Source organism: Rhyacophila brunnea, unplaced genomic scaffold (assembly GCF_057557595.1).
Source record: "Rhyacophila brunnea isolate RB1 unplaced genomic scaffold, BYU_Rbru_1.0 scaffold_7, whole genome shotgun sequence".
NCBI classification, from domain to species: domain Eukaryota; kingdom Metazoa; phylum Arthropoda; class Insecta; order Trichoptera; family Rhyacophilidae; genus Rhyacophila; species Rhyacophila brunnea.
Genome location: NW_028233339.1, coordinates 6,057,843 through 6,202,021, shown reverse-complemented (window position 1 = coordinate 6,202,021; position 144,179 = coordinate 6,057,843). Strand labels below are relative to the sequence as shown.

General features: G+C 35.4%; 8 protein-coding genes and 1 long non-coding RNA gene across 10 annotated transcripts; 5 read left to right on the top strand and 4 right to left on the bottom strand.

Annotated features, from left to right (window-relative positions):
* Positions 1–17,571: 17,571 nt before the first annotated feature.
* Positions 17,572–22,141, top strand: Pmi (Transmembrane protein Pmi). Its single transcript, XM_085957589.1, has 3 exons — positions 17,572–17,620; positions 17,956–18,176; positions 19,212–22,141. The coding sequence occupies exons 1-3, from the start codon at positions 17,598–17,600 to the stop codon at positions 19,490–19,492; spliced, it is 525 nt and encodes a 174-aa protein (XP_085813715.1). The 5' UTR covers positions 17,572–17,597; the 3' UTR covers positions 19,493–22,141.
* Positions 22,142–32,651: 10,510 nt separating this feature from the next.
* Positions 32,652–46,764, bottom strand: LOC147064414 (dehydrogenase/reductase SDR family protein 7-like). Its single transcript, XM_085957601.1, has 5 exons — positions 46,260–46,764; positions 41,772–41,915; positions 37,777–37,996; positions 36,666–36,911; positions 32,652–33,948 (listed from the first exon to the last, which is right to left on the bottom strand). Exons 1-5 carry the CDS (start codon positions 46,428–46,430, stop codon positions 33,731–33,733), a joined length of 999 nt encoding a protein of 332 aa, XP_085813727.1. The 5' UTR covers positions 46,431–46,764; the 3' UTR covers positions 32,652–33,730.
* Positions 46,765–48,868: 2,104 nt separating this feature from the next.
* On the bottom strand, positions 48,869–87,928 carry LOC147064411 (uncharacterized). The gene is made up of 2 exons (XM_085957935.1): positions 85,634–87,928; positions 48,869–49,075 (listed from the first exon to the last, which is right to left on the bottom strand). The coding sequence occupies exon 1, from the start codon at positions 86,372–86,374 to the stop codon at positions 85,739–85,741; it is 636 nt and encodes a 211-aa protein (XP_085814061.1). The 5' UTR covers positions 86,375–87,928; the 3' UTR covers positions 48,869–49,075; positions 85,634–85,738.
* On the top strand, positions 54,876–61,520 carry Ciao1 (cytosolic iron-sulfur assembly component 1). Its single transcript, XM_085957933.1, has 4 exons — positions 54,876–55,029; positions 56,838–57,126; positions 58,336–58,523; positions 60,826–61,520. The coding sequence occupies exons 2-4, from the start codon at positions 56,856–56,858 to the stop codon at positions 61,381–61,383; spliced, it is 1,017 nt and encodes a 338-aa protein (XP_085814059.1). The 5' UTR covers positions 54,876–55,029; positions 56,838–56,855; the 3' UTR covers positions 61,384–61,520.
* Positions 54,876–94,493, top strand: LOC147064410 (NIF3-like protein 1). Its single transcript, XM_085957934.1, has 6 exons — positions 54,876–55,029; positions 62,898–63,130; positions 65,282–65,413; positions 68,049–68,225; positions 92,887–93,080; positions 93,937–94,493. Exons 2-6 carry the CDS (start codon positions 62,919–62,921, stop codon positions 94,119–94,121), a joined length of 900 nt encoding a protein of 299 aa, XP_085814060.1. The 5' UTR covers positions 54,876–55,029; positions 62,898–62,918; the 3' UTR covers positions 94,122–94,493.
* On the bottom strand, positions 69,096–79,813 carry LOC147064412 (esterase E4-like). The gene is made up of 8 exons (XM_085957932.1): positions 79,280–79,813; positions 76,084–76,372; positions 74,816–75,001; positions 73,096–73,274; positions 71,856–72,024; positions 71,397–71,738; positions 70,674–70,809; positions 69,096–69,641 (listed from the first exon to the last, which is right to left on the bottom strand). Exons 1-8 carry the CDS (start codon positions 79,466–79,468, stop codon positions 69,452–69,454), a joined length of 1,680 nt encoding a protein of 559 aa, XP_085814058.1. The 5' UTR covers positions 79,469–79,813; the 3' UTR covers positions 69,096–69,451.
* Positions 94,494–104,152: 9,659 nt separating the features above from the next.
* Positions 104,153–120,252, top strand: LOC147064409 (actin-binding protein IPP). Of its 2 annotated transcripts, none has more exons than XM_085957930.1 (11): positions 104,153–104,231; positions 106,819–107,151; positions 107,449–107,593; positions 108,894–109,032; positions 110,418–110,583; positions 111,199–111,378; positions 111,847–112,010; positions 114,390–114,525; positions 114,664–114,874; positions 117,436–117,656; positions 118,875–120,252. In XM_085957930.1, exons 2-11 carry the CDS (start codon positions 106,912–106,914, stop codon positions 119,103–119,105), a joined length of 1,833 nt encoding a protein of 610 aa, XP_085814056.1. In that variant the 5' UTR covers positions 104,153–104,231; positions 106,819–106,911; the 3' UTR covers positions 119,106–120,252. The 2 variants fall into 2 exon arrangements, with proteins under 2 accessions (XP_085814056.1, XP_085814055.1); XM_085957929.1 differs by lacking the exon at positions 104,153–104,231 and adding an exon at positions 104,320–104,459.
* Positions 120,253–128,556: 8,304 nt separating this feature from the next.
* On the bottom strand, positions 128,557–130,477 carry Rad23 (UV excision repair protein Rad23). Its single transcript, XM_085957433.1, has one exon. It carries the CDS (start codon positions 130,103–130,105, stop codon positions 129,134–129,136), a length of 972 nt encoding a protein of 323 aa, XP_085813559.1. The 5' UTR covers positions 130,106–130,477; the 3' UTR covers positions 128,557–129,133.
* A 4,556-nt stretch (positions 130,478–135,033) lies between these two features.
* LOC147064407 (uncharacterized) lies at positions 135,034–141,805 on the top strand. Its single transcript, XR_015071874.1, has 3 exons — positions 135,034–135,233; positions 140,675–141,109; positions 141,523–141,805. It is a non-coding gene; the product is annotated as an uncharacterized LOC147064407 (long non-coding RNA).
* Positions 141,806–144,179: the final 2,374 nt, after the last annotated feature.

Sequence of the window (144,179 nt, the reverse complement as noted above, 5' to 3'; positions counted from 1 at the left end):
TATATTTAAATTATTATATTATTATTTGTTACCTGGTGAGAATTTAAATATGCACACGAAAATAATGATTTAATTGTGTATATGTTTAAATTCCAATGAGAAGAGAGTTCTTTTATTTTTGTGTAAAGCCTCAAGCATGATAATTCTCAATCTGCAATAAAAAAAAAACATTATGTTAAAAGCAAAATGAATTAAAACTACTGATAAAACTGATTAAAATTCCTCGTCTACTTTCTGTATAAAATCGTAACGAACGTCTATTTATTTCATTTGACAGTGCGGCACCCAATTGTCCTGGCGCCCAGTTGTCCCATTCCCCAAAAAGTCTAGCGAGCGACATAATATGTCGTCATGTGTTCTTGGCGTCAAGTAGTTTTCATATTATCCACCTAAGGAATGTACTTGCTAAAAAATAATATAATTTATATTGAAACGCATCATGGATATCGGAAGACAGATGTTATCGATTATTTTTAGATTCAAACATTCTAACAATCTTATGAGACAAATTTATATTGGTTCAGAATATTTCACTTTTACTTTCGACCATTTGCGGAAAAATTAATGACTAAATCCAAACCTGGTGTTGTGTTACCTAGCGGAGAGTGCTAGGTAGGCGGGGGCGTCCGATTTGGCGTCGACTAGGCGGCGACGGCGCCGGTGGGCGACTCGACCGTAGGCGGCACCCATACCTGGACACCGTGTCCACCCGTCGCGCGAGCACAACACTACCTCTATATCATAACGCGAATGTCGTTTCTTGCAAACTAATTCTAGACACGCACGAAGATGCGAAATATTGTGCATATTTTTCCGTATTTAGCCGACGATTAATTTTATTTAATGTGAATAAAAATTAAAAATACAATATTTATTAAAATTTATAAAACGACTTCTTTCGCAGACAAATTAATATCGTAATAATAAGATGTTGTGAATACATTCAGTAAAAAACTGCCATAACAATATAATATTTAGAAAGATTTATACTTATTACAATATTTCGTATGCTAATTATAAATTAAAATGAATTATTTTCTTCAGATATTTTAATAAATACACTCAATAACAATAAAATAGCCATTAGAAGTAAAATAGGTATACTTAGTCAGATTTAAATTTTGCAATGATTGACGACGCGTACATGAGTGTGTTTTTCTTTCCAATGCAATGAACTTCAATCATGTGGCACTGGCTTCTCATCTGCGAGCTCCTGATTAGATTCTCGGTGAGATCACAATACATTTATATATGTAATGTTCTCAAAGTCCAAATTTAATAGTTCTGTGATTATTTCACTGTTATTAGGCACTACACTACTGTCATTGAACACCATGACTTGTACAATTAAAAACAAAAAGGAAAAAAATCTTTTCGTATAAACATCATATTTAATTTGTAAAAAATACAAAATTAATTTACAGAGAATGTAAGACACGTAAGTGAAGTTCATAGTATTTCAACTGGGTTTTAATATTGACTGCTCGTTGAATTCTCTTTCCTAACGTCGAAGACATCGCTACTGTTTACATAAATATTCTAATAATCCATGCAATTGCAATTTTTCTACAACACAAAGAGTTTATTGACACATTCAGATACCTTCCTTAGTTACCGAGTTATATCTACTTACGTCCCAGCATCAAAGTTGCGCCCTTTCTTTCGGTCCAGCTCCACTTCCGGCAGTTCTTGCCACGTCAGACTTCAGCGCCTTCATGATTCACTGGATAAGTGATATTTTCAATAAATACCAAATCATGAACAATAATTCACGTAGAAGTAACAATATAACCATCATCATCAGAAACATGACCACTCGTGGTGGATCCTGGCTTCCTCCAACAACACTCTCCAATCACCCTATTCATAATGGACACTATCCAATTTTTGAAGTTATACTTCTTTTGGCACGTTTGGGAAATCAGATCAGAGTGTATTTTTGGCGTGTGACATGTAACACATAATTTATTTTTTCACACGAAAAAAATCGCACTCGATTGGATTCGAACCACGATTGTTCGGTTATCAGCCGAACGCACTGCCTTTACGCCACGGGATAATGCAATCGTGACGATTATACAGTATAATATTATAGTTTAGAATTGTTCCGTTGCCTAGGCAGCGAATTTATTATTTTTCGGGCATTTGCAATTCCTTACGTAAACAAACGATTAAACGCCAGAGTGACAGTTGGTACTTTAAAAATAAAAACAACGAGAAACCATTATATAATTTAGTAATATAAGTAAAAGTGTATAGAAATAAACCAACGGCTTTCCAATAAGCGGTCCTTTTTCTTGAGTGTGTAATTTAAGAAGATAATCAGGAGCTAATTAAAGAATCTAGTTTTTCATAGGTTTTGTTTTCGTTTTATTACGCCAAAGAAGTATAACTTCTAACGCGCGTACATAAGTACACAGACCGATTTTTTTTTACAATAAAAATCAACAACAAGTAAGAAGAATAATTTTAATAAAAAAAATCTGCACTTATCTTTGATTTGACTTAAATGTTTACGTCCATAATATTCCCTGCATTGTTCAATAAGAGAATGCATAAACCAAAAATTATTTTCCAAGTCAATGGGTATTTGACACAAATTTAATGTCATAGCATGTTCAAAAACAAAAAAGTTGCGTGTTGTCAAAATTTCTTTCACAATGCATATTTATATTACCATAAGATTACATAATAAGAATTTAAATTAACATGCAACATAAAGAAGATCAAATTATTCAGATACCTAATTGTATTAACACTATTGCAAATCATCGTTTGAATACTTTATTGTTCACTATCAAAAACATTAATTTTATCTTATTTGTCATAGAAAGATTTCTCATTTCAGTTTTACATCTAATGCCTACGTGTACATTGTTATACACAAGTACAAAATATTAATTCGCTATGATTATGACGTAGGTGTAAAACAACATTAATGACGTGACTTATGAATTACATCAGTGGTGTAACAAAAATATTTAACAATCTATTGGTATATAAAATAAGATAACACAACACTAACCTAATAAGTAGGTAGATTGTTTCATATATTATGCAAAGTCAGCTACTAATTATTTTAGGTTTGCTACTTATTTTAATGCAAGATATAAGCACATGTTATTTTTTCAACGTGTGTTTGATTCCTATAATAGCCTAATGGAATAAAAGAATTGAATAATAAGTATATTTTTTTAATTGTGTTATCTTTTTTGTTTGTTATTACAGCTGTTGTTATTACAAAATGGAACTACTCGACGCCATATGGACGCCATATTGAATACACCATTGCACTGTCAGATTCTGTCCTGTTGCGAATCTTGATTGGGTAGTTTTTGACTGTAGCTCCCCCATCAATTCTTCAGATAAATCTGTGGCACTTTAACATACTAGAATACAGAAAAAAGCAATTTGCTAACCATCGACTTTCGTCAAAAAAATAATGATGATATTGAGATACCATTTGGAAGGACCGCGGTTATATTCTCATGAGAGCCTTTACATCCGTAATGGCAGAATAAAGATTACGCGAATTTCTTCGTCCTTTTCTTCTATATTTCTATTAAAAAAATACTAACAACTAACAATATCACAAAAAATACAATCGCAAGTGCATATTACATACTTAAAATGTTTAAAAAGTCTAGTTACAGAGGAAAATGAAGAAGGTTTATAATATAGATATGTACAATATAAAGCTTTTAGTTAATTTTGTTGATTTACAGAACCATTATAATAAATACCTACCACTTAAATGCCAGTTAAATCAATGAGTTATGTTATTAATTCATAATGAAAATGGTTACTCTAATATTATACACACAAATAGGCATAGGTACTTAACGCTGTTATAAGGTGACCAATCATATTACTTCGTAAGGCAAAAACTATTTGTATCAAATAACAATTGATAATTAATTATTTATTTTATTCAAGAAATAATTCACAAGATTTAAGGATGTACCATTCTAATTATTGAACATACATAATTTTGAAAAACACTTTCTGAGAAAATATATTATAACAAATAGAAAAAATCTGCCGGGGTGGCTAACTATTGTTATATTAAATAACTATGATTTAATAAAACAAAAACCGATTGCCAAAGTAGCTTGATTTAGAAGAACGCTGATGAGTGGTTATTAAAAAGGCCAATAGTTAAAGTTTGTCGCAATTAGTACGTCACCTTTGTAGCATAGAGGTAATGCACGGACGGGGCGTAAACCCAGGAGACCTGCCGGGGTCGCTTACTTTTTTCAAAAAGTTTTTTTCTATTGGTTATAATATATTTTCTCAGAAAGTGTTTTTCAAAATTATGTATGTTCAACATGAATTGAATTAAATTAGTTGTCTCCCTCCCTACTAAAAATCAAATTTGTGCTGCATTTATAATATTTCATTAATTAGGCAATTAAACATTCGTGTCATGGAATATTATGCACCCCACTGTATCCAATCATAGATAATATGCCGCCCAGCCCACCGCATTTTAGCCATTTTTGCACAAACATTTCTGTAAATGATTTGAAGAATACGAGACTGATGAATAATGATTAAGATGCGCGAAAATTTTGCCTCCAATCGTGAGATCTATTTTTATTCAGAATAATGATCAAGAATAATGATCAGATAAGGTCTTCAATCAAATTATTTCTCGGCAATTAAACACCTCTATAATAGACACCTTGATGGCCTTACCTACAAGTGTTGATATTTTGAATACACTCATATAGGTAAATCGTTTTACAGTGGCACCATGGGTACGGCAAATGCGGCTTGCAGTTGTTGTGGTATTGTTTGCTATTATTGAAACAGGCGCTGTCGCAAGCAATTCAATACACACGCGAATCGCCTATGGTGCCACTGTAGAATGATTTACCTATACCTTGCGGTAATCCAAATGATATTTTTTTAATCCAGCAGTTTGATACGTGCTTGCATTTATTACCTCTTCCCACAATCACAAACGTTATTTTTAATAAGATCATTACACTAGGCCAGGGTTGGCGAACCTTTTTATGTAAGCGTGCCAAAATTTCCCAAATATTATTTTTTGACTGTCTGTCGTGTTTTCAACAGTTTTTCATGGGGAAAAAATTAACAAATATTTTGTTTTCGTCGTTTCCTTTTGCGCATCGATTGTTAAATATTATTCCTAAAAATAATAAATATTAAAAACCGAAGACAATATGCATGGCTATGTCGTTATTATTTTACCACGTTTTTCTTAGCTCGTATTCTTGTTTGTCCGGTGGTTGTTTATCCAGTACAAATCTTGCAATCGATATTTAACTAACTTCCCGACTAGCTAGACATTTGAAACTTTTAGAATATATCAGAACACGATGCCAATGCATTCTTTTAATACTTTTAGCCATCTTTAAGTAGAATTGAATTCATTTTCAGTTCATTCTGTTTTGTATGAAAAGTTATTTCGGAAGAAATCCGTGTAATCCAATCCACTATTATTGGTTGCTAAGGAGGTGGTCCTAGCAACCACCAAACCACCAAATTATTAATATATACGTGCGTATATGACATTTCACTATTTCAGTATTATATAAATGTGTTTGTTTGTTGCAAAATAGCAAAAAAAATGTTTTGTTGACAATTGCCTTATTTGTCCTAAATTATTAATACATAGAATTGTCAAGTTTATATGATTCAACAGAAATTTTAAAAACGTGGTAAGTATATAAAAAGTTCTTTTTATCTTGTAATTTTATTTTAATATTATGTATACCTATATTTATTTACTAGTTTATTTATAAAACTCTTTTGTATTTTATTAATGGGTAATTTTTTTTCTCTTTAAAATAAAACATTCGCGTGCCACCAGTGGTTTGCCATCCCTGCACTAGGCGATTTAAATTAATCAAAAACAACACCCCATTTTTTTCCCTATCATTATGGAGTACAAGATTATGGGTTCAAATTTCGATGGTTAAGTTAAATTCACATTTTTTTAAATGGTATGAGTAAGTAAATTATTTCTTATCTTATATGTAACACTTTAAATGAATCGAATACCTATGCATTAAATGACGAACTTCCTCCACGTATATACAATTATTATATTGAATCTTCTTCTAGGTGGAGTCATTTCTTTATAGAGTGACGTCCGTATTCAAAGTGCCTCCCTTAAGCAGATTTAAAATACCGTTCCCTATTGATTCTAGTCTGAAATCGTATCCAAATTTGTTAGATACCAAACCATCTATTTTAATATTTATTTGAAGCTATCTTAAATAAACCAATGAAATGGTAACATACACACATCTACTGACGATTACAGCATTTCGATGAAACCTACTCTCAAACAGCAATTGTTTTAGGTAAGCGAAGGTGAAAATTTTGCGCATATGATAAATTGCTATAGATAGAGTACCTATTACGATAGTTATATCTTGACAGGATGTTTACTGCTTCTGTTATTTTTTAAACAAAGATAATAAATCGTCACTGTTCTGGCAGAAGACACTGATTCGAAAAAATTACATATTGAGTTAGTTATACCAAAACGTTCCTTATTTCAAATTTTACCGTCTGGAAACCTTCTTAATAAATAAACAGTCTTTATTTTAAAGTCATCCTTTTTACGATTACTTTAAACTCACATGATAGACCATTTCAAACATTTTAACAACTTCAAAGTCAAATTACTCAAAACTAGTATTCTCCAGTTAGTGTGTTTTGCCAGTACAGAGACGAAATATTCTTACTAGCGAAGTGACCAGGTCGTCTGTTTCATTGAAAACCGCAACTGCTTTAAAAAGTTGTAATATTTGTATTCGTTTCTTCATTTGCCGCCTTTTATTAAGTACCGCCCCGGCGCAACGCATGACCTATCTACACCCACGGGTTGTCACTGTCTCAACAAAAATTGCTGAAGCCCATTTAATTTCAGTTTGACTTTACGTAAGTGTCACATTTGTATGCAATATTATTAAAACTTTACGTCTTCTTCCACGGTTAGTTGTCCCCTTTTTGCCATCACTTTCATAAGGCTCCATTTCTATACAAGAATGTTTTCTTCAGTATCTGATAATAAATCATTTATTAAATAGGCAATTGATTTTTAATTAACCAGATATACATAATAGTGGATTTGTAACTGCTGCACTATTTTTTTTTATTTCGATTCCTTGTAGGTACGAGTACCTACTTAACTAATTTAACTTACTAATATTTTTCAATTAGTTTTGAAGAAACATTCCAATTGGTAGCTCTGAATATAAATTAGGAAAAAGAACCCAAAATTTGCATGAGAAAAAAATCAATAATATCTAATATTTTTATTAAAATTTTGAATGCATATTATCGTTTTTTGCCTGGTGCGAAGTAATACTAAATTCGTAACTCTTTGGTTAAAAACTTCTGTTTTGGGATTGCAATCCCTACTGCATACCATCTACCGTCAATTTATGAAGCTCAGTAAGTACAACATTGACACATCTTTACTTTACAGTCCTTAACTAGTAGAAGCTATAAAATACGGGTTCCCAATCTATGGGTCGTGATCCCAAGTCGCTGGCTGAAACAGTGAACATAAAAATATTGACTTTTAAACAAATCGCACCCTTAGTATGACAAGGTCCAACTAACAAAATTGACATTTTGAGTTAGTGTTTAGAAATTATTTATCTTATCTAATCTTAAGGCATTTTTAGCATTGCTATGTTTCCTAGATTTCCTAGAAACTCTGCAGCGTGGTAGCCGAATCTGAAGGTGAAATAGATAGCAATTTTAAAGAGGCATTTCTAAACCCTTGAAAACGAACTCCAGCATTACTTCCCTGAACTGATAGAATAAGCTATAGGTACTGGTACGAAATCCATTTTCTGCTTCCCTTGATGTAGCAAGTACAAGATGAATTCTTGGAACTGCAAAACGATTCCTCGGCACGGAACTTATTTCATGAAAGATTTCTGAATCAATTCTGGTGTGCTGTGTCTCATATCCAAATATTACCATGCTTTCCTTTTGAGTTTTACAACCATTTTCTGATACGTATCTCTGCGAGACCGCATTTTCAGCACTTCTTCATTTGAAAATCAAAACAAAAAACAGATTAAATGTTGAAAATGACATGAGGTTGGCATTAACGAAAACTTAACCTCAAATGTTGAAACTAGTTAAGGGTTTATAATTTCAACTATCGCATTAGATGTCTTAAGTTAAAATTTAATCGAATTATACTCGTACTATACTGAAAAATCTATTTTCGGTGCGTTTTTTTACCCTATTAAAAGGATTTATTTTTTACAATTTATCGGCTATAGCGGGTCACTTGACTTCTATAAAATTAGAACACGACTCAAAAAATGTTGGGAATATGTGCTTGGCGTGGATCGCACGTGCTGGAGACGGAAACAGTGCTGAATCTAATTTATTACCACACAAAATGTTGCTATATATCTCGCTGGGCATAGACGTTATAAAAAAGATTGCGCCATTTAATTTATTCCGATGTGAAGATAGCGCCGGATTGTTTGCCTTTTATTGAGCTAGGAAGAATTGCACAAAATCCTGGCAGAAACAATCACATTGCATGTTGGCGCGAAGATTAACTTGAGCATTCGCGGTGCGGACGTCGTTATCGCTAATGAAGTAATCTGTTTTATCGCACATACTCTAATTGGGTAAAAATAACATGTGGTAATATTATAAAAATTATAAAATACATTCAGAACGACGTCACGTATCCGTATAAAGCTAAATCATTGAGAGTATTGGCGTCATAATATTATAGTAAAACAATTAATGCATCTTAATCACTTTAATTGATCTGGCTTGGCGAAACGGAATACATTGCCCCAAGAAAATGAAAATTGGTAGCAAAGGCTTAACAAACATATAAATATAACTGATATAAAAATATTTATTCAACAAGCGAAGAAAATCAGGTTTGTAGATAACAAAGTGCTATAGTATTTTGTTAAGAGCCATACTTCAGTGAAACGGCAAATAATTTTCAACTATAGGCGCGACGAAATTTCGGATTCGCTGTCAATCGGAGAGCGAAAGTCGAGCTGTGAACACGTAAATTTGTTTTGTGGTGGCGTCGGGGGAATGAATTCTTAAATCGTGTAAAGATGACTAAAAAACGTTACCCATTTACTTGAAAAAGAAAACATGTCAATGAATATATTATTATTATTACTAATAGAACAATAAACATTTCACTAAATGGACGCATGTTGAATTTTATGACAAATTATTTTTTGTTCTGCACGCGTCGTTTGCACAATCTTCGCGTCGCGTAGTCACGATCGTTTTAGACTGTGCCCCAGCTGAAGTATAGCCTTAACAAAATGTTACAATGGACAAATTTACATCTCACACCTGGCTTTCAAAACGCGGAAAAAAATCGGAAATCTCTTTCAAAAAAACAAATATTTAGTAGACACTGAGAGAATTGTCTACTAGGATGAACTTAAAAACAATGTTATATACTATATCGTACAGAAGTTCGCTGAACCCCGTACACAATACTAGGTTCTACCTACTCAAATATTAAGTTGTGTTAAAAACACAAAGTCTTACTGCTACATTATTGTTCAAAAATATTGACAAAATCATAAGGATCTTTTGGTTTACAATCCAAAACCGAATTCTTAAAACTAGTAGTAAATATAGTGTTTAAAATTGTGTGAATAATTATTTTGAAGATGTAAAATATACATATTATTAATATTAGTAAATGTTGAAAAAATATGTTCATTTTATTCTATGTTACATTCCATTCAAGTCTGAGGGGTACCCCACGGATCTCTTCTTGGATCCGCATATGATGTTTCGGAGATAAATTAACCTGATCGAATTATATTTATACGTTATGCCTGGTCCACACCGGCAACAAGTCGCGCGACAACTCGTTAAATTTTACGATAATTATCATGCTTATCGTAAAATTTAACGAGTTGTCGCGCGACTTGTTTTCGGTGTGGACCCGGCATTACGCTAACCCAGGGTTAAGGAAAACCCGCAAGTAGCTTGTTAAATAGTATGAATTTAGATTTCTATATTAGCTTAACTATATTATAATGTATACATGGAATCTTTGCTGGTTGCAAAAACTTTTCATTATTATATTTTAAATTTTTGTAATCAAAATGTAACTGTTTGTTTCCTTAATAAATAAAAAAAAACATGTGAAAATCAGTGATATCCCGTAGGACTAAGCAGGCCATGGGCTACGTAGGGACGGAAAATTAAAGCAGATAGTTCCAATATTAAATTATACATATTTGATATTTGATTTCTTGGACATAATTTTTTTTCGCCTGCAGCGCTTAGCTGAAATCTGCTTTATTAGTGTATGTATTTATATACTTCGATTAAAGATTTTCATTAAAGGATGTATAATTTATACAAAATGAAAAAAATCCATTTGAACGCTTGGATTTATTTAGGAAAAATTAAAATTTTCTTGTTCGTTTTTTTATCATATGGGGCCTCAAAATCAGTCATTGCGTCGGGCCTCTACGTCACTTAATGCGTCACTGTTAACCCTACAGTTGTTACACCATTATCAATACGATACTCATTTTTTTTTTGTCACTTCCCAAAACGAATTTTCTATCTCTGTTTCATGACAAGAGCATATAGACCATAAAAATACTATAGGTGCTTTTAAATAATGTAGAACCTACCTATTTCTTTGTCTATAAAATATTATATTAAACAATCCATGGAAGGAAAGCGACAATGATAAATTCGTGTTTACGAAGTGACTAGCGGTAGGGTACGAGGTATTTCAGTAGGAGAAAAATACCTTGTAACTCCTTAACAATCACCATGAGTCATAATACCGTGATGTCACGTGTAATATAAAAGGTGTTATTGCTAAGTAACAGCATTAGAATAATTTATATTCAACAGAGACATATGACGACATGACACTTCCTTCCCGTCAATACATATTATACCCAACTAATAAAGCAATAATCGCTAGTCAAGATTCGCGCATGTTTTACTGATTTTTGCCAGTGATTATTAACACAAACCACCAAATCTTTAATTAACTTCATCACTGCCAGCCAATTTTTACTAGGTGGACACTTGTAGGCCAGCTATTTTCGGAATAAAATAAATCCTTTAAAAAATATGAAATAGGAACGGAATGATAAATATTTGTGAAAACTTAGCAACACAACATGTTTATCAAGTTTATCGTGAATATTTTCACACTAAAATGACACAGAATGTTTATTCAGAAGTTATGACATTATAAGAACCCGCGAATATATTCGTCCGTGGCCTGACGCGACATACATTCTTTGGCGAGTTAATTCGTCCGTGGCACGGATCAGGCATTAGGTAATAATTAAGTGAAATGTTGCCCAATGCTTCGAATTCGTAGGAAGGAGCATAAAATACATTAAAAACGGTGTGTGTATCACCATCATGACAGGTGACGTCCCGTGGGGGTAGCCAGATCATGCGCTGCTTAGGGGTGGCACATTATAATGGGCGGAAAATTAAGGAACAAATTCGAATATTACAATTTTTTAGAGCAGTGGCGGTTTTTCATGAAGCAGGCATGAAGCGGTCGATTCGTTATAAAGTGCCTACATATTAGTTTAAAAAATAATGGAAGCATTAAAAATTTTGATAAACAATACTATTATTCCTATTATTTTATTGTAACACTCAATGGCGGTTTATCGCACAGGGAAAGTTTTCAGAAGAGACCCTCCAAAGCAGTGGCGCACCCACGGGGGGGGGGGCAAGGGACCCTGGCACCCCCAAACATGAAAATTATCAGGATGATTTTAAACATTGAAATTGAAAGCCAATAAACTATACCTTGGGCTTAGACAAAGAAAAACACGGCAAAAAAAATCATTTTTTAGCTTTAATAGTAAAAAAAGTCGCCTGCGGTGCTATTATACTTCATGGCCATGAACATTTTAGATTATATAATTGTGCAATATATTTTCTGATTATTATGTGTCGATACTTGACAGCTCCATTATTCAAGTAGATGTATTAAAAATCGCCAATAATTCACTGTATAAGTACCCTTAATTTTTATCCTAGGTGCGCCACTGCTCCAAAGTCCAAACCATTTGCTGCCTCAGATCTTCGCGTACCTTAAAGCACCACTGTTTGATACTATGTTTCGTGTAAATCTGTAAATGCTTAGTAGATAATGACTAATAAAATAACTCGGTAGGTAGGTACCCAATTAATTTTCATATAATTTGAGACTAAATATTATAGATGTGACATTTTAAGTCTGCTTAAGGGCATCCCTTTACCTAGGACCTCACTGGTAATAGAGATCGAAACAATTGCCGACTGAGAAAATGGAATACCTTCATCAGAAAAAGCGATTCTCGTGTTCGCTCGATACACAGTGAGTACACATAACGATATCGATTAATAATAAATGTAACACCAATATAAATAATAAATAAATAAATACATATATTATTATTATAGTGTCAATTTGGAGTCTTTTAAAAGTCTACCTACTTAATGTTTCGATAATTATTAATGTTATATGTTATCTTTATTTTAGAAACCAACGTCAACAGTCTCTTCAAACTGATACCATTTGTCTCTATATTGAGTTTCCAGGTACTCCATAAGAACTGAACCCTTAGGCCCTTCGCCGACGCAGCAACTGAAATCCGCCGGAACTGAAACTCCAGTATCTGGCTACCTAATGTATTTCAATGGCGGCTCGCTGACGGTAAGACTGGAGTCTCTCAGTTTCAAAGTATCCGCAACTGAAATTGAGGAAACGCGACATACTAGGCTCCCAGTCTCTCAGTTGCCAGTCACCCATTAAACAATGGTACAAATATCAGTAGATTCGATGAAAAAATCATATTTTCTTACCAAAATTGGTAGCACTTCTAACAACGACATTCCATAAAATAAACCATAACAACAAGATTACAAACCAAGACGTGACGTCAAACGCGAGCAAAGATGGACGAACACATTTTTAATTAAAATTTTGTGGCAGAAGTTGAAAAACATCCCTGCCTATATAATTACAGACTACCAGATTATTCTGCAGTTTATATTTTTGTCTATGTAAGGATGTATCCAAAATCTTCTTTTATTTTGTCTCCCGTATCTGTAATATTGGTACAGAACCAAAGCCTCGTCATCACTTGACTTGACTCGAAGACATTATTTATTACATATTCGATGGACAGGATAATAAACTAAAGAGAGTGATGTATTCTAGTAATTGCGTCAGCGTGCGTGTTTTCATATTTTTGGTACGATTTCCAACACCGGCATCGTTTACAAAACAGCTGATGGCCCAGTTTGACAGTTTGGGGTTAAGAGATTAGAGTTCCAGTAGCGCTGTGTGCGAATCATCAGTCACATGCCAGTTTATGAGTTCCATCATTTGCCAGTTTGCGGGATTTCAGTTGCTGCGTCGGCGGAGGGCCTTAATTGCATGGTGGTGCCTTTCAGCAAAAAACTGTATTATTCTTCTTGTTGTTTGGGTGAAAAATATTTTATTTAAAAATTTGCAGTTTTCTACAGTGTGCTAATAAAATAGTTCATGATTTTATTAAAAGGTACCACTGTAAATATATAATACCTAATATTAAACATAATTGTGATATATTAGAAAAGTAATACTTACTCGTATATATATTAAAGGGTTACCATGGCTAATTGTTCTGTCGATCTGACGCAGCGCTTCCCAACCGTTTTTGTTTAACGGAACCTTTGTATTTTTTTTCTGAAATCACGAGAAATATTTGTCTGGCCAATAGATAACTAAAGTCCAGATAGAAAAATTACGAAACAAATGTATAGTAGGCAATAGACATGTATATACCGAAGAAAAATATCTGTCAGCGATCCTTTAAGTTTAAGTAGACCAAAACGTCGTCCTTACTAATTTTAGATGATTTTAAGCCTCTCAATGGGCGATAATTTTGATGGGCTAGTTATTTTCTATAAAGCAAACCAAAGAACACACACTTAGTACAGCAATAAACCATTACTGTGCTGTAACTATAACTCTATCGTGTACATTTCAAGCACTTTGGCAAAAACAAAATGAACAGCACGTAGTAGGCAGTAAAGTAGATTACTGGCGTCAACTGAATTCTTCGACTTTTACTTAAAAGTACCTACTTCATTATTTAAAAAATGGATGATATATTCACATTTGCGATTTCTCGCGAAGCCCCTGACATGACTCCCCGGCTGAGAATCACTGATTCTAATGGTTTCCAGGTCTGCTTTTCTGATCTTTTCTTCCTCTAAATGCAACCAGAGTGATCAAAATTGTCTATGGATTTTTTCATTTTCGATCATTATTGATTCCCCGTTGGCATTTTAGGTGTTTAATAAGATCTCGAATCTAATAATTCCATTTTTGTCTTTTTGTGTTACGGCCAGCATGCATATCTTTATGTCAACCACAAATGGCGAGAATCTGTATGATAATATATTAGTCTCGCAAGACTCAGTAGACATCCATAGCAGTCTAGTCGCAGTATTCTTGATAATGGTGTCACAACCGAAATAGTTATCGACTTAAAAAACAACCTGTAAAATTTAATATAATTGGTATTAACATTTAGCAAACAAAATGTTTCAAAACCATTATAATAGAGTACCACCACGTAAACGCCGGTTTAATGAAGTAATCATTTACATACTTAGGACAAAACAATTTGGGAAATGACTTTATTTTATATTCCTTATGAAGGGGCAGATTTTTATGAGGGGATGGGGCAGAATTTGGGGTTTGGGTCGAAAACCCAAAGGCCGAAATCCCGAATGTTGAAATCCCGAATGGCTGAAATCCTGAAAGCCTAAATCCCGAAAGACGAAATCCCGAAGGCCAAAATTCCGAAAAATAAAAAAAATACAAGCAATAATAATTGCGCAATCTTAACACTTATCTTGAATTACGCAAATTTTACAAGAGAGATAATAAAAACCATTTTTTGTTCGGGATTTCGGCTTTCGGGATTTCAGCCATTCCGGATTTCGGCCTTCGGGATTTCGTCCGGCACCCCAGAATTTAAAGTTCTTCCTACCGGTGCGAACTTGTGGTGTGCCTACTTTAGGGAAACAAATTCGATATCGACGTGGATTACTTTATATTTAAATATTAACTAACGTTAGGTACTTTATTAATAGTATGGGCGTTTCCACCAATATCTCTATATATATAAAAATCTCGTGTCACGATGTTTGTGGTCGAACTCCTCCGAACTGGCTCGACCGATTTTTATGAATTTTTGTATGTATATTTGTTAGGTATGAGAATAGGTCAACAAGTATATTTCATACCGCTAGGTGATTATGGTATCTCTATCCTGAAAATTTTTTCTTTTATTTTTTTGAAAATTTCTATTTGTATTTTTTTTATTATTTTGCATCAAAAAATACCTATAACCCCAAATTTTCATCCTCCCACTTCCACCCTCCCATTTTTGAATCGCGATTTTATTATTTTTGTATGAACAAATTTAACCGTCGTTCGTATTTCAAACAGAACGAAATTATTTGTGTTGTTGAATGACAGATGGTGCTACGTCCGAGAAGAATTATTCAAGAGAAGCGTCGCGTCATTTTGACATTTCATTCGGCATATCATAACGCAGTGCGTGCAAAATTTTGTACGATTTATTTTAATTTATCTATTTTTATGCGCGTGTATTACAGTGCACAATGCCATCAAGACGCAAGGGGGCCATTTGGGCCGTCGAACGAATAAAGCAACAAACATGCGAAATAGTAGAGCAGAAAGAACAGACGAACAAATCCAACAAGATAACAAAAACGTGCGTGTAAGCATGTCACAATTGCGTGCATCCCAATCACAAGAGGCACGAGCTGAACGAAATTAACAACGACAATTGGAACGGAGCCAAGCGCGCCGGTTCGTAGTTAACACACGCAGAGCAAATGACCGACAACGCCAACAAGTACATCGAACATTTACATCCGCTTCGTTCCTTCGTCTCGCATTCGAGGACGAGCCAGATATTGAATATTCCGCTCATCCGAAAGTGCTGATTGGTGCTATGGACAAAGAATGTCCTCATTGTCATGCGCTCAAATTCAAACATGAGTCAGCCGGGATGTGTTGCGCATCAGGAAAAGTGCAACTACCAGAAATTGAGATACCACCAGAACTATTGAACGGCTTGCTCATCGGCACGGTTCCAGATTCAAACCTGTTCCTGAAGTCCATTCGCACATTCAATTTATGCTTCCAAATGACTTCGTCCGGAGCAATAGAAATAGTTCACAATACTGCGGCAAATGGTCAACAATTCCATTCTACGTTCAAAATCAAAGGCCAAGTATACCACAAAGTAGGCTCATTGCTGCCAATACCAAACGAACCACATACATTTTTACAAATCTACTTCATGGGCGCGGCGGTGAGGACATCAATCATGTGGACGCACGTTGTGGCTACAACAGCCTCAATTCGCATAATGCCAGGCGCATCGTCGGCGAACTGGACGCCCTGTTGAATGAGCACAATGAATTATTGAAAATCAATGAAAGCACACATGCACGAATTGCAAAGTGACAATCACGCTATTGTCATCAATTCTGATAAAACACCAGCTGGAGAGCACGTACGTCGATTCAATGCGACTGTTGTTGACGACATTGCTGGAATCATGGTTGGCGACCGCACATCGACGCGAGAAATCGTGATTCGAAGAAGAAACAATAATCTGGAGTTCATCGCTGACACACACCGTTCATAGGATGCTCTCCAATATCCGCTAATTTTCTGGAAGGGACAAGACGGATATTGCATAAACATTAAACAACGAGATCCTGTCACAGGTAATTCATTCATTATGAACATCATTACTCATTTTGAATTGAGAAAATGAATGGTTGATGTTTTTTTGTTTTTATCGGCGGTCATGGTCTACAGCGCTCTATTCCTCTTTCTGTCATAGATCCCATCCCCACACACTTACGATACATTCGTTATTTTTTATTTAACAACCAAAATATTCACTAGAAATAATTTATATGGCAGAACAACGTTTGCCGCGTCAGCTAGTAGTTTTATATAATGTTGAAAAGCTGGTAGAAATATTTTGCAATGTTATTTATTTTGTTGGCCAATGATAAAATACGATGACTTACATAGTTTAATTACGATGTATTCTTATAACAGTGTATTCAAAAACTAGAAACGTAAACTAATCAATCAGTAATAATATGATCGATACACATAATAACATGGTGATGGGGTGCTATTTTTGACACGATAAAATAAAAGAAACTATCGTCGAACATTTTTTATACACATTCAAATAATCCGGAAACAGGGCTGACGGAAATGAAAAGGCAAGCTAGCGACTACATTATTATTATGCAGCAGCAGCTGTTGCTGGTTATTTTAATTTGACTCGTTATTATTGTGGGGCACCTGACTATTTAAAAATAAACATTTATCTTTATTTTAAATAACTTCATTGTCTGCTATTTTAATGATTTTAATAGGAAAATGAAAACGCCTAGCGCTTGCGCTGTTTGCATACAATCGTAGTCAAGCGAAGCACCAAAATCATATGTAAATTTCATCAATCCAATCACGTCTAAATTATTGTGGAAACATGGCGGCTGAAGGAATTGACGGGTCAGTATGTGAATATATTTCAGTCATCGCTTAATATCTAGACATCCGTTGGTAAATAATACCTCAGACATTAAGTATCGACCGTCGCTTGCTTTAAAAAAATATCAACAGCGATGACATTCGCGATTAAGAATGATTCATTGTTATTTTTATGTTGGTTTCGTATTTTTGTTTTGTTTTGTGATTATGACAATATTATGTACAATATTGTATTTATTTTACCTCCTGATGACTTCAAATATTGTAGAGGTTCCGTTGTGATATTATTTTCTCCAGTTTTTGCGTATTATTCGTATATTCATCGTTACATAAATGTTGTTTGTTTAATCTGACAGCGAACTACGGTCGTCTAACGTCGCTGTTATCAGGGAAGTTTACGACAGTGAAAATGCACTGTTCAAGTTTGAAATGGAATTGGAGAGAGCATTGGAAGCGAAGTGCACCGTTATAGTCATAGAACCTGAGCGTTTGGCGGAGGAGACGTCCAGGTGGATCATCGTAGGAAATATATTGCACAAATTGGCAGTCTACAGTGGACTCACCAGTGTTGTATCAGGTAAATAACCTTTGTTGACTAATCCAGTCGGGGTCAATAGTGCGACGAACAAAAGATATGCCTTGCCAGAATGATAATCAATTTATTTTGATGTATACATGCACATCAGACATTAACGGGTGTGTTAATATGCATGATAAACTACCTCACACGTTTATCCTATTCTATTATATAGTGCTAAATAACTTATCTACCCTATAACAATGTAGTACCTGCTCATTTATATTGTGGTCAATTTAATTTATATATGAAGTTAGGATGTATCGGAAACATCAATCAATGAATGCAACATACTAATTGTTGCCTTTACTTAATATACATTATTTTGATTCCACAAAGCCTACTGGTTAAAAAGTAGGTACCGTTTTCTTTGATAACTATTGATGGTTAGCCGGCTCTCACATCAAAACTCATCTCGCCCGCAACGTGTCGAATACAGTCCCACAAACTTATCTAAAGAACGGATGTGGACGCCATTTTGAAAACATCATTCGAATGTCAGATTCTGTCCAGTTGCGAGTCTTGATTGGGTAGTTTTCAACAGCGGCTCCCCCATCCATTCTTTAGATAAGTTTGTAGGTCTGTACGTTGATGTGACATCATTGTTATTCACAAAACACACATTATCTTATGTACCTTCGCACACTGCTGGAATAAAACATTTTAGTTTGAAAAAAACTTCTGGAGGCACATGCAACTATTTTCACCCGACACGCAGCGCATGTATAATCCTGAAATGTCACACTTGAGCATTCATTTTGGCTTCCCGAGTGACGTCACTGTCCTCGCACGGCCTTGCTGTACGCACATAAGAAAGTTGCATGTTGTGCTCAGTTTTGATTTATGACTATTATCCCAGTCGAGGCGATTTTCAGTGTGCGACTGGGCTTATAGGGACTTTGGAAATAATCTAATCTAAATTCTATGATCTTCCTATATACCTTCTAGTTCTAGGTAAGAAATCTCTGCCTACTGTTTTAAGACGATTGGAAAATATTTTATAGTTATCATTTAAAGATTTTTATTTATTTTCAGGTGTCGTATGGAAGCCTCTAGTCTGTGCGCCGTTTGGCGTACTCTCAGTTCTGTCGGCCGGCTGTTACACCCTGTCTTGGCAGTGCGATCCCTGTTGCAAATACCAGCAAGAAATCAATCCCAAAAGATTAGCTCACCTACCAGTATTAGCAGAATTGACCTCAGCCTCACCGCTCGTCTTAGTCCGTACAGATAACACAAAGAAAATAGTCCTCCACTGTTCGGTTTCTCTCGCCGCTGCCCTAGTCTGCCTGTGGCGGGTCTACAAATTATGTAAATAAACATCTGGTACTGTTTTATTGATCCGCTTTTGCATTTCGTAGCAATATTAGGCATCACCTAATTTTTCAATAAGTCAGTCACTATTATTCACTTTAGGTATTGCAAAATGTGAGAAATGGTGATCACTTCCACTTCGTCAAAGGATACTGCCATGTTTCAAAAAACACCATATCCTTATCCGAAATTTAACCGGTTCTGTGCCAAAGCGAACTAGTTCGCGGATATGGCTGGGCGTACAGTGCCGGCCATACAAAAAACGCGAACTAATTCGCCAGTCTTTGAAGACAGAATGCCAGTCTCAGGCGTTTGTTTTGAATAATTTAAAATTCGGAAGAATACTGGTCCAATAATGAGACATTTAGCATATGATTGGTAAGTGTTTATGATAAACTCTTTCAATATAATATCTCAAAATAAATAAATAATAAGGTTTATTTTTGCTAAAAAATTCGCGGCCTCTCACTTGCCGCCATACTAAACCTTTCAAAACCAAAAGGTTAGAAAATGATTGAGCACTTAAACTCGATACCCCCAAGCTTAAAGCATCCTAAAGGCTGAGTTTAATGTTCGTAAGTTTCTCTCTTATAGGAAAAATAATGAGATAATCGTGTCAGTTACTAATGTAAATTAAAAAAAAATACAAAAGTATGTAATATTACTTTTTTGATTAGATAACTGGAATTATTTTTTTAGATTTTCTGTGTACAGTACATATGTGCAGCTTGTAGTATATTTGATGAATATAAAACGGAAAAATAAATAACATGTGCCATATTCCATATATTTAGTAAATGGAGTTGCGGCAGTATCCTTTCGAATTTGAAGGATGTGATTTGTTGTAGAAATTTATTCAACTCTCGTAGACATCAATACGAATGGGAATCTGATTAATCTATATTTTAATAAAAATGAAATATCTGAGGGTTTAGAAACATTAAGAGATACTTAAGGAAAACATTAGATTATAAATAATGAAACTATGTCTTCTAGTGTTGTGGTCAACGTTCTATCTTGTCTTTGGTATTATTTTTTACATATTTATTTGAAATGTACTTTTTCATCGGTTAGGTTTAACTCTTTTTGAGTTATATATTCTTTTTACCTTGTACTATTTATAATGTCGTTACGCTGCATGGTTTTCACAGTTTTCATTTTAGCGTAAACTTCCAACATTTTGCATAATTATTTAGACTGCGTTATATATTTATAAATCAAATGGCATCTTTGCATAAATTGAAAACCTCCAAAAACTTTTGATTCATAAATGAATAACGCTGTCCATTTAAATTAACATATCTTCACATTTATGATACAGGCAATTAAAATATAGATCAATTCATTTATTGTCCTCGTTTGCATTAGATGTATGCAAAAATTTCATTTATTTCTTGTCTTCAATATTGTATATAATATTTTACAGGTAAAGCATACTATGTGGAGTATGCTGTATATTAACTATGCTTACGTTTTTACAGTACTAAAGACTCGACTCTTCGTTAAATGTTCTAAAATATTTCCATATAACCTCTGTGATGAAAACTTTTAAATTTTTATTCCTGCTTTTGGCAAAAATTTGTCTTACTTGAAATTCTTACAATGCTGTGTTTTTATTCCTGCTTATGAGTTTCATAGTTTTATACTAATAAAAAAAATACTATTCAATTCACACGAGACAATACACGTCGCATATCAATTGCAATTGTTTAGAAAATATAGAATCACTTTCACTATATTTCTTACAGTAAAGAATACTGTTTATATGTGATTATCAGATGATACTCATGTTTCACATTTTGTGTTCATCAAAAAAATTACAAGGTTTTTAACTGATCTTATATATTATTATTATAATGTGCTACGTGAGGATTTCGAAAGAGTTATAATACATACAAAATTAAATGTAAGGTTTTCCTACATTAACGCTCAAAACTTATTCGATTAAGTAAAATTAAATGAGATGGGATGAGAAGCATTCAAAGAAATATGAAATTATCATAATTTTGATAAAACAATTTTATTACTTAATATTATTTTGACATTAAAAAAAACGGTGAAGAAGAATCAATTCATGTTATTTTGGCTCGTGATCAGAATAATTTATACTCGGTTGAAAAATCATTATTGTGTGATGATTTTAACAATCTATAATGACAAAAATAACGCATTCATTTTGAAATTAGTATTGACGATTTTATTCCATTTTAACATGTAGGCAAATTTATAAAGTTACTAATGTACCTGTAGTGTAAATCTATATATTTTGCATGCGCATCCCAACAATCAATTTTTTTAATTAATAAAACAAATATTTTTATATTTAAACGATGTCTTAACGCACCTTGTGAATATTTCATTACTAAACTTCAATGAAAAGAGCTGTAGCATTTTACTATTGGACATCGCGAAGCTGTTACATTTCGATGTAGCGCATAATCTGGACAGTGTATGTATAATTAAAAATAAAAGTTGTCTCGCTAATTATTCTGTTGTCTACAAAGCATATTGTAATTTATTTGTATATATTGTCTTAACAATTTGTTCAAAAAGTTTATATTAAACTTATCCAAATTATTGTTGTTTTAAAACTGTAAAAAAACCATGTTTAATAGTTAATAAAAAATGACTTTCTTTCTGGAGAGTTGTCACAATTTATGCAGTTCTTATTTGAAACAAACCTTTCACTATTAATTATAACTACGGCATCAAACTAACATTTTTTATACATAAATAATAAAGTAGTGAACCGATCGATCAAATATATTGCATAATGGTTAACTTTGGACTACTTATGTGTTGTAATAATGCTGTCATTGAAGAAAGCGTATAAAAAAAGTTTAAATGACTGAATGTATTTTCAACACTTAATTAGAAGCTAACATTCATAAATCTTATTTATAATGTCAGTTATAGATGTTGGATAATCTAGTTATTAGAATCAATTTGCATGAATTGTAGACAGAGTCGCGCCTAGAGAGGGTGCGAAATACCCGGGTGGCATAAGTCCAAAAAAACACATTTTAAATTATTTTAGCAACAATATATTTATTATATTCAATTACATACAAAGAGAATTATGAAACACATATTATGTACGTTAAATACTGGCAGATTGCGGTGTTTACCACAGGGCGGCAGATCAAAGAGTTAAAGCAAAATATACAAACTTTTCCTAAATAAGTTTTTGGCGTTTAAAAGCTCCAATTTGATTCAATTTATCAGTTGTGTGCAGGACCACTGAAAAGCATTCTTTCAAAGTCTCAATAGGATGGTTTAGTTTCAAAGCATAATTAATAAATAAGTTTGTTTCACAGGTGAAAAAATTCGCCAGCGGCGTAATTATCTTTTACATCATTAGCTGTTATTGCTTTAAAATAAATTATGCTCGATTTGGTTATTTTAAATAATTTATTTACATAATATACGCTATTTACACATTATAAATTAGAATGTTAAATATTTAATTAAGCCACAATTTTTATTATAAGTGAGTGTTTTGATAATAAATATATATTTTTCTTTATTGGGGGGGGGGGCAATTGCCAGCAGGCAACCACCCTGCCCTAATTAATTACCTGGACAGTGAGAGATGTAAGTTCGAATCCCGCATGGTTCAACTTTTTCTAATAGGTATGTTTCTGAGGTTTTCCAATATTTTCAACAAAGTATTTTTATTTTGATGCGGTAGGTACCTACGTTCTTTTGATAGGATACTGTTTCCGTTACTAAGTGTCAAATATTTTCAAATGAACAGGTATCGATACCTTTTTTGATGGCAGGGTAGGTCCTAGCCCAGGGTTGGCGAACATTTTTACATCCACGTGCCGAAATTCTCAAATATTATTTTTCAGCTGTCCGACGTGCTGAGCTCATGGGGGAAAAAATGAAGAAAGAAGTTTTTTAAGTATGCTATTGAAAGTTTAAAAATTACAAGAGATTCTATCTTTCACTGAGTTTTCACTAATTATTGTAACCAATAACGAACATACCCTTCGATGATAACAAATTTGTTATAATTGACATTTAATGTCAATGGCAGTGTAGCCAGCTTAGAAATATATGGGTGTACGGCATTGGCGGCTTAATCCGGAAAAAACTAGCAGGTCAATTTTGAATATATTATTTTAATTTGCCTTTTCGTTGTATACTGAAAAGACGTATTGCAAATTGACTTTTTATACATTATAGAATAAGTGCTAGAAATTGTTATAGGTAGGTACCTACTTACCCTTCAAAAATGTCCATTTTTCATAACGCCAACCCATCGTTAACCGAAATTGCACACAACGCGTTATAATTTTTTGTAAATTAGGTCCACTTTTCTTTCTTTGCTTTTTGAAAAATCATCAATCACACGATTATAAAAATTGTCTATTTTTCCCACATATTTTTTTTCAATACTGAGCATTGCAAGAGCGGTCAGTCTATCCTGGCCCTATTGCGTAGAAAGGTTATTATTCTTTTGAGAGTGGAAAAACATCTTTCACTTTCAACTGTTGTCATTGGTATGACGCAAATAAATTGGAGAACTTTGATCGACTCGGAAAATGTTTCGTTGAAATTATTGCTGAGTAAAAAATGTAGAAGAGAAACTGAACTATTAGCGCCATGCAAATCATCTCGTTGATAAAACACAAATAATTCATTTTTTAACTTGATTATGTTTATTTCTTCTAACAGTTTTACCAAATTTACTCGACGTGTGGGAAAATTATTTTTAAAATCAGTGTAATTTTCTTTATTGAACAAATCGGATATAATGAGATGATCGTTGGATGCGAATCGTGCTTCCATTTCCATTATAATTGTATCACATACTTCAATTGCTACTGCGTGCGTACTAACTGCTTCACAAAAATGTTATAAATCACTAAAAACCAAACGTTGTGTGTGTATGCAATAACTGCACCAAAAACTCCTTACATATGATTAAAATAACCAAAGGCATTCGTCAAAACCTGTCAACGAATCCGAACCGCATACACAGTTGCGTCTTGAGACCAATTATCTAGTCAGTGTTATCATTCTGTTTCATTTAATTAGGTGAAAAAATCTTTTGTCTCACACTCGGGCATTGCCGATATTACAGTAATTCACGCACCGTTACAAGCTTCGATCTCGTATTTTGTGTTATATCGATCTCTGTCTTATGTATGAGAAACGAGAGAGAAAATTTTATAAAAATATTCAATTTGGGTCAATTTTCAGACTGCCGGCGAACACAATATTTTTGTTCGGGGAATTATCGCCCAAACAAAAAAAAGCCCAATAGATAGGGTCGACACAATATCGCGCGCCCTATAATTTCAAATCCACCGATTATTATTAATATTATTATATATGACATTGCACATATTATTAATATTATTATGTCGATTGTAAGGTATTTATTTTGGCAGGTCAATGACCGAATGACCTAAGCAGGGAGCCGCCAGTGGTGTACGGAATGATAATAAAGAATCCAGAAATACTATGCATAAAAAAAATCGTTCACGTGCCAGTTAAATTTTCATACGTACCATAGGTTCGCCAACCTTGCCCTAGACTCATTCAAGAATTTCCCCTATTCATCATAAGGCCCAGTAGGTTCTCCTGCTTCTTCAGTACTACTAATTATCCATGACTGCTTCATCTATTATTTATGAGACTCCTCAGTGTATGAATAGTGTCCATTCATGCATGACCTGTCCATTAGAATCCTTCCAATTTAACGAAAATGGATCTTCATTCACTTTGAAATACGTGATGGATATTACTGTCTTGTGATCAGTGACACCTCTTGGGGGTATACAGGTCATGCATTGTGTTTTAACTTTTTAGCCCAGTGGCGGTGTTCCATGAGGCAGACAATGCGGTCGCTTCATTAAAAAGTATAGACATCTTAGTTTAAAAAATATTCAAAGTATAAAAATTTCTAACAACATAACTATTGGTGTATTTAATATATTTTGTAATGGTAGTTTATTGTACATCATTTTTTTTTACAAGGGTGCCTCCATACCTTGACGTACCTGACGTCACCGCTGTTTGAGTAGGTTTCATGGATATGTTCTGATTATCAGTATAATGATTGTATCAAATCATTGAATTTACATAGGTATAAACTGTATACCTATGTCAATTCAAAGGTTTGTGGTGTACTTAATTGTCTGCTTAAAAGATTGCCGAAAATGAATAATAAAATAGGTAAGTAGGATCTTAACGATTTTTAAAACATTTAAGGGTGACACTTTGTCTAGGGATGTGACTGCTTATGTGAGCCCAAAAATCCTCGGTATAATCTTTCCTTCGAAAATATCGGGTGCATACTGTTGTCTTGTTAAGTGTCCGGCTGACTTTGAACCAACACACGTTTCCAACTCCCAATATTAATATGTACATGGTGCAATGACAAGAGCTACCTTCCAAAAAAAATAGTTTTAACGGTCGCGACATAAAAACAAAACAATTGTTTTCTTGTTGATGGCTGTTTTTAGTTTCGTTACTTTTTTCTTGTATCACCATTAAATGGGAACTTTGAACATATAATTTCACGTTTCGTCATTGTATCAACTTTTCATTCGTACAAATTATTTTCCGATTCATGATTATAATGATGTTTGAGATTTAGACCAGGCACTCATTTTTCTCTCAAAGGAACAAGATGAACCTTGGAAATCGTCAACAAACCGAAGAGTGAAAATGCAGTGTTTTTCACTCAGGTCCAAACCGCTATCCAAGAAGACAAAATTCCCGGAATACAACGTGACAATGAAACCTATAGTTCTACAGGGATGTGAAACCTGGAACCCAACAGAAAAACAAGATAATGATATTCAAGTATTCGAAAACAAAATTCTCTAAAGAATACTTGAACTGGTTAAAACAAAAACCAAAGGTGGCGGTGGCGCATCTCTATGAACAATGTAAAAGCAAAATAACCTTGAGGGCGTGAAGACTTAGATGGGCACGTCACATTATTGGACGCAATGGATTTAAAGCTCTCAATATTGTTAATTGTTAATGAAAGAACCCCGTACTCCGCAGAAGTGAGGCGAAAAATGTCAATAGAGAGGCTGAGTATGACCAACTGAAAAGAGAATGCTCACGATAGATTCTTAAAGGATGGTTGTGCAGTCAGCTACAGACCTGAATGATCTGTAGCCTTAACTCCTTACTTCCTGCCTTACACGGCTGCCATGTCCCTGTTAAATGGCCATTAGATGTTATTAGCATGTTATTTAAATCCACTTATCCGTTATACAGTAGATAGTGAATTTAATTATTGTACTTCTTCAACATCTTCTTGGCTACGTGAATGAAGGCGCTGTTGTTGACTAAATGGGAGGAGTCTGTTAGTTTATAATGGAAGTGCGGTTAAAAATAGGAGGAGTATGTTAGTTCACAGTTTTAACACGTAGCCAAGAAGATGTTGTCATAGTACATTGAAGATTTTATAAAACTCCCATTATTAGATATAAATATTGATAATACTGAAAGTGTAGCGGTCATAAATAAGAAAAAAATACATTACAGATAAAATATTTATTATACAAACTTAATCACAACATAATACTTCTTCACCAACAAAATAAATAATGATGTAATATAGAACCTCAGGTTGTATATTATATTGACAAGTAAACATAAAATATAATTTTATAAACAGACATAGTAAACACAGATAGTAAAAAATTATATCCTATACAGCCAAATTAAAAACAGCTGCTTATTTTTGATCATGTTTGATGTGTGCAATTTGTATAGGTACACAAATTGTAGGAATACAATCTAATATGCAAATTAGTCCGGCGACATAGATCATATCAGAAATTCTAACAAATATTAATGTAATGAATAGACATACCCTAAGGATCATTTTTAAGATATTTAACTGCTTCAAAATTTACCCAGGAGGCCCTAAATTCCAAAATGTCTTAATTTTTAATAAATACCAATTAATTGTATGGTGCCGAATACTACTTTGAAGTTAAACCTAATATTTTTCAATTATCGCAAGCTCACTAAATACTAAGATTAGATACATATATTTTATGGTGTTGAATATTAATTTGACGTTAAACTAATATCTTCAATCGGAAGCCAATAAAAAACCAAGTTGGCGAGCAAACATCCCATTTTTTTCTGATTTAATTGATCATTTTTAACCAATCTATTTATATTGAGTGCATAAAAAGATTTTACACTTTTTAAAACTTTGCAATACAGTGGAACCCCGATCTACCGTTCTACCGCCAAACACCCATAAGAACAATGTTAATTAAATAATCCCGCATTAACCGTTCTCTGATTTATCGTTTCCCTCGATCTATCTAAATATTATAATCCCGTCACAAATATTATCCCGATTGACCGTTTTTGTTGAATATTTTTCATTTCGCTTTCGTAGAATTGTTTATGATACATACAGACCTTTCAGTCACTCCGTTTTGTTTGCACATGTCGGTCGGCGCTCAGGCTTGCCTTGCATTTCATATCACGAATTTTTATAAATTGCAACTAATATGCCCCCCATGAAGAAAACTAGAAATTAAATTAATTATTTTTTTTTATATATCCCGCATTTATCATTTTTTTTCTAGGGTCCCTTAAAAATCGTAGAATCGAGGTTTCACTGTATGTAGTTTCGAAGCAGCTTTATCTTAAAAATGCCTTAAAATATTTCTATTCACCATACCAAATTTCATGCTTTTACACAAAAATGCACAATTATTTTTAACTATGCCGCCAGATTAAACTACATAATATAATATATAATTAACAAAATAAATATAGAATAACTACACCTGCTTTACATTGTGTGACATTCAACTGATATGGTTAATGTTTTGCATTTTTTAAAAATTAGATCGTTTTACGAAAACATGCAGAGAATAAATTTTCGTTTGGGTCCCAATGAAGGAGAGTTACCGGTATCCGCGTCAATAGGGTATATCGTCGCTCTCTTTTATTATTTATCTTCAATTTCGATACAAGTGAATAATGGTTTTACATTTACTTATATTTTTTCAAATAAATTTAATGGTAATTTATAAGCATTTACTGAAAAAATATTAAGAATAATTACAAGGTAAAAAGAACTTTTTATATACCACATTTTTAAATTTTCTGTTGAATCATATAAACTTGACAATTCTATAGATTAACAATTTAGGACAAATAAGGCAATTGTCAACAAATCATTTTTTTTACTATTTTGCAACAAACAAACAAATATAGACTACTGAATTGTCATTTTGATTACCATAGTAACGCACGTATATATTAATAATTTAGTTGCTAGGACTACCCTCTTAGCAACCAATAATAGTGGATTGGATTACGGATTTCTTCCGAAATAACTTTTCATACAAAACGGAATTAACTGAAAATGAATTCAATTCTACTTAAAGATGGCTAAACATATTAAAAGAATGCATTGGCATCGTGTTCTGATATATTCTTAAAGTTTCAAATGTCTTGCTAGTTGGGAAGTTAGTTAAATTTCGATTGCAAGATTTGTACTGGATAAACAACCACCGGACAAACATGAATACGAGCTAAGAAAAACGTGGTAAAATTAAATATGTGGTTCTACTCACTCGCCCTATTTATATTACAAAATTAGTCATACACACCCTATCTTATAAAAGACTTTGGTTTAGAATTATTTTTTTAAATAGCTTCATAAGGGCTATTATTCTTATATCGAGGGTATACTGACAGAACGCATTATTTCAGTTTTTGCTGTTTTTCTGTTTTAAATGCCAAAATGTATACAATTTTACGCTCTACGTCCTAGTAAAACGCACAAAGGCATAGGATATAATGGTAAGAAAATAGAAACATTATTAAATCATATTGTTATTTTTTTATTCTGATAGAAAGCATGATAATGACCTAATGCGTTCTACGTATACAAAATACAGGACTTGTCCTTTATTTCCTTTATTTTTGCGATTATCTCAGAACTTGTTTTAATGAGATAATGCTTTCTATCAGTATACCCTCGATATATTGTATTTAATACAACAGTATCAGAGATTAGAAAGAATAATTTGAGGACAAGCTGCTCTCAATATGAATTTATTGCTGAACAAATTCTAAAATGTCTTATTTAATTAGTGAACTTACAAGCTGAAATCAAATCTCTGATAACTGACATAAGTACTTACTTACTTATAATAAATATTAAAAAACAAAACCACAATACTATTTTCAGTGTATCGAAATGATATTTTAATTAATAGTACAGTAAAACCTCGTTAATACGAATTCTAAGGGACCGAAAATTGAAAAAAAAAATCGAATTATGAAATGTATGGGGGAAAAATATTAAAATTTTGAAAAAAAAAAGTAATTTGTGATGTTTTTAGAAAAGTCTGTCACAATTTTCAATGACTGGCTCATGAAATAGTGTACTTTTTTACAATTTATTGAATATTTTTATATGCCAGGACTCAGAATAATTACGAAATTCGAATTAAAGGTATTGTTTTATATGAAAATAATGAATGTTCAAGGGACTTTTTTTTCGTAAAAATTTGGAATTACGGCGAATTTAGAATTATCCGCGTTCTTATTAACGAGGTTTTACTGTACCTGTGTACTTGAAAACATTGATAATTCAACATTTCATTTGTGATAAGGGATCGAAGTTTTTCCATCTTAGAAGAGATCAATATGGAAGGAAAAAAATGTGCAACCTTGAACCCAACCCCCGATGATATAAACCATCATCATAAACCCCACCAAATCCATGTATGCATAGTGGATGCCCGATCCCTTTTCTTAAGATTTTTATAAACACTAACATTTACCAATAAATCTAAACAAGAGGTTAATTACACTAGGAATTATTTTATATCTTACACATATAATTATTTACTTTTTCTTTTTAAGAGCCAAGACACATGTGCAGCGATTCCAAGACGTGTGGCCACCGCAATCCATATTAACATCATCATAGCCATAACATCGTCATAACATAGTCTACTGATGTTGGCATGGGTTTTCAGCACAATGTCTCGGCTCTATGGTATCTATTTCCACATTCTAAGGGCCAAATGCTCCACCTCTTAATAAGAATTATATTTAGTAAAAAAAGTCTATCGTAATAACGTAACTTTTTTTACCGTTTAAATAATATACAAATAAGATTTTAACAAATCAAATTAAAGCTCACTTTAAAACCGTATCAAGGAACACAAATCTATATTTTTGGCATTTATATTGTTGATTGTTTAAATGAAAGGTTTTAGTTACAGTTGTCAGTCGTGTAATTTTATTTTGGATACAGGAGGACCTCGACTTTCGCACATAATTGGTTCCTGAAAGTGTGTGCGAATGTTAAATGTTCGAAAGTAGAGGGAAGTAAAAAAATATTTAAATTGTGTGTATTTTAAAATATTTATTTATCAAGTAAATATAAGATGTTTAAGAGGCGTTTAAGAGACATGTTTAAGTGGGGTTTGCGGTTCCCTAAAAAAGTTATCAAGAGTTAACTGTTTGCCACTCTTCTTTTTCTTATTTTAAATAAAATATTTTAAATGGTAAATTATTAACTTTACAATATTGCTTAACTGCTGGCACGAAATTTAAAGTGAAAACGCAGTAACCCAGGCTTTTTTATTTGATTACCAAATGACTGGAAGCAATTCTTTATCTTTCCCTTTCAATGCTCTGGAATTTTCTAGTTGATAAATTAACATTGGCATCAATTTTAAATCACCAGCTAAGTTTCCAATAGGAAGCAATGTCAATCGGTTTTTAGAAGGTTTATGCACAGGGGCAACTGATTCTTCCTTAGATAAGAATGTACGACTAGGCATTTTTTCCAAAATAAACCTGTCTCATCTACATTCAATATTTGGCTAGAGGAATATTCTCCATCTTCAATAATTTTGGATATTGAGGAAATAAATTCTTTTGCAGCATCCTTTATCCTTATATATTTATATTCTCCAGTGAATTTAATATAAACCAACCGTTACTTGCTTGAAAATCGTGTTAGAATCTTCTATTAATCTAGCCTTCCAATCTTTGTGCAAACTAAGAGCCTTCACATGAATAATTGAAATACTCAGAAGGACATCTTTTTGATGTTGGTCATTGATCCATGTTGACAAAGATTTTTCCATTTCATCCATAACTATGCCGTGTCTTTTGGAAACAATCTTTAAAGATATATTTCCACAATTATCACAACATATCATAGACCTGTTTGTATCATACGAATGTCCGATTGATGCAAAAGATTCACCGCTATCAGAACGTCTAATAATTTCCATCATTGTCTCGATCGTGTGAAATTTATGAGTCCTTGATTTCTTTTTGTTCGTATCAACACTGCAGTTTTTCCGTTTCTCACTCACTAACCCTATCCTAGCTAGCTCACAAGCAAAGTGACGGGTGTGAGCAGGATGCAAGTGATGCAAGAAATGCACTTGGGGAATCTTTACCCCACAGCGCAACGTTTCAAAAAAACGATTTTTTTAAATGTGTGAAATAGCGAATTGTGCGAAAGTCAAACGTTCGAAAGTCGAGGTCCGCCTGTACTTCAATGATCTATAAATGCATAGTGCATCTAATTATTACACTATGAGTTAGCAAAGGAAAACAGGAAAAATATTCAATTTGTATGACAGAATATTTCATACTATACCTAACACTATATGCCAGATTTTAATGTAGTATGTAGTAGTGAATTTTCTTATCCACAAAAGAATGATATATGTTGACATTGATTATAAACCTCATTCACCATTTGAACAGTATGACACAGATAAATTGGGATTAGTGACAAATTATAAATATTACGTAATAGGTAAAGTGCAGTAGAGCAAAAGCGATATATGTTTTCAATAGTTTGGTTTCATGGCGACCTGGAGAACAGACTACATCTATCGTACGATGAAAAAATATGATGAAAATTTCATTTACTGAGTTATATGTGGTAAAATTTATCTAGTTTTAGAAATATTGAATTTATTCCTATTGTCAAGATTGTTAATTGGGCCAAGCGCGTTTCGGTTTAATGCATGATAAGCGATCGTCCATGAAAGACGTCACACGATGTTCAGTATTTTTTGACGCTCCCTCTCCTCCCTGTCACATTTTACCGAGAAATCTTTTACCTCATGTCTATATTACGTTACATCTTAGAACCCCCTTTATTTGTTAAAAAAAATAATTAAAGTATAACGTTCTCACAGAATATTTTATTGTGTTTATATTTATTTATTTTTGAACCGCGCGGCTTAAGCGTCGGCCTATCGCGTCGTGGGTCTCAGGTTCGAATCCTGGGTCTGACAAGTACACATGATATTGTTTTTCAATTTGTGTATCAGTCAGAGTGTGGACCTAATAGGATGAGCAAGTGGCTGACATCCATTTCTAGTAAAAACAAAACCTGTTAATACAATCCTCCACCCCTTGGAGGCCCAAGTGATCTTATTAGGATCGGACATGGTCGGAATTGAATTGATTATATTTAAATGAGTTTATATTTTTGTTTGTTTCGTGACATCACATAATATCACACCCTCTCCCGTTCTTATACCCCGTTTACACGTGCATGGATTTTCTGTTGACAGTAAGTATTATCGCGACCATAACAAGAAAATGTATGGGTAAACATGTATTATTCTGCAGTTGTAAGCTTGTATGCATGGATCAAAAAAGTTTGGCAGCTTCTGAATTCTCATGCGACAGTAGGGATTTTTTCGATCTGCGCCTGCACAGTAGAACGAGAGTGGCGAACCTGCCGGCAAAAAAAACCAACTATACTCATCTTGAGGTTAACCGATTTTCACTACCTGTCAAATAGTACCATAAAATAACAACATCGCGTCTCACTTACTCTTGAATAATGAGATCGGAGAGATTATTGTCACGATAGTTTAAAATACGCACTACTGCTGCCAGTAAATCCATGCATGTGTAACACGACCCCTAACCACATTTTAGATATAAGTATAAAATCAATGAAAGACAAAGATTTCTCTTTTTATGAATAAATCTCAGTACAAATTACAAACTCCGTTGACAAAATCGCATTCCATGAACATTAACAATATTTATTACGAATTCTAATAGATCAATTTAAGCCATTGTGGCATTTACCGAAAAATAGGAGTTACCCTACTGCACCATATTAACTATAACAAAGAAATAAATAAGTTGCCTTAGAATATCAGTACTTGGTATTCTCTCAAGAGTAAATGGTATCATTTGTTTGCCCAATCCCCAATGGTGGGACTTTAATTTGATTTTTTGGAATTTATATTAGGATTAGTGGTTTTCTCGTATTTCTTTAAACCATACTCGTGCAATGCCGGCCAAATCGTCCGAGTGAATACAAATAGTTGGTGCATGAAGGGCGCAATCAGCACATGCTTCTTTCCGCTGGCTACCGCGTCCAGGGTACGCTCGGCGACGACCTCCGGTGACACCCCTTTGTTTGTCGAGTCATCCATTTCTGTAATATTCATAATTTTATTATTTAACCGTATGTATATATTCAACGCACAACAATATAAGCATGTTAAGTACTTTCCTCTTAGCTTATAAACCTATTGACCACATAAGGTCTAAAATATATACAAACAGGGATATCAAAAACTACAGTCATATATTATCAAAACTACCGATGATTATTTATTTTACAATATGAACCACCTATAAGTAGGGATTCCAATCCGGGGATCCCGAGCTATGTTCGATAACTATGAATCCCGGGATTGATAAATATAATCCCGAAACTTTCGGGATTGATTTTTTATCAATTTTTATGGAAAATAAAATAAAAATGAAATTATAATAGAAAAAATACTTTTAATAACAAATAACTACATTAGAAATAAACTGAGTTTGAATGAAGTTAGATTTATACCCATGTGTAAGTTGTATATTCATTTTATTTTTTCACATAAATTAATAAAAATGAGAAAGATTGGAAGAAAACAATGCTTCGCACTATTAACAAAGTAATTTCACCATGATCTCATACGTTTTACGGCAGTTTCATATTTGGCTGACTAATTAGATTTATGAATCGGAAAGGAGATAAGTACACCATGATTTGCTTTACTATTTTAAATCTCGCTAACCCGTTCATTAAGTCTTCACTATCAGAAACAGCAATCTCATATTAAATTCACATTATTATTTATATTACAATATTATTTACTCCATTAAACTTGTGTATTTCCAAGATTGAACGTATACAATATTAATAATAAATGTCTTAGAGCCGAGCCACACCGGGCGACTCTGGTCTCGAGACCAGTCGCGCGACTGATCTCTTCGGGCGATTTACTCGGGCGACTTGCCGGCGACCAGAGAGGCAGCCAATAATAATAATAATAATGAATGTATACGCAATTATGCAAAAAATGCGGCGTGGCTGCCGGCGACTGGTCGCCTAGTGTGGCAGCGCTCAATGCATAGCTATATGTTTTCGTACATCGCTACTGATCGCCCGACCAGAGAGACCGGGAGACCAGACCGAGCGCACAAATGAGATTTTACTGATCGCGCGACTTTATTGCTTGCGCGATTACTGGGCGACCAGGTGTGGCATGCTTCATATAACTGCATGCATGGGTCTGGTCTCGGCGACTGGTCTGCCGACCAGAGTCGCCCGGTGTGGCTCGGCACTTAAATAGTATAAAATATACTAGATTTATTTTTGACCGATTTTATCACTGTTATTTGTAAATATAAATTTTTTATATTAACAATGGAAAAAAATGCCAATCCCGGGACCAGTCCCGAGATCCCGGAATTGTCAAATTGTAATCCCGAAATCCCGGGATCAGAATTTTGGCTCGGGATTGGATTCCCTTCCTATAAGTGAGCCATATGAATCATCAAATTAGACACATTGATAATTTGTGTGTAACAAATAAATAGACACATTATTTTAATATTGCAAAATAGAAAATTACACTGTTACATTTTGACTGAAAGTAAAAAGAGTGCCATCAAAATATTAGTTACATAACAATCAGTGGCGTGCAGTGATTTGGTGGCTATATTTAAAAAATATATTTAAGTATTGTAATCTTAAGATTAAAGGTTACTTTCGAATGGATGGCAGTATAATAAGCAAGATATTATTGTGGGAGTATGTGTATTTAATAAAATGGAAATTCCACGTGGTCACAAAATTTTTATTTAAGTAAAAAATTTACATTAGAGAGAAACACCCAAATACAATTTTATATAGTCATAATAAAATGGGTGCAAAATTTGAATTAAACTGTTTATTAATTAAATGTTTATGCTAAATTGAGGCGTCTAATTCCAAAAAGTGATAAGTTCACATTTGATCAAAGTCGAGAAAAAAATATGCACGTATTCTTTGTATAATTTTACACAATATGTATTGATCTATAAATTCCAAAACGCGACATAACCCTACGAAAAAAAATATTTTAAGTGATTTTTGTAACTGTGTATCGGAAAAAAGGTTTTGTTGGAAACTTGGTGCAGAAATTAAATCACCGCAGGTTTTATATAGAAAGATTATAGTTAATCAGCGCTCCCAGACTTTTTTATTCAGCACTACACCACTGAATATAGTGGAATGTTATCCTCAAGGACACCTATTAAATAAAATATTATTTTACTGCTTTAGCAAAAGAAACATAACCTGTTAATCTGGTTAGTACAGTTTTCTAATTTAAAAACATTGCATGACACAACAAGGAAGTTGAAAATCAAAACAAAACCAAAATCAATAAATAAACAATCTATATTTAAATTGTGTTCACATCTTCAATAAGTAAATTTTATCTTAAAATTCGTTAATACAAATAACATCAATAAAACACAATGTAGTACCTAGGTAAATACTCTTCCACATTATTTAATAATAAACAGAACCTGTTTCATCTGCTTCAATAAAACATTGTCAACAGATGTTGAGAATGACCTACTAAAGTGGACGAAACCGGTCCTGATCGTTATTTAACAATGTAAAATAAGTATTATATAATATTGTTTTATGTTTTAACTAATACAATATCTGCCCATAAAGAATTGAAAGTGAGTTTTTTTTTAAATCAGAACTACGTGAAACAGACGAAACTGGTCCTAATCGTTATATTATGTGGAATAAATATTGCGTTCTATGTTAATTAATACAATATCTTTTTATCAAGAATTGACAGCAATAAAAAATCTACTTACGACCATGTTTATTCCCATTCCCAGTCAAAGCGTTCATCGACAGCGAAGTCTTAACGTAGGACGGTGATATGACAGTAACTTTCAAATTGTGCTTCTCTGTTTCGACACGAAGACTATCGCAGAAGGTTTGCAGCGCGTGCTTGGATGCTCCGTATGCCGATCGGTAAGGGAGTGCCACCATACCCTGCAGAGAGCTCATGTAGACCAGGTGTCCAGACTTGCGTTTGATCATATGAGGAATAACAGCTGCGAAAAAATGATTATGACACATGACTTACTTTTAATGAATGATAATTATTGCCTAAAACTATATTGCCCACTTTTAAGCCTTTTTAAGGCAGTACCTACCTACTATAGATTTTTGCTCTAAAAGTAAATTGATAAAAAACGTTCAAGAATACGTGCCCAACAAAAAACAAGGTAATTAGAAACAACCTTTAAATTTTATCAGTCAAAAACATAGATCCACTTTTCTCAGACAGTTTTAAAATCTAATAATATTCCTTCATCTGCATAAAAATATTAACTACGACCCATACTCATTCACTGCTGACTAGTTAATTACCATAACACGGTCACTGCTAAAGACACGACTGGCGTGATGCAATTAGCATGACAATTAAATGTGGAAATTAACTCGTCAGCAGTGAAAGTATTAGATCTAATGGCCACGCTCCTGGCGCGTCTTTAGCGATGAAAAACTTTATATTAGATGGGTTCCACTATTTTTAAAACTTGCACTGTGGTGTAGTGATAATATAGTGGCTCAGTGTCAGTCTCTGAAACTATGCACTGTGGGTTTGTATCTGGTAAAATTCACTCATTGCCTATAATCCAGACCAATAACTCAATTGCTTGGTTAAATGGCTAACAATCATTTCTCTAATTTGCTTAAACGTCAACTTTCGAAATTCCAAGGTTTGCAATTTAAAGGTGGTAATATTACACAAACATCCAGGTATGTAGTATGCTCGGAATGACTTCCTTTAACCACTCTACCCTACCATCTTATAAATGGTGAGAAGTCTATTTACGCTTTCCTTTCCTTTCTTTGAGGTGCTGCCACTTAATTAAGAATATAAAAAAATGTTAAATGTTAAAAAATGCCCACCTTTAGTCAAAGCGATTTGGGCAAAATAATTCACCGTCATAACTTTGATATCGACATCGATGTTACCCTCGAATGCGCATCCTCTGTAACTGATTCCACCATTGTTGATAAGGATATCAATTTGACCGAAAATCTTCAATATTTCAGTGACATGATCAGAAAGACTGTTCAGTTCTGATAAATCAATTTTCATCACAACCGGAGGATGAGTGGGTACAGTCTGAAATTAAAAAATGAGCTTGAATTAAATATACAGTGGAACCCTGATTTTAAATGCCCGGAATTCATATTTCCCGCTATTTGCGTGTAGTCTCTGCATTTTGGTATATCTAATTCTAGGATTACATTTTTATTTCCTGCAAGTTACGTCTGAAATACTAAAAATTCAATTGAAATCACTTATTAAAATTCAATTCATTTGAAAACATTCAATTCGATGCATGACATTATTGAAATGAATTCCAGATGCATGTGTGTATTCTATCAATAGACGTTACATCTGCAGTGCCCGAAACCAGGTTTTGTCGGTACAAGAGAGAGGGTACATTTTCGAAATGGTGAAAGTACAAATTGACATAATATGCTCCAACCCAATTATATGATTTTAAATAAAAAAAACAAAAATTTCGAACACCTAATTCGCATTATCCCTTTATTTAAATTTTTTTTGTAAGCCTATTCATAAATGTAAAATCAGGGTTTAACTGTATTTTATTAAATGTAATATCTCTATATATATAAAAATCTCGTGTCACGATGTTTGTGGTCAAACTCCTCCGAAATGGCTAAACCGATTGTTATGAATTTTTTTATGTATATTTGTTAGGTATGAGAATAGGTCAACAAGTATATTTCATACCGCTAGGTGATTAGGGTATCTCTATCCAGAAAATTTTTTCTTTTATTTTTTTGAAAATTTCTTTTTGTATTTTTTTTATTATTTTGCATCAAAAAATACCTATAACCCCAAATTTTCACCCTCCTACCCCTACCCTCCCATTTTTTAATCGCGATTTTACTATTTTTGTATGAACAAATTTAATTGTCGTTTGTATTTCAAACAGAACGAAATTATTTATGTTGTTGAATGACAGATGGCGCTAGGTCCAAGAAGAATTCAAGAGAAGCGTTGCGTCATTTTGACATTTCATTCGGCATATCACAACGCAGTGCGTGCAAAATTTTGTACGATTTATTTTAATTTATCTATTTTTATGTGCGTGTATTACAGTGCACAATGCCACCAAGACGCAAGGGGGGCCATTTGGGCCGTCGAACAAATAAAGCAACAAACATGCAAAATAGTAGAGCAGAAAGAACAGACGAACAAATCCAACAAGATAACAAAAACGTGCGTGTAAGCATGTCGCAATTGCGTGCATCCCAATCACAAGAGGCACGAGCTGAACCAAATCAACAACGACAATTGGAACGGAGCCAAGCGCGCCGGTTTGTAGTTAACACACGCAGAGCAAATGACCGACAACGCCAACAAGTACATCGAACATTTACATCCGCTTCGTTTCTTCGTCTCGCATTTGAGTACGAGCCAAATATTGAATATTCCGCTCATCCGAAAGTACTGATTGGTGATATGGACAAAGAATGTCCCCATTGTCATGCGCTCAAATTCAAACATGAGTCAGCCGGGATGTGTTGCGCATCAGGAAAAGTGCAACTACCAGAAATTGAGATACCACCAGAACCATTGAACGGCTTGCTCATCGGCACGGTTCCAGATTCAAACCTGTTCCTGAAGTCCATTCGCACATTCAATTCATGCTTCCAAAACACTTCGTTCGGAGCAACAGAAATAGTTCACAATACTGCGGCAAATGGTCAACAATTTCATTCTACGTTCAAAATCAAAGGCCAAGTATACCACAAAGTTGGCTCATTGCTGCCAATGCCAAACGAACCACATAAATTTTTACAAATCTACTTCATGGGCGGTGAGGACATCAATCATGTGAATGCACGTTGCGGCTACAATAGCCTCAATTCGCCTAATGCCAGGCGCATCGTCGGCAAACTGGACGCCCTATTGAATGAGCACAATGAATTATTGAAATTCTTCAAAGCACATATGCACGAATTGCAAAGTGACAATCACGCTATTGTCAATCCTGATAAAACACCAGCTGGAGAGCACGTGCTTCGATTCAATGCGACTGTTATTGACGACATTGCTGTAATCATGGTTGGCGACCGCACATCGACGCGAGAAATCGTGATTCGAAGAAGAAACAATAATCTGTAGTTCATCGCTGACATACACCGTTCATACGACGCTCTCCAATATCCGCTAATTTTCTGGAAAGGACAAGACGGATATTGCATAAACATTAAACAACGAGATCCTGTCACAGGTAATTCATTCATTATGAACATCATTACTCATTTTGAATTGAGAAAATGAATGGTTGATGTTTTTTTGTTTTTATCGACGGTCATCGTCTACAGCGCTCCATTCCTCTTTCTGTCATATATCCCATCCCCACACACTTACGATACATTCGTTATTTTTTTATTTAACAACCAAAATATTCACTAGAAATAATTTATATGGCAGAACAACGTTTGCCGGGTCAGCTAGTATTATATATTATATAATATTAAGTACAAATATTTCTCATAAGAATGAATTCAATAGTTCAAAAATTTAACATGACTTATTTGTAGAAAAAAAACTGTAACTCGCAAGGTATTGTAGTTATGTCTTTTTATATGATAAAATCAGTTTTGATTAATATCACATATGTATGATACATACTAATTGATTAAAAATTAGATCTTTCGATAAAGACAAGAAATTTTAAGATAGCGTGGTATCAAGGTTATCTCAATTTCCTGTTACGTTTTTAATCAAACAGCTGCTAAAACATAAAAAAAATTATATCATTTATTTAAAAGCCGATTTTCAAGATTTGAATCAAATTACAACTCTACAGTAATCAGACTTAGCCCAAACATACAAATATGTTCTTAAAAAATTATACATTGAAAGATCCTGTTCTATGTCATATTTATTTTTGTGGTACACTATAAACATACCACATTACTGTGGGTTTGATAGTTTTGGCATAAAGCAAGACATAATCGGAGTTTTGCCGAGCAAAAGAAAGCAATGCAATAGGCTTGATGTAAGTCGACAATAGCAACCATAACAATAATCACATTAGTCCTGCATAATTCCAGAGGACGAAACACATCTATGCATATTCATGGTTAAATGGTTCCACTGTAGATATATAAGAAATAAAATATGCTCGAACCATGCCATTGTATAATTTCAAAATGATAATACAGTTGACTCTCAATTTATCAGGTTACATGGAAAATTAATGACACATTTCATCACCGATAGATAATTCACCGTAAGGTCTGATCAAAAACTAACCATAAGTGCGAGTGAGTAAGTTGGCGTAAGATGGAAGACATAATGAATAATTACCTTCGTGAAGCCGGTAAATATTGATTCAACTTGTATGTACGAAATGTAAACAAGTAATTATAATAAAATTGAGGTCCACTGTATGTCATTCGCAAAGAAAATGGCTTCATATCGCCAGAATACCCTCTCTATTAGTATTATTGGTCTGAGATTCACGGTTTTTTTACAACAACCTTGATAAATCATATTGACTGTTTTTATTAACTAATATAATAATTAATACCTATGCAAATTATGGCCATATAACATTTGCTAAAAATTTGCATACATACAATTTTTATTTACATTCGAACAAGGTTCAGGATTTTTAGACAGTAACTACATTAACAGCGTTAAAATAAACTTTTCAATCCAGGGCTTGGAGTAATGTACCATCGCTGAATGGAGCTCAACTTTAGCTCTCGATATATTACAACAGCCAGACACTACCACAAATCGCAGCAAGTTTCGGGTTTCATGTTTAATGCAGGGAGTAATCGCAGATTTTGACAATTTATTTAGCAAATTATATTTATGAAAAGTTAATAAATTAAATGCTTACAGAATGAGTCCGCAGCAAATCAGATTTCACCCTATTAAGTTCATCAATGCGTCTGGCGGCGAGGACAAGTCTACATCCTCTCGCATAGAAAGAATGAGCGATGGCTTCTCCGATTCCTGAACTAGCTCCTGTTATAACAACAACCTGGAAACAGACAGTAACAATGTTTTAGTGATCATTTGAAAAGGTCAGATACCTGTATGGATCGTGATCAATAAGGTTTTTTTTATTCCAATACTACAACAGGCCATTAACCCAAATGACATCAGTATTGTAGTAGTATTGAACCAGTAGTGTAGTAGTGGCAATGAAACAATCACAGAAACACACAGCCTATGAGAAATGTATTGTTGGAATCAGACCTGAAGCCTTCGAATGAGAACCCAGTGTTTTACTCATTGGACCGGAATGCATTGCATTGGAAAGAAACAACACTCGTATATTTATGTGATGACTTTAAATGACTAATGATAATAAGTAGTTTTAAAAAATATTTGAAATCAATAATTTAATGGTAGTTTTTGATTAGTATATGAAATCACTCATCTGATAAAACCAATTAATTCTTATTTCTTAATAAAAATCTTACATATTAAGGAGTTGCGTTGGGTTTTCTCTAAGTTTAAGACTATTAAAATTAAGCACCCATGCTTTGAGAAAATCGCATAAATGTATTGTGAGTTGTGACCTCACTGGGAATCAAACATGGAGCCCACCCAATGAAAATCTAGTATGCATTGGATTACAGGACCGATTGTACAATACAAATTTACTACTTTTTTTTTTTTTCGACCATGTCCGATCCTAATAGGATCATATGGGCCTCCACAGAGTAGAGGTTTGTATTAACAGATTTTGTTTTTACGAGAAATGGATGTCAGCCACTTGCTCAACCTATTAGGTCCATACCCTGACTCACACACATATTGAAAAACAATATGTGTACTTGCCAGACCCAGGATTCGAACCTGGGACCCACTACTTGGGACTACTACTTGGAACAAAATTTAATGAATTCAAAAATATGATAAAATTTACCACATTACCTCGAAAGCAATAGTGAATTTATTATAAAAAATAATAGAATATTAAACAAAAACCTAATGCACTCATAAACTAAAATAGTTTAGTAAGAAATCTTTGCTTTAATTACCAAAAAGTGGTTCTGGTTTGATAATTTTGGTTTTAATTGGATTTTTATAGTTATACCTAATGACAGGAAATGCCAGAGTGTATACCAATTTGATAAACGTTATAATACCTATTTTCAGTCAATTTGGACAAGCGAAAACTTTAACATTTTTTGTATGTAATAACAAACCAACGTAAATACGATGGAAAATATCATTTTTTTATGAATAATATTCAAGAATGAATGAAATCATGACATCCAAAATATTCTAAATTCTATTTCTAAAAATGTTGATAAATTAGAAATATACCGCTCATGTTTGCGTGTTTTCATTTTTTATTTTAACACTCATGAAATTATTGTATGCGTCATATTTCAGTTAATCCCGAAAATAACACTGCATTTTGATTCAAGATAACTTCTAACATATACATACCAACATAGGTATAATAATATATTATTTTTATTTATTAAGCATAAACGTATATATTATTTTTTAACAGTACAACAGCCATGAGGTCCAATGACAGTAGTGTAATTAGTAATAGAAGTGATACGATCAGACACCCGGGCTTTTATAAAATCATATAAATATATTGTGACCTCTCCGAGAATCGAAACTAGAGCCCCCGGATGATGAAAGGTCAGCAACATACGCACTGCACTGCTGTTTCTTTTTATTGTATAAATGATTATTATCAATTTAAAATATTGTATTATATACCAAATCAAATAAATAACAATAAAGTGGAACCTCGATTATCTGGGATAATAATAATTGGGAATGAATGTAATTTGGATAATGATAAATTTCAATAAATAAAAAGGTTTTTTACCGTTTTGTTCATCCCAAATAACTTTTTTTTGATACCAATGTTTTAAAGTTTCATAATCTATCCATATCTATATCTATAATGATCATAAGAAACTAAGAGCCATTTTGCATGTTTTATACTTATGCTAGGTGTTGAAGTATTAAGTGAATGTCTTTACTGTATTTTTTATTAATAAAACCCCATTAATTTAAGAAAGGATCCGGTGTCTAGGTCATACCAAAATATTGTAATCCATATAACGTTACATTTATGGCAAAATATGTCATCATTTTTATATTCTAAATTTTTATGAGGCAGTTATTGCATTTTTTCATGTTCTTGAAATTTTTAGTAGGTACATAAAAAATTTATTACTTTTACCTTGTTAATTATACCTTGAAATTTTGAATCATTTATTTTAAACACATAAAATTTCTTCCCTCCTCACCTATTTTACATAAAATATCTTTAAACGTGAAATAAATTTAAAAAATATATATATCTATTTATTCTAATTCATTTTACTTTGGCGTCCAAATACTGAAAAATTATTTTTTGATGAATATTTCACTATTATTTCTTTCAATTTCGGGATTAATTATTTGCTATTCCTAGTGGTCACTTGAGTTTTGCAGGTTTATCATAAATAATATCAACAGCTTGGATCAATCCACTACTGGATGAAGGTCAAACTGTTTCCTTTCCCTCAATACATTGAATTGCCATCTACTTCAGCAGAATTTAACCATCTCGTCAATCCAGCAGTCTCCAGGTCTACCTTTCAGACAATTTCTACCTCTCGGGTCCACTGGATGAGTAGATTTGACCAGCGATTCTCATCTCTCATATATATGAACTATAAGTTGGATACATTTAAGATTTTTTTACCTAACTTTATAACATCACATACGCTTGTTTGTACCCTTTTCCAAAATAATAAATATACAAGTAGGTATACCAGTGTGTAAGGTAATTAATATTGAATATTTTTAAAATATCAATTATTATAAAAAAAATATTTTAATTACCTAAGTACATAGTTATTGCAGAATAAATTTAAGACAGACATGAGAATTGAATCTGTGTACACATTACATTTAACTACAAACATTGAAAGTATATACTTAATTTAGATCGGTGGGTCGAGAGAGAGTTTCTTGTCGGTACCTTTGTAAGTAGATACATGTAACCATTTCATTTTATTAAACAAATCTTCTATTCAATTCTAAGCTATCCTAAACACCAAATCATAAAATGTGCAGGAAAGCGAAATTTAGAAATTATGAACCTATACTTAATTCGATTAAGTTCTGTAATATCGAAATATTAAAAAATCATTTTTTGTGTTTCAAATTACAATAAATTTTGAGGAATTTTTTCCAATTTCAAATTTATGAAAAATTCAATACATTGGCAAATAATATCACTTAGGATACTTAAGAAGTGGCATGAAAATAATTGTTTCTTAAATTCAATATAATTCTATGCATTTAGTTTATACAGAAATGTTGGAAATTTCATAGAGAATCGATTGATGTAAAAAAACGTATTTCGGAAAATTGGCGTTTAGGATAGTTTAGAATTCAATAGACAAAATACAGATTAATAGACCTGAAAACACTGAACACCAATCATAATGTTTTAAATATTGCAAATTCCGAAATAAAAACTAAGAATATCATTTTTAAAAATAAAGTGTTTATATTGCGTTCCTTCACTGTATTTATCATAGAGTAGTACTGTAGACCAGGGGTAGTCAAACTTTTTATACCTACCGCCCACTTTTTTTATCTCTGTTAGTAGCAAAATTTTCTAACCGCCTACCGGTTCCACAGTAATGGTGATTTATAAAGTAAGTAGGGAAGTAACTTAAACACAGCAAGTTAAGGCATATAATAATAATTACTTACCAAATATTTTATGTCAGACTTTCGCTAAGTTTGGTAGAATAAATCTTTATAAAACAACTTACTGTACTTAGTTAAATCTATTTTTTTTTTTTTATACTTTGCATACATAGAATCAATAAGTCTGATGAAATTACATTTAATTAATTAAATTATTAATGAGATCCCTGAGGCTGATGCCTGATGATAGTGTACGGTAGGGACTAGGTTGACTACCCCTGCTGTAGGCTATATTATGATTAATTAATGAGGTCTTAATGCAAATAATAACACAATAAATATTATTAATAAATAAATATAATTTACATAATTCAAAACAACCTATGAACCAGCAAATAATTATAGTCTTTCAAATCACTAAATTTTCATGGTATTGGTTGCAAATTAAAATCTAACTAGGTACAACATTTCCTTTGTTCTCCCTGTACTAGCTAAAAGACAGAATAAGATTGACATAAGTACCTACTTACTTAAATAAAAATAATAAGTTTGAAAACTGAAATGTTTTTAGTAAGTAAGTAGTAATGACAATCATGTCACTGGCAAATCTTCCTTACATATGACTGAAGACTTTCGATAAAATTTTCCAACTCACTTAACATCAAAATAATTAATGAAATATAAATTAAAATACCTTGTCTTGTAGGCTGGCTCGCTGTTTCTTCAATCTTATATTTTGTATAAACGTATAGATAAACCATGGAAGGGAGATAGGAATGCAGACTGACTTAAGAAACCACCGAAAATAGAACAATGCATTTCCAATCAGACTATCACTTTCCACCGATTCCTTGACCAATGGCATTTTAATTTGATTCAATATATCTTAATAATTTCTAATACAATATTTATTTTGTAGTTGTTCACGTGATACATAACAAACGACTGCGACTTAAATAATAAATAGTCAGTTTCTTTTGTCAGATTTTTTACAAATATGACGTCTGGTTATTCACGAAACGATACAATACTGAGAGTACTGAGACTGCCAAAGTCCACTTATACTAGTATTCTCGTATGATAGCTCGAGGCGTGAAGTAATTACAGTTTCGGAAATCATGATAATTGATAAGAACAACAAAAAACCCGAAAAACATAGGTTAGGTTAATATACACTCAAGATTCGACAAACGTCAATCAGAGCAGTGCTTACAGAATAAAAATACTTTGTAATTTTTTCAGGAATACTTAAACATTGAGGATAGTTTTCTCAGTCAGGGAGGAAGAAAAGTCTATAAATTTAGAATCGTCGAACTTTTTGTACGTGCATTTTCAATTTCACAAATATTGTGAATTATTCGTTGGATAAAATAAATAATGAATAAAAAGTTAAAAATTATAACAGTGGCCGGAATTATGCGAGTCGGCATGATTTAAAAAAAATATTATTATTCGCTATTGACTCTGAAGTCCCTTGAGATGTTGATCGTATTTTTCGCCTTGTGTTCTTCTGTGATGGCCCCTTTTTACCCCCTTTTCTTCTCGATTACTTATCTCTCTGGTTGCTCATCTTGTTTTACCAGCTGGCAGGACTAACGCTTCTTCGTAGCATGCTTTGTCTTTGGTTCTTCAATTGTTTTGATTGTTTTCCCTTTGTTCAGAAGCGAAAAAATTTTGTCAAACGTTTAAGTGCAGTTAAATTGTGAAATTTGTGCAATAATGGAGCGTAATGAAGCCAGCAACGTCGCGGAGGAACTAGCGATGGAGACAGACTTGAATGAGTCGGAATTGCTGTTGGACGATCCAGTGGGTGAACTAAGGGCAGTAATGTCACTTGATAACAAGGTATCACAGATTTTTTTAATCTTGACCCAACAGGATCTGCCTGCAGTGGTGCCTACTCCGCAGAGGCCGACGGTAAACATCGACTCTCCGGCAAGTTTTTTACGACCACCCGCAAGGCCTGAAACAGCGGAAAAACCCAACAGGATTCCGTTGCCTGTATTTAGCGTCATAGTTCAGGAGCCTGCTTTTCCGACGCCAGACAAAGCTCGGGTAGTGGAACTTACCAGGCTCCAACTGTTCGACACAGATCGCCACGCTGAAACCCAAAAACAAAATTTGGCGGCCCCGTCTTTCGTTGACTTGGGACTCAACGATGAGTTACGCCCCTACGATCGTTCATCGCAAACGATACATCTAATGGAGCGTACGATCGCCGGCCTCCAAAATGCGATACTCGCTCAAAAGGAGTATATTCGGGACGCGTTACAGCGAGTGGTTGACTCTGTCAGCGACCACACCATCGGTACGGCTCTTTTTGAGACGGTCGTAAAGGAGTTCGGGTCCTTTTCAGCACTCAACAAAGTGTCTGAGGACGTCACCCGAATCCTTTGTGGAAAACGGGCAGAGTTGGTTCAGATGAGGCGGAAGAAAATCCTCTCCGGTATAAAAGACACCTTCACCCGAGAGGCTCTTCACAAGATCCCACCTAGCGCCGAACATATCTTCAATAAAGATAAACTGGCGGGGTTCCTAGAAAGAGGTGGGGGTCGTGAGAAGGTCTTCGATCAGACCACCAAAGTGGTTGACCAGGGCAGGGAGAGTCAACCTAGCACTTCGTCAGGTGGACACAAGGACACCTTTCGGAGGCAGGGATACACGAGGAGGATACCAGACCAGGTTAGGGGTGGCTTGCCGAGAGGCCCACGCCCATCCAACCGAGGTTTTCCCAGAGATAACCGAGGTGGTGCGAGAGGCACTTACCCTAGACGCAGCGTTGCTGTAGGATTTGTTTCCCGAATAGACCAAATGTCAATTTTACAAGAGACGAAAAACAAATTACATTGTCGTATATTTAAATATCAGTAGATGTATCAATCATTCTTTCTACATTGTATGATTGCAACATTATCTAAGAATAGATTCCAAGAATAATATACGGGTATAAATCATTAAATGCACAGAAAATGCATTTTATTTACAAGTACTCACTGTGGATATTCGGGATTTTTTAGCGCTCTTCAGAATAATGGATATTCGGGACAAAACAAGGACATTCGGGATTTAAGACCGTAGCGTATTGCTGCACGGCCCACGGATTACTGAGTGGTCAAAAAGTACGCGCGTAAAATGTTATATTTATTTGCACGATAATTGTTAATAATTACTTCTACTATTTAAATACTTAATGATCATAATTACCCAAGTTCGTATGTAATAATAGCATGCGGCAATCGCTTTTTCGGGTTTTTTCAGATTAAGTAATAAAATAGTTTTTAAGTAATTAACTATTTTTTTATTGAACGAATAATTTGCAAGATTTAAGAATGTACCATTCTAATAATTGAATATACATAATTTTTAAAATCACTTCTGAGAAAATATATTATAACCAATAGAAAATATTATCTTTTTGAAAAAAGTAAGACACCCGGCAGGAATCGACCCTGCATCTCCTGGGTTTACGCCCCAGTCCACGAATTATCCAATATGCTACGAGGTGACATACTTATGACGACAAACTTTGACTATTAGCCTTTTAATACCAGCTCATCAGCACTCTTCAAAATCAAGCAACTATCGGCGATCGGTTTTTGTTTATTAAATAAAATTAGGTATCTTCAATTACTTCAATTACTAACCGACGTCACAGATTTCTCCAATATTTTATGATGGTACTAACTCGTACTGGCTAACAATTTTATATTAATACTTTTCCAAAAAAAATCTATGTATATATATCTGTATATTATTATATCTATATATTTCTATTATTTACAATTAAAATTATTACAAACCACCAAATAATATTATATATTTACTATTGTAAGGAATAACAACACAAAATAATAGCATGTAGGGTAAGGTAAGGTTATTTGGCAGTATTTTGAGTAAATGTAAAAAATGAACACTTTAAAATAAAAAGTTTTATTCTTTTTAAGGAATCACATAAAGATTATAATGTTAAAAATGTATGAGTAGAAGAAAATATTGATAAAGTTATTTGTTTAAACGTAATATTACACTTATTAATGTATCATCAATGACTAGGTAATTTGGCAATAGGATATTTAATTTGGCAATAGTGGTTAGGTAATTTGGCACTATGATAAAGCATACAAATATTTAAAATATTATTTCGTTTATAACTACTATTCATCATTATCCGAATTCATGGATCCACTGCACTTTTCACACATGAAAATATCTTCTTCTGTGGACTCGTCTTGGCAGCGTACATTATAAGGAACATAGCAAAACGAACACTGAATCCATGACGTAATACTATTCTTTCTGACATCTGAGAGATACTGGGTATGAAAAATCTCAACCATTCTTCAAATAGTTCAGCATTTTATTAGAATTAGGCAAAAAAAAAATTGTTATGCTGAAAAAAAATAGCAAATGTGTGTAGTATAAGCATGATAAATAATTTGGCAATAGTCTTATTTAACTTAATTGGGATGAAATATCATTAAATATGTCGTAATACATATAACAGTATTTTATACTATCTAGAAATCAAATAAAATCAATAAAATTTTACCTTTGAAAAATTATTATAACGGGCACTTATAATTTTGAAGTTAAAAAGTTAATATTTTCACACTATTAGCTAAGGAATCACAGCAAAACACTAAATGTTACATTCAAAATAGTTTTATAACAAAAAACTATGTTTATTTTTTAATCGCACTAGTATAAATTGATTTCAGTTGTAAAAGTCATGACATTACAGTAAATTAAATAAGACAGGTCTCTTCGAAATCAACAAAATACGTATGTTTCAACAAGACAAACGCTTTACTGTTTTGTACCAGCGAAGACGCGTGTGATAATCGTCGTCTGTAAATTATTTTAATATTATTAGATATTTTTCCATCTATCAGTGAGTCTTTGAAGCATATATAGCGATAGGTTATTTAACAGTCATTTTTTCAAAAACTACTGCCAAATTACCTATACTGCCAAAATACCTTACCTTACCCTATAAATTAATTACCATTGGCTGCTAATATTAGGTAGGTACAATATCCAAGTATATAATATTCACCAAATAAATAGTTACTAACATACATATTAAATTAAATTAACTATCAGCGCATTCAAAAATAAATAATAGTATCGCCTTTATTTTCATAGAAATACCTAGATTAAAAATAAAATAAAGACAATCAATGTTTGATTAATAATAATTTGAAATAATAATTATTTTTTACGTCATAGTAGTTTCCGGGCCACACTGTAGAATTCATATAACCGTTGGGATTTTGTGTCATTTATCAAAACAAAATGCAGTTAATTAGGTTAAATTACTCACTTCCATAACTCTACTGTAAGTTCAGGATGAACTGGTGATGTATCAGCTATGAATAATCTCTTCAAATTTGATGAATTCACTATTAAAACAATAGTAACTTTAAAAACAATATCAATAAGACGAAATTTGAAAGAGGACTCCGGACGGCCAAAATATATGAAAGTGGGCGTGATTGTTTTAGAGCTAGACAGAGTGAATGTGGGAGCGAGATGCACGGCGTCAGCGTGGTTTGATTGGCTAAAAGTCATATTCGGGAAATAAAAACTCAGCCAGAGATATTTTTCGACTGAAATTAACTTAGATATTCAGGTACGAATAGTTGGACATTCGGAATAACACCAAGGAGTAATTGTAACTTAACAGGGCGTATTCGGTTTATTTTTAAAAATATCTCTGTTCCTAGATTAAAATGTATTGTTTTTATAAATGATTTCGGTAGAGTTCGATAAAAGAAACTGAACTGCATTAAAATGTCGATTTCGACAAAAATGGATATTCGGGAAACAAATCCTATAGCGACGGCAGGTGACCGGGCTCCCTCACCACGTTCAAAGGGGGACGCCTCCAGCATTTCCAGGAAATCTGGCAGGCCAAGGGTGCACCACCACCATTATTAAAAATAATAACGGGAACCCGTATTCCGTTTATAAAGAAACCCCCTCTAATAATGCCTTCCGTACAATTCCAGAAGGATTTCCAAACGCGACAATCGCCGGAGATCACTTCACAAATCACGGAACTGAAGAAATCGGGAGTATTGGAATTGGCAGAACCATCTCCGAGCTTCCTCTCAACCCTGTTCCTAGTAAGGAAGCAAGACGGCAGTCAACGACCCGTCTTCAACCTAAAATGCCTAAACGGTTTCCTACAACCAAGGCCGTTCAAACTGTTCCACCATTTCAAGGTCCCAACATTCCTGAAAAGGGAAGACTGGTTAGTAAAAATAGACCTAAGCCAAGCGTACCTACATGTACCTATAGCCAAACAACATCGCCGATTTCTTCGGCTACTTTACCAAGGAGAACTCCTTCAATTCACGTGCCTTCCGTTCGGACTGTCGGCAGCACCAAGACTGTTTACCTCATTAACAAATTGGATGGCCGAACACCTCCGGGGAAAGGGTATGAGAATCGTCACTTACTTAGACGACTTTCTGATGGCAAATCAGTCCAGAGAGATTCTTCTGTCGCAACTGACTTATATGATAGATTTCATGCAGGCACTAGGCTGGATAATCAACAAGAAAAAATCTTGTCTGATTCCAAGCCAACAGCGAAAGTTCTTGGGTGTCACGTGGGATACTCACAACAATCGGAAATATCTATCAACAGAGAAGTGCACATCACTTCGTCACCACCTGCAATTGCAGATCCAAAAAGGCAGTTGGTCGCTCAGGCAGGCCCAACGCCTCCTCGGGCGACTCAACTTTGCAACCTTCGTCACTCCACAGAGGAGGTTGCATTGCCGACGTCTACAACGTACGAGTGCTCAATTATTATCAAGGAGCCATCCTCATAAATCAACATAGATTCCACCACAAGCTCGAGAGGACATCATGTGGTGGATTCGAGCGGTGGGCTCCTCAGGAAAGATTCACAGGGCAACCTACAATCATTTCCTCACCACAGACGCAGCCGATTCAGGCTGGGGAGCGCAGTTAGACGAGTGCCACCTATCAGGTACATGGACAAACCGCCAATCCACGTGTCACTCCAACCGAAAAGAGCTATATGCAGTACTCTCAGCCATACAACTCCGAGAGCAAACGCTCAGGGGATCAGAATTACTCCTACAAACCGACAACATAACAGTGGTGGCCCACATCAACAACGAAGGGGGCACAAAGTCTACAACCCTACTAAGTCTTTGCCGACAGATCCTGAAAATCGCCAACCAGGCCAGTGTATCATTGACTGCACAATACCTTCCAGGAAAATACAACTGCGTGGCAGACCATCTCTCACGCAGCAAAATTATCCCAGAATGGCACCTAGTTATGGCAACTACAGCTCCCCTATTTCAAAGATGGGGACTCCCAGACGTAGACCTGTTCGCGTCCAACACAGCCCATGTTGTCGCAACGTATGTCTCACGAAATCTTAACGATGCCCTTGCACTGTTCCACGATGCCTTCAGTCGACAGTGGGACTTCAAACTAGCCTGGATATTCCCGCCACCGAATCTAATTCCACAAGTATTGGCACACCTGAACATGGCAAGGGGAAAATATTTACTAGTGGCCCCATGGTTGAAGAAGTGTTTTTGGAGCGCAGACCTACAGCAGAGATCACTGGAACCCCCCTACCCGATCCCGCACTTGGAGTCATTTCTAGTGGATACGGTGACAAACCATCCACCTCCACAAGTCCGGGACCTATCAGTCCAGTTATGGATAATTTTGGGTGGGCAGAGTTAGTTTCTAGCTGGTCGGTAGAGGACAGATCACTTCTCACTTCCGGCTGGCGACCATCCACTTTGAAGACTTATAGACCTGCATGGGACAAATGGAAGACGTGGTGCATGGACAACATGGTAAGCTATAATACCCCCGAGCCGATTGAAGTGGCTAGATACCTGGGTCACTTATACAATAAGGAAGGTCTTTCATATAACACTATTCTTGTACATAAGTCAGCCATAGCTACTTTTTGCAAACCTATGATCAGTAACAAAGTAGTGCGTCATATATTAAAAGCCATATCCACCCGCAAGACTAGACCTACAAAACCACCGATTTGGGATCCAAGAATTATCGTGGACTACCTCAAGAAAACAACACCACTAGTATAATACAACCTATATGAAGTTTCACGCAGAACAGCTATATTATTATTACTCGCATCGGGACGACGGGTTCATGACCTTACCCTACTCAGTGTAGCGGATAATGGCCTAGTCGATAATGGCGACCATATAATTCTATGGCCAGTGTTTGATTCCAAGACAGACACATCAAGGCACCGCCAATCTGGATGGAAATTAAGCGTTTCCAGCTGTCAAAACATCGATCCAGTATTTTGGCTACGAAAACTTATCTGCGTTTCCAATGAGAGAAGAGAAGAGGGTGGTAATATTCCGGCATTATTTATCTCGTCAAGAGGTCCCCCAAAACCTGCGACTCGAGCATTCATCGGAAATTGGGTGAAGTCAGTACTTGCTGATGCAGGGGTACAGGAATCACCAGGCAGTACTCGATCAGCAGTCGCCTCTCTAAATTTGTCAGAGAACTACCCCCTAGATGACATCCTGCAGAGAGATAATTGGCTCCAAGAAGCTACTTTTAAAACATTCTACCAGAGACCGATAGACACACAGACTTCTACAGCGTGGGAACAAAATATGTTGACCTCTCTGTTCAGCCCGGTGCACTGAGCCTAAAAGCAAGGAGATGTTATACCTAATTCTCATGTTAGGTTCATCCACCTTATCTTGCAGGATCTATCTTGCTTTACCAGGACGTGATAACAAACAGATATCTCAAGGGACTTCAGAGTCAATAGCGAATAATGAAAGGAGTTTTACCTACCATTAAAACTCTTATTATTCTTGTTGACTCTGAAGTCCAGAAACACCTACCTGGTTTCCTTGAGACATATCAAATTGAAAAACCAAAGTCAAAGCACGCTACGATAGAAGCGTCAGCTGGACCTTGCTGGTAGCAGGTTTGATACTCACTTCTAGCATACTTCGGTAGTGCTTCATTCAAGAATTGGCCTCCTGCCAGCCGGACAAGATGAGCAACCAGTGAGATAAGTAATCGAGAAGAAAAGGGGGTAAAAAGAGGACATCACGGAAGAACACAAGGCGAAAAATACGATCAACATCTCAAGGGACTTCAGAGTCAACAAGAATAATAAGAGTTTTAATGGTAGGTAAAACTCCTTTCATTTTCAAAATATGTCAAGTCGATTTATGAACAAATTCGGTCAAATTCAAAAAAAACGACCTGTGTGTTTTATTCTGGCAACTCAATCGGCAAATAATTTTGTTTATGGCAAATTTACAAAAAGTGACATTTCGTATTTTTAATTCTAGTCTAGAGATAAATGGCGTGTTTTGTAATTTTGATTCTGATTCTGTTGACAATACGACAATAATTATAAGCACATTCTAATAGAAAAATCCATACACCAGCATTCGTGTGAGTAATACTTTTGGATATATTTGAATTGTTTTATAATGCTATGCTGATTTCCCAGCGTATTGCCACATGCGATCGGGATACGAGTATCTGTTATAGTTGTTATGCATAATTATTAATGAATTGTAATGCAACTTTTAATATATGAAAAGGGCGTTTATTCGGTATCATTACAGGTAGGTACTCTATATTCTAACGTTGAAAATCATCGGAAAATTTCTTTGAATTCGCGACTTTGACGTTTGTAAGTGAGGTTAGGTTGTTGTCTACCATTTAAAAATCATGTTACGAGATCGAATTTATCGGTTTCTTTCTTAGCGTGAATGTTGACAATTCCAAATACGTTTGGTTTATGTCATTATTTATTACCTAACCAAACTTTTTTTTTAATTGTCCAGATCAATCACGCCCGGGTTGACTTTACTCGGTAAGGTGAGACATTTAAGAAATAAAGTTAAAACATGGTCAGAAATTATTTGGATTATGGTGCCGTAGATAACCGCATTACCATTTATCATTGTTTGTTGGCAGAAACATAGTTGCCCATGTAGACAATTATATTAAATACCTTTGTCTGTCGGCGCAGATAATAATTGTTAATTTAAAGTTTGATATTTCGATGCATCATTATCACACACTAAGATTAGGTTGGGGTAGATTAGATTTACACCCACGACGGCCGCGTGGCTTAAGCGCCGGTATGTGGTGTCGAGGATCCCAGGTTCGAATCCTGGGTCTGGCAAGTACACATATTGTTTTTCAATTTGTGTATGAGTCAGGGTATGGACCTAATAGGTTGAGCAAGTGGCTGACATCCATTTCTCGTAAAAATAAAATCTGTTAATACAAACCTCCACTCTGTGGAGGCCCATATGATCCTATTATGATCGGACATGGAATAATAATAAAAATACGATTAGATTATGTTTGGTTTGGTCTAAAAAGAAAGTTATAAAAAGTCATGCGGTCATCTGCGGTTCTATTACCATCATTTGTTTCTGAAATTAAAACCAAACCAAAACCTTGGACTTATTTCTTGGTTACATTAGGTTCTGTTAGGTTTTGGTTTATTTTTACGTCTCAAAAGTTCAATGCCATAAAAATTCTATAGAGTAGTGTATCTTTACCCAATTTCAGTTTAATAAAAATCGACAAAAAATTCAAATTGAAACGCACCATATCTTGATATCTCTAGGTCAGGAGATGACTTAACTCATCATCCGTTTACGTCTATCAGTTAATTTGTTAGGTGTGAATTTTTAATCTGAATAATTGTCAGGATACGTTTTTGCATCATGTCGATAAATAAATATATATTTGCATTATACCTATTACCCTTATAATCAACATTTATTTTGAAAGACGATAAATATAAATACCATGTAATTTATACATTTTGTTTGTTATTGTAGTAAGATACCAACAAATATTATTAATGTCAGTTATAAGTTATGTTTCTGAAAACTCCAGTTAGACCAGAATAACCTCAATTCTCCAAATTTCATTATGATAATCAATTTTGTTTATGCATCGGAAAAAGACATAGGTGAAAGGTATCATTTTCAAAGAATGCTATAAAAACATGTGTAGGTATTCCAGAAGTAATTTAGATTTTCTTTTGTTATTACTTTTACATTTGTGGTTAAGAAATGTATTTGAGGTTGAGGGACCGAGACCGATTCAATTCCCAGTGGGCGGCTGCTCTCGCCATCAATAGTATAACGATGCAATACTAGATGATAATATAATAATTATAAAATTATATCAGTCAGAATTGTGTTGACTCATTTTGAAATTGCATTTTATAGGATCGCTAGAGCAGCGCCATGGGTAAATTGCTACTAGACCAATGTCTGTCGGGGCACAAAGGAAGAGTTTGGAATTTAGCTTGGCACCCGTTAGGAGGCGTTCTCGCGTCGTGCGGCGAAGACAAAACAATCAGAATTTGGGAACTGAACGGCTCCAAGTGGGTTAACAAAACGATTCTGGCCGACGGCCACCAACGGACCATCCGGGAAGTTTCGTGGTCTCCCTGCGGCAATTATTTGGCCTCGGCTAGCTTCGATGCCACCACCGCCGTCTGGGATAAAAAGATCGGTCAGTATTCTCTTTATTTACTTTCATTATCGTCTACGATAAAATTCTGCGGTTTCCAGTCAAAAGTTCTTATGTCACTGTTTAGCTGTTTCACGAAAATTACATTTTATTTCTACATAATATGTGTACATCATGTATACCATGCTACATATTTTGTGAATAGTTGGTAGACAAATGTTAATGTTCTAATTCTCGTGCCTAAATGCCTAATATTAATATTTTAAAGTTTAAATACAACATAATATCAAAAACTTTGTAATTAACTAACACAGAAGAAAAAAACATTATTAATTCACTCTACATTCAAACGACAGCTTCAACAGAAGGTTTAAGAGCTGCAACAAAACAGACTTGTGAACTTTTACCTCTGACTACAGAATTTTTGCCTCTTGACTACAAAACAAGTACCATTTGAAGTATATTTATCGCAATAAATAATTGCCAGTGTTTCATATTGTTCAATTTTTACAGTAAAACCTCGTTAGTAAGAACACTGATAATTCGAAATTCGCCGTAATTCGAAATTTTCGGGAAAAAAAAGTCCCTTGAACATTATTTTCATATAAAACCATACCTTTAATTCGAATTTCATAATTCGAAATGATTTCAGAGTCCCTGACATATAAAAATATTCAATAATCGTAATAAAGTACACAATTTCATGAGCCAGTCATTGAAAATTGTGACTGACTTTTCTTAAAACATCAAAAATTACTTATTTTATGAAGGTAATAAAAATAATCCTGACATTTTATGACCCAATTCGGTAGGCACATCTATGATCGGAAACGAAATTAATGAAAATAATTTTTTTTTTTTAAATTTTTATTCCATACATTTCATATTTCGTAATTCGAATTTTTTTTTCGATTTTCGGTCCCATGGAATTCGTATTAACGAGGTTTTACTGTATTGTGATTTTGCAATTTGTGATAATTCAGGAATGGCCTTTGAGGTACATCATATTATCGTACATGGTGTAGCAGCAATACTTGCCTTATCCAATATAAAAAAATACATTGACCAGAAGGTCCAACATTTACATACCTGGAAAACTATTAATTTTTTTTTTTACATTTTACTACACAGTTTTTATTAAAAAATCTCATAAAAAGATGTCTGTATGGTGATTTAATTTTTTTTTTTTATGGAAAATATCACTTAGTCATATCTATCTCATATATTTTAATCTAATTGTGTACATTTTAGGTGACTTTGAATGTAACGCTACTTTGGAAGGGCACGAAAATGAAGTGAAGAGCGTGGCGTGGTCACCATCGGGACACCTCTTGGCCACGTGCTCACGAGACAAATCAGTGTGGGTTTGGGAAGTTACCGGAGATGATGAATACGAATGCGCTGCAGTGCTCAACTCGCATTCTCAAGATGTCAAAAAGGTCATTATACTTCATTCAAAGATATACAGTTAACGCTCGATTTACCAGATGGGATAATCCAAAACATTGAATGCTTTGCAATATTATATTTGGTATTATTAGGTTGATTTGATATTAAGTATTGTTTTTATACTATACTACGCCATTTAATTCTATTAACCCTTTACTGCATAGTGTCGCAAATTTGCGACATTTCAAACTATTTCGATATAGCCAATGCCATCTGTGTAAATTATCAAATAATATCCTTTTTCGATGCCTAGAAAACTGTTTTACCATAAACATCTTACTTTACCGATTTTGTTTGGAAATTTCAAGAAATAAAGCATTTCTGCATTATAGTCTCTGCATTTCTGCTTTGACAGTTGACGAATTCGTATGTACGCGAAAATCCGCATTTGTAAATAAATAAAAAAAAATATACAGAAGATTGAAATTGGTTGAATAAAAATATCTACACATCAAATAAGGTGTGTACATTAGTTTTTTATAATTGTTTTCATTTGGTTTTGTATTTTGTCATACTAAAATGTAAGATTTCCAAATGTCATAAATCTGCGACACCACGCAGTAGCATACAAAATTTAATGAAATTTTCGAAAAATATTTTTTTCATTATTTTTCCTTCATTCACAAGGCATTTTGACACCAAGAAAAAATAAAATTTTTCAAAAAAAAAAATCATGCAGTAAAGGGTTAAATTGATAATCATATTATTATTTTGTTATCGCTTCTTTATATGTAATAATGAATATATTCAAAATTGTGCAATTATCACAATATTCTTACCCAATTTCACTCGGTACATGTGTTCCAGTGGCGAAGGGTGGAGGTAGGCTGTTAAGATTCGCTATAAATAGTGCACACTAAACTTTTTTAGTCATATGTATTTGTTTTTATTGAACTAAGACTACAATTTACAGATGGTGTTAGTTAGTTTTTAAAAATCAATTAAACCATGCCTAAACGAAACCATAATAGATTTGGTCTAATTTGGGCAATGCGACAAAATTGTGCACACTTTTTCATTCATAGTTATTCGTTTTCGTTGGATTAAATATACATATTACACATATTGTTGGTTAATTTTTTTAATTCATTAAGCCCTGACTAAACCAAACTATAATAAATAAAAAAAAATATTCTATTTACAAAATATTCAAAGTTATGTATGATTTAATTGCATACTTTTAGATATTTTAGAAATAGACATGTATTTTTTGACTATTATCTATTATGGCTTGGTTTCTAATGGTTTAATTGAATTTTAAAAACTAACCAACACTATCTGTAAATTGTAGTCTTATTTCAATGAAAACAAATATGTATGTCTGAAAAAGTTTAATGTGCACTGTTTATGGCGGATCTTAACAGCCTACCTCCACCCTTCGCCACTGATGTGTTCTACGTACACAGATTAGAATTGCACCGACTGGACATGAGTCAACCGTAAAAATAATAACAGTGGATCACTTAGCAGTTGAACTACCGCTGACAAGATATTTAAAAAATATTTTTCCCACCATAAACTTACTGCAAATTTAATCATTCGAAGTATGAAACTATCATGGTGTTTTGACCGCTGCAAATCGAGAACGGACAGTAACTTATATATTTGAGTATCATTTATCTATGGTCTTTTTATTTGTTGTGGAAATATCTAAATATTTAGATATGTAATGATTTTGTTTTCTATACAATTTTCAAGAATACAAAATATGTACCTATTGTCTGATACCTGCAACATTATTATTTAATAATAAGAAATAGATTTCCAACAAGTAATGGTAATGGCCATGTTAATAATAACAAGGTAATGGTAACATATTAATAGGCCATCCATGGACTGAAACTGTATGAAGTTTCGAACCGTGTGCTATACTAAGCTTATCTTTTCTGGTCATGGAAATATATTTCCACAAAGTATATTATAAGCATCTGATTGTATCCGTTTATACCATACAGTTACATTTACAAAGTTAATGAAAATATATTTTCATTAACTAAACTAACTAAACCGCATACGGTTCCAGTCCATGGATGGCCTCTAAATAACCAGTAAAATGAAAACCGAAGGTAAATTGCTAGATTTCTATGAGTTTCTTCTATAATGTTCTGAGGTTTCAGTTAAATTTGTTTGTCGCGTTGATCTTGCAGCCCGGTTGGCTATAGAATTTTTTTATTATATTGTAGATAAAATGATACTCATTAAATATAATTGGACATAATACGTAACATAAAATATAATTGGTCATTAAAAATAATGTTGACCCAGTTCCTAAATCCCGATATAAATTTTCAGGTCGTATGGCACCCTACTAAGGAACTTCTGGCGTCGGCGTCCTACGATAATACAATCAACATTTACAAAGAAGATCCCGCAGACAATGACTGGGTGCTGTCGGAGACGCTGCCGGCCCATCAGTCTACCGTTTGGAGTTTGGCTTTCAACAAAACCGGAGAACTTTTGGCCAGCTGCAGCGATGATCGCACCGTTAAAATATGGAAAGAATACTTGCCGAACAATACTGAAGGAATAGCGACCCCACAGAATACACCAGTGTGGAAATGCGTCTGCTCGCTATCGGGCTTCCATACTAGAACCATCTACGATATCGCATGGTGTCACAAGTCTGATCTCATCGCTACCGCTTGCGGTGATGATATTATTAGAATATTCAAGGAGAGCGCGGATTCCGAGCCAAATAACATGTCCTTTGAGATGGTTTGCACTGAGCGCGGCGCTCACACCCAAGATGTCAATGCCGTGAAATGGGATCCACAGAACGTCAACCGCTTGGCGTCGTGCAGCGATGACGGAGAAATTAAACTGTGGACATATGACGATAGTTGTAGCTGAATAATTTTTTTTTTTTCAAAACCGCCTTTACTGTATTCATATATTTTATAGATTGAAAAGACCGTTAAAAAGGGATCATTGTTAGCTGTTAATTTTTTTATTTCATGTAAAAATTTGTAAATAAATTTTAATAAAAACATTCGCTGTTGTTTTTTTAATAATGTAGAAACTTCATCATCTAGATTGGAGGAGTAGCATCTGATACAGGGCTTGGGCAACTTTTTTGGGTATTGGTATTGGTTTCAAATGATATCACCTCTCCCAGACTTCAAGTAAATAGAATCAAGCTAATTGCCATCAAAATAGAGAATATACTTCACTCAAGGCCAAGACTTTAATAAAATGCTTAAAAGCCACGCATCTTTAACACATACATAATACATGGGATTGAAGAATTATTATGACATTTTGATGAAAACATTATTTCAGGTTTTGAAGAAATGGTGTTTCATTTTTGATAAAACAACATTAATATCAGGGGTTTTTTTTTCTCTCAGCAACTTGGACAATGTCATCTGAGTCAAAATGATTTGTTTAATTATTTACTCTTCAAGTTCAAACGGGCAACAAAATCCTGATGGGTGGGTGGGTTGATGCAAGGTTAGCAGCATCTTTTTCTGTTTTACATGTGCAATTTTAAAAGGCTTTTTATTATTTGTATAGTTGCTCTCTGCTCATAGACTCGGTGTGCTCATTCAAAATTCATTTTTAACTCTACTTGCATTGCAATAAGAGTCTAAATTACCAATTCGCATCTATCTCTTTCATTGTATCCATCTCGTTCTGCTGATGTGCCCAACATGCAATATAGTTTCGATTATCAGAAATAAGTTAATACATGCCGTAAAATTAAATTAAAGATACTTATTGCACTGACAATATGTCACATTACTTTAATTTCTTTAGTGATGCCAACTGTCAATTCACGGTGAAAAGATATTGTGATAATTAAAATTATTAATTTTTGAAATAGAAGCACTTAAAGTTTTGTTTTTCATATCTTCACCCCTCACCTTAATTTTACAAACTACACATTTTTTATAACGCAGAACACAACCACTGTTACTAATCACGAATAAATTTTAATCGGACATGTCGAATAATCGAATATATTGTAAGTATAGGACTCAGCCAGAGTTGAGGCAAGCCATAGCGAATACAGATACGAAAGATAGTGTGTATTGGTGCATTTCTGAGGCTACGGGCATTGCACAACGTTTACGAGAAATAGCCGTTTGTCTTGCTTACACCTACTTATTGCGCTTATAGCGAATAGAGGACAACATGCGTATGCGCAACAATATTGCTTCGCCTCAACTTTAGTTAACACATCTATACCTACCTACATTGTATGCCGTTGAAAAATGAATTTTATGTGCATTGAAACATGGTTGCATATTGCAAATATTCCAAGGCTACCTATTTGTTCTGCTAACGTGTTCAGTTAAATATTGAGATGTTTAGTTTGAATAATAAAATATTGTCAATTTGTCTTTTATTTCGTTGGTTCGCAGGTTGTTTCCCTTTCCAGTTAAATGCAATTGATTTTACGAAACGGGAAACACTGTTTGAAGATTATGCGAGCATCATTTAGTGCGTATCAAAGAAACGATAAAATGATGGCCGACGGCAACCTGCCCGGCATGCCGCTAGAAGTAATCGTCAAAGCATTGAACCTCATAGCTCCCGTAAGCCTAGCGGAGAAATGGGACAACACTGGATTACTCATCGAACCTCCCAGCTTAAGGTAATACATTATTCATTACAGAGTCACTCAACAAAACTATCTCCATATAGATGTAACCTAAATACATGAAAGTGTAGCTGAAAAAAGTTCACTTAGCTTAAAATAATCATTAAATTAGCTGTGAGTAATTTCGCATTGCAAATTCATTTGTAACAAACTATTATTTCAACACAAAAAATGTGAATTCACTTAATCAAGTCAATTCCACAATAATTGATAATGAAATCTACAAATATTGCCAAGATAAACCTTGAAACTTGTTATGAATGGATGGTGTCGTTTTATTAAAATTACTGCGTACATGACTGAATTTGAAATATGTTTGACTTTTACCGGAACTAATGCATTCACATTATAATAGAAATGTTGCTTGGGCCGCCAAATACACCGAACTGTCATTATTTAGAATATATAAAAGAACAATCACAAAAATTCACATACCTATATAATAATGAAATATCAAAAATGGCAGTTATAAATAAGAATTTACAGCTACCATTTTTCAATGCGCCAACATACAAAATGTTTATTTTTCTATGGCTACCAAATCCGCCTCATTAAAATCATTGTCGAATATTGTAATAGAAAAACTTCACAAGATTCACTCTGGTTATAGTATAGATCAGGGGAGGGCAAACTGCGGCCCGCCGGGTATTTTTTCGCGGCCCGCCATCGATAATTGTACTTGTGATTACGAATAAGTTTTTTATAATTTTAAAAAAAATATTGATAATAGATCATAATTTGAAGAATTTGTTGTTTCGTAAATTTATTATCTCAGTACGTATTCCTTGCGTCTCGTCTCACACTATGTAACCACGATTTTCTACGTTGAACATCGATTTCAATAGATATTGATAGTGTACCGACAGAACTACAACTTGAGATTATTAATCTGCAGTGTGACACTGATTTAAGAGAATCGCATCGTCGTGAAGAAATCTCCAAATTTTACAATGCCCTTAATTCAGACAAATTCGGCCAACTTAAAGAGTAGGTATGCAAGAAAAATGTTTGTTATTTTTGGATCAACCTATATATGTGAACAAACATTTTCGATCATGAACCTCAATAAAAATTCTTTACGATCAAATATCTCCGATGCCCATTTACTAGCAGTTTTGAGAATATCAACTACAAAATTCACCTAAATTTAAAAAAATGTACAACAGTTTCATTCTTCTCATTATTTTTTTGTAATGTTTATTTTTCGTGATAATAGTGTATATCTAAAAATGGTATTTTACTTGCGGCCCGCCGCTCATTTTGAATTCTTGAATTTGGCCCTCCATCCAAAAAGTTTGCCCGCCCCTGGTATAGATCAAACAATATGTAATCCAATGTGAAGTGGTTACTAGGCTACTAGTTACTGACAACTGAGGCGTCTAATTCCAAAAAGCGATAAGTCCACATTTGGTCAAAATCGTGAAAAAAATACGCACTATTCTTTGTATAATTTTACACAATATGTATCGATCTATAAATTTCAAAACGCGACATAACCCTACGAAAAAAATATTTTAAGTCTCGATTTATTACAAAAAGCGCCAAGTCCGTGTTTCATATTATTTAAAGCTTGGTTGATTTTGCGCGTCTTTAATTCAACCAATAAGGGAACGTTCAATATTGAAAAGGGCGTCTCCCATGCTGTAGCTTCTGCTAAACTCATGACAATGCCACGGAAATATGTGCCTTATGCGGAGTAAATTAAAAAGTGAGGTACAAAAAGCGCTATGTATAATTTTATTTTGCCTATATTTATTACATTTAAGAGTTTATCGGCTGAAAAAAATTGCCATTTGGTTCTAATTTCGACATAGAATATAACGGAAAAAATAATCTCAGGTTAAAACAAATAATTGAAGCTTGAAACATAAAAACGTTGTTTCCCGAAAATATTGAATTGTGGACTTGTCGCTTTTTGTAATTAGACGACCCAACTATAATAAAATTTTAGTATCATTGTATAAAAACTTCTTTTAGGCGTTGGCACTCATTTTTAATCGCCCCGACACTCAGCCTGGAAGTGTGTCAGAGGACACACAAGCTTACGATATGTCTGATCTGACAAAATTGAAGTGTATAGAGTTCTATACATTAATGTTTGATTGGATCAATAATATTGACAGCGGGATTATGTATTTCTTGCAGACTCGTTACCCAAGTCCTTCTTACAAATGATTTAACGGAAGACGTAATGGAGGAAGCATCAGAACTGGACGTAGAGATGATCATTTCGTACCACCCTCCTATATTTTCACCACTCAAATGTATAACTCAAAGGTAATAACAATATTTGTAAGTTATTTAACTATTTTTTTTAATTAAACGAATAATTCACAAGATTTCGAGGGTATACTGACAGAAAGCATTAACTCATTAAAACAAGTTCTGAGATAATCGCAAAAATGACTTTAATTTTTTTTTCAAAGCGTTCTCCCACATAGATTTTTTTATGATTTAAAAACATTTTTTCTACATTATTAAGACTAACGTATATGGCAAACACAATATACAACATGTTACAAGTCCTGTATTTTGTATACGCAGAACACATTAGGTCATTATCATGCTTTCTATCAGAATAAAAAAATAACAATATGATTTAATAATGTTCCTATTTTCTCACCATTATATCCTATGCCTTTGTGCATTTTACCAGGACGTAGAGCGTAAAATTGTATACATTTTGGCATTTAAAACAGAAAAACAGCAAAAACTGAAATAATGCGTTCTGTCAGTATACCCTCGATTTAAGAATGTAACATTATTTTTAATAAACATACATAATTTGAAAATATTTCTGAGAAATATATAAGTAACCAATAGAAAAAATCTTTATGAAAAAAATGCGACACCCAGCAGGTTCGAACCTGCTTCTCTCGGGATTCACGCCTACTTGCATTGACCGCTATAGTATAGAAATCTTATCTAATTGCGACAAATTTTAACTTATGGTTCTTACAATGCTCTGCCGTGCTTTTCGAGCTGGGTCCGACAAATTTCTATTTGAGATTTTTACACTCAATAAAACATTGTTTTCCCCAATAAACTATTTAGATCAGGGGTTCACAAACTTTTTCGTCAAAGGGACAGTTTTGAAATCAAAAATATTTTCTGTTTTTAAAAAACTAAGGGAAAAAAATAAAAAAATATTTCATTATGTAAACTTATATTTTTAACTAAATGTACACTATTATTACTCTTATTAATATACTAAAAAATAATATTTAATTATTTCACCACGTGATTTGTGCAATTGTTTGTTTGAAACTAAATCCTGCAATCTATGCTCAAATTTTCTGGTGTGAATACGCAAAATAGATGCAATATGTTTGTCTGTTAATTTTGATCTTAAGTTTGATTAATAATGCTCACTGTAGAACATGTTTTTTCACAAATATGGGTACTTCCAAATAAAGATTCCATGTGAAGAGCATGTTTAACTATATTTGGATATACCTCAAGTGAAAGCAGTGAAGTCCCGTGGGGGTAGGCAGATTGAGCGTCGCTTCGGGGCGGCACTTACTCGAAGGGCGGCAAATTGAAGAGAATCATTTGGTATATATAGAAATATGTACCTAAACTTAGTAATAACTGAAATAGCTTTCCACCAGCTCACTGGTTGGAAACAAAATGTATTAAGAGGACTCCTCATCGTCACACGAGGCCTCACAACCGAAACCAGCTGAAGATTTACCTACGCCTAGGATTGTTGATGGATGGGCCACCGTTACACGGAAGCGGCGTGTCGCGGTTCGGGGAAACCTCGCTGGACGAGCGAAAACTGTTGTGAACCAGTATCACATCTGCCCGCTTCACAGAGATACAACAACGGCTGATGTTTTAACCTATTTAAATAAGTTATGTACCGCTGATTTCACAGTCGTGAAAATTAAATCAAGGGGGGACTACGCATCCTTCAAGGTAGGTATCCCTTCTGATGTCACGGACACTGTTTTGAGGGCGGATAACTGGCCACTTCACTCATTCATAAAAGAATGGGTGTCGAGAGTGGAAACTCCACGGTTGCCGGTTAGCTAAAAATTATGTATTAACACTTATTTTATGTCATGTCATGAACGTTTTGAATTTGTAATTTGTTATGTTCATTATATGTAAAATAAATAAATTTGATTTGATTTGATTTGAAACAGGACTGTAATTTTAATGACGGTTTCGCGATGTCTAGTTTACTTCCATTGTCCTTGGGCGAATTATATTTGTATTATAGGTAGATACATTACTTAGGTACCTAATTAATTAATCCAATTATTTTTGCCAGTCACTCGCGAGTTTTGAAAGTTGTCAGGTGTATTTTTAAATGTATCTGAAACCGTGGACTCGCAATATTGTAAATTAGATTTAGTGGTATATGTTTTGTTAGTAATGTATCCATTCAACAAATTTCTTAGATATTGGAGTCATGAAAGGATGATAAAAAAATACTGTATAAAAAAATGGGGCGGCATTTTGTCTAGGGACGTCACTGAGTGAAAGTCCTCATTCTTGCCAGAGGATATTTAATTTGAAATGTAAATTTCAATGTTCGATATGAAGAATAATAAATACTACATATTTAACATAAATCTTGCGGGACATATCAAAGAGTCATACCTACATAATTGGCCCGCGGGACACACTTTGTGAACCCCTGATTTAGATTGTCCTTTGAAAGGTAATTTCAGTAGGTATTTAACTTTTTTTTTTCGTTTATAAACTTGTGTAATGTACATGTACCTAATGTCGCGGTAAAAAAAAAACAAATAGGCCTCAGTGGTGTTATATGTAAAATGCCGCTAACACACAAAAAAATACCTATTTTTTTATTTGACATTTATATTTGACTAGATTAGCAGATTTCTGTGACATATAATATCCTCGGTAAGAATTGATTTGAATATATTTGAATGAACAGAACATGGAAAGAAAGGATTGTGGGCAAGCTTTTGGAGCAACGCATCGCCTTGTACAGTCCGCACACCAGCTGGGATGCCATCGAAGGCGGAGTGAACGACTGGTTGGCCTCCTGCCTGCCCCCTCACCACCGACAGCCAATCGTGGAAGGAACTTCACCTAACATAGGCTCTGGCCGGTTTGTTTATTTTCATCTATACTTATTTCGATTTTGTCTGTCTAGTTAAATTGCAGACACAGATATTTGTTTTCTGAATATACAATGGCGATTGGAGATAACCAAATTGACTCCTGATCACTACACCAGTCAGTTTTTAACAGGCCATGGTGAATTTGCTGCCAGCTCTATGAGTTTTAACTTGTTACCCGGCCAACATGTCAATGTGGCAGAGAACTGTAGGATGCAAACCACATCCTCTGGGAATGACCAAGAATGTGCTCCAAGAGGGAAGAGATGCTCAAATCGGTCCAACCAGCTGTTGCCCCATCGGGCCATCCGACCTGGTCGCCGTAAAGGCCAATTATATTGCATTTAAAAAATTTAAGTGTGTATTTTTTATATATTTAAAAAATTTAAGTCCCATGCCTTTCTCTCCCATGGCACTTTTTATTAAATTACGTCTTTCAGTAAAGCTCACTTGAGAGCGTGGCGATCTCAGTCTTGAGTATGCTTCACACCAAACGTAGGGCCTCGTGATACGCTCGATTAAGACCGAGTGTACTGCGGAGCAGCTTGTTTTGGTGGGTCCATATTTGTGTTGTCTAGTTGAATTACCAACATAAAAGTTATGTAATATTTTATGTTCGATAAAAAGCTTTGCATTCTAAAAATATTTTCTATAATGATGACCCCGAGTAAACCAGCTGGAGTGCCAGTTGTGTGTAGTGATCGGCGGTTGACGATAGTTGACGAATTGATGAAAGAGATTGTTAGACATCCATTGGTCGACTAGGTATTGACAGACTTGAGATAATTAGCTATGCCAATTTATTAGACGCAACGTGCGATATTCAGGGAACAAATGGGCCAATTATTTATACAGAAATAATTATCTGAAATATTATTTATTTTTACTTTTTATGGTTCTTGACAAACTTAAAAATAGCATTAACTAATATAATTAATTAGCCTCCAAAAAAAATGGTTACCATTTTACAAGAATGTCATAACTAAAATTTGGATTGATTCTGATACCTTGATTTAAATAACATAACATATGGTGGCCATATGTAAACAGAAGGACATTAATGTCAGTGGCTCAATGATTAGAGCACTCTCTTGGCAAACGATTAATATGTGTTCAAATCCCACTCAGTCAATGATTTTCTAATAGATTGTTTCTGAGATGTTTCAAATTGTACGGAATATAAATATTTATAACAAATTTAATTATGAATAACTTTTTATTTATTAGTTACATTATAGGTCGTATCAGGTTCAAGTGGAAAAAGATCGTCCCATATCTTAAATCTGTCGCAATGGAAACATTTGTCAATTTTAATTTTATCTGCAATATCAATGTACAACTTGTTGTTTTTATCAAATAGCGGCCATGTGATGTCCAGTTTGTCATCAATTTCTGGGGTTGGATTACTGTAAACAATAGTAAAATCAGACAATGTCATGGGGACTATCGTAATACATAACCAATTAAAATATATCAATAGGAAATACCTGCCTGACTAAGTTAAAAAATAATTCAAAACGGTTCGTTGCATATTTATGGCTTGTTCATATACAATTCTTTCAATATTATAAATTGACTTGAAGGTTTAATCTTGTAGCAAACCTATGTCAGCAATAAACAAAGCGTTGGTGTTTTTTTACTATAATAAAAATTACAATTAACTTATAGCTCCACAATACACATACACGCCTTGGTCTGTACATTTTAGTGTATTTTTTAAAAATTCCAAATTAATTTTTGAATTGAAATGATATTACTTTTTATTGTTTTTAGATAATTACCTATTAATTAAAGTATTATTAAATCTAAATTTTCAGTGAATTGTATAAAATTACATGTTTAATAATTCCGGTAATAGATTTCCGTGGTACCACTATTAATACTCCCCCCTAAGAAAATATTGCACCCACGGTGGCCGCGCGGCTTAAGCGTTGGACTATAACGCCGTGGGTCCCAGGTTCGAATCCTGGGTCTGGCAAGTACACATATTGTTTTTCAACTTGTGTGTGAGTCAGGGTATAGACCTAATAGGTTGAGCAAGTGGCTGACATCCATTTCTCGTAAAAAATAAAATCTGTTAATTCAAACCTGTACTCTGTGGAGGCCCATATGATCCTATTAGGATCGGACATGGTCGTATATAAGAAAACACAGAACTTAAAAGCTATCTTTTGCAAAAGTGTTATTTGACCTATATGCATAATGTGGTCTAACCAATGATGTTGAAGAAAACCTTATTGTATAGAGGTGGAACCTAAATGTATGAAAATTATGGCAAAAAAGGACCACTAATTTTCATACAAACTTTGGAAAGAGATGTGAGCATTCGCATACAAAAGTGACGCTTACATCAAACTGAAATTGCCTTCAGAATGCTGGTCTAGAAGTTCAAACTAAATCAACTCAACTCAATTCAACTAATTTTAGTAGATACTTACCCAAATTTAGCAAAGTTTGTCCACATTTTGGTCATCTTGTATACAGTTGGATAATCCTTATGTTCACTTGTATATGCATTCTTAAAAAAACGGCTTATTGAAAAAAGATACAATAATTCATCATTATGAACAGGCCCTGAAAAAAATATTATATATCCATAGTAGACTATTCTAGAAAAGACCTTATGAATTTTTTGCATTACAACACTTGATAGCATTCTGAAAAAAAAATTATGCGAGAGAATTAGTAGCCACAGAAAAAATTATATTTTGTAAATTGGTGCATTGTAATCCACCATTTTTGTGCAGTCGAGGTACACGAGGGCCCTGAAGGTCGTCACGGCCAGGTTTTTCTGTCGGGGATATTCTTCCCTTAACTGGGAGGCCAGTTTTATGGCGCCGGTCACTCGCCTAGAGGTCGCCGCGGGGAGGTCAGCAAATGGGACGTGCTGACACCTATGGCATGTCCCAACTTTTGCTATGTGCACATCTGCTGGCGACGATGTGCCCAGTCGGAGCCAGCAAACCATTGACCGCCAAATATGTTTATGTCATATGAATAATATTACTGGTACACTGACTGCACAAAGATGGCGGCTATATAGAATGTGTCAATTTTCAAAGTATAATGTTTTGCCGCAGCTACCGAGCTCAGCTCTCTCGCTGGAAATAAGATGAAGTAATTTGATATCTGAAATTTTGTGAAATTATTACGTAACATACCTTTTGTTAAATTATGCCTCGTATAGTTATGCAAGTGTATAAAACTGTCATTTCCTGCATAACTAAACCGGTAGAAGAAGATGTGATTATTCCCATTTTCTGCTAATAAATCAACACAATGGTGCATGGGAAAACCGACCAGGCCATCGGTGCACAGAGTTCTCAGTCGTTCCAGGGATTCATCGTCATTCGACAAATCGCGAGAGTCCAGATAGGTTTCTTTCAATTTTCTGCTAACTGATCGCGATTTCTGAGTATTTCGTTCATAATTAAATAATATTGGAAGGATCCTGTCCCAATCCTGATTGATTTCTTTAATTAGAGAAGCATGTTCCATGATGACTAAAAAAAACAGGCAAAACAGATATAGCATAATATTATAACAAATTCTGTTTGTCAAATGTCACTTCTACTTAATTAGTTTGCTGCATATACATATATAATTATTTGTTTTCATACGGTGAGCTGGATAAACAAATTCGTGTTTTGACATGCCGATCATGATTGGAATGTCTGAAAGGTCGGCTCGCCTGATAAGTTTTTCCGGATCGTCTGTTAAAAATCTTTCCTGTCCAAAGTCTTTTTCGACTACCGGACCCCAAGTTATGACCGGGTACCCGAGGTATTCCTGAAATCAATGTATGAACAAAGATAAAGTATGAAGATTTCGTAAGTGAGTTCATAATAATTACAAGATAAAAAGAACTTTATATATACAACGTTTTTAAATTTTTTGTTGAATCATATAAACTTGACTTGACTAGCTTAAACGATCAAAAAAAATTTGTACTTGATAGAAATAGTACTGAAATGTCATTTTGACACTCATATTGATTTCCATAGTAACGCACATATATATTAATAATTTCCTAGCAACCAATAATAGTGGATTGGATTACGGATTTCTTCCAAAATAAATTTCATACAAAACAGAATTAACTGAAAATGAATTTAATTCTACTTAAAGATGGCTAAAAGTATTAAAAATATGCATTGGCATCGTGTTCTGATATATTCTAAAAGTTTCAAATGTCTAGCTAGTCGGGAAGTTAATTAAAAATCGATTGCATGATTTGCACCGGACAAATAAGAATACGACCTAATAAAAACGTTGTAATAAAATACAGATTTAGCACTGTTAGCAAGTTATAGATAAGTATACCATCATTGGTGTTGGCATCCTCCTAAAATGAAATTATGTATGAACGAAAAGTAAATTAAAAATTAGCTGACAATTTTAAAGTCAGTTATGAATTGGACATTAGTTTATTAGTATTAAGGCCATGCATTAGTTGAGGCACGGTCTAAAAAGATCGTTGCTAGGCGATGTGCGGATTGCGGGTCGCGGGTGCAGATGACGCCTGTCAAACGAAATATTATTTCTCATATAAATCCAACATACGTCCATTTTATGTTCTGTTTATTATTCTATTAGTAACAATAATAATATATTCATTGACATGTTTTCTTTTTAAAGTAAATGGGTAACGTTTTTAGTCATCTTTACACGATTTTAGAATTAATTGGCCTGTCGCCATCACGCAGCAAAGTGACGTGTGTCTGACTCGACGTTCTCTCAATGAATGGGAAGCGAGTACAAAATTTCGTCGCGCGTACAGTTGAAAATTATTTGGCGTTTCACTGATGCGTCACCTTAAGTTAACATTATTGATTTAGAACAATTTAAAAAAAAACTTACAAACATTTCTTCATAATTGTGTTTGATGTAGGTGGCGTTTATTTGTCTCAGACAAGACAACATAACTTTTGACGAGTAAGTCGGACACCCGGCCCGAATAGCTTGTCTCTCTGCATACGGGAAATCATTGTGTATCGGAGTCCACATTCCACTCATTGCAATGGCTTTGTGAAACAATCCTATCCACAATAAAAAAAATTCTTCATTCAACTATTCCAGTTACAGTAAAACCTCGTTAGTAAGAACACTGATAATTTGAAATTCGCCGTAATTCGAAATTTTCCTGAAAAAAAAGTCCCTCGAACATTACTTTCATATAAAACCATACCTTTAATTCGTATTTCGTAATTCGAAATGATTTCAGAGTCCCTGGCATACAAAAATATTCAATGAATCGTAATAAAGTACACTATTTCATGAGCCAGTCATTGAAAATTGTGATGTATTTTCTTAAAAAATCAAAAATTACTTATTTTAAGAAGGTTATAAAAATAATCCTGTCGTTTTATGACCCAATTCGGTAGGTTCAATCTATGATCGGAAACAAAATTAATAAAAATCAAAAAAATAAAAATTTTCAAAATTTTAATATTTTTCCCCCATACATTTCATAATTCGTAATTCGATTTTTTTTTCAATTTTCGGTCCCATGGAATTCGTATTAACAAGGTTTTACTGTATACTAATTAGTCCAGAATGTGCTGAATCTTCAATTCTGTCAGCTACAATTCGGGTTTGGGTTTTCTTATGCACGAGGAGCGTTCATTAATTTATCTACCTCAGCAGACAAACGATGACAGATAAAAAAGTTTTTTAAAATACAGTCGAACTTGGTTATTACGATAACGGAAATAGCGAGATCTCGGATGTAATGAGGAAACATTCTTTTTACATTTTAGTTTATGATTTTCTGCATACATTTATTCACTTTTATAACGAGCTACTTCTCGGGTAAACCAAACAATACTGTTAATGTGTCGATCGTTTAAAAACAACATTTTCGAGCTCAAGCAATAAAATCTGACCGGGCAGTTAACTAGATCAATGCTGCTGGTCTAGTTAACGGATTTAACTCGGATTTCGTTTATGACACTAGTTAAGTGTCTAAGTACATCTAAATTGCATGTAAAAAATCCAAACCTTGTGAAGTCAGTAGTTACCTACCAACGCCGGCAGCTCAGCACTTCATTACAATAAACAACTTCTTTTGTAGTTTATGAATGCCATGCTTGTTTTGGGGATTTTTACGATGGTTTTCAGATTTTTTATGTTCTATGCTTAAATATAACGTGGCGCGAAAAATGTTATACAACAATATAATGAGTAATGCTTATAATGAGCAAATTCAGTCGGTCCCATCTTCCTCGTAATAACCAAGTTTGACTGTAAATTGAAATTTGGTTCACAGTTCAATGTGCTTTGTTCATTTTTCCTGCATGACTCTTGAAATAATTTTTTTTAATTACTGTCAAAATTAAACATTCGACTTTCTGACATATTTCTTAGGATATTAATTACTATTATGGGTCACCCAGTGTGGGGATCCCACTTATCACTGAGACTGCTCGCTAAATTTTTTTACTTCAGTTAGGAGGGCCCCATAACTACCGCCGCAAGGTTCATATAGTTATAAATTCACAGAAGATTTCAGTTATATATAAAACACTTATATAATATTTATTATTGAATGAACACATTTTATAAAACAAATGATACATACCTTTAGACATTGGCGAAACCAAATGGTAAAGTACACTTATGGAGCCAGCGCTGTATCCTAAGATGGTGACGTTATCAGGATCACCTCCGAAAGATGCAATATTGTCCTTAACCCATTTGAGAGCGACCACTTGATCTTTCAATCCATTATTCCCCGGTGCCTCTTTGTCACCAGTAGTAAGGAATCCTGCGAGTAATAATTATACACTAACACATGTGTAGATTTATTGCCGGCAATACTATTGTCGTGATACAAATGTGTATATATATTAGTAATGACTTACTGTCATGACAATTTTTGAGCGCAATTTTCGCAACATCAGGGAATTTTGTGTCTCAAAAGCGTACGCGATTGACAATCTGTGTTTTTTTTAAATTCTATATTATTAATAAGTAATGTTTTGAATTATTTTTGTTTTCCTACTTCTATTTCGTTTGTCTTCTTACATAAATAAAAAAAATTATATTTTTTGGAATTTGTCTGTTTTTACACTGATTTTCGGATTTTTACAGGTTTTTTTAAATTCCCCGATATCTCGAGAATTCTCGAGAATTATTTTCTGGAAATCCCGAATCTCGAAATTGAGATTTTCTCCAACTCTAGTCACAGCAATAAATCCACGTTTGTGTAAAACCCTTATTATATAATATTCTTTCGATGCGCCATCCACTGAAACTATAGATTTACCATTATAAGTTTTCCGCTGAGTAAGGACGCTTCAGACTAATATTAATACTTTTAGCCATCTTTAAGTGGAATTGAATTCATTTTCAGTTAATTCTGTTTTGTATGAAAAGTCATTTCGACACCATTATTGGTTGCTAAGGGTCTGGGGTCCTAGCAACTAAATTATTAATATATACGTGTGTTACTATGGAAATCAATATGACATGTCAAAATTACATTTCATTATTATTTCTATCAAGTACAATTTTTTTTGATCGTTTAAGCTAGTCAAGTCAAGTTTATATGATTCAACAGAAAATTTAAAAACGTTGCATATAAAAGTTCTTTTTATCTTGTAATTATTTTTAAGCTCACTTTGTTGACAATACATCATTTGAAAATACCTAAAAAAACCTTTTTTTTTAGGATTTTTTCTTATAGCTATCTTTACAAATGGATTTCTAGAAAAATCTATATGAATATGTTAATGATCTCTGTACTATGATATACTCAATACTGGGTAGGTAATGAAATGTGGTTGTACTAGGTATAGATGGGTAAAATTTGAATTTAGTCATTTATTATAGAAAAGAAATATGTACCAAGCGATCCCATGCGATAGTTCATTGAAACAAGGACGATGTCATAATCGAGTAAATAATCCGGGCCAGCGAAGTCACTTCGCCCTGTGAGGCTGTGAAATCCTCCCGGGTGGATGTATACAATGACCGCTTTCTTCTCATCGTTAGAATCACTCGGAATCTGCTTAGTGTACACGTTCAACCGAAGGCAATCTTCAGATTCCTCAAAATTTGTACTAAGTTGGTAACAGGCAGGGCCGTCATTTTGTGCGTCAAAGGTGTCATTGAATTTTGCTGCGGGTATTGGAGGCTGTGAACAAAACAAAATTGATACATTTAGATAGAGACGTAATTTTGCATAATAATATTTTTAATCAATAGTTTTATAACTGGGAGAGGCTAAAATTAATTAATCTATGTACTTAAGACGATACATCAATGAAACGGCAAATAATTTTCAACTATAGGCGCGACGAAATTTTGGACTCACTGGCATTCGGAGAGAGAATGTCGAAGAAAAAGAAAACATGTCAATTAATATATTATTATTGTTACTAATAGAACAATAAACAGAACATTAAATGGACGCATGTTGGATTTATATGACAAATTATATTTCGATCGGCATGCGTCATTTGCACCCGCAACCCGCAATCCGCGCATCTCCTAGCCATGATCTTTTTAGACCATGCCTCAACTGAGGTATAACCTTAACTGTTTAAAACATAGCTTACATAGTATTGATACATAGTTTCCAGCTAAACTAGATGTAAAACTAGACTAGTATGTATGAACCATTATTTTTTTTCGTTTCAGTTTTTCTTCCAGTTCAAATAAAAATATATATGTATCAGTTCGGTTCCGAAAAAAATAACGGTTTTTCTAGTTTTCGGTTCAGTTCTGCTTCGAAGCCCTGGGTGTGTCTTAGTTCAATGAAAACACTAAAATACAGTCAACATTTTACTCTTCCGGTCTTATGTACATATTATTATATGTATCAGAATTAATCAGCCTGAATTAATCCACTGCTAGATGAAAGCCTCACTAATCTAATTCCATTCCTCTGGTAATATAGTAATTGCGGTAACCCGCCGAGGTAAAATTTTGATTGAAGTCAATTCAATTTCACACTTCTAATAGCAATTCTCTTTCCACAATAAAATTGTGAAATGTGGTGATAAAAATCACTTCAGTGAACACGTGATTTATTCAGTAGACGCATTACTCATATTCAAATAAATTACTATTATCACTCCTAAGCTGAGCATTTCATAGCACACAGGGAAGTTTTCATAAAACCTTTTTGGAGAAAACAAGTAGAAAACTACAGCCGCCGTCAGTGGCGCACCGAGGGGGGGGGGGCTTAGGGGCCCTAGCACCCCCCAAACATAAAAATTATCAGAATGATTACATTGAAATTGAAAGCCAATAAACTATACCTTGGGCTTAGACAAATAAAAACATGGCAAAAAATGATTTGTAATTCTCCAGCACCCTTTTTAGAAAAATTTCTTAGATTTTTATTTCAAACACAAAAATTTCGAAACACTGATGTCGGGTTTTTTTAGAAACCCAATCCCTAATGGAACTGTCAAAAATTTCTTGTTGTTCACCCGAATTCTGGAGTGGTGTAGGTCATGACTGGGGAGGGCTGACAATGCTCTAGCCTGGGGGCCCGGGCTGTGGGGGCCCGACGTGTCGGGTTGACCAGATAAGTGAGATAAACACACATCACAAATTAACTTTAATAGTAAAAAAGCGCTATTATACTTCATGACCATAAACATTTTAAATTATATAATTGTGCAATATATTTTCTGATTATTATATGTCGATACTCGACAGCTCCATTATTAAAGTAGATGTATTAAAAATCGCTAATAATTCACTGTACCCTTAATTTGAACTAAAACACAATTTGAAAAACGTTAATGTAGTGTTTCACACTGCCTTTAATCTTAGCGGTAGGTAGGGGGCCCGCCAAATATCCTAGCCTGAGGGCCCGTTTTAGGATGTGGGGGCCATGGTGTAGGTACACCGAGTGCAATAGACAAAAGACGGATAAATGAGATATTAGGCTGTGTTGTGTTGAGTAGGTTTGTGTGTAAGTTATATGCAATAATACTTTTTTTTGTCCATTTCGAATTAATATTTTGGAACCTCAATATTAAAAAACCAAAAATCGACGATAAGCATTCGGCGAAAAGAACGACTACACCCACTACAGTCAGTGGTGGTGTAAATCAAAAGAACATTTTTTTTCAGTGGAATTCGGCATAAATATTGTAGCGCTCTAGACCAAGTGGGTAGCACAGCCGATATTATTTGAGTAATGTTTTAGCATACTAGGCGCACATGTCCAGCATGTTCGCTGTTAGTCACTTCCAATCCGCCAGTCGCTGATGACACGCTCAACGGTTACCGCCACTATGCCTCCAATTTAATAAAAACTAGGAGAAACTGTACAAATATGCCTCTGTGTATTGTGAAAATATGTAAAAATAATTATATGAAGAAGAAAAAGAGCCTATGGGACTAATTTACATTCTCTTCCTTGGGCTCCCCCCAATATTAAATCCTGAGTGCGCCACTGGCCGCCGTCAATGCATATAATTTTTATTAGATTTACTTCACAATTTTATTAACATCCTACACCATGTCATTAGGACGCCAAGCTGTCTTCAAAACCTAGCAAGACACGCTGGCGATAGCCAGCTGGCTCTACTAAAAATATATTAATTACGTTTGAAAAAAATCATATTTTGTTTCATTCATACGCTGTTTGTTATGAAAACAAGACTTGTCACACTCGATGATTCAAAATATTGCCATGTATTTTTGTTCACTCTATACTAGCCATTTTGAAATGTTGCATTGCGCGCGCCCTCCATAGGAAAAATATTTCCAACCTCTACCGTTTTCTCGAATAAATTCAGTCACTTTTCAATTCTCCACTCAACTGTAAAGCTGTATTATCTAAATTCAATTTTATTCTGGAGTTATTCACTAAAATACAGTCGTACTTCTAATTAAATTATGCGTTATGGACTGTGAGTGTAGTAAAATTGTGACCACAGTTAGCCGTGGCCAAAATTGCATTCAATTATCTCAAAATGATGATTTTTCACATACCACAGTCTAGTTGTGGGATGGCGATGTACTGATTTTAGGGTACACATTTTATGAATACTATTTTAACAATTATTATGGAACTCACTTTATACCGCAATTCACCAATCGGAGCTTCCGCATATGGTATCCCTCTAAAGGTGTGGATTCTATTCCCGAGAATTGAAACCGTAATATTTCCTTGTATTTTACCAACGGGTGTACTGACAATGGTTACATTTTCACAATAAATTGACTCAAACAATATTAAAAAAACAATTAAAAGTATTCGACACATTTTTACACAGATGCAATAATTGCCAAATGTTTACTCAATCAAAATAAAACCTTATCGAATAAATGTGATTTGATTCAAGGAAACAGTCTTCTATTATCGTGTTGCTATTTAATAGTTTATTAACAGTTTATAATTTTTAAATTTTACAATTTAAGTTACGAACCATAAAATTTCTATTTATTATTAAATTTTAATTCACATATTGTCACAGTCAATATGTTTTCTGCCAATTTTAATAATGAAACAATCAAAATCATGCACATTGAAAGAATACAAACAAAAATTATTTATAGTAGAGACACATTTCTCATACTCAATTGTCGACTTACTGAAACATTGTCGTATGAATTAGCATAAGCCAAAGGTCCACACGCCCACCTTGAGTTACTGTAAATAACAAAATTTTGAAAGTTATGCAATCACACTATGCAGGGCTGCAAATTCAATATCATTCTGTTTCAATTTCAAAATTACTTTATCAACGTGCGGCGGTTGATTCAGCGCAAGGACCCAACGTGTCAGAATCGCGCAATGTTCCGGTTGACAGTCGTGTACCAAGTGTGCCGCTTTACTAAAAAAGTTGAAGCTAGACTTACTCTGCTACCATTGATCTTTCCATGGATAATGAGCTCTCTGAGGGGAAACTATGCTCAATTTCTGTGTCATTCTCATGCCTAGCTATCAGTCTAAAGAATTTTGAGAATATCTCGATACCTCAAGACAGCCACATTTCGAAGGCTTCAAATCTCTATCATATTTCCTAGTTTGGTGATCATAAAGGTATCTATAACGTAGAAAAAAATAGTGGATATAACAGGACGTGGGATTGAGATCTCTATGGTAATGCAGGGGTCTCATTTTGAAAAATACACTCGTTGGTATCTCAATATATTATAAAAGTGAAGCTGAAAATAATGACTGAGGCGTGTTCTAAAAAGATCGTGACTAGGCGAAGCGCGGATTGTGCAAATGACGCGAGCCGAACAAAATATAATTTGTCATAAAAATCCAACATGCGTCTGTTTAATGTTATATTACTAATAATAATAGTAAATTCATTGACATGTTTTCTTTTTCATGCATAGTACATGCGGAACGTTTTTTAGTCATCTTTACACGATTTAAGAATATATTCCTCCGACGCCATCACAAAATCTCTTGAAGCTCGTAGGTCACTTCTGCTCTTAAAGCATTTTTCCCTGCTCTCACGTGGTATCATTTTCAATCCCGATATTCTAGAAAATTTAAATTTTTACGCACCTGTCAATTACATGCGTGGTCTATTTTGACAACATGACCTATTTTGGGTGAAAGCTGTTTCCTCATGTCAGGCTCACCAGGCACCAATAGCGAGGGCTGTGCGGTTGGTCAATGCACTCCCTAGAGATGTAGATATTTTTGGCGAGCCATTATATATTCTGTTTTTCAAATTCTATTTTATGGTTTAATTTGTACTTTTTGAATCATTGTTGTTTTTTTTAATTTTATTTCTTTTGTATAAAAATATTTTTTGCTTTCTTTTTTTCCTCCACTTTGTTTTTTCTGATTTTCCGAACTGATTACTTGTAATTTTTATTCTAAATGTCATGTCGTGAACGTCCTGAATTAATAATTTGTTATGTACTCAACGTGTCTTTTTCAAATAAATAAATAAAAATAAATAAAAAATAAATTGACGTGCTTACAGGTCGACTATCGCTCTCCGACTGGCAACGCGGCCGAAATTACGTCCCACATACTGTTGAAAATTATTTTCCGTTTCACTTATGTACACTCTTAAATTATCTGCGTCAATGCATATGTAAAATATCCTAAATATTTCGATTAAATTTAAATGCATTTATAGATTCATTAAAACAATCAATTTCATAAATTATTATAAAACTTTGTTATTATTATGCCCAATTCACAAAATTGATGGATCAGTGTAGTTTTCACTTTAAATGACACAATTTAATGATATGCGAATTATGTTTGATCTAGCAAAAAGTCAAAAAATCTGCTAAAATTTATGGTTACAAACAAATGGTGACTACAATGCGCCAATTAACAATATAATAATTTTGCTCGGACACCCATTTCAACCGCACCAATACATTTCAGAAATGTCATCAAGTGTTTTAATTCTAAAATTTCATAAGGCCCTGTCTTCAGTTTAAACACTTCATCAGTCAACAGTTATTGTGAGATATTCAATTATTGCTAATGTCAACCCTGCACTAATGTGATAATGTGATTCAATAGTTTTTTTATTCAAAAATTATTGTGAAATTGAATATATAATAATTATGTGTATAAAATGAAGAAATTATAATCTCATTCGTTCTAAAATTTTTGGTAAGATATTTTTTCAATGACACGTTGATAAAAAAAATGTTTCATTTTAAATTCTTTTATTCAGTTTTGAAAAAAATGATTTAATTTGAATAGCGGGTACAGATGGTAGATAACAGTACAACGCAGATGTGCGCTTATGCTGACAACATAGTAATTACAAGCAGATCCAAACAGAGGATTATCGACCATGGTGGCACTATGAAAATAAAAGCAGAAAACGCTGGGCTACAAATAAACCAGTCAAAAACTAAATATATGGTCAGCACACACGATCAGGTACCGCTGCAGAATATAGACATAGGACAGCATGCACATGAAGGGGTGGACAAGTTCATGTATCTCGGATCCAGCCTAAATACCCAAAATAAGACAGCAGAGGAGATTAAAATCCGCCTTATCTCCGGGAATAAATGCTGGCATGCCTGCAAGCGACTGGTGGGGTCGAAAATTCTAGTCCGAAGAAGTAAACTTCTAATTTATAAAACAATTATAAGGCCAGTGGTCACTTATGGCTGTGAGACTTGGTGCTTTACTCCAAACGAGGAAAACAAATTAGCTGTCTTCGAGCGCAAAATACTCCGCAAAATCTTTGGAACCACGTTGGAAAATGGAAACTACAGAATATGAATCACGAGTTGGAAGAGCTGATTGAACAGCAAACAATCATAAGATACTGTAAGTCCCAAAGACTACGATGGGCGGGACATGTGGAGAAAATGCCTGAAGTTAGAGCGCCAAGGATCATGACGAAGTGGCTACCCCAATGGAAGGTACCCAGAGGCCGTCCAAGAAGGAGATGGGCTGACGCCGTAGAAGTGGACTGGCTTCATATAGGAAGACCCGGTAACTGGAGAACTGTGGCGAGAAACCGGAGTGAGTGGAGAGCGGTTGTGGAGGATGCCAAATCCCACCCCGGGATGTAGCGCCGTGGAAGAAGAAGAAGCGAGTACATTGATGTCAAATATTAAAACCATTCCTAATAGCATATATATCACTATAAAGTATGTACTTATATAATATATTACAAGGATGGTAGCCATCTCTAGACTAAATTTGAAATACCTCTAGGAGCACTATTATTAGAATTTATTTACGAGGAAGTCACTCGAATTAGAAGAATCACACTAGCTGAAATTTTTCGTGTTTTTAATGTTTTTAAGACGTTTTGAAAATTATGCATCTTCAATAAACAAAATTTAATGTTAATTCGTATATAATTAATTTTTTTCACTCTACTCGGGTTTCATTGATTATGACAAGCATCTGATTCCATTTAAAAATCCTCAATCATGGACGCCTTGTGCACCTAAGAAATCTACAGTTAACATATAAACATCCTCAATAACATACACAGTGATGCAATGGGCGGTGTATGCGTGGTTTACATGGTAGAACTCTATTATCAACATCAGCCTGAATCTATCCACTGCTGGATGAAGGCCTCTCCAAGCTGATTCCACTTCTCTTGGTCCGGTGCGTTGCGTAGCCACGTACTTCCGCAGAACTTTTATCATTTCATCGATCCAGCGGCCTCTAGGTTTCTCTACTTTGCGGACGTTTTGTACCTCTTGGATACCACTGGATGACTAAATTTGTCCTACGATTGTCTCTTCTTCGAGCTATGTGTCCAGCCCATCTCCATTTATGGCTTTTAACCGGATAAGTACCACCAGCGTCCTAGCACACTTTTCTATTCCGAGAACAGAGGGCCAGCCATGCAAAATGCGCGTGCAAAGACGCTTCACTTGAAACGCAATATATCGGCCGAGGCAATGTTTTGAATAATTCAATCGCATTGCCCACACAGCGACATCTCTTAGGATCATGGTGTAATACTTACATTTGTAATTTTCTATATTATCATCAACGAAACATCAATTTTAAACAAACCTTTCTTTGGTTACCGAAACGCGTCGCTAGTAGGGTTGTGCCACGGATCCGATATTTATCAAATTACTCGCCGGGATTCCCGTTTACTTATAGTAGATGCAATCGAAATTATGGTTCGCTTATGCATACGAGAAACGGGGAATACTGTGATTCCTGAATATACACAAGTACACAATAGCAGTGACACATCTTCGAAAATATGCCAGTTGAATATTCGAAGTCGTATTTGACGTACCTAATTCGGTTTCGCGGCTGAAATATTTTCACTTTATAATTCATTTCAGTAATTTACGGGTACGATTTTGTAATTTTTAAACCTTCGTAATCTGTGTTGTGTGTCGTAATTGTATATTTTATAAGATATTAGTGTCGGGACTTATTTTATTCACATAGTGTTTAACTTATTTGACTTTTTGTGTTATATCTTTTTATAATAAGTCAAGTTTCTGGGATATTTGAACTTTTTTACATATAAACCTTTTGATCTTCTTTATAATCAAAATGGAAGGAACACAAAGTTCATCAGAAAATGCCGAACAGGTCGAAGATTTGATGTACAGGGTTGGCATAACTGTTGAATCGGATGATAGTGATTTTGATGTCGATTTGGATGAAGAGGAACAAGATCCCAGTGCATATGAAGCTGCACAAATTGATGAATCTGTACCGGCTGATGAATCTGTTCCAGTTTTCGAATGGGAAACCGATGATTTTGTCCCCAAAATAAATTCATTTGATAGCTCGAGGTCAGGAGCGGACATAGAAAATGTTGATAGCAGAGAATCGGAGTTTTTCAAGCTGTTCATAACCAGCACGCTTATGAATTTCGTTGCCATGGAAACCAATAAACAATACCAATACGTCAAAAATCACTGCAATAAGTTGAGTTGGAGATTGAAACAATGGGTAGACGTAACAGTAGGAGAATTGTACCTCTTTTTGGCAATATGTCTTTTGATGGCCTGTAATTCGAGAAATAAAATACAAGATCACTGGTCTACAGATATTTTACTATTTTCTCCGATTTACTCAGATACGATGCGCCGCAATAGATTTCAAATCATTCTTCGCATGCTCCACTTTTGTGACAATACGCAACAAATAAGTGGGGACAAGATTTTCAAAATTAGATTCCTAGTGGACTATTTCAAAAAAAAGTTTGCGGAGTGCATGTATCCTTACATGAATGTGTGCATCGATGAAAGTTTGCTACTTTTCAAAGGCAATTTGTCATTTCGCCAGTATATCCCATCAAAAGCAAGCCGTTTTGGCATTAAATTTTTTGTGATATGTGACTGTGCCACCGGATATGTACTGAATTTTATTGTGTACACTGGAAAAACCACCGAATATGTAACACACATGCACATGGGTATTTCAGGAAGTGTAGTCTTGACTCTCATGGAACCATATTTGGACAGGGGACATACCCTGTACGTAGACAATTGGAATACTAGCCCAATTTTGTTCCAAAAACTACATGACCGGAAAACGAATGCTTGCGGCACTGTAAGGAGAAACCGAAAGGGATTGCCAAAGCATACGGAGAAATTGAAAAAAGGAGAAATGAAAGCTTACCACACAGACACTATTTCGGCACAAATCTGGAAAGATAAAAGGGAAGTGTCCATGCTGACGACTCTTCATCCTGCCCAGCTCACCGACACAGGCAAAAGAACGTATCGGAATGAACCGATAATAAAACCGGAATGTGTCCAAGATTACAATAAAAATATGGGTGCAGTTGACAAATCAGACATGGTTTTGTCAAGTGTACACTCGACGCGCAAAACAATGAGGTGGTACAAAAAAATGTTCTTCTATCTAATCGACCTCTCACTGTTGAACAGCCATATACTGTTTTGTCAAAAAACTGGAAAACGTGTACCGTTGGCACAATTTCAATTAGAGGTCATTCGACAATTAATTAACGAATACAAACGTTATCACCGGCCTTCTGCGCACTCTGAAGCGGAGATGGCAGGCCGTGATAACGTCAAGGTCAAAGCGGGGGTGGGGGACAGAAACGCACGGGGTATTTGGTCAAGGCTGGTTTATTTCATCGTATTGCAGGGTAGTCGTTACAGATACGATACAGGTTATTGTCGTCGTTGGCGGTCGGTTGGTAATTGGCGGGCTGCAACGTGGTGTCGCGGGCTTGGCTGCTGGGGCTTCGCATCCGAGGCGATGCTCGCTGTCCGATGGGAGATAGGGTCGGGGCTTGCGGCTTGGCGTGCTGCCGATGTCAGATGTGGTCTTTTTGGCGGGCTGTCCGGAATGCTGGCTTGGCTTCGCGTCCGAGGCGAGAAGAGATTTTGCGGTCGATGCTGTTGGTTCGGCGGTTGATGTAAGAGAGATGCTGGCTGGTCGACGTATCAGGCAAGAGAGAGCTTTCGCGCCCATCCAGATCCAACTGCCAGATTCGCGGCGTCCTGTTTTATCCGTCGGTCGGGAAGCTCCCTGTTTTACCGACGGATTGACTAGTGGCGGCGCGAGCGGCCGTTTTTGATAGACCGCGTCTGTTTTGGCGGGAATTTGACGAATTTGAATTTCAAGGAGACGGGTTCCGCTCGGCCGAGGGTTGCGATCACCGCGAAGAGTGGACGTAGGCTGTGGTATTTTGGGAAATATGATGGTTCGGTCCGCCCTTTGAGGTAGTCTCCTGTGGGAGACTTTCATCTGGTATCAAACGACCTCTCCGGGAAACGACCGAACCGTCGTCTTTTCCATCAGCCTACCGTCGCTTGTCCTTGGGGCCGGTTCACCTCTGTGCGGCTTTGACGCGTCCGATGGTCTTGGCGTGCTTGAGGCTCTTTCGTGTCAAAACTGCTGAGGTTTCCACTTCCACATGGTGGTTCCCTCGAATCGACCAGCTCATCGCATCCTTGGGCCGTCGAAGAGTGAGGTGGGACCTGTTGCGCCTGCTAGTCGCCGCCATTGTGTGACTAGAGACCAGGGCACCAATCTCAGCTTCCTCGTGAGGTTTTCGCGGAGGTGTCAGACATGTCAGTCAGGGACACTCCGTGATAGCGCCGGTTCCAAGAATAGACGTCTGGTGATGGGGTCTGGTGTTGGAAGTGGGATCTTGAGTTCTTGAGCGTCGTCTTCTCGCACGTCCAAGGCGTCGAAGCGGTTTGGCCATAGGTGTCGTAGTTTTAAGGCGGGCGTGACATCCTCGCTGGCGTCGGATGTTTGTCGATTAATGCTGGGGGTCTTGCTGTGTCCCTGGAATCTTGGCTTCCGCTTCAGTCTTCTTGGTCCCTCAGGTTGCAGATCCGATGTAGCCTTGGGCCGTCGGCGATTGAGGCGGTGTCTGATGTATCTGCTGGTCACCGCCGGTTGGGCAACCAGAGACCAGGCGACCAACCTCGGTCTGCCGTAAGGTATATCACGAAGGTGCCGGGCGTCGCGCCGGGGCACTCCGTGATAACGCCGGTGCCAAATGGTAAGCGGCTGGTTATGGGGTTTGGTACTGAAGCTTGACCTTGGGTCTTTGCGAGGAGTGTCGTCTTCCAGTGCGTTAAGACTCGCTAGGCTTGATAAGGCTAGTGGTTATGCTAGGCGAGACATCCGCGCTGGTGGCAGATGTTTCGCCTGGGTTTGAGGTACGAGCGCCGTTGGCTGGCACCTCGCTGTGCTGGGTGACGTCGGTCACGAAGAGCGTCGGCGTCGGTAGCCGGGGCATCTCCGTGTAGCATCGCGACGCCGTTGGCCATGACATCTTACGTATTCCTCCGTGGGCCAGGGTCGACGGATGATACCGCTGGTCGGAGGAACATAACGATGCTGCTGTCACGTCTTGCGATGGAGCCGATGTCCATGCTGATTTGCTATCCAGGCTGTTGCTTCTGTCAGGCGCCACTGGTGTGCTGAATTCCAGGTTTCGGGACCACGCGGTTTTTTGCGCGGTCCCCCAGCAGTGTCTGGCTAGGCTTTCTACATCGAATGAACTCGCGGGAGTACGTTCCGCGCGATCTCGTGCGTCATTTCCGCTGCGAGAAACGCATCGCCGCGTGTCTCGATGTCGCGATTGCACGCGCGAAACAAGGTCAATTTGACATTGTGACTACCGGCCGTGTGTTTCTCCCCCGGTAGAGTGAGTACTCGCAAATGTCACTGTTTGAGGAAGTTCACAGTTGTACTCACTCTGCTGGCGTATCTCAGGGTCGATGCTGGCTCCGGTGGACACAATCCTGCCCACAAGCCCCACGCTATGGGCGTCAACTTATCACCGGCCTTCTACGCGCTCTGAAGCGGAGATGGCAGGCCGTGATAACGTCAAGGTCAAAGCGGGGGTGGGGGACAGAAACGCACGGGGTATTTGGTCAAGGCTGGTTTATTTCATCGTATTGCAGGGTAGTCGTTACAGATACGATACAGGTTATTGTCGTCGTTGGCGGTCGGTTGGTAATTGGCGGGCTGCAACGTGGTGTCGCGGGCTTGGCTGCTGGGGCTTCGCATCCGAGGCGATGCTCGCTGTCCGATGGGAGATAGGGTCGGGGCTTGCGGCTTGGCGTGCTGCCGATGTCAGATGTGGTCTTTTTGGCGGGCTGTCCGGAATGCTGGCTTGGCTTCGCGTCCGAGGCGAGAAGAGATTTTGCGGTCGATGCTGTTGGTTCGGCGGTTGATGTAAGAGAGATGCTGGCTGGTCGACGTATCAGGCAAGAGAGAGCTTTCGCGCCCATCCAGATCCAACTGCCAGATTCGCGGCGTCCTGTTTTATCCGTCGGTCGGGAAGCTCCCTGTTTTACCGACGGATTGACTAGTGGCGGCGCGAGCGGCCGTTTTTGATAGACCGCGTCTGTTTTGGCGGGAATTTGACGAATTTGAATTTCAAGGAGACGGGTTCCGCTCGGCCGAGGGTTGCGATCACCGCGAAGAGTGGACGTAGGCTGTGGTATTTTGGGAAATATGATGGTTCGGTCCGCCCTTTGAGGTAGTCTCCTGTGGGAGACTTTCATCTGGTATCAACGTGTTGTGCCTTCCAAATCTTCAGTTAGGAAAAGACATTCAGAATTGCCATCGCATCTCACAGAGAGGCATTTTATGGCAAAATCACCTCCAAGTGCTAAAAAAGTCAAAACAATGGCAAGATGTGTGGTGTGTTTATCCAGGAAACTTCGAAGAGAATCAAGGTATGAGTGCAAACAGTGCAAAGTGGCTCTCTGCGTTGAACCTTGTTTTGAGACATACCACACGGTAGAAGACTATTAAATTTTTTTTGAATTCGTTATATTTTTATTTGGTTTTAAGACTAAAGTAGCACATTGTAGAATTACTTCTCATACATTATCACGTTCTCATCTTTACTGTGTAAGTGTTGTGACAACCCTGACGTTTTGTGAAACATTAATTGTGATTTATTTGGATAAATAACGGCGTAAATGGACACATCGTGTATTAATTTGGTAAGTCTATATGATATAGTATTAATATAAAGCCAAAAAAAGTATATTTACTAAGGTTTATTTTTTCAAAGAAAATCGCGGCCCTCCGTATATGGCCATACAAATACCTCTTGGCAGAGAACAGGTTAATGAACTCTATCACATCGCAAACCCTTGTCTGCTTCCTTATCCACTCATTCCTCTTTTTGTCCTTTCGCATTATGCCCAGCATTCACCTCTCCATACCACGTTGTGCTACTCTAAGTTTCTGGATCTCTCTTTTACTTAGGGTCCATGTTTCATACGCATATGTGATTACGGGAAGTACACACTGGTTAAACACTTTGCACTTTAGGCACAGCGAAAGGTCACTTTTGAAGACAATATTCAGGTGGCCAAAAGCACTCCAGCCTAGCTTTACTCTGCGAACAATTTTATCAAAGATACATCCATCTATAGACCCTTGTAGTCCCAGATAGATGTAGTTTTTCACCTGTTCGAGCTGAGTGCCATTGATGAGGATCTCTTTTTGGCCCGCAAAGCAGTTGAACAAGACTTTCGTCTTTGTTACATTTATTTCATGCCTACTTTGTTGCTTACTTCAGCGAGTTCCTGCATTCCATTCTGCTTTGGAGGTCTTCTGAGTCTTGCGAGAAAATTACTATGTCATCGGCAAAGCGCAGATGACTCAAATATTCTCCATTTATGGGGATCCCTTTGTCATTCCAGTCAAGTTAAGTGAATAAGTGTTCAAGGGTAGCTGTAAATAGTTTAGGTGAGATTGTATCACCTTGTCAGACTCCTTTGATGATAGGAAATCTGCGCGATTGGTTTATGGAGATTGATAGATGCTGTTGCGCTACTGTATATATTATTGAAAATATTTATATAGCGCCCGGGGATTACTTGATTTCTGAGTGCATCGAGTATTGCACATTTCTTTATGGAATCAAACGCCTTCTCATAGTCTATAAAACCCATGCATAGTGGCAGTTTGTATTCCCGGCACCGCTCTATGATTTCTCTGACGACTTGGATATGGTCCATATGCTGTATCCTCCTCTAAATCCGGCTTGTTCTCGTCTTGTACATTTTGCAGACGGTTTGAGAGAATTTTTGTGAACGTCTTGTAGAGAATATGGAGTAGACTTATTGGATGATAATTTGCTAAGTGTTCTCTGTCACCTTTTTTGTGAAGAATGACAATGCTGAATGAGAATGACAATGCTGTATAATGGTTTTGAAACAAAGTAAAAAAAATCTGTGTGGGTTTTAGCCGTCAACTATGGAATTAATTATAGATGTTTTTACAAGAAACAGTATTCAACACATTGGATGCTCTACATCAGGGGTTCCCAACCTTTTTGTACTCTAGAGCACATTCTAAAATATCGGTAGGGTGGCGGGCACCACCTATTTTTAATCGACAAACTCCTTCCATAACTTCTCATTTTCCCATAATTTATTTTCTTATATTCATAATTTATTAATAAATAATAAACACAAATATTTCAAAATAATAAAACTATTATTCAAATTGCATACACATAGAGAAATGTATTTACAAAACGTAAACAAAGTAAACAAAAAACACAAATACTAAGAAAACATTTTATAAAAAAATAGAATATCAATATGTCAATGTGATCTTTGGCATTGCATATCATTGGCCAGTGCCTCATAATTAGGAGAGTATGACGATAATCCTGTTAGCGAACAATCATAAAGATGCTCATCGGTGAGTCGAGATTTATATCTTGATTTTGTTGTTTGAAAACAATGATTCGCATAAATATGTCGAACCGAAAAATGATTCAATTTTATATGCCGCTTTTTTCAAAAATACTACTGTCACGTGCTTCGGCGTTCATCGGCTCAGTTCATGGCGTTCGTTCACTTCGGGTTTTCTGCAGGCTAGCGTGAAAATTCTGTCTGTCGAATAGTGGCGGGCACATTAGAATCGTTCCGCGGGCGCCATGGTGCCCGCGGGCACGGGGTTGGGAACCCCTGCTTTACATCAATGTTTCTTAACCTTTTTACATCTGCGGATCCAAAAAAAAAGTTCAAAAAAAGCGTGTTGCAGTGTGCGACAGGTAGTCTGCAACACTTGTTTTTTTATTTACTTAAAACTAAAGAAAACATTATTTACCAGTATGCACGTAAATTTTGTGGCAGATGGTTTGTTATTGGAGTTAAACATTTTTGATAACTATGTCATCACGAGATTTGAAAGGTTATTAGTTTGTTATTGTTTGGTGATATCATTTTTCATTAAAATATTTTTAATTGCTCTTTGTACGAGGGTGTGTCAATAATTCCTTAGAAAAAAGCATTGAAACAGTTTTTATTTTTGTATTTTTTTTTCATAATCTCCTTGGAGCTCAATACACTTGGTTAGACGTTTCTCAATTTTTTTTAAACCGTCAGAAAAATAAGTTTTCGGAAGGTCCTCAAAATAAGCATTTGTCCGATCGATGACTTCTTCATTTGAAAAAAAACGTTGTCCACTTAGCCATTTTTTTAAGTTTGGGAAAAGGAAAAAGTCACTGGGGGTTAAATCTGGCGAATACGGTGGGTGGTCGACCAATTCGAACTTCAATTCTTCAATTTTAGCCATTGATCGTAAACATGTGTGAACACGGGCATTGTCCTGATGAAAGAGGATTTTTTTCCTGTTTAAATGAGGCCGTTTTTCTTCAATTTTGTTTTTTAGCTGGTCCAATAAAGATGCATAATAATCCCCTGTTATTGTTTTTCCTTTTTCCAAATAGTCAACGAAAATAATTCCACGTGCATCCCAAAATACAGTAGCCATAACCTTACCAGCTGATTTTACGGTTTTCGCCTTCTTTGGACATGGTTCGCCTTTCGCAATCCACTGCTTTGACTGTTCTTTCGTCTCGGGAGTATAGTGGTGTATCCATGTTTCATCTACAGTCACAAAGCGACGAAAAAATTCATCCGGATTGCGTTGCATAAGCGACAACAGGGCTTTAGAGGCCACCACCCTATTGCGTTTATTGTCGACTGTGAGCAAACACGGCACCCATCTTGCAGAAATTTTTTTCATGCCCAATTTGTCATGTAAAATAGAAATGACGCTACCTTTTGAGATCCCTGTAACCTCAATTATCTCACTCAACTTTAATTTTCGGTCACTTAACACCATATCGTGGATTTTATTGATCATTTCTGGTGTAGTCACCTCTACAGGACGTCCTGAGCGTGGTTCATCCTTTGTTGATGTACGACCACGTTTAAATTCATTTAACCAGTTATAAATAGTTGCAAGTGAAGGAGCAGATATGCCGTGAACTAAATCCAACTCATTTTTTATTTCCTTTGCTGTTAACCCTTTTATATTAAAATGTTTAATAACAGCTCTAAACTCAATTTTCTCCATTTTTGTAAACAAGCAAATTTTTTTTTTAAATATACGAAAATAAAAAACAACAACCCGACCAATCTGATTGAAACTTCGCAGCATACTGAATCGGTAGTGCCGCTGCATGAAAACAAACCGCTTACAGTACTAGTCGCGCCACCTGTCGGCTTTTCTAAGGACTTATTGACCCACCCTCGTATATAGCTTTAGTGATTTACAAATTATTCGAGTTAAAAACGTATGTTTTATAAATTTCGATTTTTAATATTTACAGTGATCTTTGATTATCAAATCCTTCAGAAAGATTGTGTTTGTTCTCCTGATGAAAATAACGTTGGATATCAACGGCATATTGCATTTCTTATATAAACATACAGAAAATCTGAATAGTAATATATTATTTTCTTTGTAATTCTTAGATTATGCCAGCTGGAAAATTCCACATCCCTGGAGAGTATTGTGTCGCTGGTGAAGAATTTGACCGGTTTGCACAGCATCCGCCTGGCCACAGCGCGAGGTGCCGGTATGTCCGCTCCCATCAAATGTGTGGCTCTCTGCGCTGGCTCTGGCGCCTCCGTACTCAAAGGCGTACAGGCTGACCTCTTTTTGACAGGTACGGTTGTTGACACGATTCCACTATTTCAATTGGTGAATGCAATGCAATAATATTGTCTGCAGTGAAACACAGACTGGCTTTTAAAAGACGTTCGATTTTGATTCCTCAAATGACAATGTCACCTTAAAAAAGTGTAGAAAAAATATCTGAAGTCTAATGAAGTGTCTGCAATAATTCTATTCTTTGCCAAACCTGACTTGATATCTGCGACTAACGATTGTCTGTACAGGTTTTACTGCTGACTGCCACACTATTTAAATCAAAGTTGTTGAAGAAACTATTCTATCAAATGGAGCCTTCTGTGTTTTTCCTGTTAAAATTGCTAAAACAAGTTTCAGTCAGTCGTAGGTGCTATTTTTCTATGCAGCAAACAATGAGTAAGTAATAATGTAAAAACTTTTAACTCACCGATCTTCAGAGTTAAAATTAGTAGACTAAAAACGAACCGCATTAGCAGAATGGTTCATTAATTTGGGTAAGAAATTGATAAGAGTGGGAGGTGCGTCAAGTGAGACAAGGCAATATAACAGACACAGTGTAAACACAGTCGATGATAGCAACCATAGACAAAAACACATAAGCCCCACTTATTTTCTGCACATGAGAAGATATTGCAGCTGCACAGCTCAATGCTTTAGCGGTTCCACTATAGGAAGTCTTTTTTGATTCACTTTAATATTATGTCCAAGCTCCATCTTTAACATGTGCAATGTGTCGTTGATAATCAATGTCTGTTTACATAATATACATACTTACCTATGTAGAACATGGTGACTATATTATAATTTATTTTGCACAGGTAAAGACTAATTTTTTCACAGACCAATGAATTTGATCTTTTATTGAATTTCAGGTGAAATGCTGCACCATGATGTGTTAGATGCGGTGCACTGCGGCACGTCAGTCATCCTCACAAATCATTCTGACTCGGAGAGAGGTTTCCTGACGCAATTCCAACCGAAGCTCGAGAAAATCCTAGATAATCGGGTTAAAGTTGTAGTGAGCACTAAAGACGAGGACCCTCTTAAAACTGTTTGATTCTCACTTTTTATTTGCATTTTTATGGATTGATCATCTAAATAATGTTGAAAAATTCTTTTGGACTTGTGAGAGCAAGGCGACTTTATCTCTGTACAAATAAATTTCATAGCACCAAAGTGCAACTTACCATAATGGAATGAATTCAATTGGAAATAAAGATATTTATATCAATATAGAAGCCGGATAGCTTCTAATAATTTATTTGTTTAATTTCAAGATAATTTCTTATGCCCTACCTAGTACCTACCTACTAATTAATGACGGGCGGCTTTGGAGACTGCAAAATGGACTTGTATCTTTAAGTTGAATAGTTATTTGCTATATTCAATATGTAAAAATAAACAACTCATGTTACATTATAATACAAAACATTGTTTTTTGCCATCCGATACCTGAAAACATCCTTATAATGCTTCTACAGTTTTGTGTACTTACTTGCATTTCGATAGAGGTATAATGAATTCAGTGACGTCCCAAGACAAAATGCCGCCCCATTTTTTATCATCTTTCCATGACACCAATATCTAAGAAATGTGTTGTAGGGATACATTGCTAACAAGACCTATATACCACTAAATCTATTTTAAATGCCATCTCTGCTTCAATAGACAAATATTCCGAGTCCACGGTTTCATATAGATACATTTTAAAATACATGTATATAACAACTTCCAAAACTCATGAGTGACTGGCAAAAATATTTGGATAAATTTTAAATTAGGTTCCTAAGTGTGTACCTACCTATAATTCAAATGTAATTCGCAAATCTGCGCATGTCATTGCTGATCACCAAGGACGCGACGTCAAAGGACAACGGAAGTAAACTAGACATCGCGAACCCGACAAAAAAATTACAGTCCTGTTAACCTTTTATAGTAATTAACACACTTTGTTTCCCACAAGTGAACTGATTTTTTTAAATGGAAAGATATTTCCGTTATTACTAAGTTTAGGTACGAGGGTGGGTCAATAATTCCTTAGAAAAAAGCATTAAAACAGGTTTTATTTTTGTATTTTTTTTTTATTTCTCAACATAATTTCCTTGGAGCTCAATACACTTGGTTAGACGTTTCTCAATTTTTTTTAAACCGTCAGAAAAATAAGTTTTCGGAAGGTCCTCAAAATAAGCATTTGTCCGATCGATGACTTCTTCATTTGAAAAAAAACGTTGTCCACTTAGCCATTTTTTTAAGTTTGGGAAAAGGAAAAAGTCACTGGGGGCTAAATCTGGCGAATACGGTGGGTGGTCGACCAATTCGAACTTCAATTCTTCAATTTTAACCATTGATCGTAAACATGTGTAAACACGGGCATTGTCCTGATGAAAGAGGATTTTTTTCCTGTTTAAATGAGGCCGTTTTTCTTCAATTTTGTTTTTTAGCTGGTCCAATAAAGATGCATAATAATCCCCTGTTATTGTTTTTCCTTTTTCCAAATAGTCAACGAAAATAATTTCACGTGCATCCCAAAATACAGTAGCCATAACCTTACCAGCTGATTTTACGGTTTTCGCCTTCTTTGGACATGGTTTGTCTTCGCAATCCACTGCTTTGACTGTTCTTTCGTCTCGGGAGTATAGTGGTGTATCCATGTTTCATCTGCAGTCACAAAGCGACGAAAAAATTCATCCGGATTGCGTTGCATGAGCGACAACAGGGCTTTAGAGGCCACCACCCTACTGCGTTTATTGTCGACTGTGAGCAAACGCAGCACCCATCTTGCAGAAATATTTTTCATGCCCAATTTGTCATGTAAAATAGAAATGACGCTACCTTTTGAGATCCCTGTAACCTCAATTATCTCACTCAACTTTAATCTTCGGTTACTTAACACCATATCGTGGATTTTATTGATCATTTCTGGTGTAGTCACCTCTACAGGACGTCCTGAGCGTGGTTCATCCTTTGTTGATGTACGACCACGTTTAAATTCATTTAACCAGTTATAAATAGTTGCAAGTGAAGGAGCAGATATGCCGTGAACTAAATCCAACTCATTTTTTATTTCATTTGCTGTTAACCCTTTTATATTAAAATGTTTAATAACAACTCTAAACTCAATTTTCTCCATTTTCCATTTTTCCATTTTCCACAAGCAAATTTTTTTTTTAAATGTACGAGAAACACACAACAACCCGACCAATCTGATTGAAACTTCGCAGCATACTGAATCGGTAGTGCCGCTGCATGAAAACAAACCGCTTGCAGTACTAGTCGCGCCACCTGTCGGCTTTTCTAAGGACTTATTGACCCACCCTCGTAGCTATTTCTATATATACCTAATGATTCTCCTCGATTTGCCGCCCTCAAGCGACGCTTAATGTGCCTACCCCCACGGGACTTCACTGAATGAATTCAACATCTAAGTTTATTGGGCATGTGAAGCAGAGATTATTATACGTGGTACTGCAGAAATTTAAGTAGAAGGCGAAAATATTGGATTCAGTCATAATGTTGACGCGTTCGTCTGCCATTTTTGTTTATTTGTTGTGACCACTGACATCTAGCTAGTACAACAAATGGCCGCATCGAGCGCTTCGCACAATCTCGGCGAGCACGACAGGTAACATACTTCCAATGTCGATGGTCGACCTGTTGCACATGTTGTACAGTCGCATTCAACCAATCTGCGGAGCTCCATTTGGCAACGTTTGTTATGTGGATTAACGATGACGTCACATCAACGATTTCGACATGAGGCGAATTCTAATGTGCGAGCTGACTTAGGCTCATTCTACATGAGCTGGTAAAACACTACAGGTCATCCGCTACCAACCAACTTTTATCGAAAGGCTCCTAATTTTTATTACGCCACGGTATACACCCATAAACAGATATAGAGTTGTGGCGGATGCCGGAGGGATAAGCAAATATAGGTATTTGAAATAAATTTTATTGCAACATTTTAAGAATAATGTTGCGACCGGTCCAGGCATCAAAAATATTTTAACAGCTTCATAAATGTTATACTCTCCAGAATTAGGTTAGTGATTTGCCAAAATTTTTATTAAATTTGATTAAACTAAATTACTTTTTCATTTTTGTGGAACGAATAATATTTAGAGTCAGAACACATCTTTCCGCAATTGACTAGATTTTGGTTCTTAACTCAAAACATTTCGTAAAATGAAATCTTTATCTCTCTCGTGTGATAAAATGGCCTAATTTCTTAAAATAACATGCTTTTCTGCAGTATAGGTACCCATAATATCGACGGTGTTTTGGCCAATTGATGTAACCCTCAAATTATACGAAAATGAGTTAATGATTGGATCTCATTTTAACGACGACAGAGCAGGTTCGGGCCAAATGTTGTAAATTAAAAAAAATTATTTACCACTTTTTGGAAGGGAAACATCATTTTACATTGGTTATAGGTATAAAAAATATGACCCGGCCACTTGATGTAACTGAATGGTGTAACCCACTGCAAAGACTTTTTCTCATAAGACAATTGATGTAAGCCACAATTCTATGTTGGTTACAACATTTGCCCTGTTCGTTCATTCGGAAAGTTTATTCGCCACGTGCGGTTTGTCAAGTGATCGGAGGTGTATTACAAGTATAAGGTGTATAAAAAGAGAATATTATTTTGTTCCGGTTAATAACGCTACCCGAAAAGTTTGCCAGAATTTTTTAATAAATACTCTTAAGAGCATACTTCAGTGAAAAGGCAAATAATTTTCAACAATAGGTGCGACGAAATTTCGGACTTGCTGCCAATCGGAGAGCGATAGTAGAGCTGTGAACACGTCAATTTGTTTTGTGATGGCGTCGGGGAAATTAATTCTTAAATCGTGTAAAGATGACTAAAAAACGTTACCATTTACTTGAAAAAGAAAACATGTCAATGAATATATTATTATTATTACTAATAGAACAATACACATAACATTAAATGGACACATGTTGAATTTTTATGACAAATTATGTTTTGTTCTGTACGCGTCGTTTGCACAATCTTCGCGTCGCGTCGTCACGATCGTTTTAGACCGTGCCCCAGCTGAAGTATAAAAATAACGTTTTCTACACAATTCAAAACAAAACAGAACTTCATACAGCCAAACGATATAGTCATGGAAAACACACTCCAAAAAACAAAACATCTTTAGAGGTTTTGCACGACATTGAAATGTTTACACAACAATTATCAGCAGTTCATTCGCACTACTGTAGAGCAAGCACTACACGAAAATATTTAAATGCAGAATTGAAGAATACATCATTTGTTTACAGGTTATACAAAGACGAATGTAAGATACGCAATTTTATAACATGTTTTGAGAAAGTGTTCAAAGATGTATTTCGTACAAAGTTCAATTTAGGTATCCACCATCCAAAAAAAGACAAATAATTTAAAGAATAAAGTTATTTGGGCCTCATCTGAATGGCCAACACTAATAAGTAATTCTAGAATCAACCCCAAACCATACAACGTAATTACAATGACCCATGGAGACTTTAAAGACTATAAAAGTCTCCAGAATGTAATTCTCCCCAAATTAAATAAAGCAGATCAAAAAATAATGTTTAAAAAATATTAAAAAGGCCTGGTTCTCCAAAGACTCTGACCACATGCTTTTTTCTTATTCATTGAACCCTAATGCGGAGAAAAGTACCTTTACATTTTTGCTAGAGGAAGGTCTTCCTGACGAATATCTGAGCCAACCGTACGTATTGCGATGCCTATACAAAACACCAATTTCTATTTCAACTGCCAAATTTAAAGATCTGTCTAAACTTGTACAAAATAAAATAATTCTATCCAGATACCATGAATAATATTTGACAATGGGGCATCACAGTTCAGTTGGTGATACACTGAATGAAACAGACGAAGAAGATGAGCCACCTAATAATTTATAATGTAATATTCTATGGATACAGATTACTTTTTATAACATAATTCTTGTTTAAAATTTTTAGTAAAACACAGCATTACTTTTTAATTATAAGGTAAGGTGAGTCGGGGTAAGTGTAACTTTGGGGTTAGTGTAGCTACTAAGATATCTCAGTATCTACTACAAATTGGATGATGCCATCTATGGAAAGGTGATAGCAAAGTCACCGATTTATAAAAATAATCAGAAATGGTGTCGATACCATGTTTTTTGAGGTGACTACATGGATTATTATCCAGACGACATTTTGAAGTCGACGAGTGAGATGGTAGCTGTTACTAAAATATTTTTTTAAACACGGAAATCTGCACATTGTGGTTGTAAAAATTGGTGAGTATATGTGTTTTGATACGCTGCTTCACGTGGTGTTATCGTTTTACTGAATCATAAGCATTTGAAACCTTTAATCAAGTAGACACACTTCCCCCACGAAAGTAAACACGTGGGGTAAGTGTGCCTTTGTATTGTGTCACACTTCCCCCATATATTTTCTATGAATTTGCAAAGTCAATATTTTAACTAGTGATGGGACATGACGCATTATTTATATCGATCGAAGTATCGAAGATTGAAAATGTTCGTAATTGAAATAGAATGTTTATATGTAAGAATTTGTATACTAGTATAACCTAGATAATTCTAAATCCAAAATTTGATTTAGAATTCGCAAAAATCGCTATAAATCGAATTTTCTGAAGAAGAAAAAAATCGTCAATTTGTATGGGGACTGTTCGACTCAAAAATGTTCTTCTAAGCCTATAATTCTGGATTGTAAAGTCGTTCAATTACCAAATAAAGAAGTTACCGAAAGTTTAATAGAAATGCCACTGTTACAAAAGTTTCCTGCAGAAAATATAGAAAAAACTTTGTTTGAAACACTTTTCCTGAATTCTATCAGTAGTAAGGCGCCTATAAAGAATAAGAGAAAAATGGTTGCCCCATGAGCAGAAGTGATTACATGTTATGATGTTATAGAGCGAATGAAAAATAATGTCCCAATAGAAAAGAAAATAAAGCCATTGCAAGACAAAACTAACATGCAGAAGAAGGTATTGAAACCGATAAAAGTACACCAACACAAAAAAAAACACGAACCCATGTCATCGGAAAAAGATTTGTCATGGACATCAAGTGACGAAAGCGAAGATAATATGCAAGACTATATCAATGTTTGATCAGTTTGATGATACTGCAGTTGCATCTAATTCAGAAATGTTAGAGATTGGAAAATGGATTGTAGGTAGTACAATTTTCTACAAAAAAAAAACTGTGAAACATTTTGTCGGAGTTATAATAAAACATGAGCAAGGTGACAAAATTCTGACAAAGTTTGCTCGAAAACGAAACTATATTTTCATTTCCAAGAGTAGAAGACATTTACGAAGTGAAAGAAGAGGATGTCATCTGCGTATTGCCTTAACCATCAACTGGACGAAGAGGCGAAATAATTTTCAAAACAAAAATCTCTGGTTACAATATTCAGTAGGTACATAGTCATGCAATTTCAAATATTGCAATTCGAAATAATTAAGTTAGAATAAATAGTTTTGTAAGTAAGCACTTAACTTGAATTGTAAGTACAGTAAAAACAAAAGAATGATTCGAGAATGAGACCCAAAACGTTGCTAGAGATTTAATGTTTTTGTGTATTAATTATTATTTTTTCTTTTATATCTTACTCTCTATTTGTATCCACATTTTATTTTTGCTGATTGTTAATTATTTTGTAATAATACGAAAATAATCATGTTAGGTATATTAAATTCCATCAACTGTTTGTGAATGCTCACTGTTTCGAGCTAAAAAAATAATGTTTTACCCTATTAATTCTTGGTGAAGCTATTATAACATTTCAAATTTAACTCATTCTTTCGTACACTTATTCTCACGCCGCACACAATCGACAAACCTCTTTATTGTTTTGATTTTACTGTAAGTGTTTACGTCTTTGTCATGTAATTACTGACTATTTTTAGGGTTACTTTGCATTCCTGTATTGTATACTTTGTATTTGTGCTCTTTCGAGACGAATAAAATTATAAGTTAATCTTCAAAAGCCTTTGATTGATTTACCTACCACTCCTGTTGCTCAGATAACCACATTAAATAATTAAGTACCTACCGAATAAAAAACGTCATTTTTGTTTCGGGACATCACTAGCTCTACATACATGAAGTATGACACACTTACCCCAAAAAAAATGAGATCATTTTTGATGAAAATCTATACAAAAATTTTAATTTATGAATCAATATCCATTATATGATATATTACCTTTCTATGCATGTAATACGTTATGGTTTTGAAGAACTTTTGGAATAATGGTGAATTTAGTTACACTTACCCCAATATTGGGGTAAGTGTAACAAACTGACTAGTAATCAAAAAATATTAAAATGTCGTATTATATAGTAAGATATACAGTGGGTTCCTTCTGTACATATTAATTGTAATGATATTGTAGATCATATGGTAAAGTTTTCAACTCTTTAAAACATACCTATTCATCATGAACCAGGTTGAAATTCATCTCATCAAATTCTATGTCACACTTACCCCGACTCACCTTACCTACCTATATGACTTATTGTTTTATTAAGATATAATAATTATATTTCTTTTGAATTTGTCTTCCTTTTTAACAATTAAAAAAATATGTTAATAATTATAAATTTGTTTTATTTGTAATTTAAAAAAATATTTAACAAAATTTTATGTTTATGATAAATAAAGTCAAATGATGTAACCCATAAGGAATCTCCTATAAAAATGAGATATTGACAATAACTGAACCATCCAATTGATGTAACCCTCATTTTCTAATTTGAAACATTTTTTATGTAAAACTGGTTTAAAATACATGTGTTTTAGTAAATAATAAATACTTCAATAGTTAAAATCGTATTAATTATATATATTTTTTTTATACCTCATAATAGAATATTTCTGATAAAAACAGTTTTTACTCTCTCCTGAACAATTTCAATTTTGAGGGTTACATCAATTGGCCAAAACACCGTCGATATGGTGGAAATATAGAATTCAATTTGTAGCCTGACCAATAATTGGGTGCCAATACCAATATTTGCAAGCTTATTCTAAAAACTGTTATTCAATCACTCAAAGAAAATTAATAACTATTTTGTTTCACCGCAAAGTAAGCAAGCTGTGAGTGTTTCCTTAAGGTGACACATCAGTGAAACGGCAAATAATTTTCAACTGTAGACGCAACGAAATTTTGGACTCGCTCGCATTCAGTGAGAGAACGTCGAGCTAGAAACACGTCACTTTGCTTCGTGATGGCGACGGGCCAATTAATTCTTAAATCGTGTAAAGATGATTAAAAACGTTACCCATTTACTTTAAAAAGAAAACATGTCAATGAATATATTATTATTGTTACTAATAGAACATAAAATGGACGTATGTTGGATTTATATGACAAATAATATTTCGTTTGACAGGCGTCATTTGCACCCGCGACCCGCAATCCGCGCATCGCCTAGCAACGATCTTTTTAGACCGTGCCTCAACTGATGTACGGCCTTAATAATTAACTATAATTCGAGCATGCAGCCAATTAATACTTTGGACGCGGAAGACGCACACGGCGCGTAATGACCAGGCGGCCGATCGATGTAATTAACGTGCATTTTAAAGGGGGCAATTAAAATCTCAGTATCTCTTCAGCAGCGAAAGCGTTAAACAAGTTTCACTGTAGATTTTTTTTATTGATTCCCGAATAATTCAATAACCATAGACTAAAGAAAAGAATTGTGTATAATAATTTATTGTTGTTTATTTACTATTACAAGTTTATCACAATATATTCAACATGGCCCCCAGGCCAGGATCTTTGGCGGGGCCTCCTACCTATCGTTAAGATTAATCGCTCTGCTGTGTAGAGTAACACCACAACAACCAAAAATTGCATCCACAACCATAAATTTGTACATGTTAATAACCTCAAAGTAAAATAGCGCCGCAGGTGACTTTATTTCTTGTTAGAGCAAATTTAAGATGTGTATTTATCTGGTCTACTCGCCACGCCGGGCCCCTAGGCTAGAGCCCTGTCAGCCCCCCCCCCCTTCCTTGTGAGGGCCATGATCTTCACTCCTTCAAATATTCAGCACCATATTGCTCGATTAGACCGAAATACGGTATCAACTTACTGGTGGATAGATCACTCTCCAAGAAAAAGTAAATTGCATACCTACAATATTGTCAATGGTGCCACATATTATAAACTTAAATAAAAAAATATTTTAATGTTAATCACTTTTGAAACTTTGAAAGTAGATTTTTAAAATCTTGGGGTTTGCAGGAAACACTTCTAAAACTTTCAAAAATGTTCTCGTTCTATCGAAGTTTCTATAATTTTTCACCCTTTGAAAAGTAACGAAGAGGACATCAGAAGTCTGCTTCAAAGAACAGAAGTGATAGAAGATTTTTTGTTGCGCCGAGAAGCTATCATTTAATCCGTTCTTGAAACGGCGGTAGAAGAGCTCCCCCGTGGGCCTGCCCGTCGCCTCGATCGCCGCCCACTTCTGCGGAGAGAGCCCGAAGAGGGCGCCCACCGTCGCGCCTTCGAACATCACGAATACCTTGCCATATTTGTCGCCGACTTTGACCATGGCCGTAGAGTAAACGCTGTTTTTCGTCGCAAACACTTTCGCAAACTCGAGGTAAAAGCTGTTGATCGGGCCCCAGCCGATCGCGCCCATTTGAAGTCGTCGTCCGAACGATATTTTGGAGGGCTTTCTGCTCGTGAAAACTTCTAAACTCGATTCCGTCAGCGACATTATTAAGCGTTTTTAATCTTGCTTTCATAAAATATACTATCGATACATTCCAAATTTACTTGAAACATCTGAGCCAATATAACAAGAGAAATGTAAAACTATATTGGAATATATTAAATGTTGAAACAATATGTTGCAATAATTTGAATTTTTGACAGCAGTTCGGAACCATAGATAATATACGTTTCAGGAATCAGGATTGCCAGTGGATAAAATATTTTCTCCGCCGATGAATTTATTTGCTCTAATGTTACAATGTATAATAATTATTATATTATATTGAATAAAATATCTAATTATGGCAATATTAAATTGAAAGTTGAAACGTCAACTTGTCATAGTTTCTCATTAAGATTAAAATTAGTTGTTTTTATAATAACTACATCATTGTCATTCAATTACCTGTAATTATTCATACGTTTCTTATGCATACCTTCCGTATAAACCGTGTCGTAAATTAACCTACTCGAAAAGTATTTTTGACAGTTCGATTTTATATTGTAAACAATTCAAAGTGGGTTCCTAAAAAGGATAGCGATAAATGATTAGGTGCCTGTCTATATGTAATCCATGATCCGATTGACCATTATAATATACTGTCTCATTATTTTCTTCCATAATTTTAACTAAACGTGAGTATACGTCGTACGATTTCTATATTGGTACCTTCCGGTCAATTTTTAATATTTGCATTTACTTCACTCCATATTAAAAACTGAACAGCTTAAAATCATATATATATATTAAAATAATATTACATATAAAATTAGAATATTGATTTTGACTTACCTACCGATTTGATGAGATGCTTTACATTTTCTGTTCAGCAAAATGTTGAGGGAATCAATTCAACATCAATCATGTTAATTAAATGTAGATACTTGATATTCATAAAGAGGAAATAACGATATAGTATTATAGTACCTAATTTACAATACAAATTACCATGTTTTCGCAATTGTCGGTTGTACTTGTTTAACTGGCATTGGCACTTGGCGATCGACATTACAAATTATAATTATTTATATATGTGCTCACTCACGTGCTACATTACTAGATTATATACCCTGCTTGCCACCTCTGGTCCTACAAATCCTCTCACATAGAAAACCAAAGTATTCAATTTTGACTTACCTGCACCTCAGCAAGCATTGGCATAACTCAACATTGGATAAATGTGTCGCAGATGCCCGTATGAGTTTTTATAACTTTCTTAAATTAATAATTATTGGACCGAAAAGCATCTGCGCCCTTCATGAAATAAACTGTTTTCGTAAAAAAAAAATATAAAAGCTCATGCGAGCATCTGCGACATAATTACCCAAGATTGCTACAAACCATTCCATAACAAAGGTCTGAGATCTTATTTCCAGTGTACTACTTGATATCAATAAGTCGACTGATTGACGGCTTCCATTGCCTTACGAAATGTCAAAATCTATATTAGTTAAAAGCCTATCCTATATGGTAAATCAATGAATCTCACCATACCATACCTATCCTCTGAATATACACGTGAATGACCTTTTAATGCACATCATACTTAGTAGATTATGAGAGTCATAATAAATATCGCTATCTTGGTATAGTAATGTCATGCTCTTGTATATGTCAAGCATGGCCCCCATATCTTGAAGCGGGCTCCCAGGCCAGATTGTTTTACGGGCCCCCTACGCATTGCTAAGGTTAAGGGCAGTGTGTTATTCTACGTTAGTGTTCCCGAAATGAATAGTAAAATTAGAGGTATTCCGTGTATGTTTAAAGATTTTTGTATTTTTACATAAATCCACTTGAATTATTGAGTTGTCGACACTCAGCATCATATCATGAAGCATTGATCGCAACCCTTTTCCACGTAACATGCGACCCTTCGCCATATTGGATAAATTGCCATTTTTATTAGTCAGGAAACACAATAAAAAACAATTATAAAATGAATTTTACGCGTGAATTATCGTTTAATTAAATCAATGAAATTGCATGGCACATTCACTTAATTTTTAAGCCGTAGTCGACTTTTTTTTACTGTTAGAGTAAATTTGTGATGTGTAATCTCACTAACCTGGTCGATCCACCACACCGGACCCAGGCTAGAGCCCTGTCAGCCCCCCCTTTACTTTGTGGGGGCCATGATGTCAGGTACAATCTGATGGCAGATTCATCATCAATAATATTTTCAAGTCCATGTCTAATCTAACCAGGCATGCTGCTCTTCATTATAAACAGTTCTATTACCAAGCTATTAAAGTATTCCTTACTACTGGATATCTATATATTATACGTGGAATTTATGTGGAATTTAAAACTGTATTTTGGAAAATAACAATATTTTATTATTACTTATTTATATCTAATTCCTATAAGTTACAAAAACAATTTCCAATTTTTATTTACCGAACCATTTTGATTTTGTAAAAAAGTAGGTAAAATTATTCTATAACATTCTATGAAATTAATGAAATTTATAGCACAAAATGTATATGTACTTAAATAAGTGCGTAAAACACTATACTACAGCTGGCCAAACTGTGTAAACAATATGTAAAATTATTTCATCCGTGCGTGCACGTCGTTAGCACTCGGTATACGGTTGTATGGAGAATTACACGTTATTGCTACATAAGATTAATACACAGCATGCATTCGCTTGTACTGTAGGAGGCACTGGTGATGCACACTCACACACGATTATCTGTATAATTTTGCGGTACCGGTGATCATTTGCGTTGTCAACGGATTTTATTCATTTCTCTAACAAGACAAACAACACACCGATCACAACTTATTAAGTATAATATTAATTTAGAGTAAATATTTTTTTCTATAAATATAAGTGGTACTTATATAATATTAAATTGGGCATAAAATGGCATGGGCATCATGGGTAATAATTTTTAGATTTTAAATTGGCAACTTATATTCAAATTTCTTGAATATTGGTTATGTTTGTAGCACATATTTAAATCACGAATACTTAAATTAAAATTTCAGATTAACAAGGAAATAGTATCTTATATGAGGATATTAACAAAATGTGATTCATCATTCTTATGATATTGTTAAGCGGCAATTCGAGCGAGAAGCATGTTAAACTTTTCCAACAAGAGTAAGAATGAATGCAAGCTGCAGTCCAAAGCGCCCGAGTTGTGCCAAGGAGCGCTGGAGCCGTCCAATGGCAACGAGGTCGCGGGGCAGACGTCCGATGCCACCAGACCCTTCATGTGCAAGAACTACTCCCACAAAGTCATTGACAATTTAAACTCAATGAGAAAACTCTCACGGTTTTGCGATGTAGAACTTATTTCTGGAGACACAGTTGTAAAGGTAATAATACTTACATATTTCAATTCATATTATTTGGTGAATGAAAACTAAGAATTTACATTTTGTTTCTTAGTGGAAATCATTTGTGGGTTTATTGAAAGAAATACCCAACACTAATAATTGTGTTTGTTTATTCTACATTTACAATTTTTATTACTTTTTGCGCATTTTGTCCAACATGATAATGTCCTATATACTTTACTTAATTAATGTTAATGATTAGATTTGAAATTACTTTAAATGAAAGATTCTTCTGGGAAAACATTACTGAAAAACTGTGTCAATGTACCAATTTAGGCTCATCGACTTGTCCTGTCCGCTGGCAGTGCATATTTCTCCGCAATGTTCAGTGCAGGCTTAGTGGAAGAGCGGAGAATGTCTGTTCCAGTTCCTGCTATATGCCCCCAAGCTTTGCCCATCATCATCGATTTCATATACACGGGTAAATATATATTATAATACATTGCCTTTTTTTACTATAATGGTAAACCCCTGAGCAGATTATTTGTTAAAAGATTAAAAAGAATCAATTTATCTAGTAATCAGATTTGTAAATATGTACTAGTCTGCATTAGAAATATTCAATAGTATTTAAAACAAAATAATCAATATTTTGGATTAAACACATCATTACCCCATTCTTCTTTCAACCATGTCCGATCCTAATAGAATCATATGGGCCTCCACAGAGTAGAGGTTTGTATTAACAGAATTTGTTTTTTTACGAGAAATGGATGTCAGCCACTTGCTCAACCTATTAGGACCATACCCTGACAGACACACATTGAAAAACAATATGCGTACTTGCCAGACCCAGGATTCGAACCTGGGACCCACGGCATTATAGTCCAACGCTTATTACCCCATTAGCCCAGATCAAATTTAGTACCCTGTACTTATCGTCAACTTTATATGGTTCCGTAATAAATAATAATACAATATTTGAATTGTTTATGTTGACAACTGTTCAGAATCACCACAACCACTTCAAAAATTCAATCTGAACATTTGCAACTCCCAACTTTCAAGTAAAAGTTGTCAAAGTCACGACAGAAAGAGAAGGTGTGCATACTATGTTAGCTTATCTTTTCCCTTACACCTTCCTTCGGGTCTATTCTATACAAAAGGCTGCTTTCGTCCGCTAAAACCGTTAACTAGGGTATATTTGTATCAAATTATTAACACGTTTTGTAACAATTACAATTAGCTCGTAATAATTGTTGCAATAAATGCTATATTTTAACGGCATGCCGCCTGTGCTAAAATTTAGAACATGAGCGATAGAGAGAGAGCGAGAGAGAGACAGTTTCGACTGATTAACTGATTACAATACAATCACAATTATAATATTTCAATATAAAATGTATGTAACAAATACTAACACATTATCACGTTAGCGGTCGATAGTCGCCTTTTGTATAGAATAGACCCGCTTAGAATGACATAGTAAAGTTTAATTCACTTTATTTATTTCGGTTTCATTATTTGGCAGCTTAAGATAAGACATATCTACATTGCATAGGTCTTCTCTGGAGATTTTTGCAATGTACATATTTATTTACATATTAGGAAATGTTGGCATAAAGGGAATGCACACATAATAATATAAGGAAATAATAAAGTGATTAAGTACTGTGAAAAATGATACAAAATTTAATTTGTTAATAGGTCAGCTCAGCCATAGTGATTTCTAGAATATGTGTGAGGAATTCACAGTTTGATGTTTGAATAATGATTTCCAGGGAGGGTAGAAATCTCTCGTAGCAATGTTCAAGAAGTGTTGAGTGCGGCAGACATGCTGCAATTGCCCGATCTGGTGGCCGGCTGCTCCGAGTTTCTCATCAGAGAACTTCATCCATCCAATGCCATCGGAATTTACATGTACGTATAATTCATTATTCTTCAAGTCTATAGGGGTCCATTATATTTCTAATTATATATTTTAAAAATGACAGTTGGATATAAAAGGGGATGATAAAACAAAATTGAGCTGGGAATTGATCAAATACACCGGTTATCACAATATTGAGTAAATCAACTTCCTGGAAAAACGTTCCATTAGTTATGCCAATTGGGAGGGCAATAACTATGTTTAATTAAATCGTTTCAGATATTGATATATTCCATTTAGGTGGACGTTGTTTTATAGGTTTTTAAGACAGGGTCTATCAACCTAGTTCACTCTGTGCGCTTCCATGTACTTTTATTATTTTATTATTTACTCATATTACCCTGTATTTTTATTTCAACATTGTTAACACTTTGTCATATCGTGAACGCTTTGAATTTATAATTTGCCATGTTAATTATATGAGGCGTCTAATTCCAAAAAGCGATAAGTCCACATTTGGTCAAAATAGAGAAAAAAATATGTATGTATTCTTTGTATAATTTTACACAATATGTATTGATCTACAAATTCCAAAACGCGACATAACCCTACGAAAAAAAGTCGATTTATTACAAAAAGCGCCAAGTCCATGTTTCATATTATTTAAAGCTTGGTTGATTTCACGCGTGTTTAAGCCAATAAGGGAACGTTCATTATTGAAAAGGGCGTCTCCCATGCTGTAGCATCTGGTAAACTCATGACAGTGCCACGGAAATATGTGCCTTATGCAGAATAAATTAAAAAGTGAGGTACAAGTAGCGCTGCGTCCAATTTTATTTTGCCTATATTTATTACATTTAAGAGTTTATCAGCTGAAACAAATTGCCATTTGGTTGTAATTTCGACATATAATACAACTGAAAAAATAATCTCACGTTAAAACAAATAATTGAAGCTTGAAACATAAAAACGTTGTTTCCCGAAAATATTGAATTGTGGACTTGTCACTTTTTGTAATTAGACACCTCTATGTAAAATAAATAAATTTGAATATAAAAAAAAATATGTGTTGCTATATAATTATGTCAAAAAAAATTGTTTAAATTCAGAGTACTCTTCGGGGAACTGTTCCATTTACCACGTCATTCCTATTCAACCCGTTTTATGGTAGCTAAAATACATATTATTAAGTCTAATTAATGCTGGAGAAAATTAAATGTTACAAGTAAATAAATTTCACGGATGCATGACTATTGACATAAGTTGGCTGATGCTATTTTAATTTCCTTATCTTGTTTAATAACACTAAGTATCATTTAGTAATAAATAATGTTGTTCAAACAGAACAAAACAATACATAGCTTGTTTTCACCAAAGTTGTTGGTGACCAATTTTTCATTTTTTTTCTTTTTACTTTTGATTCTCTTCAAATAAGGTTTGCGGAATCTCACAACTGCAGAGAGCTGGCGCAGGCGGCTCTGGACCACATACACTGGCACTTTCCTCAGGTGTCTTCGGGAGACGAACTCCTCGATCTTCCGCCTCACCACATCGCCACTCTACTCTCCTCCGATCGGCTAAGGGTCGATTCCGAAGCTCAGGTCCATTTTTTTAATATGTATTTGACAAGAACTGACATGTTCTGTGTTGTATTATTAATATTAAAAGTAGAAAACTAGAGTACCTCGGTAACATAATAAGAGGAGAAAGGTATAGCATTCTCTGATTCATTATCAAAAGACAGATCGACAATATATGTGGCAGAAGAAAGACTGCATTTCGTGGCAACTCCACCGATCTGTCTCCGGGCAGCAGTCAGTCGAAAGATCACAATGCCCTAATGGCGGTCTACCTCCAATGAGAGACGGCACAATAAGAAGAACAATCCTATAACTATTATATTTTTGATTAATAATGAAACTGGAAGGAATAAGATGGCATTCAGTCATGGTTTCTTAAAATTTATGGGTTTAAGGAATTTCCGTCAATCAGGGTTCTGCCATTCGGTGTTACTTATGGATTTGAAATGCACATGTGTATTCACAATATGAATTCTCTGCATTTATGAAATATTATAAATTTTTCAGTATCACACATGAGAACCTACCTACCTTCAAACGAAACTTCACAATATACAATTTTTACAAAATGAGAGTTTACAATTTCTAAACTGCGAAAATACAGAGATTTCACTAGAAATGTTCCTATAACCGTAGGTGCTGGAGGCGGCACTTCGCTGGGTGGAACACAGTGCATCAGAGCGGCGTCGGCACGTGTTTGAAGTTCTCGCAGCCGTGCGGCTGGCATTGCTTGGGGCCCCAGCCCTCGACCGCGCCCTCCACCGCTGCCAGGACGCTTCTCTACGCGTCGCCTTGAGGAACCACAAAGCCGATTTGGTATGATGCGTTTGCTACTCCTTTTTTAATTACGATTGAAGCCCTGTGCTAATAGGTACATCTTGAGGCTCGCCAAAAATACATTGAAATAAACTATTGTTTAAATTCAACGAATAATTCACAAGATTTGAAAATGTAACATTATTTATTGAACATACATAATTTGAAAACACCTTAGATATATACAACTAAGTACTGGGAAAAAATAATTTTGAAAAAAATATGATGCCCAGCAAGACTCGGATCCGCATTCACTGGATTTGCGCCAATGTGCTTTACTAATTGAGCCATATGTGTCCTATCTGGTTATGATGAAATTAGCTAGTAGTTTCATATTTAAGCGCTTCACAAATTACGCTCATTTTGGCAGTCAGTTTTTATGACTCAATGTGTCAATTAGTTTAATTTTATTAGTTATATAAGTTGTTACCGTGTAGTGCACATTGATTTATGTGTGCTCGTATGTAGGTGTCGCGGAAGGGGGCACTGGTGTCGCTCGGGGCGGCGCCACGGTCGCGTGCTCGCCGCCGCGTGTTGCTGGTGGGAGGATCGTGTAGAGAGCCCCCGTGTGGTGCGCACCGCGCCTCCGATACCACTTTTAGCTCTGTATTGCGCTTCGATCTGCACACCAGGTACCTTTCGGTCCTTATTTCTTCTCACTGTAAAACATTCGTCTACTACTGATGTCTTCTTTACGTATTGTGGCCGCATATGCATTCATAATTCTAAAATTTAACAGTTGGGATTTTCCAGTTGTCCTTACTAGTTAATCTTTGATAAGCATCTTAACTTGCTCTATATGTGTCTATATCCTCTGCGATTGGCCTGTATCTCATACAAGCATAACTCAGATTCGTAGCCAAGGTCGAGTATATTTAATGATTTAAAATATCGATCATATCACACAGATACATGTTTGGGAGTGATGATGATTTGCTAAATTATGGCTGATTATAAAAATTATCGGCATTCAGGGATTTAATAAGAGTTTCATTAGACGTTTACGTATTGTTGGTGCAGGAAAAACATTCACGGCCTGCCTTATAGCATATAGCAGTGGCGAAGGCTCCATACTAAGCGATTATTTAAAGCTTACCTTCTATTTTCAAGTATTTAATTTAAATAAATAAATATCTTTATTGTAGGTTATAATAAAAATATTGATTGTCATCTATCGTCGTTATTTATAAGTAGAGCGTTTAATTTAGTCAAGTTTCAAATCAAAAATAAATGACGGAACGTCACAACGTGAGTGCTATTTTTAGAATTATTTCAACGATAATCCAAGCCGAATTTTCTACCGCAATTCAGTTGCCAACTTCATGCATGTCTGCGTTTTTGTTCCCGACTCGGAAGCGTTAACAGGACAAGCTTATGCGCTATGTTGATTTGTTTATTGTCTATGCTTATCTTTAAAAGCAAATAATAAATAATAAGGATGATTAAAAAAAATAATAACTATTGTGTTCGATCACATATAATTTATAAATTGTTATTAAAAATAAATATTGTATTAATTCGCGATTATTATTTAGGTTACTTCAATCATAGACAAACATAACATGCTATTCACAGTTCATGTCATTTTGACATTTCAAAGCGGTGATAAAGGTTTATTTTATAATACAAAATTCAGTGTGTTACTGTGTTTTGAATGTGGATAAATTATCTCATATTGTACCGAAATCATTCGCCAGTGCTTTAAATATATAAGTATTTATTAAATTGTATAGTGTCCCGATAGAAAATGTGCGAAGGATTGCATTTAAAAAAAATCATTCCCGAGATTGACGTTTCTTCAAAAATTAAAAATTATCAAAGCTTGACCTTCCAAGGGTTCATTTAGATTTGAATAAAGCAAAAAAACTTATATTAGACATTTTCACAACAATTTATATGATAAATATTTGTTTTTAACTGGCAGTTATACATTAAACAAACTTTTTTGTTGGCGATGCGTATTGTTTGGTAAAGAAAAGTATGCGTGGAATTCTACTGCCATAAGTGATTTAAATAATTTGACAAATTCAGCGGTGAAACCTATGACCAGTGTGTCGTTGTCATTAGTGTGCACCTATTCATCAGTAGTAATATCGTAAGTATTATCTTCTTATTTCCCGTAAGTTACCTGACAAGTGTGCTCTTTTTCTCTGATCTCCACAGCTTACCTCTTTCCAAAAGTCACCCTTCGCCACTGCCATATAGTAATACTTTGCACTCTAGGAAAGGTTAAATAACAATTACATTCATTTGGCTGAAGTGCTTTTGACTTCCCGAATAATTTCATGAACTCCCAATGTGCCTACACGTAAAGAATTCAATCATTGTGTAGGTACTATATATATGTCCCATAATTGAATTATATCAAATTGAATAATAAATTGTTGATTTTCTTGACATTTTATTTATTGCGTTAACAGAGTATGGTAGAATGGATATAGGTATTATGATTACGTATAAAACAACAAAAACACCATTGAATCAATTTGCATTTTCAGAATCAAAGCAAATCAAAGCAAGGTCTTCATCATCAACGTAGAATCGACCGCTTGACGTAAATCTGCTCATTGTAAAAAAATAATTAATTTAATTCTAAATCTAATATAAATTTGACTCGAACCTCGGTAAGCAATGTTTAAATGCGTGACGCGATATGCGCGAAGTTTCCACTTCAATATTTTATATTCAATGTGTTTCCTGTCGCGGAGATCTGGTCAGTTAGAAGATCTCTAACTTTTTAACACCCACGACGGGTAGCGTGTCGACCTATAATGTTTGTTGTTGTTGTTGATTTTGTTTAATTAAGCACACACAATATCCAACGTTATTATTGATAACAAAATCATTCAGGATATATACTGACCATGTTCGATCTTAATAGATCATATGGGCCTCCACGAAGGTTTTGTATAAACAGATTCGTCCTAGGAGTAAGGTTAATTAAATATTAATATAGATTATTAAAAGAATTATTCCCGTTCATTACTAAGCTATTTTAACATCGGTAACAGGGAATGGAGCGAAGCACGTCCTATGAGCACAGGTCGCATCCTGCCGGGAGTGGCCGCGCTAGGCGGAAGAGTTTACGCAGTGGGCGGAGAGCAGGGAAGCCAAATCCTGGCGGATGGAGAAGTCTACGATCCTCAGGTGAATTACTCCTTTGACTGACGTCGTTTGATGTGCAATACTGATGCTGTGCTATGCCGATCGCCGATTGTTGCCTCAAAACAACAACGCGTCACAGGGATAGATAATAAAATATAAATGAAATTGCATTTGTTGTAGAGTGACACGTGGTCTGGCGTGTCCGCAATGTCGGTGGCGAGATGCGAGTTCGGATTGACGGCGTGGCGAGGAGCACTGTACGCATTCGGCGGCTGGGTGGGAGAAGACATCGGCGACTCTGTGGAGTGCTATGACCCTGCTACCGGCCGATGGGCCCCCGAAGGCACAATGCCCGAGCCTCGATTCAGCATGGGTGTCGTCACCTACGATGGTAAGAACATTATTGATTGAGAACAGAAGTTGCAACACATTGTATCTTCTAGATAAATTATTGTCTTTAGTCAAATTCGATGTCTGTTTATCAATGACATTTAGGAACCGAATAACTATCCTCTTTATCTTTGGTTATTTATATGAAGAATTGAGGAATTAAATAAAAAACCAGTTTTGAAAACCCTAACCGTATAAAGGGACTTTATTTTATTGATATAACTATTTGTAAAACTAATGGTACCCCATAAATCAGTCTGCCCCTTTCGTGTACATATACATATATAATACATACTGTTATACACATGTGTTTGATTTATACATTCGAATGTGTTTAAAAGTGAACTCCACCAGTGCAATAGGATTCATTATTTCAAATTTGCTTTTCTCTTTATACAATATACTTATTGTCCTACTCTGACTACCACACTAACGGTAGAGGTAGTGATGTAAACTTTTTGTATTACAACACTTGATGACGATTCCAGAATGTTTTTTTAGTATGGCTGAATTTATAACTACATAATAGATAAATATGTAGTATTGTTTGTAATTGTTTGTAATTAAAAAATACATTTCGCTGTGGTTACTGACTTACACACTGTTATATTGTATATGATTGTCCATCTTAAGAGTAGGCATAACAGACCAATGTGATTCATATTTTAGTCGAGCAGAGTCCACAGAGCGAGCAGCACGTCATTTTAAATCAAATTTACAACAAAATACCTGGTCATTGAAGATTTTATTTTAAAAACATAATAATAATTATTGTCGGTAGAGCAATTCTTTGCAATGATTTATTAGGTACCGTCAACGCTGTCGCCGACCGGCCGAATGAAAACAATGTGAAAAATAATAAAAGTATATGGGGTGGGTACCTGCACGATAATATTTATTTTTAGGCGTTATAAATTATTTCGTGCATTGGCTTTACTCAACCAACAAAATACAATAATGGTACCTACCTATTGTTTCACTAGTACATAATATTATAAAAGTAAAATTGCATTACTAGTTTGTAAAAGTGTCAGACTAAACTCGGGTACATCACTAAATATATTCTACCTTTTTTTAAAATATGCATTAGAATTAAACAATATTTACCTATTTTTTTAAATAATTATGTAGGTCTTTATTATTATTATTATTAGTTTATTATAGTATTATGTAGCACATGAAATAAAAATGTAGGTAGATAATATGTGTTTCAAAATCCTTCGTATGTTTAGTTCTCGTACAATTTCAGGTTAAAAAATTATTAATCTATTTCTAAGTTTCTAAACTAGTAGACTAAACTCTAAGTTTAAAAACGTCACAATATCCACCATATTGGTTGCAATACTTCCCACCAAACAGCTGATTAACATATTGAATTTAGTAACATTTAAGTATATTAAAAGATACTATTTTCTGGTCACCCCATACTTGCTTAGTTGGAAAGAGTTTGTTTGTTTTAAATTTAATTTAGTGACCATTACTTTTGAAGCACGTATCGGCACCGACTTTTTAATATTACTAGTAGACCAACTATTTCGGACCACATATAAAAATATCATATTTTCAATTCTCAAGGGCATTTCTGTAGAGCGTCCCCTTAATAATGATGGTTAATGGTATGAAATATTCTTTTAGGCTTGTAAAACTAATGCAAATTATTTTTATCTTAGTGGGTTACTACAATTAATATATATCTCTCATTGCAAAATGGCATGAAGCTAATTTCATCATTATCCTTTGTGGCATTTTTTAAACTTCATTTTCATATATTTACATATTGTATATAAATATAGGTAAGTACATAATATGTACTTATAATATATAATATTATTATATTATTAAACTAACCAACGCACTGCACTCTAGAGGTGGGAAAACTGGAATACTGAAAGATAGAGAAACTCGAAGTGACGAAAACCAGAAAAACACGTTAATACTTATCAGAACTCGAGCACTAGTACCTATTCCGGGACTTGAGACTGACGTCAACTGATATAAGTCTCATACTCAACGGGAACTAAAACTAACTCCATATTATTACTATAAAACGAACATGTCACCATTTCTGTACTTTACAACTGGAGAGAAAGGGAGAGCAATGACAGTTGAGTATATCACGGCTAGACATACGTGTATTATGCTATCTCGCTCGTGTGCATTTAATGTCAATGGTATTGAAAGTCTACCAACAGTACCAACTAGCGAGTCGCGGCGATGATTTCAGCGCATGCGTTCGAACTTCGAACAAGTTTTTTGGAACAAGTTTATAAGGCCACACGTACTGAGTATGGGTAGTACATGCCGAGACTTGAGTACGCAAACTGGTGACAGTATATCTAACTCACCTCTACTGCACTCCCTAAAAATATAAACAATTTCAGTGAATATGAGTACAATTTGTTCTTTTTTAATGTATATGTATCATACTTTGAACGTCCTGAATTAATGAATTGTTATGGACATAATCTGTATTAAATAAATAAACCCCCAATTTGCATTGAAACCATTTTGTATCCAGTCTCGGTTTTGTTTTAATGAATCAATGTTTTATACGGTATGCAGGGTTGATATACGTGGTCGGCGGGTGCACCCACGCAGAACGCCACCTTTGCGAGCTTCTCTCATACAACCCGGTGACATCGGAGTGGCGCTCTCTGGCTCCCATGGCGGTGGCGCGCTCTCAGGCCGGAGTGGCCGTTCTGGATGGCTTCTTGTACGTGGTGGGGGGTAACAGCAAGTCTCAAGAGGTGCTTTCCAGTGTCGAACGCTACAGCTTCGATGAGGTGACCGCATTGCATTACTCACATTACGCGATGTTTCGCGTAGAAAGGTTTTTTAATGAAGTCGTTTTCCACATAATATACGAAATGTTTTTAATTTCAATCACCCGTTTTATAAAAAATCATGAATGCAAAACGAAAATTTTGAAGTGTTTCTAATGAACTATCTGACAACTTGAGATATTTTTATTCATCATTAATTATTATTTTGACGATTTTGTGTCGGTCATCGCCTGTGGTTTTGTTTCCTTGTTTCTATACTTTTTTACCGAGTATACGAGAAAATGAGTTGTGCCACATTTACTGCATTTAGGCAGAAGCGAATGGTTCTGTTGTAACAAAGCCTTACAAGCATTCTTTTAAAACAATCTAGAAAAAAATCTTACACCCTGTGGAATTCAAACATACGTCTTCCACTAAGAAGAAGGTAAGCGGTCTGAATAAAACCAATTAAGCTACTGACCCAAGTGTCATGATCATTCCTAATAACTATGCTACCCACTATTGGAGTACTGTTGAGTTGTTTATTTCAAGAGATAGTTCTTTTGATTTTCCTTGAGAGTGGCCTGTTTTTTGAAGCCTTTAAAGACCAAAATACCACCTGTTGGCGAGGTTGATCTGGCAATTTATTCCGTCGCTTATGTTATTTAAAACTTCCAAAACCTAACAAAAACAGATTGAACAGAGGCTGCCCCGTTTCACACGGGACACTTGTGTGGCGCCACCGGCGTGGCGAGATTCCGGATTTAGACATAACTGAATGGGTGCGTTCAGACGGGGACACACGAGTGTCGCGTTTATTTATATGTAAATACGGAATCTCGCCACGCCGATGGTGCCACACAGGTATCCCGTGTGAAACGGCTCTTAGACTTACAGAGATGCAGGAGTGCATTGGCAGGCATTCGGAAAATCGATCACTCGTAGGATATGCAAAAGTAAGGCTTCCGTTTACTGCGCTGAGTGATTACTGCAGGAGTAAATTTTGTTCCCTTTACCTAGGTACTCCTTTGTAAAGTCGCGTTCAATAGATTGATCAGTCTGAGATTTGGCTCTGGTATAAGCGTATCTTAAATTTATGTTTGATGAAAGGAGTAAGCTCTTCAAGTTGAAGTCTGCATCGTGTTATGACCTTGGGAGACACTGTTATCTATTGACGATGAAATGTTTTCGATGACTGCGAAATGAGCAGGGTCAATGTCTTCCGGTTTGTTGTTGCAGAACAAGTGGAGTAATGTATGCTGTATGTCGATGGGTCGGGCGAGTCCCGCGGTGGCGGCGCTGGAGGGAGCGCTTCTGGTGGCGGGAGGCGACCGCGCCCACGAGGCCAGCTTCTACCGCGCCCGTGCCACCATTGCTTCCGTGGAACTGTACGATCCGCGCTCCGACTCCTGGTGCTTCGCCCCTTCCCTACCGCAGAGCCGCTCAGAGGCCCGCACCGCCGTTCTCTGACCTTCTCCTCATTTTATTACACCTCCCTTCCTTATTAACTAAAGTCAGACCATTCGAAATCAAATATAAAACTGTCGCAGGTTCATTTAATTCTATTGTAATGTGTGTCCAGTGTAATGTAGGACAATCCTCATCAAGAATGTCTCTCATATTGGCCAAACGCTTCAGACTTCCTATATCTTCATACGAGCCTGGTCTCAAAAATGAAGACGTCTAAAGAAAGAATCTGTCGAGCACTTTCCATAACATCGCTTGAGACTTTCACTTTCACTCTCGGTTATTATCGTACTCGGTTGTAATACTGTCACCTTCTTAATTCTTTATTCTTCCTTTTTCTTTCTTCAACATTTTGAGCTCAAGAGTACAAAAGAGAACAGGAAACCTTTCTTACTCTGAGTAACATTCGCTGTCAGCTAAAACAAACGGTGTTCGAAAGACTTTAATCGACATTTTGCAATCATATGCCTAACGATACACTTTATTTACTACATTATCTCTTGAGAAACATGAAGAAAGGAAGAAGGGAGTTTATGGTGGCAGCATTAAAATTGAACTGTCTTTCTATCTAATATTCAGTTTCATACAAAATAACAATGACTATATTTGACCGATATTTAAAAGGTTTACATTTTTTCATTGTATGGACAGGGTTTAGGACGTTTTTGCGGATTGGTTTTTGAAATAGTAGGTACTAGCGCATAATGATTTTCACAAGATAAACAGACGATACGTACATCAGCAATCCAACAACAAAAGATTAAGAGCAAGTAAGGGGCTGCCATTAAGACAATTAAATTAAATGAAATAGGTAATAAATAATTGAACAGCCAATAATATAAGATACATGCATTGATCATTGATTGAAGGTTTGTGAAAATGTTTCTATCTTTTTTTATTCATTGTTTTGTTTCAGGCTACCAGGTGTAAGTATATATTATATATAATACGAGGGTGGGTCAATAATTCCTTAGAAAAAAGCATTAAAACAGTTTTTATTTTTGTATTTTTTTTTTATTTCTCAACATAATCTCCTTGGAGCTCAATACACTTGGTTAGACGTTTCTCAATTTTTTTTAAACCGTCAGAAAAATAAGTTTTCGGAAGGTCCTCAAAATAAGCATTTGTCCGATCGATGACTTCTTCATTTGAAAAAAAACGTTGTCCACTTGGTCATTTTTTTAAGTTTGGGAAAAGGAAAAAGTCACTGGGGGCTAAATCTGGCGAATACGGTGGGTGGTCGACCAATTCGAATTTCAATTCTTCAATTTTAGCCATTGATCGTAAACATGTGTGAACACGGGCATTGTCCTGATGAAAGAGGATTTTTTTCCTGTTTAAATGAGGCCGTTTTTCTTCAATTTTGTTTTTTAGCTGGTCCAATAAAGATGCATAATAATCCCCTGTTATTGTTTTTCCTTTTTCCAAATAGTCAACGAAAATGATTCCACGTGCATCCCAAAATACAGTAGCCATAACCTTACCAGCTGATTTTACGGTTTTCGCCTTATTTGGACATGGTTCGCCTTTCGCAATCCACTGCTTTGACTGTTCTTTCGTCTCGGGAGTATAGTGGTGTATCCATGTTTCATCTACAGTCACAAAGCGACGAAAAAATTCATCCGGATTGCGTTGCATGAGCGACAACAGGGCTTTAGAGGCCACCACCCTATTGCGTTTATTGTCGACTGTGAGCAAACGCGGCACCCATCTTGCAGAAATTTTTTTCATGCCCAATTTGTCATGTAAAATAGAAATGACGCTACCTTTTGAGATCCCTGTAACCTCAATTATCTCACTCAACTTTAATCTTCGGTCACTTAACACCATATCGTGGATTTTATTGATCATTTCTGGTGTAGTCACCTCTACAGGACGTCCTGAGCGTGGTTTATCCTTTGTTGATGTACGACCACGTTTAAATTCATTTAACCAGTTATAAATAGTTGCAAGTGAAGGAGCAGATATGCCGTGAACTAAATCCAACTCATTTTTTATTTCCTTTGCTGTTAATCCTTTTATATTAAAATGTTTAATAACAGCTCTAAACTCAATTTTCTCCATTTTCCATTTTTCCATTTTCCACAAGCAAATTTTTTTTTTAAATGTACGAGAAACACACAACAACCCGACCAATCTGATTGAAACTTCGCAGCATACTGAATCGGTAGTGCCGCTGCATGAAAACAAACCGCTTACAGTACTAGTCGCGCCACCTGTCGGCTTTTCTAAGGACTTATTGACCCACCCTCGTACCTTATTAGAGGATTATTGGATTATTAATTCTATACATTTACTACTGCATCACCAGTTTTCTTACTTATATTTAACTTATCGGCGGAATATTAATCCCACGGATGACTCTTTATAGGTTAACACGGGGTTTCCCAAACTTTTTCTGCAATGGAACACTTCGCAAACCCGTAAATTTAGACGGAACACTTAGCTTATATTTTAGGTTGGGTAATTCATACTAGTAAAAATTTAAAAAAATGTTAAAACACATTATTTATTTAGTAAAATTATTTTTAAATATAAAACTATAATATAAAACAAACATAAAAATATGTATAAATAAAGTACTTAATGACTTTGATGATTTTGAGTCCTTGAATTGCATATCTTCTTGATATGAGGCACAATATTGGTAAGTTGCATTCTAATATCTGGTGTGGCGTCGAGTCTGTTCCTGCACTTTGACTTCGTTGCAGCATAAAAAGAAAATCCCGCTTTGCATAAACAGGTTGTAGAAAACGGAAGTAAAACAATAATAGCTTGTTTTGAAAAATTGGCGTACTCTCTGACAAACTCGCCCAGAAATCATTTAAAGGCTGATCTTTGTATTTTTTTTCAAATCAGAGTCACTACCTAATTAAATCAATTAGATTTATTATTACTCAAATAATATCGGCTGTGCTATCCGCTTGCTCGCCTTTTAATATGAAGTAGATTCTTTACTTCACTTATTTTAGTTTTAGTTATTTTACTTCTACTTAGTAGAATGTGTTGCAGTGTATAAAACCTTTCCAAATTGTCGCGGAACACCTATTCAGGTTCGGCGGAACATAGTTTGGGAAACCCTGGGTTAACACATGGAGACGTAGAAATATCAGAGTTATTGTTTTGGTTATGTCAAGGCCAGTTTTTCCCAAATTTTTATTACTATTAAGTATTATAAAATTTGCATAAAATGCACAAGTATGAATGCGGAATATAAATTGAACAATTGTGATCTACTCCCTGGGAGACTTTCTGCCCTCCACTGAGCTGATGAAAACTTGCAGGCATAGATTGAAGCTCTATTTTTCGACAGTGCGATTCGGTGACTAGTTTTGTATGACATCTACAAGTTGCTGGTATGCCTGTACGTCATGACATAATGAATATAAACTATAAATAGTAGCTACATTACTGATTGTTTTATCAATTGAATAAATCCACACCACAGTTACCTAATATCTTTTAATTACTTTGAATGGCAGCCCGGCCTTACTTTTAATCATGTTAAATATGTAATATGTTTGTTGGAGAATTCAATTCAGACGTAGGTTTGATGTCGACGCATCCGCTGATGTGCCTAAATGTATCTCGGATATGAAGTGAATCAAAACAATTCATCCAATTTCGCTGACATACTTTCTATATTCTGATATTAATAATGTTACCTTTCTTTCCAGTGTAAAAGATGTAACAGTGGAATGATAAATGTTTTGTTTTTCAGATAATTTTAATATATTATTATTATTATAAGTGCAATTGTATTTGTATTTGTATATCACAAAATACCATGAATATAAAATATGAAATAACACATTTTTTTAAATAAACATTCTTTCATTGATGTCCCCCCCCCAACCAATATTTTCAATGTTACTCTAGATCTAGTCATAATACAGCTAACGCCTCTACGCTACGCCGTAGGTGGTTCTACAATCGGCCACTTTGAAGCAAGATAGAAAACTTCATACAGTTCCATACTAAAGTGGAAGAATTGGCTCAAAATGTACCTGCGAAACCATATAATATTATTGTCAGTTACAAACCAATTATTGGCCTCACAAATGGTGATAATATCTTACTAACGTTTGTAACAGTTAAACAGTTGGTAACTGTAGAAAATATATTAAATACATTACTCATAAATAAAAAAATAAAACGGCCAGCTGACGTCCTTCAATGGATTTTTATGATTTTATGTGATGGGACACTTAAATGATGATGGTTGATGGTAGTGGCGGTTAACCAAGTAGCAGATGAGATCACTTCATCGGGATGTATGTACTAAAATCTTATAATCACAATGTGGGTGTAAAAATATTAATGATTTTAATTAAATAAAATAACTGTTGATATAATTTTAGCATGGATTTCTATATAATCATAAGTTTTGTATGATTATAAGGTCTGATTTTAAAAAAATATTTTTTTTTTCGACCATGTCCGATCCTAATAGGATCATATGGGCCTCTACAGAGTAGAGGTTTGTAATAACAGATTTTGTTTTTTATGAGAAATGGATGTCAGCCACTTGCTCAACCTTTTAGGTCCATACCCTGACTCACACACAAATTGAAAAACATGTGTACTTGCCAGACCCAGGAATCGAACCTGGGACCCACGGCGTTCTAGTCCAACACTTTAGCCGCACGGCCACCGTGGGCGTAATATATACCTAATGAATAAATGTGAAAAATTACATCAATTTTTATTTTGAGCAATATGTTAATCGATTACTAAAATATATAAATACTATTTGTTTAGAAAGTGACGCCAGGTCTTTAATCTATTTTGATTATCTTTTGCAATTATTGCAATATACCTTTATTGAGTTGCTTAGTCGCCAAACCTGCTCAGGCCGATTTTTCAATAAAATTAGTTTTGAATTGACGTATGTATTATATTGATAGGCCTACCAGCTTATTGAGGTGAAAGTTATGAATTCCGCAAAATGAATATTTAGTTGAGTCACCAATCCCGCTAAATAATAAGTTACTAAACCCTCTACATAGTTGACCAATCAGACATTACGATTCAAACCATGATTTTTAGCATGCGTTCAAATCGTTTAACAAATGCCACCACTACTAGCATATGACTTTAACCGCGCACGGTGATAAATGCTCAATTTTGGACTATTTGGCTGATTTTATACTGAGTAACGGAGAGTCATAGTTCAATTTTTGAATGTCAATTGTTTTTAATTCTTAGATTATAATAACAGTCTCTTGATTTTCAATAAATGTTGATCCTCTTACATAAACAAAACAAAAATTATTTTAGATATACACCTATATGAATGTGTTAAATGATGTGATGTGAAATTTTTTATCCCCCGACCATATCCGATCATAATAAGATCATATGATCAGATTTTTTTTTACGAGTAATGGATGTCAGCCACTTGCTTAACCTATTCGGCCATATTCTGACTCGCACACAAATTTAAAAACAATATTTGTAAGGATTCAAACCTGGGGCCCATGACACTAGTGGGTGTGAAATTTTTTAGCAAAGAAAATCAAAAATATTTATATTAATCGACACAAATGTGGGCCGCTACGGAATTATCATTTCTTATCGTTAATGTCCGACTGCGTGTTCAATTCCGCTCTGTTAACAAATGTATGTCGCCAAATTTCATTCTGAATAATGGTTTCCATTGAATTCATTCCGTACATTTTTTTAATAGGTTAATGCAAATAAAATGATCACAAAAGATTATTGATATAATCATTCTGAATGATAATCAGTTTATTTACAATAGATAGTTACTTACCTACCTACAATATAAGAAAAAAAACTATGTATTATATAATTTTTTTATAATAGGTAGTACCTACATTGGTTAGGCAGGGTTTTTTTTGAAAAATAAAGGTGCAGGAACTCACTTATTGCCAAACTTCTTACCTAATAAAGAAGATTATGTTCAAATATCATTTTAAGTAACTTTTCCTATGCCACGCAGCGCACGAAAAATTAAACAAACAAACATTAATATCTACAAATAAACAACTAAAGTTGTAAAAAATAAAATTATAAAAACATATATTTGAATATAAGTATATAGTGATTTCCATGACCCCCACATCCTGAAACGGTCCCCCAGTCCAGGATCTTTGGTGGGTCCCCTACCTATCCCTACGGTTAAAGGCAGTGTGACGCTATATAGCAGCGTTTTTCAATTGGTGTTCGAGGTAAAATTAAGGGTATTCAGTGTATTAACAATCATTAACCAAAAAATGCAATTACACAACCACACATTTTAAAATGTTAACACACCTGAAGGAAATAAGTACCGCAGGCAATTTTTTACAATTAGAGCAAATTTGTGATGTGCATATATCTTACTTATCTAGTCTATCCCCCAGGCTAGAGCCCTATTAGTTCCCCCTTTGTGGTGGCAATGGTGATATCCAAAGTTCAGTCCAATTTTCGTCTGGCAAATTGTCTCGATTCCTTTTATTAATGTTAGAGTCTATGGCCGAATGCCTTCCACTGAGTAACCACCGATCAATATATTTTGATAGGGTCGAAAAGTGTCAAAGGTGGTCCGACGAGTTTGATGAACAAAAGTACCGAAACTGTTTTGGTCTTCAACGAAGCTCTTAATGGGGTAATAATTAAATTCATTTGCGAAAATTCGCATTCATTCACATTCACTTGAAGAAATAGTAATAGAATTCAATGCATATATCAAACGAGATAGTTTTTCAGGATATCTTTTTTCATGAGATGATTCAGAAAAATTAACTTGTACTATGTGAGCGCTCACATTGTTTCATCTAATTGCTTTTGAAAGATTAAAAATACCGTGAAAAAAGGTGCCGGAACGCCATTCCACCGCGTTACATTACAAAAAAGCCCTGGATTTAGGTATCCAACAATAATGTTATTATGATGATATGCATGCTGTCAAGTCTGCATCGATCGCACCATAATATATTTAATTGTAGTTAAGTATGATTTCATTGAGATTTTTCATTTTCCATTACCAGCGTTCACTCATGGCCTGCTGCAGGAGTAAGAGAAATAGATGTGAATCCCCGCGATTTAAACTGAAGCATAATTTTCTTTTACTGTCGCGTAGTCTGTTCATTAAACAGTAGAATAGTTTGACAGCGATCTTTTGCAGTTTTTGTTGAGACATAATATTCTTTTTGAAGGAAAGGAAATCAGTATATGCTCAGTTAGAAGATAAAAAGCGATTGTTTCATTTGGCCAATGTGGCTTTCTTTGCTCATTTCATAGTTTCATCCTACAAAACCAAATTTAAGCTGATAAATGATGACTGACCTTACATACAATCAATACTTTTGATTGCTTATCTAATATGCTGGACGATCCTAAACAAGTCCCGACTTTGTTTTTCAAGAACTGGACGGAGATTGGTTGTGTTATTCAGTTCGAAAACAGATTCATGTCAGTGTCTAATCTGAATATTAAAGAACTATCTGTTATCATTGAACAATCTCTTCAAAATCAGATAGTCTGAAAAATTATATTTTACGGATAGGCCATGCAGAAGAATCATTTTCAAAGTTCGTTCTTGCATCAGCAAAGAGGAAATTTCATAGTAAAGTCTATTTCTCGAGAAAACAATTAATCCTACATATTCCCGATTTCGAGAAATCCCAAGCTCTAGCGAGGTCATGTGATGTGTCACAGTGCATACATAAACTATTATTTTGCGAGCCTATCTTTAGTTACTTTCGAGGAATATTCTCAGGCCGAGTTGTAATAACATACAAAAAGACCATGCGGGTCACCCCATATAGGAAAATTCACAGTACGCGTGCCTGCCTGTGCTGAATAACTTAAAGATAGGTTGCTTTTCCTCGCCGGCTCCCGGTGACCCCGATAGCGCCCTCGAAGCAACCCAGTACTGGTCACCAGTGACCCCCATGGTGATTGATGTGTTAATAAATGATATGCCGAGGATTAAATGAATACAAGTGACACAAGAAAACATTGAGTCAGGAACACTTTTCACAATAACTGTGCGTGAAACACGATTAAATCATGTAACTACCAACTTTTTTTGAAAACTTTTAAGAATCATATCTCATAGGCACCCTATGTAAACATTGTTGATTTGAAACAAAGTTATTTTTGTTAATGTTACTTGAATCATTTACGTTAACAGCTGTTTCGGGCTTACCTTTCCGAAGATGGATAGATGGTTCCCATCTTAACAAAAATAATTTTGTTTCAAAACCATTATAATGGAGTCCTACCATGTAAATGCCAGTTCAATTAATTAATATATAATTTATAATAATAATAAATAATATATAATTTGTTTTCATAGCAATTTATCTAATTTCAATGTGTGGTACTCTTTTAAACACCATTAGTAAACATAATATCGTCACCGTTCAGGCAAAAGTCACCAACCCTGAAAATGGCAGTTTTGAGTTGAGTATGTCACCCGAAGCGTAAAATTATGTTCTTTAAGATGCAAAACTCACCTCGGTGCATTAGTTAGTAAAATTTTGCTTAAATCCGAATTATTTGTTTTTCACTAAATGACTTTCGATAAAATCTTAACAAGCAAAAGTCATTATAGGTGAATAGACATTATTGACTCTATAAAAAAAAATCCTTCGTTATAAATATACAAGCAAAAGTCACTATACTATGGATGGTGAGTTTTACTGATGCTTCTTTTGGCTAACATTGTTCAGATTATTAACAAGCAAAAGTCACCAAACCATAATTTGAGCTACCTTGCCTCCTTTAAAACCTTCCAGATGTTTTAATTAGCATCAAAAAGTAAAAGTACCTTAAAGAAATTATTAAGAAGACATGAGAAAATAATTAAATGTAGATAAAACCTTAAAAACATTAAAATCTGATTTTTCCGGGATTTTCAAACTTTCAAATTGCGATATCTCAAAACTATGTTTTTAGGGTTGGTGACTTTTGCCTGAACGGTGACGATATACAGAATAAAAGGTAAAAATTCTATTTCGACTAGGTATTGAATTATTAATTTAGATATCCAAATTTGTTGCTGTTTTGTGTTTGACGTACCCACGGCATTTTGTACAGCAGGTGGGTGGAAGAAGTATTCTATATGTAATTATATAGATACTTATTGAAGGACACAATATTATAAAGTCTGAGATATTATATAAATTAATTTGATTTTAGAATTTTTTATTCATAATTTACTTAATATTTATTGTCTATACCACAAGTGTGTTGGCTGTTGTCCTGCTGTGAGTACGCAACAGTAACAGTTGAAAGCATTCTCGCTGATGGCAGAATTGATAAAAATATAGAGATTTGATACTGCAATAAATAATATACCATGACTCAAGCAGAAGAACGTCTGAAGTATTTCATTTGCATAAAGTTTACATAAGGAGATCAGAGCTCCAAATACTGAAGAAGAAACACTGACTGTCGGAAGGTAAGGAACTGCTCTCAGGGTAAAATAAAAGTTGCAATATGAATATATCCGTAAATTTATAATATTAATAATCCACAAAGTAATTAATATAAACGATACAAAAAAATTTCGGTTACGGAGTACAAAAACATTTCAAATTTATAGATCCAAGCGACAGACATGCGAGTGACGACGGTTCGGAGGGGCCTACCTCATTCTCCCGATTCCTCTCCGGTGGTGCTCTGCGCCCCCATTTAAAACAGATCAACTTTCAAACCCCGAGATAAAAATTAAAAGTTAATGATTCCATTACATTTTTCTGTACAAAATTTACAAAAACCCCGAGCTGCCGCGCCTCGATCCGGCCGCCGGGACGCGACGGCGGCGGCTCTGAAAGCGAATTCTTTATAAATCGACATCCTCCTTTGAAAAAGCTCGCTCGGTCGGGGCGATCCGTCTGGACGGTACAGACACATGCATGCGGGGTCATAAACGAAACGTTTGACCGGGCCAGTCGGTGCCCGTACCGCGCGCAGACAGAAAGATTTCCGGGGCGGACCGCTCCGGCCGAGCCTGAATTGAACGGACGAGAAAAAAAATGACAGCGGCGATCCGAGCGCGGCCCACCACGCGGTGGCTAGTCGTCAGTCTGCGAGAGCAGGAAATTTGCGGCCAGGTTCTCGTTCTTCTCGCAGGCGAAGTACGCCTGAATCACCATATGTTCTGGGAAACCCAGAGCTTTGAGGCGTTCGATGGCCTCCTTGTCTCGAGCGGAAACGTGGGGAAACAGGGTCTGGGCGGGAGACGCCGCCGGAGAGGGCGAAGGGGAGGGGGAAGGAGGCGATTGCTCGTTGAGCATCCGCACGAAGGCCTGCTGGTGCTGGGAGATGGCCTGCAGCAGGGCGGGGTTGGTCTGCCCGATCTGCTGCAGAATGGTGTTCAAAAGGGAGGGATCCTGTTGGATGACCGTCCTCATCTGCTGGAACTGCGGCTGGCTGCGCAAGAAAGCCAGAGGGTCCTCATCGGCGCCTGCTTCTTCGTCCCCCTCGGCTCGGTCGGCTCGCTCCGGGAGCAGGTCGGCGGGGATGCCTGTGATGAGATATTCGACCGCCCGCTCCCGGTTGTCGAAGGAAGCGCGCAGAGCCCGCTCCACCTGCGGTCGGCTGTAGCCCATGTCCATGATGTTCCTGACCGCGGTCTCCCGCTCGGCGTCATCCGGGGACGGAGACTCCGCCGACGCGTCTGGCGGCGGGGGACCGTCGGCCGAGGGCGTCACGACGGGACCCGCCGGGGGCTCCGCGGCGGCCGGCGCCGGAGAAACAACCGGGGGCGGGGCGGCGGTCGCGCCGGACGGGGACTCCGGGGCCGCTTCCCCGCTCTTCGGCTTGGTGACCATGACTACTATGAATTTCTTCTCGTCAATGTTGTAGCTGTCTATCGTGCTATCGTCCGTCAGAATCTTCCCGGCGTAAATGAGTCTCTGGTTGTCGGCCGGATAGTCTTTGCCCTTCTCGGCCTCTATTTTTCGCTTAAGTGCCCTGACGGTCTCCGCGTCGTCGATTTCGATTTGAAAGGTCTGCTGCAGCAGATTTTTGAACGTTATCAACATCTTGAAGGGTCAGGCGAAAGGCGACAGCCGGATCGGCGGAAGATCTCTACAATCGGTTCTGCGTCCCACTGACTCGACAAAACTGAGCCGTAAACATAACCTACGAACGGATCGGCGATGCGGCCGTGCGGCGTTCGACAGTCGACGCCGAGCGAATTGTCTTCTCTCGGAGCGCGTTTCGCGGTCGTCTTTTATTCAAGAGCGCTCGAAAAATATGGTCACGACAGACTGTACCGTTTTATAGCGATAAAATTAAAATTCCAAGTCACATCGCATCGAGAAAATATCAAGCTAACGAATCGTAAGATAGTATACGTCAGTATGAATACACATAAAATGAAGTCTACCATAGACTAATATACTTGTCTAAAAATGAGGGAAGTTTGTCTATGGTAAGTTTAATGGCTCAAATAGACTCTATGACGATCGGTCACGTCATATTATGCCGAAAAACCCGTTTCTTATGTTGGCGTCCTGTGTCACAGGGTGTAAATCAAGTGTAAATAGTACTATGTCATAGCTGTCATACAAAATGTATTTATCTATATGTAATATGTCGGAATGGCATAGATATGATCATAGACACTAAATCGCTCTAGCATATATGTGTCTATCGTCATATTATAGTCTATTTGAACCTGAAAATTATATTACCAGAATTAAATGCAAAGAGATTGAAGGCACCGTCCAATCTCTTTAATTAGGTACCTACCTATATGATTTTCATTAATTTCTATTTAACACACCAGTTTCTCCACCGAAGAAAAATATACAGAGCATTCTCCAAAACGGTATTGGTACGCCCAAAATACAATATTTCTGAATATCGGAAAAAATACTAAAAAAGTACATACCTACCATTTTTTTTTTATAAATTAAGTAGGTACTATAATTTTAAATAGAAGAAAATTTGGCGAACAAAGAAAAAAAGAAGTAGGTAGGTACTTAAAAAAAGTTTTTGTCTTCGTTTTAAAACGAAATTCAATGAATTCGGCCGTAATCATTTTTTATCAGAAGAGGTACGCACTTACTTAATACCTAATAAAAAACACTGGTGAAAAACCAAAAATTCCATTTTCGACAGAATATGACAAGGCCTACCTGTGCTCCTATCCTATGCGGAAATACCTACTATAATTTCTTGAATCGCGTTGGTACTATATTTCAGTGACAAAAAGATACTAGAGACAGTTGAGACACTGTTATTTTCAATTTTCATTGTTCATAACAATGCACTTACAATGTTTGAAATCTGTGAACAATTATTGAATCATTTATTTTTAAAAGCGAATTTGTCCGTATTTTAGACATTTTTGTATGCCTGACTGACAGTATTGCCAACCGTACTATAATTATAGTATTTGTACTATAATTTTGGCCCGCATAGGTACTGTGTACGATATAAAACAGGTATGGTACGCCCAAAATACTATAATTTTGATAATTTGGAAGAAGAGTTAGCAATAGATTAAAAATAGCGTAAAAGAACTAAAATACTTACCTAACTTTTGAATGTTTTTCTAAAAAAAGGAGACGTTAGTTACCTAATACCTTACATCTGAATATTTTGAAGAAAAAAAAAACTAGACGCCTTACATTTCAATTTTTATCAAAAAAACGAGATGTTGATTACTTTACATTTGAATTTTTGTCTAAAAAAAAGGTGACGTTAATGTAATTTTTGGAAAACGCAGGAAGTATTCGTCATTTAATCCATACTAAAGAGTCAGTATTGCCAACTGTACTATAATTATAGTATTTGTACTTTAATTTTCATCTGCGTACTATGTACGATAAAACAGGTATAGTACGCCCAAAATACTATAATTTTGAAAATTCGGAAAAAAACGTTGGCCACTGCAATAGCGCTAAAGCTGTTCGGGATAACTAAAGTAGTTACTTAACTTTTGGGTTTCTGTCCTTAATCACTTCACATTGAATATTTGCCTAAAAAAAGGAGACATTAATTACATAGACTATAGATATATCTAGACGCCACCCGTTGCATTGCTAAATGAAGCCGCGTTCCGTGCGTTTGGTTTGTGGGCGAGTGAACGCATTCGTCTACAAATGTTCGAGACCATAGACCATTTCGCTAGTGCTCGCCCAAAGTGCTCACACTAGACGCTCAGAATTAAAATATAATTTTCTATTTTTTTACGTTATATAGTATTTTTAAGCGGTCAAAAAGCAACCATTAGGTAAAGATATCCATAATTTATTTTAAAGAAACACTAGGTCACTGATATTAAAATATATAATAATATACAAATAAATTATCACGAACATGTATCAACTTACCTATGAAACGTAATACAATCTTCTTGCTTATCAGTATGGCTACCATATTTTAATACAACACACAGAACCATCTTTTCTACTTAATTAACTAAAAATATTTACCACTGACTTTATGTTTAGCAATTTTAGCAACACGGTTATCGACGCTTAGTTATGCAATAAGCGAAGATTTGCCGGCTACACCGTAGCAAAACATCTCCCAGATCTGTAAACCTTTTATCTTACTCTAGCGCGTGTCGCAGAGATTATAAGGGTACCGAATACTTTCTCACTCGCACTTATGCATCGTTTTTGTTCAGGCCATGGTTAATTATTATTTCCCGCGTAATTTTTTTGAAAATGCAGAAAAGTATTGGTCATTCAACGCGTACTATATTTTTTGCCGAAATACTATAATTTTGGAGGCTCGGTACTATAATTCGACTTTGAAAATATGGCAACACTGATGAGAGTATATTAGCCTATGAAAGTATATTAGTCTATAGCCGGGTCTACACTCGGGACTTTTCCATACGTCTCACGAATTGAACTCAGGGCATGCGTCGTCGACCTTGAAATCGGTTCGAAAATGGCCGCCATTTTGTGATGAAAGTACTAACGCACTGCGATCCGACCGGCTTGGATTTCTATTCAACACCCCAGCAGCTTCGTATTTTTTCGGTAAGATTCGGGTCGTTCGTGCATTTGGCTGTCAGTTGCGTTGTCAATAAATGTATTTATTTGAGTCTATTTGATCATATTGGATGCATTCTAGTATTGGAATATTACGATTTTTTGCAAAATGTCGACTGAAATGATTACAATGGATTTTATTGAGAGTAAAGGCACATTGCGCATTATGGGATATAACCATAAAGACTATACGAACAAGCTGAAGCGCAATGATGCCTACATATTATTGGCAGGAAAATTTGGAATGTCAGTTTTAGGGGTAAAAATAAAATGTTTACGGTTCTACTTTTCCAAGGAGTACCATAAAACAAAGGAAATAAAGAGTGGCGCTGGGGCTGACAACAAGCATGAACCCTCGTGGTTTGCATATGAGTCAAATGGCATGTCGATAATAGGGGTTAAAAATAAAATTGAGAGCTTGAGTTCGTATTTTTCAAAGGAGCTCCACAAGACTAAGGAAACATTGAAACAACAAGGAGTGGAGCTGGGGCTACAGCAAAAATGAACCCTCGTGGTTCTCATACGAGTCACTGTTGTGTTGTATCGAATATATTATCTAGTTATAGTACCTAGGTATTCAATGACATATTGTAGTATTGATGTGTCGTATTTTGTGTAACGCCCACGGTGGCCGCACGGCTTAAAGCGTTGGACTATTATGCCGTGGGTCCCAGGTTCAAATCCTGGGTCTGGCAAGTACAAATATTGTTTTTCAATTTGTGTGTGAGTCAGGGTAAGACCTAATAGTTTGAGCAAGTGGCTGACATCCATTTTGCCTTTGACATCCGTGTAAAGTTCTGAAAAAGGACGTTTTCATTCGATTCTGTTGCCCTCATTATTCCGAACAGTGGTCAGAAAATATATTATATTATCATTAAATTTAAATCTCTTCAACTTAAATTGATGTAATTACAATATACCTAGTATAATCGTAATATTTATTTTGACAGAATTATTCGTAGGTATGACGTTTGGGCATAGAATATTTTATTTGCGAGAGTGAATATCCATACAAGAATAAATATCATTAATGTAATACAAAGTGCACCGATAGATGGCACTAAACTAGTTCCATGACTGGTTTTGTCGTTAGGACACACTCAATTATGCTCATTTATTACAAATATGATTGTGATAATAAGTTTAAAAAAATAACTAATATAATTAAGTATTTGTTATTCCAAATTTTACTGTTTTCTTTTAACATTTTACACTCGTTTCCCGTACGCTCCGTGGTGGCGCTGTATTACCGTGAATAATTTTATTCATCACCTGCGAATCTATTTCGATGTATAATCTATGACTCAACGAAGTGTAAGCTGTGATGAACGAATGTAGACAGTAAAACGGATTCATCTCCTCTGCGCATGCACAAAACTTCTCGGTGTAAAACCAGAATTTAAAAGTTGAAGAGGAAGTCGGCGTTGAAGTGACTAAATGGGGACGTAGCTTATGAGCCTATGTGTCCATCAGTGTTGCCAACCGTACTATAATTATAGTATTTGTACTATAATTTTGGTCCGCGTACTATGTACGATATAAAACAGGTATAGTACGCCCAAAATACTATAATTTTGAATATCGGGAAAAATATGTAAAAAGTACTAAAATTTCGATATTTCCGTTCGACAAATTGGTGCAAAGTACTGTAATTTTGCAATATAAGAAGATTTGGAGAACTTTGAAAAAAAAATGCTCGAAAAACGTAAAAAATCCCTTGACTTTGGTTTAAAATGAAATTTCTTGAATTCGTTGGTAAGCATTTTTTGTCGGAGAGGAAGGTACTTAATTAAAAAGGGGTCTCGGAGTTTCTCAAATTCTCGGTTATTTTTTTCTGAGACCTACACATTTTCAATAGATGACAACGCGTACTATATTTTTTCCCCAAATACTATAATTTTGAAGGCTCTGTACTATAATTCCACTTTGAAAAGATGGCAACACTGGTGTCCATTGATTCCGCCAGATTCCGCGTTGTTATTGTGCTTCATGTTATTATTATGCATATTATATTGATAATATTATGTCAGTACGCAGTTTGTTAAAGAGAAGGGATATTGCCTTTATTTTTTCCACCATAACTAGTGATATATGAAGAAACAAGAAGGGACATTTCCCGGACAAATGCCGTATTAATACTAAAGCAGTTTGACAGGTGTGTTTCATAACCTAAAAATATCTTCTCAAGGCAATGACAGCTATGACGTTTCGGGTGTTATATTAATAATTAATAATGTTGGTAAAATGAGGCGGGAGGGGGGTGTAGTCCATAAGGATAATTTATAAATCTGAGATTATTAGAAAGCGTGATTAACTGGAAAAAATTACATTAATCTTCGTGAGGGTGAGTACATTTGTATAGGATATGTGCTCCTATAGTCAGCCAGCACCAGTAGTCAGCCATGCCAACCAAATTATTGTATACGAAATGCATTAAATATTACAACTTTCTTTTTTTTGACCCAACACTGGGCCACCTATTTGCTAAGTCCACATTTAGTCACTTCATCACCCACTTCCTCTTCAACTTTTAAATTCTGGTTTTACACCGAGAAGTTTTGTGCATGCGCAGAGGAGTTGAATCCGTTTTACTGTCTACATTCGTTCATCACAGCTTTCACTTCGTGAAGTCATAGATAATACACCTAAATAGATTCGCAGCTAATGAATAAAATTATTCACGGTAATAAGCGCCACCACGGAGCGTACGCGAAACTAGTGTAAAAAGTTAAAAGAAAACAGTAAGATTTGGAATAACAAATACATATATATATATATATATTTTTTTTTTAACTTATTGTCTCAATCATATTTGTAATAAATAAGTATAATTGAGTGTGTCCTAACGACAAAATCAGTCTTGGAACTAGTTTAGTGCCATCTATCGGTGTACTTTGTATTTTTTTTTTTTGACCATGTCCGATCCTAATAGGATTATATGGGCCTCCACAGAGTAGAGGTTGTATTAACAGATTTTGTTTTTTACGAGAAATGGATGTCAGCCACTTGCTCAACCTATTAAGTCCATACCCTGACTCACACACAAATTGAAAAACAATATGTGTACTTGTCAGACCCAGGATTTGAACCTGGGACCCACGGCGTGATAATCCAACGCTTAAGCGGCGCGACCACTGTGGGCGTTAATAATAAATAGTCAAAATAAATAGTAAAATCATACTAGGTATATTTTAATTATATTAATTTAAGTTGAAGAGATTTAAATTTAAGGTAAACGTACCAATAGTTGACCACTTAAGAAAAAAATTCAACAAAAATAACGATTAACGTTTAGCATTACACCGAATGTTGGCAAAGCAAATCTACTCATAATGGATCAAATGTCTTAATTAATATGACAAGACAAAAATTAAGAAAGGGTCTGTTACAAAAAAATTGTGTTCAATTTTTCAAGACCATGTTTTTGTTCCAGTAGTTGACCATCCAAAAAATTTAAAGTTCCAGTAGTTGACCACTATATGTTTCAGTAGTTGACCATGTCTAATCAGGGGTTCCAGTAGTTGACCGCTATATTTTTCAGTAGTTGACCATGTCTAATCAGAAGGCTTTATGGCAGAGTTGCCTCAGGGCTTCCTGTCAGACCACTCTAGCCCATAGCTACTTGAATCAACTTGGTAACAATGGGCGGTTCAGTAACAAGTTACATAGGAGAGGATTTTGTTTGACAGCCAGTCATCAGCTTCGGGTAACAAAAGGTGCAAAATTAGTTACTTAAAACTAAAAATTCAAAAATATATTTATTTTAGCAACTAAGTACATACATACTACATAGTAACGCATAGGCTCAGTACTAATCAAAATAAAACTTAACATAAAAATCCTTAGATATTCCAAATAAAGTCCAATTATTCCGGAACTAAATAAACATTACGAGTTTTGCTTACTTGTGTCGGATCATTTATGTGGGATACTACCACCTTCCATTCATAGCTAAGTACATCGGGTCGCTCTGGCCATTTCCATAATCTCCCGCACTTTTGCATCGATGAAATAATAGCTTTTACTTTAGAAATATGGACGATTTTTCCCGGGAAGTATTATAATATAATGTTCATTAATGACTTTCATAACGGGCAGCCATCGAGTTTTAGGCTTAAAGCTTTCATCACTAGACTTATGCCATTCACTCTCCGCTGAGTCTGAAATGTCAACACTTGGGTTAGAAGACTCGGAAGAAAAACGCATTTTCTTCTTGACTGCTTTCAATTCCCCCATTTTTTTTCTTCCTTTGCATGCTCATTTAGTTCTTTCTTTCTTTGCCTCTCTGCAGCTCGTTCTTTTTTCAACCGTTCCATTTCTTCTTTCTTCCACTTTTTGTTTACGAAATACTCCTGGCAAGGTTTCCCGGAAACACTGGTGGGGGTTTTTTCCCTTTTTTGCTTTCTTCATGAATTTTTCTTCCCCTTCACCAGGGAAGAAAAAATGTCTCTTGAATGGACTACGAATATTTGATGGACCAGCCACGGGTTCACTGGCGATTGGAGACGAAGTATCATTACAAATCCTTATACCAGCCTTAGGTGCACTGGCGATTGGAGACGAATCACCATCACAAGTCGTTAGACAGCCACAGGTGCCCTAGCGATTGGAGATGAAACATCTGATCTGATCATAATAATTCATAGTATTCCAGGCGGCCAAAGACATCATATCATCGGATTCCTCTTCTTGCAATGCCTCATCGATGAGTCTGACCGGGTCAGGTGGAGTGATATTTTCCAACTTATTTTTTTACTTTTCGTCACAGTGCGAACAGTGACTTGTCATCTTGATCAAGTTCGTTGTTTTTGCGGAATGATTCAAGATTTTCCTCATCAATGTTTTTACTCAGGATCTCTCTCTAAATACCGCTTGGGATCCTCTGATGAAACCATTGAAGGCACACTTTACGATTCTCCTGGTACTGTTACAGTTTAAGGGCTCCATGGACAAAGTCCACATTTTCGGAAATTTCTTGAGGAATTCTTTTGTACTTGTAGAGGACTGTCGTTGGTGTGACAGCCCCACCGACACTCCCTGTTACTATGACGGTTATGCATTCTTTATCGTCGGCATTTACCTGCTGGTACACTGTCTCGATTCCTTTTTTGGCTAAGACCCTGCTCCCCTAGGGGCGGCAGGTTATATGAAAGTATGGTGAAGCAGGCAGGTTATATAAAAAGTATGGTGAGGTAGGCTGATAAACAATTTGCGGCAAAACTAACGTTAACATTATTAATTATATGGGTACGTTATAATGACCAAAGTAAATCCTCCGTGATGCCCTGCATTTTTTTATCGCGTCGCTATTTCTCGTAAGTTGTCAGCTATTGTTGGCTTGCTTCATTCAGTTGCTATATATTCAGGGCTATAATTCAAGAAATTTTTGTTTTCCGAAGAAAAAATACACAAACCCGTTGCTTAAAAAATAAAAATAAAAAGTTGACACCTAGGTCATCTACTGGACAGAACCACCCTAGACACTTCTAATTAATAAATAATCATCGTTCCATACTTATGAATGTAAAAATTGTTCAAAACTAAGTGAAATAATTTTATTTAATTTATCTAGTAGTTGACCACCCTGGTCAACTACTGAAAAAGTATTTAAAAAAGTTTGAGTAGTTGACCCCCCCACAAACTTGCTTCCTTGTAAATATAACTTAAAAATTACAAATGATATCGATACTTCAATATGATGACTGCCCGTAATGCATTAACTTGATATTATGAAGTCAAAAACATTAAATTGCCATATGCTTACATCCACTGATATCCTTAACAATTTACTTAAGAAATTAAAAATAAAATGCTTACGGCGTGATGTGTTGTTTTCAAATAGCTGCTATGACGCTCCTATGACATATGGTGATGTGTTAGTTTCTCAATCCGACCACAGATGGCTTCACTTGTCTCAACTTTACAATTTAGAGCAATCCCGTGTCTACGTTTCTTATTTTGGGCATTTTATTGAAAAAAGGTCAACTACTGGTACATGGTCAACTACTGGTACATTTACCTTAATGATATAATATTTCTGACTACTGTTCGGAATAATGAGGGCAATAGAATCAAATGAAAACATCCTTTTTCAGAACTTTACACAGATGTCAAAAGCAAACTTTGACATGTTTTTGGGAATGGTAAAAAGAAAGATAGAAAAACAAAATACTCGTTTAAGGGATGTGATACCGCCCAAAGCAAATTTGGCTATCACCCTTCGGTATTTGGCTACCTGTCGGTGACTCCTTCATGTCGCTTATGTATTTATTTAAAGTACCAAACCAGTTTATTTCGATAATGCTTCCAGAGGTGCTAAAAGCAATAGGTTGGTAATTGACTGTTTGAAAGAAAACGTCAAGGTAATTGATTTATTGATATCTATAAGTAGGTACATAATACGACACATCAATACTACCACCAGATAATATATACAATACAAGACAACAGTGACTCGTATGCGAACCACGAGGGTTCATGTTTGTTTCCTTTGTTTTATGGTACTCCTTGAAAAAGTAGGACCTTAAACTTTTTATTTTATTTTTTACCCCTAAAACTAACAGTCCAAACTTTCCTGCCAATAATATGTAGGCATCATTGCGCTTCAGTTTGTTCATATAGTATAGTCTTTATGGGTTATATCCCATAATGCACTATGTGCCCTATACTTCTCAATAAAATTCATTGTCATCATTTCAGTCGACATTTTGCAAAAAAAATCTTATCATCGACTACCAATAGACTCAAATAAATATATTTATTGACAAGCAAATGCATGAACAACCCAAATCTTACCCAAAAAATACGAAGCTGCTTTGGGTGTTGAATAAAAATCCAAGCCAGTCGGATCGCAGTGCGCTAGTACTTTCATCACAAAATGGCGGCCATTTTAAAACCGATTTTAGGGCCGACGACGCATGCCCTGTGTTCAATTCGTGAGACTTACGGAAAAGTCCCGAGTGTAGACTTGGCTAATAACGATTTTATTCAATACATTACTGACATCTGTGGTTCAAATATGAAATTAATTTTAATATTTATTTAGTTGGAGTCAAGACGTTCGAAGTGTGGTCACGTGTTTTTGACGTTTTGGACGACTTGAGACAGTGCTCAAAAATAAGATATATTTCAATATTTTGTGATAATTTGTTCAAGGTAACTTTTCCTCCTACTTAGAGTAAAAACTACTTTTAGTGTAAAAAGAATGTATAATAATAATATTAGTTACTTTTATAAAGCAGCTGCCTTTAGGATCAACCTTTGCGGTGTTTTCCAAAAGTCAACCACCCGGCCGACAACTGGATTATTTCATAAAAAAAATGTATAACATTGCTTGGTATCGAAATGACATGCTAATGGTGTTCTTTAATCAATACAATTAAAAAATAATAATTTTTCTTATAGGATCCTATAGTCAGCCGCTTGTAAAAGTACTATATGCCAGGCGGCCGAGAACTGGAGTTCTCATATCCTTAGGTCAGCCACCTTTTAAGTTCTTCATTTAATCATTACAAATTTTAATTATAATAAAAACACCTACCTGTATTTATAAGTCGATATACGTAATTGATAAATTTTTTACTTATTTGTTTACAGTAGATATGGAGCCAAAGAAGCGTTTGTTATGGCAATATGACGAAGCTGCTCTAATAGCTATCAAAGAAAATCAGCTTGGAATTCGAGAGGCTAGCAGAAGATTTGGAGTGCCTAGCGGAACTCTACAAGATCGAATCCATGGCTGCATTGCAGAAGAACCTCAACTCATGGAACCTGACACAATGCTGACAAATACGGAGAAAGAGCGCTTTGAAGAATGGTGCATAAGTTTGGCATAATGCGGATTTCCCCAAAAAAACGATGATGTTTTAGATACAGTCCAAAGCATTATTAAAAAATCTGAAAGGAAACATCCTTTTAAAAACGTACGTCCAGGCAGGAAATGGTATGGAGGGTTTATGAAATGGCATCCTTCCACCGTGCTCCAGAGGGCATTACAAAGGGACGAGCTACTGTGACCAAAGTATTTGTAAGGTAATGGTTTCGAATATTAGTAGATTATTTGAAACAAACCGGCAATGAAGACATTCTAAATGACCCAATCGACCAGCACTTCCCGAATCAAAAATAATTACTGTGTTAGAAGACAAAACCTTACCAAGCACAATTCCCTCAGTTGTCAGTTAGCAGTCACATTGTCAGTTGGCAAAAACTGCCGATATCTCCAGAACAACAATAAGGTCACCTCACGTGTATCGCACTACATCATGAACCGCACTAATCAGTGAACATTTTTTTTCTATTTTCTGCAGGCCTACACATTTTCGACTCACATCAAAATCGCGTGTTATTTGTTTTTAGTTGATTTCTCTAGATTTTCAATTAAATTATTATCTATATCTGGTGTTCACGTCTATTATCTATATCTCATTTGCCTTCTGTTTTAGCACACTGTGACGAGCCCGCCCACCCCTGTGCCTATGTTCTCTGGACGGCCCCCGCTGAAGACTTCACCGGTACCTAGCAGCCCCCTCGGAAGATTTGGAATCCCTGAAGAATGTTGCACCCTGAACCGATGCCAATTGCCAGTTAGAATCAGTGTTACAAAACCTATAACTTCAGTGCCACCTACGCATTTTGACATTACCTCAACATTGTTATTGACTTATCACTATTTGATTATGACCCGTGTAAATTACCGTGTAAAATAAATTCGACTGTTAATCTGTTCCTGTGTGTTTCTTGTTTCCACCACCCACTCCCGCTCAATTATTATTTGGCTTATTGTAGCATTAGCGCTCGATGTAGCCGGTGACAATAGGTACCTAGAGTCCGAATTCTATAAGCTGGCGTACACATCATCACGGTTCTTTTATGAATTAGTGGATCTAAATTCCCCCCGCTTCACCATCTTAACACTGCATTACGTCCGCCCCCCACCAAATCCATCGTCAATGCGACGCTAGCCATGCGATGACGTGTACGCCAGCTTATAGAAATCGGAGTCTACTTATATTAATTGTTTTTCTGCTATACAATACTATCACTATTAAAAATATCTAATTTTCATTTTTTAAAAAAATATAGACACTGCTATTTGTATTGCTCCTCATTTAGCAAATCCTTCATGCCACAGGTAAAAGAAGTTTGTATTCTTCCTATCTCAATTGAACCTCTTCGGAACTTATTCTTGTGCCATTCCTTATCGGAAGTCAGCTACCATCAAGGCGATCTTTACTATAGTATCTGTTACCCGGAACAGTTTAGTGGAGCTGTACCTACTTCTATCAATCACCAAGGTTCTAAAATCTATAGCCACGAAATGCGGCATCGTCATTTCATTGGAATTATAATTTTCATATATTTCCAGAATGATCACAAATCCATTTTGGTTTGGAAAAACGAAATATTAAGTTATGTATTAATGATATGGGTTTATTCTTCTTCAACACCCCATTAAGGATGTGACTCGGATGAGTTGACTGTTTACCAATCTTCGTCATGGCTTGGCTGCATGCCTCTTGCCATTCAGCATTATACCAGGTAAGGTATGACAATTGTGGCAGTGGAAAAAAACCGTGGCATTCTTGATTTGATCTTCACTTGGGAAGAGCTCTTCCTCATCGTCTCCAAACTAAATAAGATATTAACTAAGTATCACGAGTGTATATTAGTTTGGTCCTTTAATTTTGATAATGGTGATACTCGACATTTTTTAAATTTGTAATTTGGTCTTCAACATCTTTAATGAATTAATCATTGCTTGCCGTATTGCGATTCGGAATAACATTTCTCTTATCAGTTTCGAGACAACCATCATTCCCCTTCTTTAGTGCAGTAATAAAGGTGTTATTTCAAAAATATTCCAGTGCTGCTATAGCCGCGTTGACATGATCCAAGTACACTCAAACCCTGACTACTCCTATACGAGCTAGCTCGGAAAAATAGAACGCGGTTCAAGTTCACTAATTCGGATGCCGTCGTCCAAGTGTGCTCGGATTACCGTTTGCCACGATACAAGTAGCGTCCGAGTAGGTATCCGAGTGTACTTGTACTTGGATTGTGTCAACACGGCTTATAATTACTTTTTATGTTGATAATCTAATCAGGCTAAAAGCAACAGTGGGTTATCTCCGTTATTCCACTGTTGCTTTGAAATAGCAGGACAATTTTAATAAATGCAACAGTGGTATTTGTCTTCAATAGGTAGGGTATTATAATTTTTTTTTAAATCTGAGTAATTCATTATGTAGATATAGCTTTCACCAATCGATTGGCATACTTATCTCAAAATCGACTTTTTCTTTATTCCACTGTTGCTTTCAGGTAGCAGTAGGTACATAGATGTCAGCCTGCTGTAATAAAATTAATATAAAACACAACATAATAATTATTATAGAATAATTTTTCTACATAATTTAAGAACAATCAGGACCAGTTTTTCCCACCTTATCTGGTTTTCAAAAACCTCACCTGACATCCTTCATCTGCAACTAGTATCTAACCTAATAATATGTAGGTATTGTTAAGTTGGTCAATAACATGTTTCGATCTATCCCACACCTACTACTTATTGCACAATACCTTAAAGGACATTATCCCTTATTCGAAGTCTGAACATGAAACATCATTGCAATCATCGGTATGGTGAAAGATTTGTTAGTAAGTCAACATGTAGGTAGGTACATAATCAACACACTGTGCCAATGAAATTAGTCCATAATGACCACATTAAAATTCACGATGTAAATAATATGTTTGATCTTGGTAGCTTACGAGGTAGATATGTACTTTTTTATTACCTACCTACAAATTTCTGAATAAGGCCGATTGTTTTGCTGTAGTCGGTAGGTACTCAGTATCAGTATTTTTTTGACCGAATTCTACGCTCTCCGTTCATCTTTAATTGGAAAACAAGTTGGGGAGTGCTGTAGGTACTTTTCTCTTCTCCTAATATGACCGACGTACTGTAGTTTTTTAGTTTTGATACTGCGCAGAACTTCTCGGTCCTTTATTAAAAATTAAATTTGTCACCCGGCCAGTCCAAGGAATGTTGAGGATGCGTCTATACAGCCACATCTCGAAAGCCTCAACTCTCCGTAGC

Excerpts from the sequence above, each read along its gene's own strand:
- LOC147064410 (XM_085957934.1), top strand. The coding sequence starts at position 62,919 with ATGCAATTGATTTTACGAAACGGGAAACACTGTTTGAAGATTATGCGA. Across the intron at positions 65,414-68,048 it reads CTCAAATGTATAACTCAAAG|AACATGGAAAGAAAGGATTG; the intron begins GTAATAACAATA and ends TTGAATGAACAG. Across the intron at positions 68,226-92,886 it reads CCTAACATAGGCTCTGGCCG|ATTATGCCAGCTGGAAAATT; the intron begins GTTTGTTTATTT and ends TGTAATTCTTAG.
- LOC147064412 (XM_085957932.1), bottom strand. The coding sequence starts at position 79,468 with ATGTGTCGAATACTTTTAATTGTTTTTTTAATATTGTTTGAGTCAATT. Across the intron at positions 76,373-79,279 it reads TTGGTGAATTGCGGTATAAA|CCTCCAATACCCGCAGCAAA; the intron begins GTGAGTTCCATA and ends TTTTGTTCACAG. Across the intron at positions 72,025-73,095 it reads ACAATTATGAAGAAATGTTT|GAATACCTCGGGTACCCGGT; the intron begins GTAAGTTTTTTT and ends CATTGATTTCAG.
- Rad23 (XM_085957433.1), bottom strand. The coding sequence starts at position 130,105 with ATGTTGATAACGTTCAAAAATCTGCTGCAGCAGACCTTTCAAATCGAA.
- Pmi (XM_085957589.1), top strand. The coding sequence starts at position 17,598 with ATGGCGGCTGAAGGAATTGACGG. Across the intron at positions 17,621-17,955 it reads GCGGCTGAAGGAATTGACGG|CGAACTACGGTCGTCTAACG; the intron begins GTCAGTATGTGA and ends TTAATCTGACAG. Across the intron at positions 18,177-19,211 it reads ACTCACCAGTGTTGTATCAG|GTGTCGTATGGAAGCCTCTA; the intron begins GTAAATAACCTT and ends ATTTATTTTCAG.
- Ciao1 (XM_085957933.1), top strand. The coding sequence starts at position 56,856 with ATGGGTAAATTGCTACTAGACCAATGTCTGTCGGGGCACAAAGGAAGA. Across the intron at positions 57,127-58,335 it reads CGTCTGGGATAAAAAGATCG|GTGACTTTGAATGTAACGCT; the intron begins GTCAGTATTCTC and ends TGTACATTTTAG. Across the intron at positions 58,524-60,825 it reads ATTCTCAAGATGTCAAAAAG|GTCGTATGGCACCCTACTAA; the intron begins GTCATTATACTT and ends ATAAATTTTCAG.
- LOC147064414 (XM_085957601.1), bottom strand. The coding sequence starts at position 46,430 with ATGCCATTGGTCAAGGAATCGGTGGAAAGTGATAGTCTGATTGGAAAT. Across the intron at positions 37,997-41,771 it reads ATTTGCTGCGGACTCATTCT|ACTGTACCCACTCATCCTCC; the intron begins GTAAGCATTTAA and ends TTTTAATTTCAG. Across the intron at positions 33,949-36,665 it reads GAATGGGAATAAACATGGTC|AAATGGATGACTCGACAAAC; the intron begins GTAAGTAGATTT and ends TGAATATTACAG.
- LOC147064411 (XM_085957935.1), bottom strand. The coding sequence starts at position 86,374 with ATGAAAGTCTCCCACAGGAGACTACCTCAAAGGGCGGACCGAACCATC.
- LOC147064409 (XM_085957930.1), top strand. The coding sequence starts at position 106,912 with ATGTTAAACTTTTCCAACAAGAGTAAGAATGAATGCAAGCTGCAGTCC. Across the intron at positions 107,594-108,893 it reads CATCGATTTCATATACACGG|GGAGGGTAGAAATCTCTCGT; the intron begins GTAAATATATAT and ends AATGATTTCCAG. Across the intron at positions 112,011-114,389 it reads CGCTTCGATCTGCACACCAG|GGAATGGAGCGAAGCACGTC; the intron begins GTACCTTTCGGT and ends CATCGGTAACAG.